Raw genomic sequence first — 144,179 nt, forward strand, 5'->3', positions numbered from 1 at the left:
TTCCTGGTGTGGCGGAAGTGCTGTCCTTGCACCCGGAAGCACTCCGGGTGTCCCTGGAATGTCCTTCCTCCACCTTCCCAGGCTCTAAAACGCTTGGGGAGCCCCCTGGCAGTGGCCACGGGTCCCAGTGGCTTTGAGCCTCCTTGCTCCATCCCCGTGGTCACCTCATCATCCAGGGCGGTTGCCCCCTCATAGTCCGGGGGACGTATAGACCACCTCCCGGTCCTTCCAGGTGTCCCAGCTGGGTCTGACCCCCAGCCTCCTGTGACAATAAATATATATATTGTGGGGAACAGCCCGGACACAGACAGGCAGACATGATGGTTTTACCACACACGTGTTTATTCACAGTATATACAGTGCACATACCCAGTGCCTCAGCACCAATCACCCCTTAAGTCCTGGCCACACGCACAATGTCTTTCTCAGTCTTTGGTCCGCCTCCACTCCTCTCCACCAAGCTTAGTCCTCTTCCACCCGACTCTCGCTCCTGACTGGAGGGAGGCGGCCCCTTTTATTCATCCCGGATGGGCTCCAGCTGCATCCTGAGGGCCTGTAGCCACACCCCTGTGTGGCAGAAGCCCCAGCGGTGAAACCGGAAGTCCACCGGGTGTCTCCACATCTCTTCCCCCCAGCACTTCCCGGTGTGGCAGAAGTTCTGAGGTCCAACACTCCCAAGGCATTGGGGCACCCTCCTGGCAGTGACCACGGGCCCCTACAGGTTGAGCTTCCAAGCTCCGTACCCGGAGTCCCCAAAGCCACCAGGGAGGACGCCCCCTCGTGTCCTGGAGGAGGCACAAGCCCTCCTCCACTCCTCCTGGGTGTCCCAGCCGGGCACCACTATATATATATATATATATATATATATATATATATATATATATATAGAGAGAGAGAGAGAGAGAGAGAGAGAGAGAGAGAGAGAGTCACAGAATGCCAGGACCCTTACCCGGCCAGGACATCTCTTCGCTGGAAGGATCGGGGGAGCAAGCGTGGATGGTAAATGGTAGTCCCCATGGGTTGCAGCGGTGCCTCGGACTCCCACAGGGCTTCATGGGAGATGGAGTTGTCTACAACCCCGTTGGGATCCAGAGGTGCCACCAGGGGGCACTGCAGCTGTTCCTGAGCCCGTACGGGTGGTTCTTCCTCTACATCTGGAAGTGCCTTATATAAGGGGCCAACGGACAGGACTCGGTGAGCCATAGTTGGGAGGAGGGAGACAAAGCTTGGTGACGAGGAAAGAGAGAAGAGAGAAGAAGAAAAGTATTGTGGTGTTGGTGCTTTGGGACTGTGTTGCGCCTGTGGGAAATGGGGAAGACGTTGCCCACAGGTGAAGAAAAAGAAAATAAAACTTTTGTGTTTTATTAGTGTGCCTCCTACATTTGTCTGTGTTGGGTTGAGTGGCTGCAACGCCAATATGTGTATATATGTATGCATATATATGTGTGTATATATGTATATATTTATATATATATGTCCATCCATCCATCCATTTTCCAACCCGCTGAATCCGAACACAGGGTCACGGGGGTTTCCCGGAGCCAATCCCAGCCAACACAGGGCACAAGGCAGGAAACAATCCTGGGCAGGGTGCCAACCCACCGCAGGACACACACAAACACACACACACACCAAGCACACACTAGGGCCAATTTAGAATCGCCAATCCACCTAACCAGCATGTCTTTGGACTCTGGGAGGAAACTGGAGCGCCCGGAGGAAACCCACGCAGACACGGGGAGAACATGCAAACTCCACGCAGGGAGGACCCAGGAAGCGAACCCAGGTCCCCAGGTCTCCCAACTGCGTGGCAGCAGCGCTACCCACTGCGCCACCGTGCCGCCCATAATTCATTACATTTATATAGCACTTTTCTCAGTACTCAAAGCACTATCCACACAGGGAGGAACTGGGAAGCGAACCCACAATCTACCACTGCACCACCTGTGAGGACATATATATATATATATATAATTCGTATATATATATATTTATATATATACATATATGTATATGTACTGCAGTGGGCTGGCACCCTGCCCGGCGTTTGTTTCCTGCCTTGCGCCCTGTGTTGGCTGGGATTGGCTCCAGCAAACCCCCGTGACCCTGTAGTTAGGATATAGCTGGTTGGATAATGGATGGATGGATGGATGTATATGTATATAGTGGACACTATGCATTATGTGCTACAGGTTCCCAAATCACAGAAGTCCTGAAAAGTTCCAAAAATGCTCACTAGAGGGGGAAATACCATCAAAAAACCCTGGCTAGTAACACAGAGAGCCACGTAGAATCTTTATAAATAAAAGAGGTACTGATACAAAAATGATTTGTAATAACCTGAAACTCTGTGGAGCACAAAAGGCAAAAAGCAATTTCCTGACAACACAAAGGCAGTCTAAGGGGAACAAAGTTGCAATACAGAATCTTGAAATGACGTCAAAAACAGAGCATGAAGTCAAAAAAAAATAAAATCACAAAAGCACAGCAGACACACAAGAGGACTCAGCCCACCAGGAGTGAATTCAGTTGACCCACAAGGACCTGAGTGTTGCACCCACTTTTATAGGGTTGTGGGTAATCACTTGTAGTGAATGGCAGGTGACTCCGCCTCTTAGGGTACCACCCTCAAATCACATGGAACATAACACGGGCATAGAGAGCAAAGCAGATAATTAACAAAAGTAACATTACCATAAATTCAAGATTCAGAAGTGAAAAAATGGAAATAAAACAAAGAACTGAACTCCTAGGGGGTGTAACTGAGCCCCATCCCCTTGACACAACAGTCCCAGGTTCAAATAAAGCATTTTTGTTATTTAAATACCTTCTTACATGTTATCTTTTCAAAGAATTCTAATTCTTTCTTTCCATTGTCTTTGTTCTCCACTCCTCCCAGGTGAGTTTTGCCCGACTCCACTCCCGATTCTGACTCACCTGGGGGAGGCTGAGCAGCTCCTTTTCAGCCTGGACCCAGGGAATACTCCCAGTGCAACCTCGTTACTATTAAAAAGCAGTTCTGAGTTGGATGGAACCCCCTTCCTAGAACAAAGGAGTGTGCTTTTGATACCACCGCTTGGTGGCACCCAAGTACCCCAACAGGGCTGCCTGACGGGACTACTGTTCCCAAGCTGCCCTGCAGGTGCACAAATGGGATCTCTGCCAGAGGGATGCTGCCGCCTAGTGTACAGGGGGATTTCACATCTCTGGGAGGACGACTCCCACTGTCCTAGCATTATAAAGGCCTCCTGGCTGGGTAGGGAATCAACATCCAACCCAGCCAGGATGCCAGCCTGACCTTGCTTTCTCTGACAATATGTACTGTATATGCACTGTATATGTTTTATAGAGTATATACACATGGGATGTTAGAACTATAAGTGCTAAACACTGTACATACTTTGCAGTACATAACTGACGACATTTATCAACCCCAACATTTGAAAATAAAAGCCTGCCATGATCCGTACATTCCTCTACTAGCCATTTAGTATGTAAATCAAGCAAGGCAGAACTGTGAATTACATCAGCTTTCTTTTGTAAAAATGCTAATTGAAGGTCACCAGGGATAACAGAGCCATTCAACATTCCGGCAAATGACATCAAATCAAATTACAATTCCTTGTTGTGTCTGAAAAGTCACATTTGTGTTGGAATTCCTAATACTTGACATTGACTCTGATGTCTCTGGAATGGCTAAACAAGAGCTACTGGAGACTGGAAAATGATAAACGCCTAATCGTACAGGGCAGAAATCCCTCAAGAATTTGAAGGGCTTATGAATGGCCTTCATTCAAGTGCGCCGATGAAGCTAACGGTTACGACAGCCATGCGTTTCACTGCTTTCTAGGAATTACTAAGAATTAAGGCAAAAAAGAATAAAACAGCAATGTATGATTTGTGTGTATGTGGCCAAAGAAGAAGATTTGAAAAGAGTGTAGCCTGAAGCCCGTCTGTGCACTCGGCCATTGTTTGTACCCATTGACCACGAGCAAGGAGAGCTGGAAAATAAGGTGCCATTCAATCAAACGGCACACTTGTGGACATAACGATGACTTGGGGGTGCAAACACATGAAAACTCCATACATTTAGCTTGAACTATTCACATGTACATAAATATTTTTTAATATAGTACTTTGAATGTCTATTCAAGTATCTAATTTAGTGCCTTTATCTATCTATTATATAGTTCCTTTCATATATATTTATCTATGTATCAATCTATCAATCAATCTATCTATCTTGCATTCATATTTATATATTATATAGTGCCTTTCAAATCTATCTATCTATCTATCTATCTATCTATCTATCTATCTATCTATCTATCTATCTATCTATCTATCTATCTATTATATAGCACCTTTCATATCTATCGATCTATCAATCAAAGTAAAGCAGCATGTAAAGAACACTTGGTAGTGTCGCCACTAGGGGGCATACCAGCACCCCAAACCCCCAGACACAAGTGCACCACAACAGTCCCAGTTCAATTCAAATGCTTTTTAATTTAAACAATACCTTCAATACAACTCAGCCATACAGCACAACTTCTTTTCTTTTCTTCTCCTCCACATCCAACTAGTACTCTCCCTGGGTCGAGTGGAAGGCTACTTTTCATTCCAGACCTGGGAAGTACTTCCAGTGCTTAAACTGTTGTCCCTGGGAAACACTTTAGGGTCAGGCAGGACCCCAATGGTCCTCATGCCATCAGTATCCAACAGTGCCTCATTGGTGGCCTACACAGAACAGAGCAAGGCAGGACCCTGGGACCACAACTCCCATGGTGCCTTGCGGGTGACCATATTGGTGCTTGCCAGACGGGAAGCTGTCATCTAGTGTATGGGGGAATGTTCTGCCTATAGCTGGCAGTCACGCACTGTCCTGACATTCCAGGTATCCAAGCCCAATCCAAGTGTCCCTCCATAGTTATGGGGACACCAATCCCGGTGTAGCTGCTGCCACAGTGTCTCCTTGTGTTCACGTCCTGACATGGCAGGGGAATGTCACCCGCTATCTATCTATCTATCTATCTATCTATCTATCTATCTATCTATCTATCTATCTATCTATCTATCTATCTATCTATCTATCTATCTATCTATCTATCTATCTATCTATCTATCTATCTATCTATCTACAGGCCCGCACCTAGGAAATTCTGGGCCCCAGGCAGCTGACAGAATTCAGACCCCTTTCGTGTTTCAAATATGTGCGTATATTTTAATTTCGAAAACCTGGTTTTTGACGAAGGGTTTTGAAAGTCAATGGTTAACTAGGAATAGTTTATTCTGAAAACCTCATTCTGAATATAAAATATCTCTCCATATTGTGTAAACATCATGGTAATCAGCAGTTACTGGCTGGTGGGTTAATCCCTTAACGCTTTGCTGACCATTTTCTAATTTTAATATTTGAAAAATCATCAATGACTTTATCAAAGCTTATGGTATTTGCAAGTTCATGTTCAATGGATTACGTTGCGAGACCATTCAGCCTCTGCTGGGTCATAGTCGACCGCAAATGATTATTTATAATTGCAAGTTTGCTGAATGATCTTTCCCCTTGTGCCACAGAGACAGGGAGACAACAAAATATCCTCAACGCTACGCATACTTTTTACAATCTGGATCCTATACGTAAAATAATGATAAGCGATGGTGGTATTAGAAATATATTGTAAACAAAACACGCTAGTTCAATTTATATCATGTCCGTGTTACTGGACTGGTGAACTAAACAAAATTAAATTACAATGCATGTATTGTACAATAGCGTGCGTACCTGTCTCTGACTGCTGAGTGAGTCTGATGACAGCCACTGTTAAGACCAAAAGTCCAAATACAAAATTAACGCAGATAGGTGCTTCTCTTCACTGTTCACATAATAATGAAATAATGCCAAATTCTAAGCTTTTGTAAAGTCTAACTCTAAGCGTGCACGGAACAGTAGGCCCTAACTCTTAATACTCACATGACTGCGAGTGCGACTGTCCAGCATTGAATGAATAACCACCGGCACTCATTCCAACTTGCGTATGTTATCTTGATGACGGACACGGGACAGCCTTTATGAGAATGCCGCTGAAGCTCTCCGTCTTGCATTTTCCCACGGTTCGACGGATGACGGAAATGGAGTTCAAACGCAAAGCAGCTAGATCCAAGATCGTACCCACTGGCGACCGCTGTATGACGTTGACGCGCCCTTCTTGATAATAAAGGACCTTTCGAGAAAAAAAAAAAAACTCGAAAAAGGGCAGGCCCCTATCTAGCTCGGGCCCCTGACAAGTGTCATGGTTGTCCCTCCCTAGGTGCGGGCCTGCTATCTATCTATCTATCTATCTATCTATCTATCTATCTATCTATCTATCTATCTATCTATCTATCTATCTATCTATCTATCTATCTATCTATCTATCTATCTATCTATCTATCTATCTATCTATCTAATATATAGTGCCTTTCATATCTATCTATCTATCTATCTATCTATCTATCTATCTATCTATCTATCTATCTATCTATCTATCTATCTATCTATCTATCTATCATACAGTGCCATTCATAGCTATCAATTTATCATATATAGTGTCTTTCTGATCTTGAGAGACTAAGCGAGGAGTCTGAGTGTCTGGGCTGGCGAGTGTCCTGATAAAAACCAACATCCAGGCCTTTAATGACCCCCTGGGCACGGCCATCAGCAGTGTGTCTGTCTGTAGAGAGAGTGTTGACCTCGTCATTGTGAGGTTTACTTACCTCGGCAGTGGCATTCATGTCTCTGGTGACTCTTACTATGAAGTCAGTAGACGGGTTGGGAGAGCATGGGGGGGTCATGAGGTCGCTGGAAAGGGGTGTGTGGCACTCCTGATATCTCTGCAAAAGGACGAAGGTCCAAGTCTTTAGGTGTTCCCTGTTTGTGAGACATGGACGCTATCCAGTGACCTGACATGAACACTGGACTCCAGTGTCTCTTCTGAGAATCCTTGGATGCCACTGGTTTGACTTTGTGTTGCTCACAGAGTCCCAAATGAGGCACATGACCTGCATTGTGAGGGAGCGTCAGTTATGGCACTACGACCGTGTTGTGCGATTACTCGAGGGTCATCCGGCTCACAGGACCCTCATTGCTGTGGACCTGAGCAGCTGGATCAGGCCAAGGGGATGCCCACGTAACACATGGCTGTGGCAGATAGAGGGTCATTTATGGATGGTGCTCCTGGACCGTGTGTCTGGCTTGGGGGGTTGCCAACCAGGATCTTGAGCTGTTTTGTCGTGTGGTGGGTGCAGCAACCTGTGTCTTGTGTGTGTTGTGATGGATATAATGGACCACTCATCATGTGGACTGACAACCCAACTGGGATGAATGGTGTTTCCTTATCCGGCCAGAATGTTTCCTTTTCCCTTTCCTGGCTGGGAGGAGTGTGTAATAACTGGACAGAGGGAGACCGCCTCCCATGAACAACTGTTCCCCCCATATGATAGGTGGCAGTACTCCTCTGATGTGACTCTGCTTTGGGTACCTAAGGTCTGCATGGGACTTGTAGTCCTGGAGGGTAACACTGTCAGGTTCCTCAGTTGTTGTCAGGAGGGGATGCCGGGAAAAGGCTTTCTTACCTGACTCCATCTTACCTGACCCAGAAGAGCTTCCTGAGTGCAGTATGGTGGCACTAGAAGTCCCGAGTCCAGCTCTGCTCTACTCAGGTAAGATGGAGTCAGGAGAGGAGTGGGACGACACTCACCTGGGAAACAGTCAAGGAGAAGAGAAGGAAAGAATTGTGCTTGTGATTAACCTATGGTAAGGTATTTTGTTAATTTAAGATAATTTATTTGAACCTGGGACTGTATTTGGTCTTGTGGTGTCTGGGGTCTTGAGAGACGCCCCCTACAGGCCACACTATACCATATAGCATCTGTTTAGCTAGAATCCTTCTCCCTCCTCCTTTATATTGGAAAGAATTGAATCAGTACAACAAAGAAACAAAGGGACGGATTGAAAGTTTATTCTCACTAATCCCACATAACCCCAGAGATGGCGTTACTCAATATATTGGTCCCTATAGGGTGGTCCAGATCTAATTATGCAATTTTTATTATGCTATAACTTAAGTTTATTACATAGAAAATCACCCGAAAAATCCCGGACCATCGAGAAGTGTGTGAACTGACAACACGAAGAATCGTCTTCACGCCAAACTGGAATCGTCCCCACATAAATCAAAGTCATCCAGACAATCTGGATCTGCATAATTAGATGTGGACCACCCTGTACATGGACGCTGCCACTTCCATCATCCTAAAAGGACATTTCATGATGCCATTCTTTCCATGAGAAGAACAATGCATGGTCAAGATCTTTAGAAAAGAATTTAACAAGAGAGAAAAACAATGTATGGTCAAGATCTTTAGAAAAGAATTTAACAAGAGAGAAGAACAGTGTATGGTCAAGATCTTTGGAGAAGAATTTAACAAGAGAGAAGAACAATGCATGGTCAAGATCTTTAGAAAAGAATTTAACAAGAGAGAAGAACAATGTATGGTCAAGATCTTTGGAGAAGAATTTAACAAGAGAGAAGAACAATGCATGGTCAAGATCTTTGATCTTTGGAGAAGAATTTAACAAGAGAGAAGAACAATGCATGGTCAAGATCTTTAGATAAGAATTTAACAAGAGAGAAGAACAATGTATGGTCAAGATCTTTGGATAAGAATTTAACAAGAGAGAAGAACAATGTATGGTCAAGATCTTTTTTTTCTTCTACATGTCTTCATGAAAAATACAGTAACAAGGAAGAAGAGGATCGCAGACAAACTCAAGCAGTGAGTCAATAAGCCTGAACGGGGCTGTTAACTCTTTTTCCAAAAAACTCCATTTTCAGAAAAGCACCCAAAGCGATGGTTTCCCACATAAATCACTGTTTCTTGTGGCTGCATGGATGGCGGCTCGATGGCTGTCTGCCCTGGCTATCTTCACAGGTCAGGTGGGTGGTGCTGGTGATGGCAGTCGCAGTACGAAGGAGTCTGGTTTGTATCTCTTGTCATCATAAGTGGTGGTCCTCCCAAGCGAATGTTGCTGTAGATGCATCAGCTACACCAGGGGACGCTAAGTCCAGTCCTGGAGGACCACCGTGGCAGCAGGTTTTCATTCTTACCCTTTTTTTTTTAATGAGTGCCCTGTTTGTGCTGCTAACTAAATCCTTGTGAATTCATTGTAACTCTTCCAAGGCTGATGTCGACTTTTGTCAAAAGGAGGAGTTGACGATGGTAATCAACTGTAAACTGTGACAAAACCAGCCGTTACGTTGGACTCTTGTTGGTAGAAGGAAAGTTAGATTCATTGATTTGACTGAGATTCCCTATGCTCATGTGAGTAGCAAGGCGCGCACAACGGCAAAAATGGCACTGACATCTGGTGAGAGATCAAAGCGAATCTGAGATAAGAATTTAACAAGAGAGAAGAACGATGTATGGTCAAGATCTTTGGATAAGAATTTAACCAAAGAGAAGAACAATGTATGGTCAAGATCTTTGGATAAGAATTTAACAAGAGAGAAGAACAACGTATGGTCAAGATCTTTAGATAAAAATGTACCAAAGAGAAGAACAATATATGGTCAAGATCTTTGGATAAGAATTTAACAAGACAGAACAACGTATGGTCAAGATCTTTGGATAAGAATTTAACAAGAGAGAAGAACAATGTATGGTCAAGATCTTTAGATAAGAATTTACCGAAGAGAAGAACAATGTATGGTCAAGATCTTTAGATAAGAATTTAACAAGAGAGAAGAACAATGTATAGTCAAGATCTTTGTATAAGAATTTAACAAGAGAGAAAAACAATGTATGGTCAAGATCTGTGGATAAGAGTTTAACAAGAGAGAAGAACAATGTATAGTCAAGATCTTTGTATAAGAATTTAACAAGAGAGAAAAGCAATATATGGTCAAGATCTTTGGATAAGAATTTAACAAGACAGAACAACGTATGGTCAAGATCTTTGGATAAGAATTTAACAAGAGGGAAGAACGATGTATGGTCAAGATCTTTGGATAAGAATTTAACCAAAGAGAAGAACAATGTATGGTCAAGATCTTTGGATAAGAATTTAACAAGAGAGAAGAACAACGTATGGTCAAGATCTTTAGATAAAAATGTACCAAAGAGAAGAACAATGTATGGTCAAGATCTTTGGATAAGAATTTAACAAGACAGAACAACGTATGGTCAAGATCTTTGGATAAGAATTTAACAAGAGAGAAGAACAATGTATGGTCAAGATCTTTAGATAAGAATTTACCAAAGAGAAGAACAATGTATGGTCAAGATCTTTAGATAAGAATTTAACAAGAGAGAAGAACAATGTATAGTCAAGATCTTTGTATAAGAATTTAACAAGAGAGAAAAACAATGTATGGTCAAGATCTGTGGATAAGAGTTTAACAAGAGAGAAGAACAATGTATAGTCAAGATCTTTGTATAAGAATTTAACAAGAGAGAAAAACAATGTATGGTCAAGATCTGTGGATAAGAGTTTAACAAGAGAGAAGAACAATGTATAGTCAAGATCTTTGTATAAGAATTTAACAAGAGAGAAAAGCAATATATGGTCAAGATCTTTGGATAAGAATTTATCAAAGAGAAGAACAACGTATGGTCAAGATCTTTGGATCTTGGCTATACATTGTTCTTCTCTCTTGTTAAATGAACCCTAGCCTGAAGGAGTCTATTCATTTTTTACATGTAAGAGGTCTCATTTAAAGGTTTTCCAATGTTGTTTCTTGTCCTAGTGTGTGTATATAAACACAGGGAACTCCATTTTCTGTATTACATTTTTGCCTGAAGAAGGGGCCTGAGTTGCCTCGAAAGCTTGCATATTGTAATCTTTTTAGTTAGTTAATAAAAGGTGTCATTTTGCTTGACTTTTCACTACATTCATCATTTCTCTGAACTGCTTCATTTATTTCCTTACACAGAAATGAAATTTGAAGTGTGTGAGTCAACAGAAGACCAACTAAGTCAGGGCCTCAAACTCCACTCCAACAAGCTGCTTAATGAGGTGCCGAGTCTTGTTGTTAATTAAACCCGTTCTTTAATCCCATGGCTTGATGCTACTGTCATGATGCATTAGCAGACATTTCCGAAATCGTTAATCTCCTCTTTTCTAAGAGCTCTGTTAAAATGTTTTGGGGACCTGAGCAGATCCTCATTCCTGAGACCTTCATCATTCTTTATGTTCAGATATTGTATGATGGACACCAGTTGTTTTGGCTCATTTTGTGTCTCATTATTGTTTGGCTGCTAATTAAGGAAAAAGAAACAATTAAGGAGTCTGAGTCTTCAAGAACAAGTCAATTAAAATGAATTCAGTAGAATTGAATTCGCAGCAAAAACAGGTCACTCATTAAGAAAAAGGTTAGGATGAAAACCTGCAGCCACGGTGGTCCTCCAGGACCGGAGCTGGAGACCCCTGAGCTACACGAACATGCTCAGTACCACAATCATCTTTGGAGCGATCAGCTACCTCCATCTCCAGATCACTTGCATCAAAATCAGAGTTTGAGAAGTCAGAGTTTGATTCAGTGATAATAAGCAAATCGTCATCTACGGAGTATTTTGCTTTGTGCTTTCGCTTTGGTCTTTCACCAGAGGTCGATGCCATTTTAGATGTTGTTTGTGCTTCACTACTCACACACGCACAGGGAATCGAGGTCAAATCAAAAAAGCTAACTTTCCTTATGGCAAAGAAAGTCGAACTAAAACATAACGGCAAGTTTTGTTGCAGTTTACAGCTGATTACCATCCTCAACCACTGAATTTTGACACACTTTTTACAATATTGAATTGGCCAATGGGGTGGCACGGTGGCACAGTGGCAGCGCTGCTGCCTGGCAGTAAGGAGACCTGGGTTCATTTCCCGGGTCCTCCTTGCGTGGAGTTTGCATGTTCTCCCCATGTCTGCGTGGGTTTCCTCCCACAGTCCAAAGACATGCAGGTTAGGTGTGTGTGTGCCCTGTAGTGGGCTGGCACCCTGTCCAGGGATTTGTTCCTGCTTTGCACCCTGGGATTGACCCCCAGTGACCCTGTGTTAGGATATAGCAGATTAAACAATGACTGAATGGCCAATAATATAAGATCCGGTTATAATATACTTTTAATGCCCATTATAACCGGACTAATTTCGATATTATATATAACAAAATTGGTAGAATTATGTTGGCACGCTAAATAACATTGTAACATAGGTTTGGCACGTCACCGCTGAAAGGGTGCCGACCCCTGCTATAAATAATATGTATTCAATAACAATAACATCTTTAGAATTTCATTCACCCAATAAAACTGGGACACGTTGCTGAGACGCTTCATGGAAGCGGACCTACTCGAGAGTGTAACCTCTGACTTCCTATCCGTGAAACCTTCTCGTCTTCTCCTCTCTTCATTTCTTTCACTCAACTAACATATCATTAAGCAGATAACAAGCAATAGAAGCTGTTGATTTCTCTTACATATTAAAAAACATTTTTAAAACAGCTGGTTGATAGCGTACCCAACATTTTAAGGGACAACGAACACAAAAGAACGCTCTGAAGGCATACTAATGAAGTCTGTGTGAAGTATTACCTCTGCTTTGGAATGCTGGCACTCAAACCTTCTTCCTCGAGAGTTGAGGTGTTGACTTGACAAATATCAGGATTGCCCAACATCTCTCTTATGGAGCCTCGACACAGGGCACCGAGCCCACCGCACTGATACCACTGCTTTCAGCCAGCCGTGTGGCGGCTCTCTGCTGAACGAGAACTTGAAGGCAACTCTCTGCTGCCCTCTGCAGACAAACATCCTGCATTACACACACACATACAGTTCAAATTAAATATTAATGCAAATGCACTGATGGAAGTAAATGAGCACAGAGCCCTGGCTGGCAGTGCACATCCTTAATGGCTGCCACTCGTTCAGGTATCTGTTGATCTTGTGAGAGCTGCCCGAATGTGAGGTGTCATTTCACCACTTATAAATCAGCCAGTTCTGCCAGCTCGTGGAAGAGAATAGTAAAGGACGGTCGATCTTCTGGTCTCTGTGGAGGAAAAACCAAAAGAAAGAAAATAAGTATGTAAGGTCCCTTTTACTTGTTAGAACATTAGAGCAATCTGGATGAGAACAGGCCATTCAGCCCAACAAAGCTCGCCAGTCCTATCCACTTAATTCTTCTACAGAAACATCAAGTCAAGTTTTGAAACTCCTTAAAGTCCTGCTGTTTCCCATGCTATTTTATCACTTATTGCAAGTGTCTATGTAAAGAAAAATTTCCTAATGTTTTTGTAAAATTTACCCTTCACAAGTTTCCAACTGTGTCCCCGTGTTCTTGATGACCTCATTTTAAAGTCACCGTCTCGATCCACTGCACTAATTCCCTTCATAATTTTAAACACTTCAGTCAGGTCACCTCTTAATCTTCTTTTGCTTAAACTGTAAAGGCTCAGCTCTTTTCATCTTTCCTCATAACTCATCTCCTGGAATCAGCCCAGTCGCTCTTCTCTGGACCTTTTCTTGTGCTGCTATGTCCTTTTTGTAGCCTGGAGACCAAAACTGCACCCAGCACTCCAGATGAGGCCTCACCAGTGCGTTATAAAGCTTGAGCAGAACCTCCTGTGACTTGTACTCCACACATCAAGGCGCTATATAACCTGACATTCTGTTAGCCTTCTAAATGGCTTCTGAACACTGTCTGGCAGTTCATAATGACGAGTCCACTATGACTCCTAAATCCTTCTCATAAGGTGTACTCTCGATTTTCAGACATCCCATTGTGTATTCAAAACAAACATTTTTACTTCCTATTTGTAATTCTTTACCTTTACTGACATTAAATTCCATCAACCACAAATCTGCCCAGGCCTGTCTGCTGTCCAAGTCCTTCTGTAATGATTTAACGCATACCATCTGCAAACCTAATCAGCTTGTTTCTTATATTCCTACAGTATCTAAATCATTTCTATATATTAAAAATAGCAGCGGCCCCAGCACTGACCCCTGCTGGACAACACTCTTAACATCAGCCACTTCTGATGAGGTTCTCACACCATCTCCATCTACTTGCTGTGTCTGAGCCAATTCTGCACCTGTCTACAAACATCACCCTGAACTGCCACTTCTTTTAATTTGATGCCCAACCTCTCATGTGGCACCTTATCAAATGCTTTCTGAATGTCCAGATAAATAATCTCATCTGCTCCACTCTGATCATATCCTTTTGTTGCCTCCTCATAGAATTCCAGCATGTTAGTGAAACACGACCTCCCTCTTCTGAACCCACGCTGACTGTTCCTAATAACTCCTATTCTTACCATGTGTTGCTCAATCTTATCCTTAATATTGTATGTGAATTTCCCCTTGGGATTAATAAAGTATCTATCTATCTATCTATCTATCTATCTATCTATCTATCTATCTATCTATCTATCTATCTATCTATCTATCTATCTATCTATCTATCTATCTATCTATCTATCTATCTATCTATCTATCTATCTATCTATCTATCTATCTATCTATCTATCTATCTATCTATCTATCTATCTATCCACAAATTGTGTTTCATAAAAATGTGTCTATTCAAATGTTATATAGTGCCTCTCTTATCTACTTACCTCCTTCCAGCACCACTCCATTAGCTGGTAGATAAAGTCAGATGCCAGTTTGGGTCTCAGAAGTCTCTGCCCAGCTCCAATGGCTTCCACCACTTCTCCATTTGAGCGGTTCTCATATGGCATTTTCCCTTCACTGAAGACTTCCCACATTACAACACCTGGGGTAAGATGGGGTGACAGAAAGCAGATCAGCCACATTCTCTGATTGCATCGGTTAGCGTGTTTCTGCAAATCTAAGCCTCTCTTATTTAATATGGAGGGCATCACTGTTTTATATACAGTATATACTGTAGGAATGTGCTTTTGTGTTGTCACACATGTGTGTCCCAGACATGACCTCAGGGTTCATTTAATAACTGTTACCCTCCAAGCCAGAGGGTGGCGCTATTGTCTAATGCCTTCTCTCTTATCCCCTCCTGCTTAAAGGATGATTGGCAGCTCCTCTGTCACTGAAGTCACTTCTGGTTTGTGCCTTCCTGTACCCACCCCTTCCAGATTCCAGATGTCATAACCGACTCTAACACCATCTTGGGGCAGTCTGAAGTAGGTTTGCATCTGAACTAGATAATTTCTTTTGCATTTCAAACGTTTTTCTGTTTTTTTTTTTTTTTTGTGTTTTTCTTTTTTTAATATATTACAGTATGTTGCTGACTGGATCAGAGCAAACGTCCACTTTTTGACAATAATGTTAAACTATGTGAGGGATGGCTGGCATCCTTACCCGGCTGGGAAACCCTTAGGATGGAAGTGGGAGACCGCTTACACAGGGCTTGTCTCCCCCAGGGACACTAGATAGCAGCGAGTCTAGGCTCAAATCCCTGTAGGGCAGGCTGGGTGTTGAATTCCCAGGCAAAAGCCCTGTTGGGTCCCATGGGGGCCACCAGGGGGAACTGCGGGATTGGGGAGTCCCTACATCATGGGGTTTCTGCCTCACCTAGAAGTGCTTACATACCACGTTTGAGGAAGATCAGGAGCGGGATGGTTAAAATAAAAGGGACTGCCTATCTCACATCATCATGCCAGAGTCGGGTGGAATTTGGACAAAGCTTGGGAGGAGGAGTGGAGGAAGCAGTGAGAGACCAAGAGTGTATTTCTTGTGCTACGCAGAGCTTATTGCACATACCGGTGGCTGTGGTGGTAGGAAACGCTTGTTGAGAAGAGTTTTCCCCAATAAAAGGCTCTTTTGGCTTTTACCTTGTGTCCAATGCCTGTTTGTGTTGGGTGTTTGGAGAGCTGGACCACTCGTTGGTGTCCACAACTAAAACTGAAGTATCACTTCTCCTATTCACACTGATGAGACGATCCTAAAGTCCTTTAGATTCTACTCTCACTACACCACTTCACATTTCTCTTTCATTTGCCACACCGTGCAACAACTTCCAGGCTCCTCACAATTCTCCTGCCGTATTCCCCTTCCATCTTGTTTTCCCAAACACTCTAACCTTCCTCCTATGCATCATGTCATAAATCAGCCAGGGTTCCTCCCTCATGGGCTAACATTATACATTGATCCAAGAACATAATGGTGCTGTGTGTCTGTCCACTGAAAGACTCACCACACTTAACAATTCAAAATGTCTCCTTACCAAAGGACCATACATCAGACTTGCTGCTGAATTTGGAATATTGGATAACCTCAGGCGCTGACCACTTCACTGGAAACTTCGAACCCAGGGAGCTTGTGTACTGATCATCCAGGACAAACCTTAAAAAACATAAAAAAGGAAAATGTCACTCGAAAAAGACGTTCGTCCATAAAGTATTTTTGCCTTGTACTGCCTTCTCATTGGCTGCATGGTATGCAAAAATTGCAAGACAAAATATGTGTGCCCCCTACTGGCAGGATATTAAATTTCAGTAACTTACTGAAAGCACCTAAAGTTATGCTATACGGCCAAACGTATGTGGACACCTCTCCAAATGAGTGAGTTCAGGTGTTTTGTTGTTAACAGGGGCATCAAATCAGCACATAGTCATGCAATCACCACTGACCAATATAGAGCTTGGTGACTTTGAACATGGCAGTATCATAGGATGCCACCTTTGCCACATGTCAGTACTAAAATGTCTGATCTGCTAGACTTGCCCCGGTCGACTGTAAGCGCTATTATTCCGGACTCATCGTTCTTGCTGATGATGCCCACCACAATCATGTCATGGCACTATGCAGTCTGGAAGGTAGCATTCCGCCAAATCCAGATTCGTCCATCAGACTGCCAGGTAGCAAAGTGTGACTCATCACTCCATGTTTCCTTTGCTCCACAATCCAATGGCGTCATGTTTTACACCTCTCTAGCCAACGCTTGGCATTGTCCATAGTGATCTTAGGCTCGTGTGTAGCTACTCGGCTATGGAAACCCAATTCGTTTTGCTCCTGACGCACAGTTCTTGTGCTGATATTGCTTTCAGAGGTAGTTTGGAACTGCCTGTAGAATGGGTGAAAGATCTGGTGGTAATGGTGGCCTTTAAGGATCACCTCTGCAGTTGCAGACTTCTGGGCTCATCACCTGGCAATGGGGCTTTATTAGATTTAGTTACCTGTTGTAGACCTGAAGCTCCCATTATCCTGTAGTTTATCTCTCTAACCCAACATAACCCTAATATGAAACCCCGAGGATGACAACTCCAACGCCCTAGAGTCCAATGGTGGTGGGCTTTACTTCACTCCAGCCAACACTTGGCATTGTCCATAATGATCTTAGGCATGTGTGTAGCTGCTCGACCATGGACACCCATTTCATGAACCTCCCGACGCACAATTCTTGTGCTGACGTTGCTTCCAGAGGCAGTTTAAAACTCTGTTGTGAGTGGTTGCCACAGAGGAGAGGCCATTTTTATGTTTTAGGTGTTTTAGCGCTCAGCAGTCCCATTCTGTGAGTTTGCGTGGTCCACCATTTTATGGCTGAGCTGTTGTTGATTCTCAATGCTTACATTTCACAATAGATAGATAGATAGATACTTTATTAATCCCAGTGTAAATTTCCAATTGGAAATTGTTAATGGACTGGTGCAAAGCCAACAACCTGAATTTATCCAAAGGGCGACTTTACAACAACCTAAAGCAGAAGGCAGCATGGCACTACCTAACTTCAGTTTTATTACTAGGTGGCAAACATACAAGTTATAAAAACCTGGGCATTGACACAAATAGATGAATGTACACAGGCTTGGTCTGCAATAAAAACCAAATCCTGCAGTACTTCTTTATATTCCTTGCTTTGTACCCCAGTAAATACGAGTCATCGCCAATATACTAACAACCCAATTGTGCTTCACTCACTTGGAACATGGAACCAATGTAGGAAGAACTTTAAGAAAGAGAAGCTTTTATCTGTGGCACCCCTACATGATAATGACCTTTTTCCACCCTCTGAAACTTACACAGTTTTTAATGTTTGGAAAACGTATTGCTATTAAATCACTTAGAGATTTGTATATAAATAATGTCTTTGCGTCTTACGAACAATTACACAAATTTCCAAATTAGAAACTTTGCTAAACAAAATCTGCCCAATTTTCTTCACCTCCCACTTAGTTCTATTCCAGAAGAAATATTGATCAATCTTGAGGACTCAGACAACATTTGTATAACATATAAAAACATTTTAAAGTCCCTTCCTTTTAAAGATCCCAGAGTAAAGTGGGAAAAGGATCTCTCAATCAACATTACAGAAAAAGAGTGGAAGGCAGCCATGTACAGAATTCACTTGAGCTCCATATGTGCAAAGCATACAATCATTCAACTTAAAATCTTTTAACGAGCACATCTCTCTCGTTTAAAATTGTCCAAAATGTTTCCAGGGCAAGATCCAACCTATGAACGTTGCAATCAAGCTCCAGCCTCACTGAGCCACATGTTCTGGGTGTGCACCAAATTAACATCATTCTGGAGCAAAATCTTTAAATGTCTATCAGACAGCCTTGCTGTCCCAATCCCTCCTATCCCACTAACAGCTGTGTTTGGTGGACTCCCAGAGGGGACAAACAAACTGGAATTGCCTTTACTTCACTATTAGCACGTAGACTTATTTTGCTCAACTGGAAGAATCCTAACTCACCTCTGTTAAGTCATGTAGGAAACAGATGTTATCTACTATTTGAAATTGGAAAAAATCAAATTCTCACTTAGAGGATCTGTGCAAAACATTTTCAAAACCTGGCAGGATCTAATCAATAACATTTTAGAATAAGCATTTATTTTGGGGAAAAGGATTCTCTTCCCTCTTTTCTACTCTGTTGACCTTCCTCTCTTTCTCTTGGGTGGAGTTTGACTTGAATTTAGTTTTGTTAAGTTAGACTTGTTTGTATGGAATGTTACTTGCTTTTAATGAATTTATTACAATAAAAGGAGCTGTTTGTTGATTTCAGACGAACTAGAAGTGACCACTCTGTACCTTGACGGCTCGATTGTCAAGTGCATCAAATTCCTTGGTGTCCATCTGAGCGGAGAACCTCACCTGGGGCCTTATGTGTAAATGGTGCATATGCAAAAAAATGTTGCATACGCCTGTTTCCATGCTCTCATCATGGTGTATAAAAACTAAACTTGGCATAAAGCCACGCACATTTTCACGCCAGGTCAAACCATTGCATACGCACGTTTTCGGCTCAGTTTTGCAAACTGGCGGCACCCAGCGTCAAAGCAGTGCCATTGTCAATGTGTGGTTTCCCTTTACTTTTTAGATCCACATCCCTGACGCAGCTTTATCAAATACACTGAAATTAACCACATATCGTTTTTTAGTTTAAGGCATCTGATTGTAATTAACCTGTAACATATGCGCAGGATTGTGAGAATGGTTACAGACAACCCACAGATCACCTCCAAAGACCTGCAAGAACATCTTGCTGCAGATGGTGTATCTGTACATCGTTCTACAATTCAGTGCAATTTGCACAAAGAACATCTGTATGGCAGAGTGATGAGAAAGAAGCCCTTTCTGCACTCACACCACAAACAGAGTCGCTTGTTGTATGCCAATGCTCATTTAGACAAGCCAGATTCATTTTGGAACAAAGTGCTTTGGACTGATGAGACAAAAATGGAGTTATTTGGTCATAACAAAAAGCGCTTCGCGTGGCAGAAGAAGATCAGCGCATTCCAAGAAAAACACCTGCTACCTACTGTCACATTTGGTGGAGGTTCCATCATGCTGTGGGGCTGTGTGGCTAGTTCAGGGACTGGGGCCCTTGTTAAAGTCGAGGGTCAGATGAATTCAACCCAATATCAACAAATTCTTCAGGATAATGTTCAAGCATCAGTCACAAAGTTGAAGTTATGCAGGGGTTGGATATTCTAACAAGACAATGACCCAAAATACAATTGGAAATCTACAAAGGCATTCATGCAGAGGGAGAAGTACAATGTTCTGGAATGGCCGTCACAGTCCCCTGACTTGAATAAAATCAAAAATCTATGGGATGGTTTGAAGCAGGCTGTCCATCAAATTGAAGTGAACTGGAGAGATTTTGTATGAAGAATGGTCAACAATACCTCCATCCAGAGTCAGACACTCATCAGAGGCTACAGGAGGACAGCGTCTAGAGGCTGTTAGATTTGCAAAAGGAGGCGGTGCCCACATTTATGCACCTATCTAATTTTATTATGATGCATATTGCATATTTTCTGTTAATCCAATAAACTTAATGTCACTGCTGAAATCCTACTGTTTCCATAAGGCATGTCAGATATTAAAAGGAAGTTCAGCCAATGAGAAACAAAAATCCAAAGAATTAAGAGGGGTTCCCAAACTTTTTCATATGACTGTAAGAGTACATAGAAGAACACAAAGAATACGAAGCATTTAATGTGCTATTTGGGATGGGATATGAGAATCTAGTAAGTTAAACAATTTTAAGTTTATGACGTTCTACTTTAATGACAAAATAAACTACGTGATTAAAGTTGACATTTCGAGCTTTTTTTTCTCACTGTGTCCCTATTTTATTTTATTTTCTCTGTACCCTAATAAGCTTTCATATGACACTCAGACAGTGGGCTACGACTCGCCATTTCACGCGACTTTGATATCTGACCACTTCTTTTTTTATTTTGGGCACAGTGTGACTTTCTGAACTTGAACTTTCGATCATTTTCTTTTTGTTGTTTATCCAACTGCTTAAACTAACAAATAATACGTTTTTCTTTGCCTCCACTTGCCCCTCGCTGATATTCTTCTTTTTTCCCTGTGCTTTTGCCATTGTCTTTTCTCAGAAGGCTGAGCTTAAGGGAATAGTTATATTGATTTGCATATTCAAAGAGGTGTAATTCTGGGAGGAGTCTGAGAGGGGCGGCAGGCGCGTGCACGAGCATTACATTTCACACTGACCAGGATTTATGGAGTGGAAGTGCGTGCAACTTGGCTTACGCACGGTTTTCATGATCTGAATTTTTTGTGCATACGCACATTTCGACTTTTAGCCATACGCCATGTTTTAGTGTGAATTCTTTACTTCTCGGCAAAGACAGAGGAAAGCCAATCTCCCACCAACTCATGCTCACCACCTTCTACTGAGGGACTATTGAGAGCATCCAGATGCAACTCCATCACTGTTTGGTTTGGGAATTGCACCATCGTGGATTGAAAGACCCTGAAGGGCAGAGTGAGGACAGCTCAGAAGATCATCGTAATGTACATGCACACCACACACTGCATCCACAAAGCCATCAGTATTGTGGAGGACCCGACGCACCCCTCACATAAACTACTCACCCTTCTGCCATGTAGAAAAAGGTACCAAAGCATTCGGGACCAGAATGTGTAACGATGTCTTCCCTCAAGCCGTAAGACTCTTAAACACTCAGAATTAGTCCGATAACACACATACACCTTCCCACTCAACTAGATATTTATTATCACATTTATTATTATACTGTTACTGCTACTTCAAGTGTCACGTTCACATCTGTTCCTTCTGTTAAGATATTGTCACATTATTTGCTCAACCTGTTAGTTTTTGTACCTTTAGATATCATACTTGTGTACTGGTTGGTGCTGAACTGTCTTCGTTTGTACCGCTGTCTGTCTTTCCACTGTCCTGCAATGTCTGCACATGCCTGCACTTCACGTTTTTATGTGTAGTCTTGTGTTCTGTGTAGCACCGTGGTCGTGGTGGGACGCCATTTCATTTCACTATGTACTGCACTAACTGTGTATGGTTGAAATGACAATAAAAAGCTACTTGACTTGACTTGGCCTACTGTAAAGTTTGGTGAAGGAGGGATAATGGCAGGGTTTGGGCTCGGCCCCTTGGTTCCTTTGAAGGGTCCTGTTAATGCTGCATCAGACAAAGATTTTTAGGCGATTGTGTGCTTCCTGTTTGTGAAGATCCTATTCTGTTCCAGCATGACAGCCAGGTCCATAAAGATCCAGAGGAACAAGAGTGGTCTGAACCTCAAATCTGTTTAGCACATGCAGGATGTGAACCAGGTCTTCTTGTCCAACATCAGTACCTGACCTCACAAATGGGCACAAATTCCCACCATCAGACTCCACAATCTTGTGGAAAGCCTTCCAAGAAGAGTTGTTAATGCCCATGGTTTCTTTGCAGCATTTGACGATATTTGTAAAGCGTTTGACTTAGTTGATTGAGCTGCTCTGTGGGACATCCTGAGACTTCACAGGATCCCCTCGAGGTTGCTGGATATCATGGCCAGCCAGTGCACTGGTACTGTGAGTGCTGTGCAGAGTGAAAGCAAGACCTCTGTGTTTATCCCAGTTGATTCTTGGGTTCATCAGGGGTGTGTTTTTGGTCCTACTCTGTTCAATGTTTGCATGGACTGGGTGTTGGGCAGGGTCGTGGGGTCCAGCGGCTCTGGGGCACCTGTTGGTGAAGAGAGATTCACTGATCTTGACTTTGCCGATGATGTTGTGATCTTCATGAGGTCAATGGAAGCTCTGATCAGGGCTCTCAAGAGACTGAGTGAGGAGTCAGAGTGTCTGGGCTTGCGAGTGTCCTGATAAAAAACGAGATCCAGGCCTTTAATGACCTCTTGGGCACGGCCATCAGCAGTGTGTCTCTCTGTAGAGTGAGTGTCGACCTTGTCGAGAGGTTTACTTACCTCGGCAGTGACATTCATGTCTCTGGTGATTCTTCCTATGAAGTCAATAGACAGATTAGAAGAGCATGGGGGGATCATGAGGTCACTGGAAATGAGTGTGTGACGCAAAAGGATGAAGGTCCAAGTCTTTAGAGTCCTGGTGCTTCCCGTTTTGCTATATAGTTGCGAGACATGGATGCTATCCAGTGACCTGACTCCTTCAGTATTGTGTCTCATTGAAGAATCCTTGGGTACCACTGGTTTGACTTTGTGCTGCTCATGGAGTTCCGAATGAGTCACATGACCTGCACTGTGACGGAGCATCAGTTACGGCACTATGGCCATGTGGCACAATTCCCCAAGGGTGATCTGGCTCACAGGACCCTCTTTGTTGAGGACCTGAGTGGCTGGACCAGGCCAAGGGGACACGCACGTAACATCTGGCTGCAGCAGATAGAGGGTCATTTCTGGAGGGTGGGACTGGACCACGTGTCTGCCTGGGGGGTTGCCAATCGAGATCCGGAGCTGTGTCATCATGTGGTGGGTAGAGCGACACACTCTACCAGTGCATGCTCCCCAACCTGACCTGACCTGTTTTGGAATGGGATGTTCGATAAGCTCTTAAAGGTGTGATGGCAAGGAGTCTTCAAACTTTTGGGCATATAGTGTATTTTGAAGACCCTAACTTAATCTCTGCTGTAGCAAACAAGAGTTGAAAAGAAAACTGAAATATTAGAGTTCCACATGTAATTTCCAAGTACGAAAGATCTTATATAAATACAGTATATTGATCAAATATGAATACTTTGTTGCTTTTAAGGCATACAGTACATTGTTATCTTCTGTGTCATTTGTTTGTATGGATTCATTCACCAAGTTTAGCTTACCTGGTCATCCCAAAGTCTGACACTTTCACTTCGTAGTTTTCTCCTACTAAGCAGTTTCTGGCTGCCTGGAAATAGAAAGCCATGGAAAAGTTACTGGGATTGACATGTTTTTGTCACATAGACAGTAAATCCATCCTGTATTCAAACCACATCATCCAGTTGACCATCTTATGTTGGCCAGAGCTTATTCTGCCAGCATCTGGACATGACCACGAATACGGTGCCATTTTAGAGGTGCCTATGATTTATGTACAATGCAGATTACCTGATGAAAAAACTCACATACAGTGGCAAGAAAAAGTATGTGAGCCTGGTCTCACCCTCGAGTTAGCAGCACTGAGAGGGTCACGTGGTAGTACAGTCATGGCCAAAAGTTTGGAGAATGACACCAAGTGTTGGTTTTCACAAAATTTGCTGCTTCAATGTTTTTAGATCTTTTGTCAGATGTTTCTCTGGTACAACTGAAGTAGAATTACAAGCAGTTCAGAAGTTTCAAAGGCTTTTATTGACAATGACATGAAGTTTATGCAAAGAGTCAATATTTGCAGTGTTGACCCTTCTTCCTTTTTCAAGACATCTGCAATTCACCTTGACATAATAATAATAATAATACATTTTATTTATATAGCGCCTTTCCCATGCTCAAGGCACTTACAGAATATAATAAAGAACGGCAGAATATACAGTATATAGCATTGTACAAACCAGATAAATAAATAAAGAAGATTAAGACAGTAAATTCTGAAAAAAAAAACAGACAACATAATTGATGGTCTTGCACACACATACAGGTTACATGAGCATCTTGACAGAGAGGTAAACTGAGAGAAGGGTAATAAAGTCAAGTAGAGCTAAAAACCTTCCTGAACAGATGAGTTTTGAGTTGTTTTTTAAAAGAATTCATGGAGTCAGCTGACCTGATTAATTTTGGTAGGTCACTCCAGAGTCTGGGCGCTATACAGCTGAAGGCCCAGTCACCCATGGAGTGTAGATTAGTATGGGGCACAACAAGATTGCTAGAATCAGAGGACCTTAGTGGGCAGACAGGTACATAGTGATGGAGAAGGTCACTGATGTAGTTTGTTGCGAGGTTATTTAAAGCTTTGTAGGTTATTAGTAGGATTTTATATTCAATTCTGTAAGACACAGGGAGCCAGTGAAGACGGAGCAGGATGGGTGTGATGTGCTCGCTGCTGCTGGTTCGAGTAAGGACTCTTGCAGCTGAGTTTTGAATAAGCTGGAGCTGTGATATAAGATTAGAAGGGGCACCTGCCAGTAGGGAATTACAATAATCGATGCGGGATGTGATAAAAGCAGGGACAAGTTTCTCAGCATTAGAGAAGGAGAGGAAGGAGCGAACACGGGATATGTTACGGAGGAGAAAGTAAGAAAGTTTCTTAATGTGATTTATGTGGGCAGAATACTGTCAATCAACTTCTGGGCCCAATCCTGACTGATGGCAGCCCATTCTTACATCATCATTACTTGGAGTTTGTCAGAACTGGTAGGTTTTTGTTTGTCCATCCGCCTCTTGAGGATTGACCACAAGTTCTCAATGAGGAGTTTCCTGGCCATGGACCCAAAATTTCGATGTTTTGTCCCCCGAGCCACTTAGTTCTCACTTTTGCCTTATGGCCCAGTGCTTATTCATACTGGAAAAGGAATTGGTGGTCACCAAACTGTTCTGAGTTGGTTGGGAGAAGTTGCTCTCACAGGATGTTTTGGTCCCATTCTTTATTCATGGCTGTGATCTTAGGCAGAATTGTGAGTGAGCCCACTGCCTTGGCTGAGAAGCAACCCCACACATGAATGGTCTCAAGATTTACTGTTGGTATGACACAGGACTGATGGTAGCGCTGCTCACCTTTTTTTTTTCCGGATGCCCCAAAAAATCGTAAAAGGGGATTCATCAGAAAAAATCACTTGACCCCAGAAGTCCTCAGCAGTCCAATCCCTGTACCTTCTGCAGAATATCAGTTTGTCCCTGATGTTTTTCTTGGCTTCTTTGCTGCCCTTCTTGACACCCACCAGGCCATCCTCCGAAAGTCTTCACCTCTCTCACACCTGCCTGCTGCCATTCCTGAACAAGCTCTGCCCTGGTGGTGCCTCCCGATCCCAAGCCCTGAATAAAGAATGGGACCAAAACATCCTCTGAGAGCAACTTCTCCCAACCATCCAAGAACAGTTTGGTGACCAACAATGAACAATCCAGCATGATGGAGCAATTAAGGCAAAAGTGATAACTAAGTGGCTCGGGGGACAAAACATCGAAATTTTGGGTCCATGGCCAGGAAACTCCTCATTGAGAACTTGTGGTCAATCCTCAAGAGGCGGGTGGACAAACAAAAACCCACCAATTCTGACAAACTCCAAGCATGTAAGAATGGGCTGCCATCAGTCAGGATTTGGCCCAGAAGTTGATTGCTAGCCTGCCAGGGCGAATTGCAGAGCTCTTGAAAAAGAAAGAAGGGCCAACACTGCAAATATTAACTCTTTGTATAAACATCATGTCATTGTCAATAAAAGCCTTTGAAACTTCTGAAATGCTTGTAATGCCATAGAAACATCTGACAAAAAGATCTAAAAACATTGAAGCAGCAAACTTTGTGAAAACCAACACTTGGGTCATTCTCAAAACGTTTGGCTACGACTCTACCAATAGCGGATGTGCACAATAGGAGTGATGATTGGGCCAGTGGTGTGGAGGTGAGGAGTGGTCAAGGCTGAATAACGCGGACATGACGGAAAACGTAATAGAGAGATAAATGGCACAACGATGAAACAGAAGAGACGAGAAACAAGACTGACGGACAGAAACATAACACTTTCTTTCCATGAATGGATTCCAATGGTATTTCATTTTTGTCCTCAAACATTCTCAAGGATGGTAAATTAGGGAGTCTAAGTTGGCCCCTGGAGAAGCCAAGAGCAATATAGGGGGTGGAATGACAGACTGGCATCCCGACAGGGACAGATCCTACCTTATGCCAAATGCTTCTAGAATAGGCACCAGCTCCCAGTAAAACCTGAACCGGATAAGCAGGTCTGAAAATTGATGGATGAATGGATGGATGGATAAGCGTGTAGTGATGTAAAAGGACACAGTGTATGACCAACTGATGAATTACCAGATCTCTGTGGATGAAGTTTGCTCTTTCCAGGTAAGCCATGCCTTCACACACATCCAAACACATGCCCAGCAGGGTCTCCCTGGAAATGTTGCCCTTGTGATTTCTCAGGTAGTCAGACAGACAGCCATGATCCATGAATTCAAACACCAGGTACATCGAGGTTTCCTTAGTGCAAACGCCATGTAGCTGGACCAACTTGGGATGAGACAGCCTCCTGTGTGAGTGACAAAGGAAGAAGACACGTGTAAGCATTTCAATGACAGCTCTGGCACTGGAGCTCCTATCTTGTTTTCAGCTTTCCTGTTTGACTTTTTTCATTGGGAATTATCCCTTCCATTCATATAATAGAAGTTTAATTGTTTTTACCTTGTGTGATGGATGGCACACCTGGGTGGGCATCCCAGCCAGGATGGGTCAAGGTTCCTTAACTGGATGGGAGGCTAGTCCTTTAATGGCACAAGAAACGGGGTAAAGTTCATCCTGCCTCAGCCGGAAGACAGGCAGGAGATGCCATTGCAGCAGTGGGTGTATCGGCATCCTGGCAGGGATGGATCAAGAAATAATACCCGCCCCAGGAGGCCAGTGTAGTGAAAGGTCAGAAGGAGACAACCTGGAAGGATTACGTGTTCCCTTCAGCACACTAGGTGGCAGCCTCCCTGGGTGATTCTACCTATACAGTCACCCGCTAAGCATGCTGGGAACTGTAGTCCATTAGAACAACCATATTGGGTTCCAGGGATGCCACCAAGGGGTGCTGCAGGGATTCATCATTTATGGGATTTCCTTAGTAGCGGAAGTACTCCTGGGTCCAACATAAAAGAACCCGCTGGACCTCATGCAGGCGAGTTGGACTTGGGTGGGAAGGAGAGAGGAACAGAGAAGGAGAAAAATTGTTTATGAAAGGAGCCTTTTTGTAGGGTAGTTGTAAAAATAAACCTTTCTATTGTACCGGGACTTGTGTCTGGGATTTGGGGTGCTGCATCACCACCTAGTGGTCACACTTGGTATAAGTTAATTCTTCTCATTTCATTGATTTTCAGTTAGTCCTTTTATTTCCTAATCACCCAAGTGTCCTCCTGTCTCCTTACTCCTCCTTACTTTAAAAAGGACGGGACCCCAAAACCAAAAACATTTACTTAAACACTAATTTATAATAAACTTTATATTAACCAATTGGAATAGACTAGAGAAATGGAGCCAAAGATGAAGAGAGGGCTTGACTCAATTCAAGGTTGGACAATCCTAAGGATTTTTAGAGTAAGCCTTTAATTGAGGATTTAAACAGTGGATTCAGAAAGTGTTCAAACAGCAGCAAGTCTTATATGGTGGATTTAGAAAGCATTCCGATCTTTTCAATTTCTGCACAATTTATTGTGTTGTAAATTTCAGTCAGTCAGTTAGTCAGTCATTGTCAAACCCGCTATATCCTAACACAGGCTAATGGGGATCTGCTGGAGCCAATCCCAGCCACCACAGGGCACAAGGCAGGAACAAACACCGGGCATAGTGCCAGCCCACCGCAGAGCACACACACACCCACACACCAAACACACAATTTAAAATCGCCAATGCACCTAACCTGCATGTCTTTGGACTGTGTGAGGAAACCCACACAGACACGGGGAGAACATGCAAACTCCACGTAGGGAGGACCCGGGAAATGAACCCAGGTCTCCTAACTGCGAGGCAGCAGCGCTACCCACTGTGCCACCGTGCTGCCCTTCTCTGTCTGTTGTTCCCTATACAATCCTACACCCTTCGACTGATCTGAACCAAATTTGGAATAGTTCCTCTCTAGGATCATATGAATAACTTAGACTAGTTTTCAAGCCTAAATTTCATCCCAAGGGGGTCCGAATTTTTTTTTTTCCCCTCTGTATGCTTCAGTCTGCCCAGCTCACCACAAAGCTCACACACACACACACCAAGCACAGAGTAGGGACAATTTAGGATTGCCAATGCACCTAACCTGCATGTCTTTGGACTGTGGGAGGAAACCCACGCAGACACGGGAAGAACATGCAAACTCCACGCAGGGAGAACCCGGGAAGCGAACCCAGGTCTCCTAACTGCGACGCAGCAGTGCTACCACTGCGCCACTGTGCTGCCCTGTTGTAAATTTCATCTTAGATGTATAAATTTGCCAAATTTGCCCAACAATCTACACTCAATAACCCATAATGACAAAGTGGCAACATGTTTTTACAAAGGATTCAAAGAAGCTCTGCCAATATTCGCGTTTGCGCTCCATGAGAACCCTCAGTGCCAGGATGCAGTCAATGGTAGACTTCTTAGGCGTTACAACCAGACTGCTCCTGTCGCTGGTAGGTGAGCAAATGATCATGGGTACTATTGAGGACGACCCTAGAAAGGACCTTACCCGGCAATATGAGCAGTGTTATCACATGATTGACATGGCTGAAGTGTTTAAAATTATGAAGGGAATTAGTCGAGTGGATCGAGACGGTGACTTTAAAATGAGTTCATCAAGAATACGGGGACACAGCTGGAAACTTGTGAAGGGTGAATTTCACACAAACATTAGGAAGTTTGTCTTCACACTGAGAACCAGAGACACCTGGAATAAGTGACCAAGCAGTGTGTTAGACAGTAGGACTTTAGGGACTTTCAAAACTCGACTTGATGTTTTTTTAAAAGAATTATGTGGATAGGACTAGTGAGCTTTGTTGGGCTGAATGGCCTGTTCTCATCTAGAATATTCTTATATTTTACATATATATTATATATATATATATATATATATATATATATATATATATATATATATATTGTGAAGGATTGCCGGCTTTCTACTCCGGCCCTCACCCCCAGGCCGCCAGGAGGAGCTCTCCCGACAGCATGAACGTGCCCCGAATTCCAGCAGGGCATCATGGACTCTGTAGTTTATGTGCACAGCCCTGCTGGATACCATGGGGGCCTCCAGGAGTCGCTTATGTGCCCTATAACCCGGAGGTGCGTCAAGATCACATGACAGGAAGAAACGACGTGCCTCCAGGGTGAAGAAGAGTTTTTTATATGACCCGGAAGTGTTCCTAGTCACGTGGACAGAGAGGACGAAACACTTCCGGATCAGGTCTATAAAAGGACTATGGGAAATCCCAGATGTTGAGCTGAGCTGGGTGGAAGGGTGGCAACGCGTCTGGGAGTGTGGAGGATTGATTATTGTGTATTGTTGATTATTGAGTATTGTGGAGAGGAGGGTGCTTTGTGCACAATTATTATTATTAATAAATCATTATTTGGACTTTTACCTGGTGTCTGACGTCTAGTCTGAGGGTTCAAGGGGTCACGGAGGCCCCTATCTGTCACAATATATATATATATTTACAGTATATATATATATATATATATATACACTAGCCATGTGCGGCCAACTACGTTGCGCGTGTTAAAGTTGTCTGTGAAGGGCTCCCTGTTTAAACGCAGCTGCCAGTCATGAACTGGGCCCTTCGTCGCACAGCATTATGATTTTTTATAAGGGAAACAAAATTACAAAACAAAACCCTTGGACATTGATTCGATAGTAACGGCCTACTCGGAATCACTGTCCGAATAGTAATTATGTGGTGGTGTAGGAGCATTTCTGCTTCTCTCCGTTCACAGTCCGTCTCGTTTTCATGACGCTGTCGTTTCCTCTCACGATCTCTTCTCAACCTTTCTCCAATCTCGCAGGTTGCTTTGTGGCAATCCAAAGAGTAAGGAAGAACCAATGCTTCTTTCTTGAACTCCAAACGCCGACTGATGGAAAATCACAGAAGTGTGCCCGACTTATATACTCTGACTGCCGACTCCAAGAAGTGGGTGGACATTCGATTTGGACGAAGTGCTGCCAACGACGGTCGATAGAAACACAAAAAACCACAGTCTCGACAACGAAGCAGGTGTCGACGCCAGATCTAAACACAAAGCACGGTGTCAACGCCAGATCTAAACACAAAGAGTGCTATCGACAGTGTTTGTAAACAAAAGTAACAAGCAAGGTGTTGTGTATTCAACAAGTACAAACAGCACGTAGTCTCCTTTAGTTCAATCCTCTTTAATCACCACACTCCAACCTCATCCAACGATCCTCCCCCTCACTTCCTCTCCTCCTCCATCACTACTGCCCTTTACTGAACACAGCAGGAACACCACACAAGGCAGTGAAATCGCGGACAAACAAAGATCAAGATCCAAATGAAGATTATATATAAAGATATATATATATATATATATATATATATATATATACTATATATATATATATATATATATATATATATATATATATATATATATTCACGGCATTCGTAGTCTGTGTCACAATCTGATTGTATGGGTGATTGCTGGCCAACCACAAGCGTTACCTGGTAGGTAACCACCCATACAATCAGATTGTGACACAGACTACGAATGGCGTGAATGTAATTACCCCCGATCTACATGCTGTCAAATAAACGAACCACACGCCGTGGCGCAACGTTAGGGGCATCGCCTCTGGCGCTGACATCCGAGGTTCGATTCCGGAGAGGGAGTGCAGTAGAGTGTGTACACCTGATGAGCCCAGAATGAGGGCGAAACACGTGTCGCGTACTCTTTGCATTTATTTGACAGTAAACTATTTCAACCATATATATATATATATATATATATATATATATATATATATATATATATATATATATATATATATATATATATATATATATACACTGTATATACTGCTCAAAATAATTAAAGGAACACTTCTGAATGAGAGTGGAGCATCAAGTCAATGACACTTGTGGGCTATTGATCTGGTCAGTTCAGTAGCAGAGGGGCTTGTTCATCAGTTTCAGCTGCTTTGGTGCACTAGAGGGGCCACAATGAGATGACCCCCAAAACAGAAATGAATGGTTTCACAGGTGGAGGGAGGCCACGGACATTTTTCCCTCCTCATCTGTTTTGTCACTCGTTTTGCATTTGGCTATGGTCAGTGTCACTGACCATGAGGCTATACCTGGACCCTACAGAGGTGGCACAGGTAGTCCAACTTCTCCAGGATGGCACCTCAATATGTGGCATTGCCAGAAGGTTTGCTGTGTCTCCCAGCACAGTCTCAAGGGCATGGAGGAGATTCCAGGAGACAGGAAGTTACTCAAGGAGAGCTGGACAGGGCCACTCATAGAAGGTCCTTAACCCATCAGCAGGACTGACCGCTATCTGCTCCTTTGGGCAAGGAGGAACAGGATGAGCACTACCAGAGCCTACAAAATGACCTCCAGCAGGCAGGCCACTGGTGTGAATGTCTCTGAGCAAACAGTCAGTGATGGGTAAATTTCACACTAACATTAGGAAGTTTGTCTTCACACTGAGAACCACAGACACTTAGAATAAGTGACCAAGCAGTGTGGTGGACAGGAGGATTTTAGGGACATTCAGAACTCAACTTGATGTTTTTGTAGAAGAATTAAGTAGATAGGATTGGCAAGCTTTGTTGGGCTGAATGGCCTGTTCTCATCCTGATTGTTCTAATGTTCTAACAAGTAGCAGGGATGTTCTAATCACAATGTTAGCAGTGTTTTAGATACATATATGTCTTTATATATAATACACTACCATGGCTGTTCGTTTGTCTGGCCCCTTACTTCCAGTGAAGAGTAAGACCAAGACATTTTGGACCACGCTATGCTTCTAACTTTGTGGAAACAGTTTGGGGAAGGCCCTTTTGTATCCCAGCATGACTGTGCCCCAAGTGCACAAAGCAAAGTCCGTAAAGACAGGGTGGGGATGAGTTTAGTGTGGAAGAACTTGACTGGCATGCACAGAGCCCTCACATCAACCCCATCATCCAACACCTTTGGGATGAACTGGAGTGGAGATTGCGAGGCAGGCCTTCTCGTCCAACATCAGTGCCTGACCTCATAAATGCTGGATGAATGGGCACAAATTCCAACAGAAACACTGGATGCTGTTTTAATTGCAAATGGGTGGGGGGGCAACTCCATATTAAAGTCTATGGATTTGAATGCAATGTCATTTAAGTCCCTGTTGGTGTAATAGTCAGGCATCCTAATACTTTTGTCCATATAGTGTAGTTTGCACAGTGCCTTTGCCATCGTTAATTGGCTTTTTAAAATTTCCTAAGCCCCCTTGTGCATAACTGATGAATGAATAAAATAAATGAACTCTAAAATAAGTCTAAGTACTTTGCTGAAGTTTTTCCTTCTGTCATTGCATCTATTTATAACAGCCTGCCATTCCATCACAGTTGTTTCTCAGTCCGGTTATGGGATGGATGTGGAGGTGGGTGCGCTCCTAACAAGTACTTGAGGGTCCACATTACTGACAGGTTGGACTGGTCTGGTAACACAGAGAAACTGTAGAAGAAAGGGCAGAGCCGACTCAGTTCTTTTAGGTGACTGCCATTCCTTTCATATGGGTGGTGACATCCGTCACATCTTCTACAACCCTCATGATGGTCAGCACAATTTTCTATGCTATGGTGTGCTGGGCTGGTAACATCATTTCAAGAGAAGACCACCTAATCATCAAACATCTATTTGTAACAACGTGCAAGTCTGTCACAGTAGTTTCTCAACAATGTGGCACCTCTTGTCTGGCACACATTGTTGCACCCATACAGTCATATGAAAAAGTTTGGGAACCCCTCTTAATTCTTTGGATTTTTGTTTCTAATTGGCTGAACTTCCTTTTAATATCTGACATGCCTTATGAACACAGTAGTATTTCAGCAGTGACATTAAGTTTATTGGATTAACAGAAAATATACAATATGCACCATAACAAAATTAGACAGGTGCATAAATGTGGGCACCCCAACAGAGATATGACATCAATACTTAGTTGAGCCTCCTTTTGCTAATCTAACAGCCTCTAGAGTCTAGAGTCTAGAGTCTAGACGCTGTCCTCCTATAGCCTTTGATGAGTGTCTGATTCTGGATGGAGGTATTGTTGACCATTCTTCATACAAAATCTCTCCAGTTCAGTTCAATTAGATGGACAGCCTGCTTCAAATCATCCCATAGATTTTCAATGATATTCAAGTCAGGGGACTGTAACGGCCATTCCAGATTATTGTACTTCTCCCTCTGCATGAATGCCTTTGTAGATTTCCAACTGTGTTTTGCGTCATTGTCTTGTTGGAATATCCAACCCCTGCGTAACTTCAACTTTGTGACTGATGCTTGAACATTATCCTGAAGAATTTGTTGATATTGGGTTGAATTCATCAGACCCTCAACTTTAACAAGGTCCCCAGTCCCTGAACTGGCCACACAGCCCCACAGCATGATGGAACCTCCACCAAATGTGACAGTAGGTAGCAGATGTTTTTCTTGGAATGCAGTGTTCTTCTTCCGCCATGCAAAGCATTTTTTGTTCTGACCAAATAACTCCATTTTTGTCTCATCATTCCAAAGCACTTTGTTCCAAAATGAATCTGGCTTGTCTAAATGAGCATTGGCATACAACAAGCAACTCTATTTGTGGTGTGAGTGCAGAAAGGGCTTCTTTCTCATCACCCTGCCATACAGATGTTCTTTGTGCAAATTGCGCTGAATTGTAGAACGATGTACAGATACACCATCAGCAGCAAGATGTTCTTGCAGGTCTTTGGAGGTGATCTGTGGGTTGTCTGTCACCATTCTCACAATCCTGCTCATATGCTGCTCCTGTATTTGTCTTGGCCTGCCAGACCTGCTGGATTTAACAGCCACTGTGCCTGTGGCCTTCCATTTCCTGATTCCATTCCTTACAGTTGAAACTGACAGTTTAAACCTCTGAGATGGCTTTTTGTAGCCTTCCCCTAAACCAGGAGACTCAACAATCTTTGTTTTCAGATCTTTGGAGAGTTTCTTTGAGGATCCCATGCTGTCGCTCTTCAGAGGAGAGTCAAAGGGAAGGAAGCACAACTTGTAATTGACCACCTTAAATACCTTTATATCTCATTATTGGACACACCTGTCTATGAAGTTCAAGGCTTAACGAGCTCATCACACCAAGTAATCAGCATTGAGCAGTGACAGGCATTCAAATCAGCACAATGACAAGGGGACCCACATTTGTGCACAGCCAGTTTTTCACATTTGATTTCATTTCATACAACTAAATACTGCGTCACTAAAAATCTTTGTTCGGAAAACACCGCAGTACTCAGATGTATCTAGGAAAAGATAGACATACCACTGTTATCTTTATTGTTGAAAGGAGAGTCAATTATAACGCAGGCTGAGAGGGGTTCCCAAACTTTTTCATATGACTGTATGTGCTGTCAGACAGCACCATTTTATTGTTCAACTTACAGTTACTGTTTTAATACAAATAAAAAAGACTCCCTCTCAACAATAAAATAAAAATCATTGCTGTATAATATCCTTGTCCCATGATCCACTGGCTGCTTTTTCTGGTTAGCAATTTCAACCAATACCCCTAAAATGAATTCCCAAGGCCCCTCAAAGACTCACATCATGATTTTAGCCTCTTCCCTGAAGTCCTCTTCGGACATTGCTCCTTCCTTTATCATCTTGATGGCTACTTTAGAGTTGCCATTCCAGTACCCAAGTTGAACCACGCCAAACTGGCCACTGCCCACCTCCTCAATGAAGTTCAGCTCTGAGGGTTCAATCTCCCATTTACCTGCCGAAAAAAAAAATAAAACATAAAAAGTTGATTTGAAATAAGTTACGATGATTGATTACTGAGCTAATCAACTAATCGCATTCTAAAATAACAGAACAACTATACAGGTAATTTATTTGTGAAAGAGTCAATAATTTGATAAATTACTTTTAACCACTCAAGTCAGTCCAATAATTAAGCAATTAAAGAAATGATCTGTGGTGGGTTGGCACCCTGCCCAGGATTGGTTCCTGCCTTGTGCCCTGTGTTGGCTGGGATTGGCTCCAGCAGATCCCCGTGACCCTGTGTTTGGATTCAGCGGGTTGGATAATGGATGGTTGGATGGAAGAAATGATGCTGTGAGGAATTCACCATCTCAATAAATGAATGTGAGGAACCAACTGGCGTTCCAACCTGGATGGATTCTGTTCCCTTATCTGGCCAGGAGGCCATGGGAAATAAAGGACAGCTGGGGAGTGGGTGACATTCCCCTGCCATATAAGGACGTGAACACAAGGAGACACTGTAGCAGCAGCTACACTGGGGTTGGTGTCCCCACAACTATGGAGGGACACTTGGATTGGGCTTGGATACCTGGAATGTCAGGACAGTGCGTGACTGCCAGCTATAGGCAGAACATTCCCCCATACACTAGATGACAGCTTCCCGTCTGGTAAGCACCAGTATGGTCGCCTGCAAGGCACCATGGGAGTTCTGGTCCCATGGTCCTGCCTTGCTCAGTTCTGTCTGTGTAGGCCACCAAGGAGGAACTGTTGGATAATGATGGCATGAGGACCATTGGGATCCTGCCTGACCCTTAAGTGCTTCCCAGGGACAACAGTTTAAGCACTGGAAGTACTTCCCAGGTCTGGAATGAAAATTAGCCTTCCACTCGACCCAGGGAGAGTACTAGTTGGATGTGGAGGAGAAGAAAAGAAAAGAAGTTGTGCTGTATGGCTGAGTTGTATTGAAGGTATTGTTTAAATTAAAAAGCATTTGAATTGAACTGGGACTGTTGTGGTGCACTTGTGTCTGGGGGTTTGGGGTGCTGGTATGCCCCCTAGTGGCAACACCACCAAATGTTCTTTACATGCTGCTTTACTTTGATAGATAGATAGATAGATATGAAATGTGCTATATGATAGATAGATAGATAGATAGATAGATAGATAGATAGATAGATAGATAGATAGATAGATAGATAGATAGATAGATAGATAGAGCTTCATTTGTCCACAGGAGGACATTTGACAAGAAAAAAATGAATTGAAATGATAACAAAATGTGTACAAAATGTGTAAAAAGTGATGGGGGCTTGAAATGGCAGTCATTTACTTCATTTTCCCTCCTAATTCTTTTAATTATTGAATGTAAATATTATATTATCATTTTTAATTAATTTCATTTTTCAGAGTTTTGTGGAAATGACTTGTTTTTATGAATTCTTCTTTAATTTTGATTAAATTATTTAATGTACCACGGTGGCGCAGTGGGTAGCGCTGCTGCCTCACAGTTAGGTGACCTGGGTTCGCTTCCCCCTGCATGGAGTTTGCATGTTCTCGTGTCTGTGTGGGTTTCCTCCCACAATCCAAAGACATGCAGGTTAGGTGGATTGGTGATTCTAAATTGGCCCTAGTGTGTGCTTGGTGTGTGGGTGTGTTTGTGTGTGTCCTGCGGTGGGTTGGCACCCTGCCTGGGATTGGTTCCTGCCTGGTGCCCTGTGTTGTCTGGGATTGGCTTCAGCGGATCCCCGTGACCCTGTGTTTGGATTCAGCGGGTTGGAAAATGGATGGATGAATTATCTCAGTCACTGGAGTTTTTGGCTTTTGCCTTCCCATCCAGAGACATTCGTGTTCTGCACACTTTATTCTGATGTGCATTTCATTTTGACAGGACACATCTGCCATTTCTTACCACTAATCCACACTCAGTAACCCATAATAACAGGTTACCATAGTCTGGTAGCACCTCTGGACCAGCCTCCCCTCAGCTGCTCCCCCTAGTGGCACCCACTGCCCTCTAAAACTACAACTCCCATGCAGCTCTGAGGGTGTCCAAGTGGCATGCTATGCAAGGTGGAAAACTGTCATCCCGCGTACAGGGGAATCCCATGGCCGTGAAAGGAGGTATCCCATAGTCCTATCCATTATCATCTCCTCCCAACAAGGAATGGGAATACACTCATCCATCCTTCTGAGATGCCCATCCATCCAGACAGATGATCCATTATGCTAACAGCGTGTTTATTTAAAGACATTATGTGTTTGCTTAATACTCACAATTGGGCTGTGTGTCCTCATCTTTGGGAATGTTATTGTCGTTTGAAATAGAAAAGAAACGAGCGTGAGCAGCGTGGTGTAACTTACCGTAACTGAAGCCGGCTGTAGCCGGGGCCTTTTCTCTGCCTCCTGAAACGGGGTGCCTTAGTCTGGTTATGAGACCTGTGAAGACATATATCAGAATATTGAAGACTTTGATCTGTAGTTTGGAGTTGTGGTCCTGAAAGTGTTTCAGAGAGAGAGAACCCTTCACCCAAAGACAAAGTAATGGCAGACCACATACAGCCACCAGTTACCAGTTTTTTTTTGTGTAATTCCGAGTTACGGTTTTCACATTTACTTTACAATACGTTGTCATGCATGGGTCATCGTCCATGTTTATCAGAGGTAAGCACTACCACCCTGGGACACAAGGGGGCACAATTGCTAAAATTATTTTCTCTTTTTCCACCCACGGCTCTGAGAAGATGCCCAGTGAGGGCAGCTGACTCTGCTTCTTCCAGTCCAAGAACTATAAGAGCAGGGTGGTCCGGGAAGAAGACATGTCACCTAGGTATGAGCAATGAGCTTGACAGAGCTCCGATCTAAAACCTTACTGCTGTAGTCAAATGGCAGAAACTGCTTTGTCTTCTATTTTGTGCCACCGTGTGCCTTTTTATTTTTGGGTTGAACTTATTGTTTCAGTAAACGGGGTGACCTGTTTGGCACCCCAACATTTCATTTCGATTTGTGCATTCCTCTTGGTTGACACCGTGTTTATATGAAAAATAATATAATTCTAAAACAATGTGGCTGGATTGATGTTTCAAAAACTGTGATTTCAGTCACAGAAAGCAGGAGACAGAGCTGGAGGTGGCAGATTTAAAGATGCTAAGATTGGCATTGGGTGTGACGAGGATGGACAAGATTAGAAATGAGGACATTAGAGGGTCAGCTCAAGTTGGGAGACAAAGTCAGAGAGGCGAGATTGCATTGGTTTGGACATGTGCAGAGGAGAGATGCTGGGTATATTGGGAGAAGGGTGCTAAGGATAGAGCTGCCAGGAAAGGGGAGAAGAGGAAGAGCTAAGAGAAGGTTTATGGATTTGGTGAGAGAGGACATGCAGGTGATGAGTGTGACAGAGCAAGATGTAGAGGACAGGAAGATATGGAAGAAGATGATCTGCTGTGGCAACCCCTAACGGGAGCAGCTGAAAGAAGAAGAAGATTATTTTATTTCAGTTAGTCTTCCCAGATACTTTAATAGTTTCGTTTAGTTTTAGTTTTTCATTTCGGTTTTGTTAATTATTTTATTTCAGTTTACGAAAATGTTTTTTTAATAATAGTTTCAGTTTTGATTTTAGTTTTCGTTAACTATAATAACCTTGTGAGCAAGGCCTTAAACCTGCAATTGCTCCAGGGGTGCTATACAATGGCTGACCCTGTGCTCTGACCCCAAGGGGTATGTGAAGATCAGCAAATTCCTAATACAAGCAATTGTACAAGGTGAAATAAAGAACAAAATAAATAAATAAAACTCTCAGCTGTGAAGAGAATGCTTTGGCAGAGTCACGCATGTGTGCCTGGGGGATCACCTCACTGCCTCCATCAAGGTAAGCAGTACCACGGTACATGCCGTCCATTGCATCATCACGCACACTGGTTATGTGTGAGCATGCGCTTGTGTTAGTTAGTTCTTGTGCCTGATACTTTCCTGAGCTTGCACATTGTCACATTTGTTTGATTATTTGTTAACCTTCTGTGTGTCTATTTTTATGTAAGTGACATATTTTGTTGTTAGTTCCATTAGAAATATAACACATTGTTTATTAGAACATTAGAACAATCTGGACGAGAACAGGCCATTCAGCCCAACAAAGTCCACCAGTCCTATCCACTTAATTCTTCTAAAATAACATCAAGTTGAGTTTTGAAAGTCTCTAAAGTCTTACTGTCCACTACACTACTTGGTCACTTATTCCATGTGTCTGTGGTTCTTTGTGTAAAGAAAAACTTCCTAATGTTTGTGTGAAATTTCCCCTTCACAAGTTTCCAACTGTGTCCCCGTGTTCTTGATGAACTCATTTTAAAGTCACCGTCTCGATCCACTGCACTAATTCCCTTCATAATTTTAAACACTTCACTCAGGTCTCCTCTTAATCTTCTTTTCCTTAAACTGTAATGGCTCAGCTCTTTTAATCTTTCCTCATAACTCATCACCTGTAGCCCTGGAATCAGCCCAGTCGCTCTTCTCTGGAACTTTTCTAGTGCTGCTATGTCCTTTTCGTAGGCCAAAACTACACACAGAACTCCAGATGAGGCCTCACCAATGTGTTATAAAGCTTGAGCAGAACCTCCTGTGACTTGTACTCCACGCATCAAGGCGCTATATAACCTGACATTCTGTTAGCCTTCTTAATGGCTTCTGAACACTGTCTCAGAGTTGACAGTGTAGAGTCCACTACGACTCCTAAGTCCTCCTCATAATGTGGAGTTTGATTTTCAGACCGCCCATTTTGTATTCAAACCTTGTATTTTTTTACTTCCTTATTGTTCCTTGATGTTTCCACGTCTCAGTAATAGTGCTTAGAGTTGACCGGGGCAGACCTGTAGCCCTGGAATCAGCCCAGTCGCTCTTCTCTGGACCTTCTGTAGTGTTGTTATGTCCTTTTTGTAGACCAAACCTGCCCCTAGTACTCCAGATGAGGTGTCACCAGTGTTTTATAAAGCTTGAGCAGAACCTCCTGTGACTTGTACTCCACGCATCAAGGCGCTATATAACCTGACATTCTGTTAGCCTTCTTAATGGCGTCTGAACACTGTCACTCACGTGCGCATCTTAGGCAGCTAAAGGGCCTGAATGAGGGTAATTCCACATCAGACCAGAGGGTGGCAGAGTGTACTGACCCTTTCTCTCTTTACACTGCATACCGATTACGGGAAATTAGATAGATAGATAGATAGATAGATAGATAGATAGATAGATAGATAGATAGATAGATAGATAGATAGATAGATAGATAGATAGATAGATAGATAGATAGATAGATAGATAGATAGATAGATTTTAGCATAGTAGGTAGGATAGTTAGAAAGATAGAGAGATAGATATGAAAGACACTATATAATAGATAGATAGATAGATAGATAGATAGATAGATAGATAGATAGATAGATAGATAGATAGATAGATAGATAGATAGATAGATAGATAGATAGATAGATAGATAGATAGATAGATAGATACTTTATTAATCCCAAGGGGAAATTCACATTGGAAATTCCACCTGGTTCTGAGGACGCCACTTCCTTTACCAGCCTTGGTGACGTCACTTCCAGTTCCAGTTGTTCTCCCCTCACCTGGAGAAAGCCATCAAACCTTTTTGATTTTGTCAGCGGTGAGTCACAGGCTAGTCAAGCTATGTCCGCCGGGACTGCCCCCCACCATGTAAATGAAGTCATGTCATGTGACTTGGTTGTCAGAAGTTACCTGGTCTAATGGGTGGCAGAACAGAGGGCCATCACATTATATTAGGTGCCCTTTGCATAGATGTTGGGAGAGGCCTACTGGAACTCTGCTGGCTTTCCTGATAGAGTCTGCTTTGTGCAGAATTGCCTGCCGGGGTGCAGGACAGTGGGATTCAGAATGAGGAGGAAGTGTGCCGGATGTCCTCAGAGGAGTACAAGACAATATGGCGGGATACAGAATGGTGTTTAGAGGTGCAGGACAGCGGAGTAGAGTGTAGGAAAAAGTGGGTAGTTTCGAGAAATATGGGTGCAGGAGAGTGGCGTGGAGAATGGTGGCATGAGGGAAGAGAATGGCAGTGTAAAGGTGCAAGATGTGAGGTTCCACAGCGCTGCAAGGAGAGTGCAGTAGAGTGAAAAAGAGTGTGGAAGGGGAGAGATGAGTGAGACTCTGAAGGGGGCGCATGGGAGCGAATGAAAATCCTGTGCACTACAGGAAATTTGAGCCAAGACCCATGATGCTCAAAATTTAGATGTTCGGTGGTCACATAGGTGGTCATACACCCAAACAGCTGTGCCATCTGTCCAGTCCTTTTCCCAGCTATCTGACCTGTGGAGGACCTATGTTTTTGAGGCCATGAAACTGTTATGGGGACCCCATCGTAAGCAGCAGCAGGGTCTGGGTAACCACTGTTATCTGCTTCAATGGGGTTGTTCCTTGACAGATCATCACAAATATTTAAAAAATGTCATCACTACACCTCAGATTTTGATAAAAAGTTGCTGTACTGAATTGCATTATTAAAATTATTTTTAAAAACTCCTTGTTATACAGTAAACATCTACATTTTTTAAGCAATGTGGACTAAAGTCACTTCTGGGGTCTGTCGAGGATTAAGAAATAAGCTTCATTCTACCCACGGGGCAGAATCCTCAGAGTGTTAAAATGGCACAATCCCCATGGCACCAAAGAATGGGCAGACCCCACATTTTAAATTTAAATTGAGAACCAGAGCTGGTGCCACCATTAAGGCAAACTGGGCGCAGATCATAAGGGGAGGAAAAAAAACAGACGCACGGGTTAACTACCCAACAGTCGGTTGGCGCACTAATAAGCTTGGCCTAGGGTGCAAAATGACCTAGCACTGGCACTGGACAGGAGCCAAACCGATTTGAAAGTCATCCGTGGTACTCACCTGCTGCATTGTGTTGATGGTAATGGATGAGATCTGGAATTGAGTTGAAGACATATCTCTCCGCCAAGTAATACTTGAGCTCATCCGTCAGCGTCTCCCGGATGTGATAATGCTTCACTTTTGGGTGGTTTTCTCCTGTTGAGCTAAACAAATAAAATAAAATAATGAAAAAAAAAGAGGGGCGCATGAAAGGCTGGAGTTAATGATCGTGACTCTCCTATATATGCAGTCATATGAAAAACTTTGGGAGCCCCTCTCAGCCTCTCCTTTCAACAAAACAGATAACAGTGGTCTGTCTTTCATTTCCTAGGAACATCTGAGTACTGCGGTGTTTTCCAAACAAAGATTTTTAGTGACGCAGTATTTAGTTGTATGAAATTAAATCAAATGTGAAAAACTGGCTGTGCACAAATGTGGGTCCCCTTGTCATTGTGCTGATTTGAATGCCTGTCACTGCTCAATGCTGATTACTTGGTGTGATGAGCTCATTAAGCCTTGACCTTCATAGACAGGTGTGTCCATCATGAGATATAAAGGTATTTAAGGTGGTCAATTACAAGTTGGGCTTCCTTCCCTTTGACTCTCCTCTGAAAAGTGACAGCATGGGATCATCAAAGCAACTCTCCAAAGATTTGAGAACAAAGATTGTTGAGTCTCCTGGTTTAGGGGAAGGCTACAAAAAGCCATCTCAGAGGTTTAAACTGTCAGTTTCAACTGTGAGGAATGGAATCAGGAAATGGAAGGCCACAGGCACAGTTGCTGTTAAACCCAGCAGGTCTGACAGGCCAAGAAAAATACAGGAGCGGCATATGAGCAGGATTGTGAGAATGGTGACAGACAACCCACAGATCACCTCCAAAGACGTGCAAGAACATCTTGCTGCAGATGGTGTATCTGTACATTGTTCTACAATTCAGCACAATTTGCACAAAGAACATCTGTATGGCAGGGTGATGAGAAAGAAGCCCTTTCTGCACTCACACCACAAACAGAGTCGCTTGTTGTATGCCAATGCTCATTTAGACAAGCCAGATTCATTTTGGATCAAAGTGCTTTGGACTGATGAGATAAAAATTGACTTATTTGGTCAGAACAAAAAGCGCTTTGCATGGTGGAAGAAGAACACTGCATTCCAAGAAAAAACACCTGCGACCTACTGTCACATTTGGTGGAGGTTCCATCATGCTGTGGGGTTGTGTGGCTAGTTCAGGGACTGGGGTCCTTGTTAAAGTCGAGGGTCAGATGAATTCAACCCAATATCAAGAAATTCTTCAGGATAATGTTCAAGCATCAGTCACAAAGTTGAAGTTACGCAGGGGTTGGATATTCCAACAAGACAATGACCCAAAACACAGTTGGAAATCTACAAAGGCATTCATGCAGAGGGAGAAGTACAATGTTCTGGAATGGCCGTCACAGTCCCCTGACTTGAAGATCATTGAAAATCTATGGGATGATTTGAAGCAGGCTGTCCAGGCTCGGCAGCCATCAAATTGAACTGAACTGGAGAGATTTTGTATGAAGAATGGTCAACAATACCTCCATCCAGAATCCAGACACTCATCAGAGGCTATAGGAGGACAGCGTCTAGAGGCTGTTAGATTAGCAAAAGGAGGCTCAACTAAGTATTGATGTCATATCTCTGTTGGGGGGCCCACATTTATGCACCTGTCTAATTTTGTTATGATGCATATTGCATATTTTCTGTTAACCCAATAAACTTAATGTCACTGCTGAAATACTACTGTCTCCATAAGGCATGTCATATATTAAAAGGAAGTTCAGCCAATGAGAAACAAAAATCCAAAGAATTAACAGGGGTTCCCAAACTTTTTCATATGACTCGCTTTACTCTCTCTCTATATATATATATACAATCCTAAGCCTAAAAGTGCAACGATTTAATGTGACATTTTTTGTCATGGTCTTATTTTAAAACCTACATATATATGTTTGGTATCATTCTTTTCAGAATTTATCGAACGTTAATGTGATGTTAATTACAATTATAAACTAAAAAATATCGAGAACTCACATTCCACGAGATGAGACTTTGTGCCAAGAGATTTAACCATACCTGAGGCTGGAAATAAAAGACAAAGAGCAGATGACAAAGACAGCTGCTCTACAGGCTTTTAAATGTTCGAAGTATGGCATGAGATGCAGATCACACGGCACGGCAGCAGTAGCCACAAGCCAGCAGCTGATCGAGCAAAGATGATGTAAAAGAAAACTGTATTTGTTTCCCATTGTATCACCATTTAAGAGGGGGTTTAGGAGGAGTAACCGCATCTCCTTGGGGTGCGTTCAATTCCCCTTTTCACAACGCGAGCGGCAGAGATGCAAAGTGGCTGGCGACTGAAGCAAGTAGGGGGCAAACCCTCTATAAATAATAATCTTTCTTTTGTATATTTACAGATTTTACTAATATTCTGGCCGCAACTAGGGGTTGGGTGCCAAAGGTGCCAGGGGGGCTTGCCTCCTGGTATATATAGTATATATGTATATGTAGAGTATATTCATGCATGGGTGCCTGAGGATCACCTTCATGACTCAATTGAGGTACAGTGGGTGGAAATAAGCATTTGATACCCTGCTGAATTTGTAAGTTTGCTTGTTTACAAAGAAATGAACAGTCTCAAATTTTTATGGTAGTTTCATTTTAATGGAAAGAGACAGAGAATATCAATTAAAAATGCAGAAAAAACACATTACATAAAAAGTTATAAACTGATTTGCATGTCATTGAGAGAAGTAAGGATTTGATCCCCTACAACCCAGCCAGAATTCTGTCTCCCACAGATTGTCCATTGCAATCAATCAATCAATGACAGATACTCCTGATCTCAACTCGCTATGTGTATAATACACACCTGTCCACAGAATCAATTCCTTCCATTCCAACCTCTCCACCACCGTGGGCAACACCAAAGAGCTCTCAAAAGATGTTAGGGACAAGGCTGGAATGGGCTACAAGACCATCAGCAAGAAGCTTGGTGAGAAGGTGACAACTGTTGGTGCGATTATTCAGAAATGGAAGAAATATAAAATGACCATCAATCACCTTCGATCTGGACCTCCACGCAAGATCCTGCCTCATGGGGTGAGGATGATCATGAGAAAGGTGAGAGATTAGTCCAGAACTACACGGGAGGAGCTTGTTAATGACCTGAAGGCAGTTAGGACCACCACAGACATCAAGACCACCATTGGTAACACACTACGCCATAATGGATTGAAATCTTGCAGCGTCCACAAGGTCCCCCTGCTCAAGAAGGCACAAGTACAGGCCTGGATGTTCACTGGCAAACTTAAGATCTATGCTGTGAATTCCCTTTGATCGTCCCTCCCCTATGTTGCCCTGATTGAATTAACCGACATATTTTACATATTTGAAGCTGTCGTCACTTCTTTTTTCATGTTAGGGTGACACAGAAGAGCACCTTTCACAAACAAAAGGATCTGTTTATTTTTTTAATTACCAAAAATTTCATAAAAGAGATGACCTACAGTTAGCAGTCAAGCATCTGAAAACTCACCCCAGTGCTTTTGTGAGCACCGACACTGTGTAGACTCCAGCCTGTCTGGAATTTCTCACAATGAAAGCTCCTTCTTTGTCCTGTAAGACAACAAAAAGAAAAAGTCAGGAACATCACCCCAGTCATGCCAGCTGTGTATGACAAAATATACTAGGACTGATTCACACCCGGGCAACATTCAACCAGGCACAGATGGTGAGAGATTAATAAACCAGTTCTACGGTGACTGAACATTAGAACATTAGAACACTCTGGACGAGAACAGGCCATTCAGCCCAACAAAGCTCGCCAGTCCTATCCACTTATTTCTTCCAAAAAAACATCAAGTCGAGTTTTCAAAGTCCCTTTCATACACATCTCTCTACATATCAATTAGATGGAGGTGGTTTTTGAAGGGACATCCATCCAGAATTTTGTTAGAGGAGTGGAAGTGACAGGAGCAAAACCCATGGAAGACACTGAACAGTGGTGGCTGAGGAGGAAGAAAATGCAAGGAGGAGAGATGAGAACAGATGGTTCTAAGGAACAGCAGGACGATTTTAATAAACAGGACTAGAGAGCCTGTGGTGGTGGTAAGTTAGTAAGAATAACATACAGAAGGAAATCACCCTGAGGTCAGCAACAGGGAGACATTACTGCATCTGGCTCACCACTAGGGGATGTTTCAGATTTTTGGGGCAAACCAGCAGGCTATCTATCTCTCTGTCTATTGTAGGTGCCATAGACTGGCATCCTAGCCAGAGGTGAGGAGGGCATCTTGCCCAAATGGGAAGCCATAATGGAAGGACAAGGATGGACAGGCATTACAGCTGGGTTTGTCGCTGGTGCTGTTCCTAGCAAGGAGGCTATAATGGATAAACAGGGGAAGAACAATTCTGTCCCAGTACATTAGATAGCAAGCATCTGTTAGGTGGATTTCCCAGGTGCACACCCACAGATAGATAGATAGATAGATAGATAGATAGATAGATAGATAGATAGATAGATAGATAGATAGATAGATAGATAGATAGATAGATAGATAGATAGATAGATAGATAGATAGATAGATAGATAGATAGATAGATAGATATGAGTGAAAGGCACTATATAATAGATAGATAGATAGATAGATAGATAGATAGATAGATAGATAGATAGATAGATAGATAGATAGATAGATAGATAGATAGATAGATAGATAGATAGATAGATAGATAGATAGATAGATAGATAGATAGATAGATAGATCTGTCTCTGTTGATTGGTATTTTTGGTATTTTGTAGGTAGTGTTCTGCTTTTCTGTGTAACCTCTTCATATTTATCTTCATCACATATACTGTACCTCAGTAGCTGCCCATATTGTCTTTTATATTGGTTTTTATTGTTCATGACCACTGTTAAAGGTACTATACAAAAAAAAAAGATTTAGATATTGCATAAATTCAGTATATCTGTTCTTACTTTCCACTGTTCTCCTAAATTCACACTCCCATGTATTAAATATTTTATTTCTGCACTTTACTTGACTTCACATCTGCACAGGCACAGGCAGGAAACAGTCAGCCAGGGCTGTGGCTTTGCGCGCTTTGCTCTCAGACAGAAGCCTTTTGCACGCGCGCACTTTGCAGGCTGTGGCTTACACCTTTGCAGGGCTGAGGTGCGGGCCGTCCTGGTTTCAAAGGTGACAGCACACAGGGCATTCATTGGGCCATTTGCTCCTTTAAAAAATTTTTAAACAGCACTTGCACGCCGTCTGTTCCAGCAGGTAGCAGAGTAAATAAATAAATTTGAAATAAATCCACGTACCTCCTGAAAGAGCAGCTGCTCCGCCTTTGTTCTGCTGATGTTTTTGTTGAACCACCTGAAAGGAAAAGAGCAAAAGAAAAATGTAGTGTCAATCAATAGAAATGCTCGGACAAGCTCCTCAGGATTGACGACTTTCTTTTCATTTTGATCAAATAAAAGTGCTCCCTACTGTTGCTGACTTCCACCTTCTTCGTGAGCTACTTGTCAATACATTTGTTCACACCTGTTCACATCTCATTGCGATCAGCCATTTTGACTCTGGTCCTAACCTTGTCTTGTTGTATTAAAAAAGGCTTTTCATTTATTCATTTGTTAAATCTGCTTACTTTAATACAAAGTTGTGAAGGGATATTACAAAAAAAAATCTACAATTCTGTGAGATCTGCTTGGTCGTCCATCCTGCTGACTATACCATCTATGGTTGAATAAGATACAGCAGGTTCCCACAGTTACAAATGCTGGGGTGCCAAGCCAGTTTTCCATGAAAAATAAATTCAAATTGAAACAAAAAGGGGCAACAATGTGTGCCTCTACAACAAATAACATAAAGGAAGGTAAGTGAGGCGATTTGTCATTAAGTTTTTAGGCGCTCCTCTATCTGCTTCAGTTGATTTTCTACTGACTGCCTCCTTCCAGCAGTGGCGAGTTTTAAATGCGGGAGACTGGAAAGGGGCGTGGCCAAGTGCCCTCACTGGGCGTGTTCTCAGTCCTGCGAAGTGAAAAGAAGAGGAGGAGGTTTGCATGAGCGCCCCCTCTTGGCTCAGGGTGGTAAGACGTGCTTCAGATGCACCTGCAGATTGATCCACAGATGCGTATTTGTGACGCAGGGTATCTTTATAGAGAGCGGTAAGGAAAGAAAGCAAAGTTTTATGTCAGTCAGTCAGTCATTCATTTTCCAACCCGTTATATCCTAACACAGGGTCACGGGAGTCTGCTGGAGCCAATCCCAGCCAGCACAGGGGGCAAGGCAGGAACAAATCCCTCCAGGTAGGGCGCCAACCCACCGCAGGGCACACACACACCCACTAGGGACAATTTAGGATCACCAATGCACCAAACCTGCATGTCTTTGGACTGTGGGAGGGAACCCACGCAGACACGGGGAGAACATGCAAACTCCACGCAGGGAGGACCCGGGAAGGGCTCCTTACTGCGAGGCAGCAGGGCTCCCACTGCGCCACCATGCTGTCCAAAAAATTTTTTTGTTTTAATGAAATTGTGATCCTGTTTTCATTACTATCTGTCCCATCCAAAATCCACCGTGCCTCTCTATTGATGTCCCTGTCCTCGCGAGTCAAGGATTTGCTCTTTTTGGGTCTGATTAATTTCCAGAATCGTGGTAACTCCTTGCTGGGTTGTAGCCATGAGTGCTGTCATATCTGGCTCATCCACTTAGTGCAAGGGGACAGTTTATACTGCTTTAATTATTAAGGAAAATACCTAGCAAAACCGGAGTAAAACAACACCCCTTTGTTCCTGCTTGGTGTTGTGCTGCACTTCCACTCTCGGTTAGACCTCACCCAATACCCCCCTACAAAGAGCTACCCCTGGGTGGGGTGGTGATCTGCGCTGGTATCTAGAAGGTTGTCAGTTTGAATCCCCGTCACTGCCAAAAGAGATCCTACTCTGCTGGGCCCTTGAGCAAGACCCTTAACCTGCAATTACTCCAGGGGCGCTGTACAATGGCTGACCCTGCGTTCTGACCCCAAGGGGTATGCGAAAACTAACAAATTCCTAATACAAGAAATTGTATAATGTGGAAAAAAAATGTAAGAAACTCCATTTTATATTATAGTAGATAGAAGCCGCACATGGCATTGCTTGGGTGAGTAATGTTACGCTCTCTTCAGTTCGTCCGCTAGTCTGGCTTCAGTTTGATTAGATGTTTCACTTGCACTGAACCAGCAGGTGGCACTGGTGTGCAAACTGAAGCATACAGAGGAAAAGAAAAACCCACTGGGGCCCCCTTGGGCTGAAATTTAGGGTTGAAAAGTAGTCTAAGTCAGTCATATGATCCTAGAGAGAAACTATTCCAAATTTGGTTCAGATCAGTCAAAGGGTGTAGGATTGTACAGGGAACAACAGACAGACAAGGGCAGCACAGTGGCACAGTGGGAGCGCTGCTGCCTCGCAGTAAGGATCCCTTCCTGGGTCCTCCCTGCGTGGAGTTTGCATGTTCTCCTCGTGTCTGCGTGGGTTTCCTCCCACAGTCCAAAGACATGCAGGTTAGCTGCATTGATGATCCTAAATTGTGTGTTTGGTGTGTATGTGTGTGCCCGGGGATTTGTTCCTGCAGATGATCCGACCGCATCTCCTTAGTGTGTGTTCATTACATTACAACCATAGTAAGCAAGACCCGTGAGACGGTGACTTTTGCACGTCACGCCCTACTTGTGTGTGTGTGTCATCTGTTCAGTCGTTTCCGACCTTCGGCGATTCTATAAGCTAGCTCTCTCCACGCTTTTCGATCTTGCACAGCTTCTTTGAGCTGTGTCATGCTCATGCCCGTGTCTGCTTTGATGGTGTTAAGCCAACGTGTCTACTGGCGGCCGGGTCTTCTTTTGCCGCTTACCATCCCTAGCATGACCGATTTTTCTAGCGAATTTGATTGCATTATATGGCCGAAATAGGTCAGTTTGAGTCTAGTGATTTTCTTTTCTAATGAGATATCCGGCTTTATGTGCTCTAGCACTTCTTTGTTTGTTACTCTCGCTATCTATGGAATGCGGCCCTACTTACAAACAATTTAAAACAAGTTCACAGACATCTAACTGTCTGTGCTCCCAGCTCTTAAAACAATGACAAGCGACAAGCAGAACACTCCAGCAGCAGCAGCTCGCCAGCATATGATTCGACTGCATCTCCTTAGCATGCGTTAAACTTCCCCCCTTCCAACCCCTTCACAACGCAAGCAGCAGAGACGCAAAGTGGCACAAGGACAGCTGCTGTACAGGCTTTGAAATGATCGACACGCAGCTCGCCAGCAGCAGCAAGTCAGCAGATGATCTGACGGCATCTACTTAGTGTGTGTTCAGTCGCCCCCTCTTCACAACGCAAGCAGCATTATATGTCCTGCGAGAAAGAGATGTAACCACGCCCAGGGCAGGAAATAAAGGACAAGTATTGTTTTTACAAAAGTTTTAAAATAAAAGTGAAAATAATGCATATGAACAAACTATAAACAACAAACAAATAAAACTATGGATTTTTCATGATAAAACTGTCAGTTACTTTTACGGAGCACACCAGAAACGTACAACTGGATGATAACATACATAGAAGACCGAATCTCCAATTAGTCTCTTCCAATTTAAATTCCTTTACAGTCAATTAAAGGTTAAATATTTTACCTAAATAAGTAAATATTATAAGTTAAATATCATTTGGTCTATACTTTACTTATCTATTATATCTATTGTGGGATATGGCCGGCCGTTCATCCCGGCCAATACCCCTAGGCCGCCAGGTGGAGACCTTCTTGCAACATAGAGGTGCCCCGAGTTCCAGCAGGGCATCATGGACAGTGGAGTTTTACATCACAGCCCTGCTGGATACCATGGGGGCCTCCAGGGGACGCTGCAGGAAGGAGTAAGGACTTCTATTTCCCCTATAATCCGGAAGTATGTCTTAGTCACTGCGACAGAGGAAATGACGTACTTCCGGGATGAAAAAGAAGAGTTTTGATCTGACGCGGAATTGCTAGGAAGTCACATGGACTGAGGGTTCAGAAGCACTTCCGGGTCAAGGACTATAAAGGACTGTGGGAAATCCCAGACAGACGAGCTGAGTCGGGAGGAAGGGTGGCAACGCGTCTGGGAGTGGAGGATTTGTATTCATTAGTGTATTTGTTTATATTTATGAGTATTGTGGAGTGCAGGTGCACATTATTATTATAAAATAAACTTTTATCTGGTGTCTGGCGTATTGTCCGAGAGTTCAAGGGAGTGATAGCGCCCCCTATCTGTCACACTATCTATGATTGTTACAGTCTGCGTTATGCTGTATACTAGGGGGCTCCGCCCCCTGCTCGCTTCGCTCGCCAACCCCTGGTGTTGGGAATGACAAAGAGCGTGATGTATGAATGAGATATAGAATAGTGTGACGGTGTAGATGATGCAAATAGAAAGCAAACAATAAAGTGTGTGGCACAGTGTAAAGGTTTATTTGAAAATTTCTTTATACACGCCGTTTAAGTGTAAAAGGTAATTCCAGCTCAGAACTTGTAAGGTCATTTAAGATGGTTATTGTTGTGATCAGAGTCAAGTTTGTCAGAGATTAGAAAGAGTTGTGTCTCTCCAGGAAGTAATGGAATGACTTGAGTATTAATGTTTTCCACATTAATATTTTTTGGACATAATATAGTGCGTTGTGTTAAAAGGGGCATTTGGTCTAATGAGATTGCTGTTCCAAATCTCTCTGTAACTAAGTCATCGCAGATAAAGGCTTGAGGAACTGTAATAATATGTGGCTGAAGTCCATCTGTATTGGTGAGTGTACCATCTCTCAGTTGTAATAAGCAATTGTTATGATCTGGTTCTGGACATCGTATCTTTTTTACTAACTGTATCTTTTGAAAGCAATGCCAATTGTCTGCGTATTTTAAGGTGCACTGAACAATAGCTGAGTGCATGGCATCTGGAAGAATAGCTAATCACTGTCTAAAATCTCCTCCTCATAAAAGTACCTTTCCTCCAAATCGAATATTATTATTCATAAACGTTTGTAGAAGTTTATGAATGGTGTTGAGTAAGTGACTTCATGCCATTGAACATTCATCAATAAACAACATTTTTTCAAGACGGATGTCACGTGCAGTGCCACCGTTAATGTTCATAGTGGATACCGATTTGTAGGATCTAATGTAGTTGATAAAGATTTCACTTTCAGGTACATCGTCAGTTATAAGCTTCTGTAGATATTCAGTATATGAATGTAAAGAAGGCAGTCTAATTTGACCCTTTTGACAACAACGTGTAAATGTATAACTTGTATTGCCAGTTGTTTCTTCAGGGAAGTGAAGTGAATGACAATGATTGCAAATGACATTCATTAATCCGAATGAATTTTCCTGGTGTATGTTTTCCTTGTGCCGTTTGAGAGGCGCGTTGTTGCATGTGTAGTATTTGGGACGTGTTGTTTTGGAGCTGTAATCGATTTGCCTGTGCTGTGTGAGAAGCCCGTTGTAGCCTTCGCTGCCATTAATGTATGTCTGAGACGGGAGGTGTTTCGTTTTAAATCCGTGCCTGTTGCGATGCAGCACTTTGATTGATAGTTTGCGTCATGTGGATCTAGGATGTAGATTTGTGCATATTTGCGTTGTTGATTTGTTTCAGGGTGCACTGTTCCAATGCGATGCAGTATTTGTGCACATATGCGAAAGCAGTATGGGCCATTGCCTTTTGGTGGCCTGATATTTACTCCGGTATATGCAAAAGCAAATGAACTATTGTAGGATCTAATGCAGTTCATAAAGTTTTTACTTTTAGGTACATCGTTAGTTAGAAGCTTTAGTTGAGCTTTGCGTTTTTGGAGTCGAGACATTTTTTCTTTTAGAAATATGGATAAGTAATAAGGAGTATTGCACTCACTGTTAATATGGAGCCTTTTCTGCGGTTGAACGGTTAATAGTGCCTTATTGTAATGAGATCCACCTATGCCGCATAGCCGTCTATTTTGTTGTTTCTTTCGTGTTCGTGTGTTTGTTCCTGTTATCATTTCCTTTTCGTTTTTGTACCCGTGACCGTGTATTCATGACTTGTTTCTTTCTCAGCATGCGAAATATGGATAAGTAATAAGGAGGATCGCAGTCACTGTTAATATATTTCCTTTTCTGCAGTTGAACGGTTAATAGTGCTTTATTGTAAGGAGATCCACCAATGCTGACACCTATGCTGTCTAGTGTGAAGGTGTTGATGTTCACTTTGGAATATGTGGCTTTGGGTGTCACTTCTTATGGATGTGTGTGTGTGTTTGTGTGTGTGTGGGGGGGGGGGTTGAGGATTGTTGTCGCGCGAGCGTCTTCTTTCTTTTTGTGTTCCCGTGTCCTGTTGAATCCCCCTCTTTGTGTGTGTCCCGTCCCTTGCTTGTAGGGTCTGTGGGGTGGTTTTGTGTTCTTTTTTTTGTGTTCCATGGGCTTGTTGAATCCCCCTTTTGGTGTGTGTCCCGTCCGGTGCCTGTAGGGGGGGGGGGGTGCCTTGCTGTTGTGCGCGAGCCTCTTTTTTTTTTTTTTTTGGGTCTAGTTTCGTGTGCAATGTGTTTCGTGCTTTGCTTGCGTTTGAATACTTTTTTATGTGCCTTTTCCTTTTTTCGGTGCTCTTTGCGCCTCATTTCTCCATTTTTCCTGTGCTCACTCCTTTTTTCTGTGGTCTTGTCCGCCTCTCGCGGCCCCTCATCCGCCTTTGTCGCCCTCTTTTGTCCGCGGCCCCTCATCCGCCTTTGTCGTCCTCTTTTGTCCGCCTTTCTCCGACTCTCGCGGACTCTTTTTGCGCCTGCGCCTCTCGCAGACCCTCATCCGCCTCTCTCGCCCTCTTTTGTCCGCCTTTCTCGGCTCCTCAGCCGACTCTCGCGGACTCTTTTTGCGCCTGCGCAGTACGTCTTTTTGCAGCTACGGCCCATTGCCGGATGTGCCTGCGTCCATCATCTGGTTTAGCATTCTCGGTTAGTAATATGGATAAGATGTATAAGGTTCTGTTTTAAATTATAATTTTAATAGAATAGTAAAATATTCATTACAGACCTTTGAAATTTACTTTATAACACTTTTTATAAAAGTGATTTGATCAGTTTTTATCTAAGGGTATAACTTTAAAGAAGAGTATTTATTTATTTGGATGCTAATAGAAATAAGGGTACATGCAGTTTCATTAAAAAATGATGTACAGGATGAGTGTGCCAGTGCTTATTGTCTCTGTTCTAAAAGTATGAAGCTGCCACCGCCATGATTCACCATTGGGTAGTATTGAGCAGGTGATGAGCAGTGCCTTGTCTGCACCTTGCAAAGTGCTTCTAGTTTTGCCCAAAGAGTTCTATTATTTGTCTAATCAGATCAGAGAATCTTTCTTCTCATGCTCTCCGAATCCTTTTTAATGCTGTTTGGCAAACTCCAAGCAGGCTGACATATGCCTTTTAATAAAGAGTGGCTTCCATCTAGTCACTATACCATGAACGCCTGATTCATGGAGCAATGCTCAGATGAGTGTCCTCCTAGCTGGTTCTCCCATCTCAGCAGATGACTTCTGAAGCTCTGTTAGAGTAACCATTGGGTTCCTGGTCACCTCCCCGATCAAAGCTCTTCTTGGCCAGGTGCTACACATTTGGCTGGACAGTCAACTCTAGGAAGAATCCCGATGGTTCCAGACTTCTTTCCATTTCACAATTCTTGAGGCTGCCCTACTCCTGGAAACACTCAAAGCTTTAGAAATACTTTGATCCTGTTGTCCTGATCTTTACCTTACCTAAATTTGATCAACAAGGTCTCCGGGGAATTCCTTTGATTGCATGGCTTGGTGTTTGTCCTGACAGTGACAGGTTAGATGGGTGCCTTTCTAAATGATACCCAGTCGATTCAGTTTGCCACTGGTGGATTCCACTCAAGTTCTGGAAATATCTCAAGGAGAATGAAAGCAAACAGGAGGCACCTGAGCACAATTTGGAGGACCACAGCACTCGGGGTCTGAATACTTGTAGAAATGAGAGATTTCAGTTTTTGATATTTAATAAATTTGAAAACTTTTCTGAAAACACATATAAACTTTGTCATGATAGGTTATCGAGCGTGGACTGCTGGGTAAAAAACGGCCAATTTATTCATTTCAAATGACATCTACAACACAATAAAGTGTGTAAAAAGTGGAGCCGTCTGAATACATTTCTGAATGCATTGTGTATTATTGCATGAAACGTTATTTTTCTATTATTATTGCGTTAAGTATATATACACTTGTTTTATTGCATTTAATCGGTTGAACCCTAGGATGCTGCAGTGGTGGGACTGCCCCAAGTCCTATTTAAAGGCTATAAGGTTTACTAGTACTAGTAGTTTAACTGCTACTTTTAGATAGATAGATAGATAGATAGATAGATAGATAGATAGATAGATAGATAGATAGATAGATAGATAGATAGATAGATAGATAGATAGATAGATAGATAGATAGATAGATAGATAGATAGATAGATAGATAGATAGATAGATAGATAGATAGATAGATAGATAGATAGATAGATAGATAGATAGATAGATAGATACTTTATTAATCCCAATGGGAAATTCACATTTTCCAGCAGCAGCATACTGATACAATAAATAATATTAAATTAAAGAATGATAATAATGCAGGTGAAAAACAGACAAAAACTATGTATAATGTTAAATGTTAACATTTACTCCCCCGGATGGAATTAAAGAGTGGCATACTTTGGGTGAGGAATGATCTCCTCAATCTGTCAGTGGAGCAGGACAGTGACAGCAGTCTGTCGCTGAAGCTGCTCTTCTGTCTGGAGATGATACTATTAAGTGGATGCAGTGGATTCTCCATAATTGATAGGAGCCTGCTGAGTGCCCTTCGCTCTGCCACAGATGTTAATCTGTCCAGCTCCATGCCAACAATAGAGCTTGCCTTCCTCACCAGTTTGTCCAGGCGTGAGGCGTCTTTCCTCTTAATGCTGCCTCCCCAACACATCACTGCGTAGAAGAGGGCGCTCGCCACAACTGTCTGATAGAACATCTGCAGCATCTTATTGCAGATGTTGAAGGACGCCAGCCTTCTAAGGAAGTATAACCGGCTCTGTCCTTTCTTGCAGAGCGCATCAGTATTGGCAGTCCAGTCTAATTTATCATCCAGCTGCACTCCCAGATATTTATAGGTCTGCACCATCTGCACGCAGTCACCTTTGATGATCACTGGGTCTATGAGGGGTCTGGGCCTCCTAAAATCCACCACCAGCTCCTTGGTTTTGCTGGTGTTCAGGTGTAGGTGGTTTGAGTCGCACCATTTAACAAAGTCCTTGATTAGGTTCCTATACTCCTCCTCCATCCCATTCCTGATGCAGCCCACGATAGCAGTGTCATCAGCAAACTTTTGCACATGGCAGGACTCCGAGTTGTATTGGAAGTCCGATGTATATAGGCTGAACAGGACCGGAGATTCCCCTGTGGCGCTCCTGTGTTGCTGACCACAATGTCAGACGTGCAGTTCCCAAGACGCACATACTGAGGTCTGTCTTTAAGATAGTCCACGATCCATGCCACTAGGTATGAATCTAATCCCATCTCTGTCAGCTTGTCCCTAAGGAGCAGAGGTTGGATTGTGTTGATGGCACTAGAGAAGTCTAGAAACATAATTCTTACAGCACCACTGCCTCTGTCCAAGTGAGAGAGGGATCGGTGTAGCATATAGATGATGGCATCCTCTGCTCCCACCTTCTCCTGATATGCAAACTGCAGAGGGTCAAGGGCGTGCTGAACCTGTGGCCTAAGGTGGTGAAGCAGCAGCCTCTCCATGGTCTTCATCACATGTGATGTCAGAGCAACAGGCCGAAAGTCATTCAGCTCACTAGGATGTGATACCTTTGGGACTGGGGTGATACAAGATGTTTTCCAAAGCCTCGGGAATCTCCCCTGTTCCAGGCTCAGGTTGAAGATGCGCTGTAGAGGACCCCCCAGCTCCGATGCACAGATTATTCAGCTTTCTGTCTTTTTTCTGGATTTTTGATATTGGATTACATTTGCTTCAGTTTTTTTATTATTTACCGCGTGAATGTTGTCACACACATAACTATAGGGAGCGTTTCATGGACTCTTACAAAGAGAAACGTGAGGGGATGAATAAATATGTGACACAGTCACTAACATGGTTTGTGGTTCCATTATTTCCATGATGTCACTTCCTCTGGAGCCTCTTATGCTTCACTTCCCAAGGCGCTGCTGCTATTTAAGAAGACTGCTGACTGGGAGTTCTCATTTCTTCAAGGACCTGCTTCTGATCTGTGATCCACAAGCATACAATGCGACAAAAATAGCCATTTTGACACCGGTTTGCGTGTTTGTCCCATGGACATTGTCACTATTAAACATACTTCTTTTTTTTAATTTTATTGATTTTATTGTAAACAAATCAACCTCCACCCCTGAGAAAGAGAGCACGGCCAACGGACTAAAACTTAAAAATAGTAAAAATGAATAAATTGATGAGTTAAATAGGTGGATACAGATAAATGGAGAAGAAAAAGAAATGGGGAGAGAATCAACTTCTTCAGTGCTTTAAGAGCTTATTCAAAAATATTATTGATCAGATCCTGCCAGGTTTTGAAAAAGTTCTGCACAGATCCTCTAACTAAGAATTTTATTTTTTCCAATTTCAAATAATATATAACATCTGTTATCCACTGCGGGGGGGCTGGCGCCCTGCCCGGGGTTTGTTTCCTGCCTTGTGCCCTGTGTTGGCTGAGATTGGCTCCTGCAGACCCCTGTGACCCTGTAGTTAAGATATAGCGGGTTGGACAATGGATGGATGGATCAGTTACCCACTGACTTAAAAGAGGTGAGTTAGGATTCTTCCAGTTTAGCAAAATAAGTCTGCGTGCCAATAGTGTAGTGAAGGCAATCACAGTTTGTTTGTCCTTCTCCACTTTAAGCCCATATGGAACAACACCAAACACAGCTGTTAGTGGATTAGGAGGGATTGGGACACCAAGGCTGTCTGAAAGGCACTTCAAAATCTTTGTCCAGAATGATGTTAATTTGGTGCAAAACATGTGACCCAATGAGGCTGGAGCTTGATTGCAGCATTTGCAGGTTGGATCTTACCCTGGAAACATTTTGGACAATTTCAAGCGAGGCAGATGTGCTCGATATATAATTTTGAGTTGAATAATTGTATGCTTTGCGCATATGGAGCTCGAGTGAAGTCTCTGCATTGCTACCTTCCACTCCTTTTCTGATATGTTGAGTGAAAGATCCTTTTCCCATTGTCCTCTTGGATCTTTGAAAGGAAGGGACTGTAAAATAATTTTATATATTGCAGAAATGCTGTCTGAGTCCTCGAGACTGAGCAATATTTTTTCCAGCATAGAGGAAGGTGGGAGATGAGGAAAATCAGGCAGGTTCTGTTTGACAAAGTTTCTGATTTGAAGATAGTGAAAGAAATGTGTTGCTGGAAAATTAAATTTGGAATGTAATTGTTCATAGGATGCAAAGTTGTTGTCTATATAAAGATCTCTAAGCAATTTAATCCCAAATGTTTTCCAGATATTAAAAACTGGATATGTTTGCGAGGGTTGAAAAAGGTGGTTCTCATGCAGAGGTGCTACAGATAAAAGATTCTCCATCTTAAAAGGCTTTCTACATTGGTTCCATATTCTGAGTGAGTGAAGCACAATTGGGTTATTAGTGTATTGGTGATAACTTGCATTTATTGGGGCACAAAGCAGGGAATATACAGAAGTACTGCAGGATTTTATTTCTATTGCGGACCAAGCCTGTGTATGTTCATTTATTTGTGTCCAGGTTTTTATAGCTTGTATGTTTGCTGCCCAGTAATAAAACTGAAAGTTAGGTAGAGCCATGCCACCTTCTGTCTTAGGTCTTTGTAGGGTCGCTCTTTGGATACGTGGAGGTTTTAGGTTCCAAATAAATGGGGTTATGGTTGAATCTAATTGCGTAAAGAACAATTTATTGATGTATATTGGAAAGTTTTTAAGTAAAAAAAGAAGCTTAAGAAGAATATTCATCTTAACAACGTTAATTCTTCCAGCTAGAGTGAGATGAAGGGTTGACCATCTATGCAAGTCTTCCTTAATGTTTTCCATACAGGCGGTGAAAGTTTGTTGATAAAGAGCTTTATATTTACTTGTGATAATTAAACTGATCTGCAATAATAAAAGGGAAGGTGTCCAATCTAATATTGTATGCTTGAGAATTCACTGGAAAGAGCACACTTTTATTCAAATTAATTCTGAGACCAGAGATCTTTTGAAATTCTGTAAGTGCTGTTAAGACTGCAGGCACAGTATTTTGTGGCTCTGATATATACAGTACCATATCATCTGCATATAGAGAAATTTTCTGTTCCAGTCCTTCTCTGATAATCCCCTTTATCTGAAAAGTATTTCGATAGTGGACCGCCAGTGGTTCTATGGCGATTGGAAATAGCAGTGGTGACAGGGGGCATCCTTGTCTGGTACCACGTTCTAGTTTAAAGTAGTCTGAATTAATGTTGTTAATACATACTTCTTTTAACTATTTTGTCTTTTAAACATCTATCTATCTATCCTTATTTATATAGTGCCTTTCTCATCTATCTATCTATCTATTTATCTATTCTTATTTAAATAGTGCCTTTCTCATCTATCTATCTATCTATTGTCGCAGGTGGCTGGGGAGGGCAACCCAGCTGGGATGCCCCGGAGGACTGGAAGAGGGCTTACGCCTTCCCCAGACCACGTGGGGTTGACCGCCCTGGCGGCTATGGGGACCACGGGTACAGAGCTTGGAAGCTCATCCCTGTAGGGGCCCATGATCACTGCCAGGGGGCGCCCGAATGCCTTGGGAGCCCTGGACCTCAGCATTTCCACCACACCTGGAAGTGCTACGGGAAAGAGGATTGTGGACACCCAGAGTGCTTCCAGGTACGCAGCCAGCACTTCCGCCACACTGGGTAATGCCGGTGGAAGATTGCCCGGAAGCACCTGGAGCACATCTGGGTGATTATAAAAGGGGCCGCCTCCCTTCATTCAGGACTTGAGTCGGGTGGAAGAAGGACAAGTTCTGGGAGGAGGCAAGGAGGCGGCCTGAAGAAGGGAAGGTATTGTGTGTTGTTGACCAGGACTTTGGGGACTTGGGAACTGTGAGCACTTTCTGTAAATATGGATATGTATAATAAACATGTGTGGGGTGATTTAAACGTGTCTGCCTGTCTGTGTCCGGGTCATGTTCCACACTATCTATCTATTCTTATTTATATAGTGCCTTTCTCATCTTCCACTTGATACACTTAACATGGGATAACTTTGTGAAAAACCAGGAGAGCTGGCAAAGGAAATGTACTGTCTGGTGTGAGAGTCAATGGTAGGACTTGAGCCAGTAACCCTGTGCTTTCATGGTCATGTCCTTCTGCTGCACTTCCTATCATAAATTTGCATCTTAAAAAAGAACTTTGCTTATCTATCTATCTATCTATCTATCTATCTATCTATCTATCTATCTATCTATCTATCTATCTATCTATCTATCTATCTATCTATCTATCTATCTATCTATCTATCTATCTATCTATCTATCTATCTATCTATCTATCTATCTATCTATCTATCTATCTATCTATCTATCTATCTGTCTTTCAAACTCCCTTATTCTGAATTGGGACACAGGAGAGCCGCAACCCTTGAGATTTCTTTACAGCTCACATATCCCACTGACTACGCTAAATCCAAAGAAAAAAACACTCATCAGGTCTGCCACTACTTACCCAAAAGCCTCTAAGTTGTCAGGAGACTTCTCAATAACAAAGTTGCTGGGTATATAGCCGCTTTGTCTGGAGAAGAGAAAAAGAGCACACAGTTAGTTCTTTGGGCGAGCTCACAGTGTCTTTTTGTACCACTTTGACACAGGAATTGCATTTTAAATTCAAGCAATACACGTACAAAAAAATCTCAGCTCCACTCATGCAGTTGTCACTTTGAGTGGCAGTTGAGTGGCCTTACGTTCTTAGGGGGGAAATTGGCCATAAATCTTGTGATGCAAAGTGCAAATGATCCACAATATAGGAAGGAGAAAAATCAACATAAAGGACAGCGAAGGTCTTTAATAATTGGGTTTGACTTTATTTAGGCAGTTTGTTTAATATGTCTTGAGCAGAAGGGAATTATGTACCACTAATATTCTGAGTCAATCTCACCATCCTCTGCAGAGCTCTACAACCCAGGGCTGAGCAGGTGCTCCATGAAAAAGACAAGCGAGGATGGACTTCATGAGCTCTAGCACCTTCAACAGCTGGTGAGCAAAGATAGATGGAGATAATCTGGGCTCTCTTCAAATATTTATGAAAGACACCACATAATTTAAATATAGACAAATATGAATGTCACAATGACAGACAGACAGATAGATAGATAGATAGATAGACAGACAGACAGACAGACAGACAGACAGACAGACAGACAGACAGACAGACAGATAGATAGATAGATAGATAGATAGATAGATAGATAGATAGATAGATAGATAGATAGATAGATAGATAGATAGATAGATAGATAGATAGATAGATAGATAGGCAAAGTTCTTTTTTAAGATGCAAATTTATGACAGGAAGTGCAGCGGAAGGACATGACCGTGAAAGCACATGGTTCCTGGCTCAAGTCCTACCATTGACTCTCACACCAGACAGTACATTTCTTTTGCCAGCTCTCCTGGTTTTTCATAAAGTTATCCCATGTTAAGTGCATCAAGTGGAAAAAAATTTTAAAAATAAAATAAGGAAGCAATGGCTGACATGCTTTTATTTGGGTAGGCAGAGCAGTTATGAACTCAAAACCACAAGTCTGCAGGTGAAGAATCCTCCATCAGCTGCAACCATGTCACAGCGAGCAAGTGAGCTAAAAATAAACTATTTGTTCAGGAATTTCCCATGAAAGGTGCTATATGACATATAATCTCAATTTCTGGAGGCGTTTAGATGTCAAACTGGCTAACGCTGAGCATTTTGTGCGTAAGAAAAAAAAAATAAAAAACAAAAAGCGTGAGAAATGGTTGCGTTTTGGAAGTTATGTGAGGAAACACAGTGACGCCTCAGCGCTGCCAGCACACAATGCACCAAGCCAAAGTGTGGGGGAGAAGCGAAGTTATCTTTAGATTGACTTTCTATGCAAAACTGTATGTGGTTGGAAATGAGCTCCAAAAATAATGAAATGCAATTTATTAAGGATTAAATTAGTTTATGACAAACTCACTCACTGGCAGTTCTCTTGTAACCTGCCATTACTGTATAATTGCTCACTGTGAACAGTGGTATATAAAATGTGCCTTTACGGTATAACTGACTCCTTTATACCTTTGGGACATTTGTCTGCTTTTTAAAGCCCTGTGTGACAGTGGTCACTGTGGAAGGAGTTATATAAAGTCTGCCATTACTGCCTGTTATAGTTACTGGACATTCGTCTGTTTTAAAGCTTCATGTAATAGTGTTTACTGTGAAAGGCACTATATAAAATTTTCCAGTATTGTACGAGTGCTTCCTTTATACCTAAGAGACATCTAGCTACTTTTTAAAGCCCAACGGTGTTCACTGCATCAGATGTACATGAAAAGTCTTCCTTTACTGTATAACTGCTTTCTTTGTGCCTATCAGATATTTGTCTGCTTTTCAAAGCTTCATGTGAAAGACACTATATAAAATCTCTTGTTATGTATAACAGCCCCATATATAAATTGTGGATATCTGTTTACTTTCTAATGTGCCAGGTGAAAGTGCTCTCTGTAAAAGACGCTATATAAAATCTGCCATTACAGAATAACTGCCTACTTTATACCAATGGGGAATTTGCAAAGCCCCAAGTCAGTGTTCATTATGAAAGGCGCTATATAAAATCTTCCATTGCTATATAACTGCCTCCTTTGTACCTAATGGACATCTGTCTGCTTTTTAAATCCACACACGATAATGCTCACTATAAAAGATGCTATATAAAATATGACAATAAATATTTCTTTATAATTGATTCCTTTATACCTATTGGACATGTTTTCATTCTTTTTTGTCACCCTGGTGTGTTTTTGAGAGGACAGTTTGTTTTCATGCCATAAAACCCCAAGTAAAAGTGCTCAGTGTGAAAGGCGCTATAAGAAATCTTCCATTGCTGTATAACTGCTACATGTATACCTAAGAGACATTTGTCTGCTTCACAAAGCTCACAGTAAAAGTACTCAGCGTGAAAGGCGCTTTATAAAATTTGTCATTACAGTATATTGCCTCTTTTATACCTCTATGGAACTATCTCTACTGTGTAAAGCCTCAAGTAAAAGTGCTCAGTGTGAAAGCGCTATATAAAATCTTCCATTGCTGTACAACTGCTTCATGTAAACCTATGGGTATACCGTACATGCCTATCTATAGGTATATATTATTTTATTCCCATGTATGCTTTTTAAAGCCACATGTGATAGTGTTTACTGTGAAAGGTGCTATATAAAATCTACCATTACTGTATAACTGCCTCCTTTATAGCTGCTTTTAAAAGCCCCATGTGATGGTGCTCAGTGTGAAAGGTGCTATATAAAGTCTGCCATTTCTGAATAATTGATTCCTTTATACCTATTGGACATGTTTTTTTTTTCTTTTTTGTCCTTCTAGTGTGAATTTAAGAGGGAGTTTGCTGTTTGTCATAATATAATAATTTTTTCAAATGTATTTATTGAGCTTCTGTAAACGTCAAATCCCACCCCAGGGGAGAAAATACATTTGTATCTGTCTTTTGGATATTTGCCTGCCTTGTTAAGCCCCAAATGAAAGTGCCCATTGTCAAAGATGCTATATAAAATCTGCCATTACTGTTTAACGTGTTTTGTCTTCTTTGTAAAGCTCCATGTGAAAAGGTGCTATATAAAATAAAGACTAACTAGTTGTGCTACCCGTTTAAGATAAGTTGAAGTCTACATAATTAATGCAGATCTGAGTGCGTTCAGAAGTACTGCTTGCAGCGCACCAGTTTTTGGAATAATTTTGTAATACATGTAGTAATAAAATGCATAGCAATTTTCATTCCAACAGATGGTGCATCACAAGCATTAGCACTGCTTTTACAAATCTCATACTGAATGGCATAGCCGCCAGATGAACACACAGACACACACAGACACTTGTCCTTTTATAAAGGTGGATAGTGAGAGTTCCCTACAACAGCCTGCATTGCACCCAGTATGGATGGACTGGGCAAAATTGGATAAGTGGAACCGAAAATAGATGACTGCATTGATAGACAACTGGTGAAAACCTCTGAGTAATGGACGTCTAGCCTTGTAAAGTGAGATTTGGAGCTGCTGCTCAATAACCACGTTGAGCATGAAGCCCCGTCGCTTGTCCAAACCGCTACGCACATTTTGTTTCTTAACTTTCTGATTCTCCCTCATTTTCTTGCAAAGCAGCCTCTGCTGTTTCCTGATCGGTGGTTTTGTGTGGGCTTCTTCTACTGCTTGTCGGGGTAAAGGAAAAAGTCAACATACCAGAGTAAAGCATAATATGGCGTCACCTGTTTGTGGCATCCCTGTCATCATTTGCCTTGTAGTTTATGGAGCCTTTGTGAAAAAAATATTAAAAAGAAACAACTAAAGTTTATAAAAAAGAGTTAAGGGGGTAAGGAGCCAGTTACCGATTGGGAAGGAGTGTTGCATTTTGGCTGTCCGAATTGAGGATCACCACGAGATGAGGCCACTAAAAGGAGGACTTCTGCACCAATCCTATCTTTGCCTTCATCCCATTCCAACCCACAAAGCATTCACAGACAGACAGACAGACAGACAGACAGACAGACAGACAGACAGACAGACAGACAGACAGACAGACAGATAGATAGATAGATAGATAGATAGATAGATAGATAGATAGATAGATAGATAGATAGATAGATAGATAGATAGATAGATAGATAGATAGATAGATAGATAGATACTTTATTAATCCCAAGCGGAAATTCACATACTCCAGCAGCAGCATACTGATAAAGATATGCAATGCCATACTACATTTTCTAAAATAAGAATAAATAAATACCAGGATACAAAGACAGAATTAGGAAGAAGAATTGACAAAGATACATAATGGTCTCCCTTGTGTGTTTTTATGATAAATTTTGCACTGCCACCAGCACCTATGATGCTTGAATCACTTTGAGCTACATTATTTGTATGAAAATGTGCTATATAAATAAATGTTGTTGTTGCTGAATGAAGGGCGAATACCCGCTGTCCGCAAGACCCACTGCAGTGAATCCTCGGTGGCAAAGCCTGGAAACAATGAGGAACGACTTAAGGACATTTATGGGAGGTACAATGTCCAGAAAGGGATGGGTGGTTGTTTGACCTTGGAACCCCTGCAGATTTTGTTCTGTCACCAACTTAACTGTTTTTTTTTGTTTTTTCTATCCTCTTTGCCAATTGACATCATTGTACACATCAAATATGTATATAAAGACTCTATTTTTCAACTAATCTCAAGTAAATGTGCTATAGAAATAAATGTTGCTGTTGTTGTAAACGTCCCTTTTCCATACTGCTGGCCTCCTTAGCATTACCTCCAGACGCATTTCCTACCTGACGCCAAAAATTTATACTTGAGTTGGATAAGAATTAAGACCTGCGAAAAAGGAAGAGTTCAGTTACCCATTCTTGTCCTGAGCAATCCACCAGTTGGGATCCGACTGGTCTGTCACAATGTACTCCTCTTGTCTATGCAACATCAGGTCGCCGGCACCTTGAGGAATAAAGTCGTAAAGAGCGACCACCACCATTGCTCCTGGGTCAGAAAACTGCCTCTGTAAAGATCCGTAAACAGAAAAGAGTTGATTACCTTCAAGCTGATTGGACATTGCGTCAAGGAAATTCAATCAATGCAAATTAAGCAGAGGCAGGGCCTTGTGGCGTGTCCCGCGTCCATTGAATTTGTTACTTAAATGTGCTGATCAACATTCAGCAAGTCTCCAGTCTGTGGCACCATAATTAGTGACCATTACTACCTCACCTCAAAACTTCTGTCTTCCTCACTTTAAAATGTCTGTCTTCCTCATCAGAAATAATTAACAATCCACTTTATGGTTGAAGGGTTTAGGTACTGAAACCCACAAAGGAAGGCACAAAGTAACAACGGTGAATGGCAAATCCATGGCAATATGAGACTTTCTATAAAACATTTTGTGTTCTGGCAGATATTATTGACATTGTATTATATGTAAAGACACACACACACACACACACATACATTGTCACACACATGCACATAGGGGACAGCTAAAAGAAACTAGTGACTGTAATTCTACCACCACTCCAGGGGTTGGCGCTGTGTCCTAATGCCTTTTCCTCTTTCTCCCTCTGCAAACCAGATGATTGATGCCTATAACACCCCTGATGTCACTTCTGGAGTTCATCCACCTGGATCCCCTTCTTCTTGCCAAAAAGACTGAAAACCGGAAGTTCCCCCATCTTTGTCAGTTCTGCTGTGTACTCACGTCTCTACAATTATTGCATACATTTTTTTTTATTTTTCTGCAAACCAATTATATGGGATGACCAGGCTGGCACCCCAGCTCTTTATCATTATCATGGAACAATGGCGGCGCACACAGACGCTGCGGCTCTTTTCTAAGTAATTTTGTTGTGTTACACAATGACAATAAAGTGCTTGAACTTGAACATCTCATTCTCATACATACACTGCTCAAACAAAATTAAAGGAACACTTGGAAAACACATCAGATCTCAAAGGGAAAAAAAAATCCCGCTGGCTCTCTCTACTGCTATGGACTGATAGGGTAATGTGTTAGGAACGAAAGGACGGCACATCGTTTGATGGAAATGAAAATGATCAACCTACAGAGGGCTGAATTCAAAGACACCCTGAAAATCAAAGGGAAAAAATGATGCGGCAGACAGGCTAGTCTATTTTTCCAAAATTTCATTGCAGCAACTCCAAATGAGTCCAAATGAGACGACGGAGGGTGTCCTGAGGGATCTCCTCCCAGATCTGGACCAGGGCATCACTGAGCTCCCGGACAGTCTGAGATGCAGCCTGGTGGTGTCAGATAGACTGAAACATAATGTCCCACCCAGAGGTGTCCTATTGGATTGAGGTCAGGCGAGTAAGCGTGGGGGTCAGTCAATGGTATCAATTCCTTCATCCTCTCACCACATGAGGCCGGGCATTGTCGTGCACCAGGAGGAGCCCAGGAGCCACATCACTAGCATGGGGTCTGCCAATGGGTCCAAGGATTTCACCCTGATACTCAATGGCAGTCAAGATGCCGTTGTCTAGCCTGCAGAGATCTGTGTGTCCCTCCATGGATATGCCTCCCCAGACCATCACTGACCCACCACCAAAAAGCTCATGCTGAATGATGTTACGGGCAGCATAACGTTCTTCACGGCTTCTCTGGACCCTTTCACGTCTGTCACATGTGCTCAGGATGAACCTGCTCTCATCTGTGAAAAGCACAGGGCGCCAGTGGTGGACATGCCAATTCTGGTATTCTATGGCAAATGCCAATCGAGCTCCACGGTGCCCACTAGAGGACGTCGGGCCCTCAGGCCACCCTCATGAAGTCTGTTTCTGATTGTTTGGTCAGAGACATTCACACCAGTGGCCTGCCTGCTGGAGGTCATTTTGTAGGCTCTGTCAGTGCTCATCCTGTTCCTCTTTGCTCAAAGAAGCAGATACCGGTGGGCCCTGCTGATGGGTTAAGGACCTTCTACGAGGGGCCCTGTCCAGCTCTCCTAGAGTAACTGCTTGTCTCCTGGAATCTCCTCCATGCCCTTGAGACTGTGCTGGGAGACACAGCAAACCTTCTGGCAATGCCACGTATTGATGTGCCATCCTGGAGAAGTTGGACTACTTGCGCCACCTCTGTAGGGTCCAGGTATGGCCTCATGTTACCAGTAGTGCCACTGACCGTAGCCAAAAGCAAAACGAGTGACAAAACAGATGAGGAGGGAAAAATGTCAGTGGCCTCCCTCCACGTGTTAAACCATTCATTCTTGTTTTGGGCGTCGTCTCATTGTTACCCCTCTGGTGCACCAAAGCAGCTGAAACTGATGAACAAGCCCCTCTGCTACTTCACTGAGCAGATCAATAGCCCAGACGTTTCATTGATGTGATGCTATACTCTCATTAAAAAGGATTCCTTTAATTTTTTTTGAGTGGTTTATATTTATATTGCACATACAGTATAGGCATTTTTATGTCATAGATGGTCTTTAGTTTGTAGTAAATGGAGGGCACAGTCAGCATACTTACACGGTTGTCCTTTGGTGTTGGTGGCAGTGGCTTCCTAGAACCTGTAAAATATAACATGACACAGAATGTAACATAACATAGCATTGACAATCCTGTTTCATTTAATTCAGGGTCACAAAGGGCAGGAGTCTAACCCAGCAGTTCTGGCTACAAGGCATTAATCGACCCTACACAGGGCGCCAGTCTTTCACAGAGTCAGACTGGCTGATTTAGTGTTACAAACTGCACTAACATACAGTGGATATAAAAAAGTGTTTCTTAACCTGTGGGACGCAGGGGGGGATGCGAAAAAAATGGAAACCAAAGTACTGTAGAAGCTATTTATTGAAACAAACTTGTTTATTGCAACTGTTTATGGTAGAAAAATCACACAGAGTATGTCGACTATCGGCTCTGTGGTATTCGTGTAAATGACAGCAAAATCATTCCGCACCTAGGGGATGTAATGATGTAGAATACCGGAAGTGTGGAGAAACTGTGAGCAAATAACGTAAGGCAAATGCTGATCTCCAAAATGGTAATCTTTAAAATTGTTGCACCCTTGGTAAATGGAGCGAGGTACGCAATTGATTGTATTTTGTTTCATTTATTTACTTATTCTGTTTCTTTGTAAAATGTTAAAAAAATGTATGGTTATATTTTTTGTTTGTATTTGTCTTGGTGTTAGTGATGGCATAACAATGTTAATAAAAAATGCAAGGTTTTAGACGTGAATAAAGATAAAGGCACCAGTTTGCGACTCTCTGTGTGTCGATTCAATTAAATCATGGGCTGCTACGATTAGAACACTAGAACACTCTAGACGAGAACAGACCATTCAGCCCAACAAAGCTCACCATTTCCATCCATCCATCCTCTTCCGCTTATCCGAGGTCGGGTAGCAGGGGCACATCTGAAAATGTGCTGTGACAGTAGGGGTCGCTGTTGCCCCGTAAAACCCACAGACAATATGTCCAAACACCAGGTAAAAAGTCCCAGTAATATTTTAAATTATTACAATTATGTGCACAAAGCACCTCCACCTCCACAATACTTAATAATACTACAATAATCAATCCTTCTCTCCTCCCAGCAGCTCTGTCACTCTTCCTCCCAACTCCGGCTCAGTCTGCTGGGTTTCCCACAGTCCTTTTTATAGTCCTCGACCAGGAAGTGCTTCTGCCCCTCAGTCCATGTGATTCCATAGCACTTCCGGGTCAGATGAAGACTCGTCTTTTTCTTCAGCCCAGAAGTACTTCATTTCTTCCATCCTCGTGATGAGGTGGTACTGTCGGGCTATAATAGAAACACTCGTGCCTCCCTGCAGAGTCCCCTGGCGGCCCCCACGGTATCCAGCAGGGCTGTGAAGCCGAACTCCATTGTCCATGATGCCCTGCTGGAACACGGGGTATCTCCACGTTGCAGGGAGGGCTCCACCTGGTGGCTTGGGGGTATTGGCCGGGATAAGCTGCCAGCCATAGTCCACAATATATATATATATATATATATATATATATATATATATATATATATATATATATATATATATATATATATATACAGAGAGAGAGAGAGCGATGTCCATGGCCGTCATAGTGGGGGAAACAACGGTAACGATTACCCACGGCCCATTGGGGCTACCTTGAAGCTTGGAATGAAAAGTTTGTTTTCAAGAGGAAAAGGCCTCACAGAGACCGCTTATGTGTAGGGCCCAGAGTTCTGTACTAAACCCCTGGGTGTTCCTTTTACTTTTTTTTTGTTTTTTAAACTTACTGGAATAATTGTTAAGCATCTTTTGATGATAAAATAATAACAATTTCTTTTTCATTTTTTTAAGAAACAAAAAACAATAATCTTCTTAACAAGTACCATCCAAATTTTTGGGTGGATGGAAGATGGAAATGAATTCGGGGCACCTCCATGTTGCAGGGAGGACTCCATCTAGCAGCCTGGGGGTGCTGGCCGGGATAAAGTACCGGACATCTCTCACAGTGCATAAAAACTTTGGGGGGGGCGCCAGAAAAACTAATATGAAAAAATGGGGCGCACATGGTAAAAGGTTGAGAAACACTGGTCTATAATGTCTGCCAGTGGATTGATTTTCCTGACAGGCAGGAAGCAGTATGTGAGATTGGGCCTTAATATGTCGGATCCAATGCCAATTAGCATAGGCTCCCCCCAAGGCAGAGTTTTTTCACCCCTCCTGTTTTCACTTTATACAAATGACTGTAAATCCTGTGACAGATGACCAGGGACCTTGCCCCACCAGGACGCCTGAAGAAGGTGAAGGACTGGGAAAATGGCAGTATCTTCCCTGGGCAATAAGGGGGTGACCTCCCTGGATTACATGGGGGCCACAGAGCTTGGGAGCTCAACCCTATGGAGGGACGTGTCCACCACCAGGGGGTGCCTGGACAGCTGAAGAACTGTGGTCTGCAGCACTTCTGCCACGCCCGGAAGTGCTGCTGGATGTTAATTAGGGAGCACCTGGAGAACTCCCGGGTGCTGTATAAAAGAGGCCACCTCACTCCACTCAATGGCCGGAGTCAGGTGGAAGAAGACGGAGCATGGGAGGGAGGAGTTGGAGGTGGCAGAAGAGTGAAAAAGACCTTTATTATTAATAATAATAATAATACATTTTATTTATACAAGGCGCCTTTCACAGAACTCAAGGACACCGAACAAACAATAAATAAAAGACACAATTATAAACAACTTAAAACATTGGAAAATCTAAAAATTAAAACCAAACAAAACCACTGTAATCATAAAGAAAAAGAAAAAGCCATTTTAAACAGATGCATTTTAAGTTTACATTTGAAGAATGAATATGATTTGATGTTTTTGAGCTCCGCAGGTAATGAATTCCAGAGCTTGGGAGCAGGACAGCTGAATGCTCTGCTCCCCATGGTGGTTAGACAGGCGAGAGGAATGGTGAGATGGATGGAGGAAGAGGATCTAAGGTTGTGTTAAGGAATGGGAACATGAAGAAGGTCAGATAGATATGGAGGGGCGAGGTTATGAATGGCCTTAAATGTTTATAGCAGAATCTTAAAATCAGTTCGAAACTTAATCGGGAGCCAATGAAGCTGCTGCAAGACCGGAGTAATATGGTGAGTACATGAAGTTCGAGTAGCTGCAGAATTTTGGACTAACTGAAGCTTATGAAGTGATTTATTAGGGAGACCAAAAAGGAGTGAATTGCAGTAGTCCAGCTGAGAAGTAACAAGACTGTGAACAAGAATGGCAGTGGTATGAGGAGTGAGGGAGGGGCGAATGCGATTAATATTACGTAGGTGGAAGTAAGCAGACCGGGTGATGTTATTAATGTGAGATTGCAAGGATAGAGTACTATCCTACTAGAGTAGTATTGTGGTATTTATGTGCACTGTGGTGAGGGTTGTAAATAAACGTGTGTTTTGGGACATTCTGTGTCTGCCTGTTTGTGTCCGAGTCCGAATTCTCCACAATCCATAGTCAAATCTGTAAAAATCTTAAAGTTTGTAGATGACATCACCATATTGGGTCTCATTTCCAAAAATGACCTGTCTTCCTATTAAAGAGAGGTGGGCTGTCTTATAGAATGTTGTTCTTGTAACAACTTGGAGCTCAACACTATTAAGACTGTGGAAATGAGGACCGATTTCCACTGATGAGTAACTAACTGTCCACCTTTGCAAATTAACGACCAGACTGTGTCTGTGGTTCATTCGTTTAAATTCCTGGCGACTACTTTCACTAATACATTAAAATGAGACAAGCACATCACCTCCATCATCAAGAAAGACGGACAGAGGTTGTTCTTCCTTTTCCGACTTAAGAAGCTTGGCATATCAAGGCGGTACTGTTACATTTTTTTCTCAGCCATCATTGAGAGTATCGGTTTCCTTCTGCCTCCTCCCTTTCTAAGAGTCAGTTGCACAGGCAGCGGGTGATTTGTTCAGCTGAGAAAATCATTGGCTGTTGTCTCCTAACATTAAAAGTTCTGTTTATTGCCAGAGCGAAAAAGAGAGCAGAAGAGATTGCAGCTGACTCCGTCAAACCCGAGCAGCCATCACAGAAGGGATGCAGGTCTGCTGTGACCCAAACTACATGCCATCTCCGCAGCTTCTACCCTTAAGTTATTCTGATCCTAAATAAACTTACATAGGGTTACTCCTAACTGTTTGTGCAACATAAAACTGGTAAATGTTTGTCTATTCGTAAATACTTGCTCATCTTGTACTATTTGATATCCATATTATTTTGTATAGTTTTTCTATTTCTTTGAGTTAACTATTGAAGTTTTTAATTATCTTTATTGAAAAAATTGTATTTGTATAGTGGTTTACACAGTGTCAGGTTAATGGTGGGTTGAAATTGTGTCAATTTATTTATAGAGCCCAATTAAAATGACATCAGTAATGCTATAGCCAAAGTAAGTCAGTCAGTCAGTCAGTGATTTTCCAACACGCTATATCTTAACCCAGGGTCACAGGGGTTTGCTGGAGGTAATCCCAGCCAGCACAGGGTGCAAGGCAGGAACAAACCCCGGGCAGGGCGCCATCCCACCGCAGGACACACACTCACACCCACACACCAATGACACACACTAGGGACAGTTTAGGATCGCCAATGCACCTAACCTGCATGTCTTTGGACAGATGTTGTGCAATATTATCCATGCCTCTACTGGTGTTGTTAGGCTGATTTGGGTGTTTTGAGTCCTGAAATCCGCATCTCCTATGGCTCTTTGTTATCCACTCTCTTAATGGTGTGACACACCGTTTAGTCAGTCATTCAGTCATTGTCCAATCCGCTATATCCTAACACAGGGTCACGGGGGTCTGCTGGCGCCAATCCCAGCCAACACGGCGCAAACCCCGGGCAGGGTGCCAGCCCACCGCAGGGCACACATACCCACACACCAAGCACATACTAGGGACAATTTAGGATCGCCAATGCACCTAACCTGCATGTCTTTGGACCGTGGGAGGAAACTCACGCTGACACGGGGAGAACATGCAAACTTCACGCAAGGAGGACCCGGGAAGCAAACCCAGGTCTCCTAACTGCAAGGCAGCAGCGCTACCACTGCGCCACCATGCCACCCTATAGCCAAAGTGCTTTACAATAAAAAATAAATTAAATAAATAGAATAAAATAGAGTGAAACACAATACAAGCCAGCAGTACATTGAAAACAAACAAATGACTGTGAGGATGGAACCATCAGTATCAGTAAAGGGCACGGAAATCTAGAGAATAGAAATGCATCTTCAGTCTCGTTTTAAACAGTTCAATTGACTGTGACTCCTTAATGCAGGTTTGTCGAACTCCTGGCCTGGAGGGAGGGCCGCAGTGGCTACAGGTTTTCATTCTGTCCCTTTTCCCTGTTTTCACTGCTAATTAACTCCTTTTCCCTTCAATTTAATAGCCCCCTTTTTAAGGATTCAATCCACTGATTTGATTCTTTTCTTCATTAAACGATAGCCAAACAGAAAGGAGACGTGAAATGAGCCAAGAGATGACCAGCTAAACTTGGGTTTCAAACTACAACCAATTTCACTCCAGCCAATCTCTTAATGAGAAAAGAGAAGCCGATTCTTGCTGTTAATTAAACCCGTTATTTAATTCCATGACTTCTCACCAAAAAAAAACAGGAGACAGAGCTGGAGGTGGCAAAATTAAAGATTTGCATTGGGTGTGATGAGGATATTAGAGGGTCAGCTCAAATTGGACGGTTGGGACACAAAGTCAGAGAGGCGAGATTGCGTTGGTTTGCACATGTGCAGAGGAGAGATGCTGGGTATATTGGGAGAAGGGTGCTAAGTATAGAGCTGCCAGGGAAGAGGAAAAGAGGAAGGCCTAAGAGAAGGTTTATGGATATGGTGAGAGAGGACATGCAGGTGACGGGTGTGACAGAGCAAAATGGAGAGGACAGAAAGATATGGAAAAAGCTGATGCAGTGTGACAACCCCTAATGGGAGCAGCCAAAAGAAGAAGATTCTTGGGACAGGATTAGAAATGAGGACATTAGAGGGTCAGCTCAGGTTGGACGGTTGGGAGACAAAGTCAGAGAGGCGAGATTGCGTTGGTTTGCACATGTGCAGAGGAGAGATGCCGGGTATATTGGGAGGAGGGTGCTAAGGATAGAGCTGCTGGGTAAGAGGACAAAAGAAAGGCCTAAGAGAAGGTTTATGGATGTGGTGAGAGGACATGCAGGTGATGGGTGTAACAGAGCAAGATGCAGAAGACAGAAAGATATGGAAAAAGCTGATCCAGTGTGGCAACCCCTAACGGGAGCAGCCAAAAGAAGAAGATTCTTGGGACAGGATTAGAAATGAGGACATTAGAGGGTCAGCTCAGGTTGGACGGTTGGGAGACATAGTCAGAGAGGCGAGATTGTGTTGGTTTGGACATGTGCAGAGGAGAGATGCTGGGTATATTGGGAGAAGGGTGCTAAGGATAGAGCTGCCGGGTAAGAGGACAAAAGGAAGGCCTAAGAGAAGGTTTATGGATGTAGTGAGAGAGGACATGCAGGTGATGGGTGTGACAGAGCAAGATGACAAGGACAGAAAGATATGGAACTACATGATCCACTGTGGCAACCCCTAATGGGAGCAGCCAAAAGAAGAAGAAGATTTAATTCCATGGCTCATTCTGCCTCTGCAGGCATTCCCAAAACTGTTTTTTTCTAAGAACGCCATCAAAATGTTTTGGTGACCTGAGAGATCACCCTTATTGAGACCTTCACCTTTCTTTATTTTCAGATATTGTGTGACAGGCACAGGTGAGCGGCTTGTTTTGTGTCTCATTATTGTTTGGCTGCTAATTAAGGAAAAAGAAACAACTAAGGGGCCTGAGTCAAGTTAATTAAAAGGCAAAAAAAGTTAATTAGCAGCAAAAACTGGTCACTAATTAAGAAGATGGTTAGAATGAAAACCAGCATCCACTGCGGCCCACCAGGACCGGAGTTGGACACCCCTGCCTTAACGTAATTAGGTAAAGAATTCCACAGACGAGGGGTGCAGCAGCTGCTAAAGCCCAATCCCCCTTGGCTATGCACTTAATATGAGGGACCACAAGCGACAACTGACCGGTAGATCTAAGCTCTCTGGATAGCTGGTGTATAACACACAATTCAGATAAATAAGTGGGAGCTTACCCATGTAATGATTTAAAAACTGGCAGCAAATTTTTAAAATCAGTTCTGAAACTAACAGCCAGCCAGTGTAGGGAGACTAAAATTGCAGATACAGAATCCAACTTTCTTGCCCCAAACCAAAAAAAAAACGGCCAGCAACATTCTGGACCAACTACAAACCTGCACATCAGGGACTTGCTGATTCCAGAATGCAACGAGTTGCAGTAATTAAGCTGAGAAAAGATAAAATTATGAGTAACTCTCTTAAGATCCTGTGACAGATCGCTGGGACCCATGCCTGGCCGGGACGCCCCTTCACCACATCTGTGAGGGGGACAAGGGTGGGAAGCCCAGTATCTTCCCCTGCATGCTAGATGGCAGCACCCCTGGGTTGCAGCAGTGCCTCAGACTCTCCCAGGGCTTCATGGGGGTTGGAGTTCTGTGCAGCTCTATGGGGTTCCGCAGGCGCCGCCAGGGGGTGCTGCAACAGGAGCAGCTGGCCCCTTTTGGGCACTGGTTTCGCCTTACCCGGAAGTGCAGCCGGATGTCAGCAATCAACCATCTGGAGCACTTCCGGGTGCCTGATAAAAGGGAGCCAGCGACCACTACTCAGCGGCCGGAGTCGGGAGGTGGAGGATGAGGCTTGCTGAGGAGGAGTGGTGGTGAGAGAAGAAGGCGCTTGGTGACAGTACTGTGGTTTGGGACTGTGTTGTGGCTGGGGGGTTCACGGGGAAGATGTGCCCTCCAGCTGAAGAAAAATAAAGGTCTTAGTGTTTTTATACATGCCTCCGGTGTCAGTCTGTGTCGGGTCAGGCGCTATACAGCATCCATATCACAATCCCTAGGAGCTAAAAAAAAGGCTCAACCTTGGCTGGGAAAAGCAACTCTTGACCACAGGATTGATCCGTTTCTCAAAAGAGAGGCTGCTATCAAAAATAACCGTTTGCGTTAGCTTTGTAAAAGTCAGCGAATGAGCCAAGGAGTTTAAAACCAGTTTGAGCTTTGGCCTCAGGACCAGCTATCAGCACTTCCATTTTATCTTGATTAAGACCGAGAAAACTGTCAGCCATCCAGGATCTTAGCTCTGCAAGACATTTGTGTGGCCAATTTATTGGAGCGTTACACCCAGGAATATAAGACCTGAATGTCATCAGCATGACAATGAAAAGAAACATTAAACTTCTGTGATGGATGGCCAGGGGCCTTGTCTGGTTGGGATGCCCTTTGGATGGCAGGAATGGGAGAGAAACAATATCTCCTCCACCCTGGATTGCATCTGGGCCACAAGATGTGCCTGAGTTGCCTCAAAAGCTTGCATATTGTAATCTTTTTAGTTAGCCAATAAAAGGTGTCATTTTGCTTGACTTCTCACTACATCCATAATGGCTAACACGGTACAACACCCTAGTACTACTCAATACAATAAAATAGTGCAATAGAAATATTACACGTACAGAGTAGAATTCAACAGGAGACGAAATCACAAAATAGGATTTGGATATATTCAGAGTCCTGGAGACCTCGGCCATCAAGCTGCATCCCCCTATTGGCCATTCCACAGCTGCCACAAGAGGGCGATGTCAAAGGATAACTGCCCTGGTTTCTCAAGCAGCCTGGAAGTGCTCTCCGCAAGTCATGTCGGGTCACCGGAAGGCTATACTGGGTCCCAGTATAAAAACAGCCCATTGCCTTATCTCGACGAGTCCGAGTCAGGAGGCAACAACCAGCTGGAGGCTATTAGGAGAGGTTTTGTGTGATTATTGGCTGAGCTTATTTATATCAAGTGCTTGGTGGATTAAAAATCCATTATTTGAACCCATGATGGCGTTGGGTAATTTTGGGTCTGGGGCTCAGTGGTGCACCCTACTTGTTACACTATACTTGATCAAAGCCTATAGTTATGAAATATGTTTGATAAAGCGTTTTCTCACTGTGATATCCTTTGTAGTGGGAAAGTGGCCCTAGCCTACATTCTGGACATCTGATAGTTTATAAACCGAACAGGATCAGCGGAGATAGGAGACACAGACAAAAATTGAAGGGTGAATGGTGCAAGTTTATTTACAAGGGTGCTTTACAGCAAAAATTGCAGTAGTGTCAGGCGGGCTTTGAGGCACAGTCCTTCAGCACTGACAAAAAAAAAAGGAAAAATATGGGGTATTTGCAAAAACAGAAAAAATTACAAAACACACACACTCCAAAATAAATGTAGTCTGCTTTCTTTATCTCGGGTTCAAGAAGCTCCTCTAACGGAAAAAAAATAAAGTAAAAGAAAAATGCACAAAAAAAAAATCAAGTGTGTGTATATACAAGAATAAACAAATGTACCAATCCTGAAATCAAAACTATCTCAACACCAAATAAGTATATTATATATATATATATATATATATATATATATATATATATATATATATATATATATATATATATATATATATATATATATATATACACGAGTATATACCTTCACCACAAATTATCACTCAGAGATATACAAATATCTGTACAAAAGAATACATACAGTTATATGAAAAAGTTTCAGAACCCCTCTCAGCCTGCATAATAACTGACTCTCTTCTCAACAATAAAGATAACAGTGGTATGTCTTTCATTTCTCAGGAACATCTGAGTACTGCGGTGTTTTCCAAACAAAGATTTTTAGTGACGCAGTATTTAGTTGTATGAAATTAAATCAAATGTGAAAAACTGGCTGTGCACAAATGTGGGTCCCCTTGTCATTGTGCTGATTTGAATGCCTGTCACTGCTCAATGCTGATTACTTGGTGTGATGAGCTTGTTAAGCCTTGAACTTCATAGACAGGTGTGTCCATCATGAGATATAAAGGTATTTAAGGTGGTCAATTACAAGTTGTGCTTCCTTCCCTTTGACTCTCCTCTGAAGAGTGACAGCATGGGATCCTCAAAGCAACTCTCCAAAGATCTGGAAACAAAGATTGTTGAGTCTCCTGGTTTAGGAGAAGGCTACAAAAAGCCATCTCAGAGGTTTAAACTGTCAGTTTCAACTGTAAGGAATGGAATCAGGAAATGGAAGGCCACAGGCACAGTTGCTGTTAAACCCAGCAGGTCTGGCAGGCCAAGACAAATACAGGAGCGGCATATGAGCAGGATTGTGAGAATGGTTACAGACAACCCACAGATCACCTCCAAAGACCTGCAAGAACATCTTGCTGCAGATGGTGTATCTGTACATCGTTCTACAATTCAACACAATTTGCACAAAGAACATCTGTATGGCAGGGTGATGAGAAAGAAGCCCTTTCTGCACTCACGCCACAAACAGAGTCGCTTGTTGTATGCCAATGCTCATTTAGACAAACCAGATTCATTTTGGAACAAAGTGCTTTGGACTGATGAGACAAAAATTAAATTATTTGGTCAGAACAAAAAGCGCTTTGAATGGCGGAAGAAGAACACCACATTCCAAGAAAAACATCTGCTACCTACTGTCACATTTGGTGGAGGTTCCATCATGCTGTGGGGCTGTGTGGCTAGTTCAGGGACTGGGGCCCTTGTTAAAGTTGAGGGTCAGATGAATTCAACCCAATATCAACAAATTCTTCAAGATAATGTTCAAGCATCAGTCACAAAGTTGAAGTTATGCAGGGGTTGGATATTCCAACAAGACAATGAGCCAAAACACAGTTGGAAATCTACAAAGGCATTCATGCAGAGGGAGAAGTACAATGTTCTGGAATGGCCGTCACAGTCCCCTGACTTGAATATCATCGAAAATCTATGGGATGATTTGAAGCAGGCTGTCCGTCAAATTGAACTGAACTGGAGAGATGTTGTATGAAGAATGGTCAAAAATACCTCCATCCAGAATCCAGACACTCATCAAAGACTATAGGAGGCGTCTAGAGGCTGTTAGATTAGCAAAAGGAGGCTCAACTAAGTATTGATGTCATATCTCTGTTGGGGTGCCCAAATTTATGTACCTGTCTAATTTTGTTATGATGCATATTGCATATTTTCTGTTAATCCAATAAACTTAATGTCACTGCTGAAATCCTACTGTTTCCATAAGGCATGTCAGATATTAAATCGAAGTTGCTACTTTGAAAGCTCAGCCAATGAGAAACAAAAATCCAAAGAATTAAGAGGGGTTCCCAAACTTTTTCATATGACTGTAAACAAAGCTGCCAAAATCAGAACTGCTCCTCCAATTGCTCAGCAGTGCTTAACCCTACGTCGCCTTTAAGTCCACTGACGACCCCTTAAATATAACCGGCAAGATTGTCCAGCCAATCTGCCACCGCGTCTACCACACGCACCTATCCAGGTTGACACGCCCTGAACAACTTTGTATTTAAAATCGAACCCCTGCCAGTCACGCGCATGTAAGCCCCCAACTGTACGGCCAATGGCTATGCTGAGCTCAAGCACACCAGTTGCTGACTCACCAGTAAGTAAATTAAATTTATTCACAATACGAGATTCCCATCTCTGACTCAATCCTGGTTACCTAAGCAAATGCCAGGTTTATCTTTCAGGCGCTCCACACCTTAAACCACCTGTGCTGGGCAGGCTGCGAGGACACTGGCGTGTACAATTGAATACGTGTGGAGGAGTCCCTACTGGCCATTATACCGGCTCCACAGGTGCCCAAACTTGCCATGCCTCACAGCGCTCACCCGCTAGATGGCATCGCATTCCCGCGGCAGCACCTTCAACACACAAACTGTAAGCACCCTTCCTATACGCTGCCATACCTTTACAATTTATAAAGTAAATATATAAATAACGCTGCTCGGTTTAAGGCTTCTTAAATTAAAATTTGGTAATATGCGGGGTCGTGCATTACCACGACCACCGCAGGCACTATGAGTTTCCGTACAAAACAGGCCCTGGGCCACTTGTGGTTTCTGGCTATTTTCGTGTTGTATTACCCCCACACAAACATGAGGACCGGTAACCTTTATGCAAAAATGTGTGATGTGCAAAAAATAATGATGCAGTGTGAAGTGAGGCACGATCAGGAACTTATAGGGGTCCCCTGCACTTTATTGCTGCAAATTGATTCTGACTTGGGCGGCACGGTGGCGCAGTGGGTAGCGCTGCTGCCTCGCAGTTAGGAGACCTGGGGACCTGGGTTCGCTTCCCGGGTCCTCCCTGTGTGGAGTTTGCATGTTCTCCCCGTGTCTGCGTGGGTTTCCTCCGGGCACTCCGGTTTCCTCCCACAGTCCAAAGACATGCAGGTTAGGTGGATTGGCGATTCTAAATTGGCACTAGTGTGTGCTTGGTGTGTGGGTGTGTTTGTGTGTGTCCTGTGGTGGGTTGGCACCCTGCCCGGGATTGGTTCCTGCCTTGTGCCCTGTGTTGGCTGGGATTGGCTCCAGCAGACCCCCATGACCCTGTGTTCGGATTCAGCGGGCTGGAAAATGGATGGATGGATGATTCTGACTTCATGGTGGGGTGGGGGGGATTGCTTTGATGTAGTGCGTGGAAAGGCACACCATGAAGGTGGCTATAAAGACTGATTCAGCACAAAGGGCACTGCTCCATCTTCACCGGTAACTCTCCAAAGTCCAAGCAACTAATAGATTTGTAAGATGGCGTCAATCCTTGTGGTCAATGAATCAGCACAATTCATCACCAAAGCCCCACCCATGATAGTTCCTGGTTGAACGAATAGTACAAACATACCAGGAATGACCTACCAAGAGCTACAAAGGTCTCAAGTTCCTGCAGTGGGAATGCTAAAAGTTCCTGGTTCCTAAACAAAAGTTCCTGTGGTGGGAAAGCATCCATAGACTTGTGATTAAGAATCAGTAAAGAAAACAAATATCATCGTTCAGAAAACTAATTTTATACAATTTATGACCATCCACAGACCAACAAAATAACAACATACCGTTTTTGGTTGGGTCGTATTCCACACAGCCGGCGGCCAGCTTTTCAGTCTGAGAACAGCATCTCCATCTTCCATCCACCCAAAAATTTGGATGGTACTTGTTAAGAAGATTATTGTTTTTTGTTTCTTAAAAAAATGAAAAAGAAATTGTTATTATTTTATCATCAAAAGATGCTTAACAATTATTCCAGTAAGTTTAAAAAACAAAAAAAAAGTAAAAGGAACACCCAGGGGTGTAGTACAGAACTCTGGGCTCTACACATAAGTGGTCTCTGTGAGGCCCTTTCCTCTTGAAAACAAACTTTTCATTCCAAGCTTCATGGTAGCCCCAGTGGGCCGTGGCTAATCATTACCGTTGTTTCCCCCACTATGACGGCCATGGACATCGCTCTCTCTCTCTGTATATATATATATATTCTGAACTATGGCTGGCAGCTTATCCCGGCCAATACCCCCAAGCCGCCAGGTGGAGCCCTCCCTGCAACGTGGAGATGCCCCGGGTTCCAGCAGGGCATTATGAACCTTGGAGTTTCCCTTCACAGCTCAGCTGGATACCATGGGGACCGCCAGGGAATGCTGAAGGGAGGCCCAGGGACTTCTATTTGCCTTATAACTCAGAAGTACTTCAAAGTCGAGGGGACAGAAGCAATGACCCACTTCCAGGTTGAAGAAAAGGAGTTTTCACTTGACCCGGAAGTGTTAAGAGTCACATGGACTGAGGGACAGAAACACTTCCAGGTCGTGAAGTATAAAGGGACTATGGGTAACCTCAGCAGCCTGAGCCAGAGTTGGGAGGGTGAGCCAGAGTTGGGAGGGAGTGCGACAGAGCTGTTGGGAGGAGTGGAGGATTGATTGTTTATTGTGTTTTGACTAGTGATTTATTATTGGAGTGTTGTGGAGTGGAGGTGCTTAGGGCACATTATTATAATAAAAGTCAACATATTGGACTTGTACCAGGTGTCTGACGTGTCGTCTGAGGGTTCAAGGGGACGAGAGAGCCCTTATTTGCCACTATATATATATATATATATATATATTATATACAGTATATATATATAAATACAGTTTGTCTCTCTCTCTCTCTCTTTATATATATATATATATATATATATATAAATATATATATAAATCCAACATCTGTCTGTCCGCTTTTCACGAGTGAACTACTTAACGGATTTAGATCGGGTTTTTTTCTAGAATTTGCTGGAACATTCCGGTTGATTTTGCGGCTTCTCTCATCATGCTATGTATCATAGTTTGCTTGCGGAAGTGATTTATTCGTGTGAAGGGGAAGGGGAGGTGGGACCTCAGGAGTAGGGAGCTGGGCAGGGGCCCTCCTCACTCATGTGCGAGCCTCCGTTTGAGTCGTTCTACCTCTCGCCATGTGTTGGAGCGCACCTTGCTTCCGCTTAGCTAGCGATACCTGTTTGTTCAGCAGACATTATCATCTAGAGATTGTTAAGGAGTAACGTTTGATGTTTCTGAGAGAGAGATCAGAGCTCCGTGTGTCTTAGAGGGTACCTGCTCATTGGTAGAGATATCACGGCCACGTGATTTTCTCCCCATGCGGGGGACTCTCTCCCGTCAGAGCTGAACACGATCAGATACAGTGCCAACGTTTGACGTGAGAGCGTACCTACCTTCTGCTTGGCCAGAGATACCTTGCTAGCTTTTTACATTTTTGGCAAAGAGATCACAGCTACATTCTCACCCCTGATAGCAAAACCAAAAATATTGTACATCAAGAGGCCCTCAGATATGAGAGCTACCAATATAAATTTTTCTCAATATAAATTAATTTTTTTTTATTGATTTTTAAAGTTTGTCCTGTTTCACCACTACGTGGGTGGAATGGTGGGGGACAGCTAGTCTTGAATAAAAGCAACAGTCAGGAAAATGTCCTACAAAGCTCTTTTCTTCCAGAGTTTTATACCTAACAGCTTTGCATAGGAACAATCGAGCAAATAGCACAAACTAAATCCAGAAAGGATGCCACACCATTAAAGGGCACATTTATGACAAGTAATTTTAGAGCTGCAAATTAACCTAATGCAGACATTTTGGGTATCAGTTTGGATATCAGCAGTTTATCCCATTCTTCCTGGCTGATCCTCTCAAATCCCATTAGACTGTCAGTAAAGTGCCATTTTCAGGTCTCTCCACAGATGTTCTATGGGGTTTAAGTCTGAGCACTGACTGGGCTACTCAAAGACACTCAGAGACTTGTCCCAAAGCCACTCCACTGTTGCCTTTGCTGTATTCGTTGGGTCATGATCATGCTAAGAGGTGAACTGTCATCCCAGCCTGAGGTGGTGTGCACTCTGGAGCAGGATGTCTTCAAGGACATCTCTGTAGTTGACTCCATTCATCCTTCCCCAAATTCCGACCAACCTTCCTGTCCCTGCATCTCCATTGTATGACTCTTCCATCACCATGCTTCACTGCAGAGACGGTGTTATGCAGCTGATGAGTAGCGTGTGGTCTTCACTAGACACGATGCCTGGAATTCTGCCCAAAGGGTTCCATTTTCTTCTTATTAAACCAGAAAATGTTTTGCTGCTGCTTTCAGAGCATTTAAACTTTCAAATGCTGTCCACTCAAGACTGACTGGCCACTCTACCATAACACCAGATTGATGGAGTGCTGCTGAGAAGATCATCTTTTCTTCCATCTCAGCACAGGATTACTGAAGCTCTGATAGAGTGACAACTGGGTTCCCCATCACCTCGACAACTAAGACCCTTCCTACCCGGTTACTCACTTAGGCTGGACAGTCATCTCTAGGATGAGTCCTGATGTTTCCAAACATCTTTCATTTTATAACAATTGAGGCCAACTGTGCTCATGGGGACACTCAAAGCTTTAGAAAGAGCCTTAACTCTTTTCCTTGATGTACGTTGCACCACAATTTGATGATGGAGGTCGATGGACTTCATGGATTGATTTTTGTCCTAACATGTAGTGTGAAAAGAAGTTGAGAATAGATCTATCTATCTATCGTTGCTGGCCGGGATGGAAGGACCAGGGAAGAGAGCGTGCACAGCGCATTATCTGCCCCGGATCACTAGATGGCAGCCCCCCAGGGTTTCTACGACATCACGGATTCCCACAGGGCACACTGGGAACTGGATTTTGGTGGCTCAGCCCTGTAGGGTTCCAGGGGTACCACCAGGGCATGCTACTTTGTCAGGCTGCCACCCTACCATGAATTGCTTCCGGGCTTTGTTGGGACACTAGCAGTACTCCTGGGTGCCTGAATAAAAGGAGCCAGTTGCCCCTACTCCAGAACCCAGAGTTGGGAGGGAGAAAGACAAAGTTTGCCAGAGGAGGAGTGGAAGTAAAGGAAAAAAAGAGAGAGATAGAAAGTAGAAAAGAAAAGAAAGTATTGCAGTGTTAAAGTGCTGTATTGTACTGTGCTGCTTGGCGAGCGAGGGAGAAGCATTTAATAAATGTGTGTACTGAACTTGTGGCCTGCATCTGTTGGTGTCGAGTTTGGGCAGCTAGTGCACCCCTGCAGGAGACATTATCTATCTATCTATCTATCTATCTATCTATCTATCTATCTATCTATCTATCTATCTATCTATCTATCTATCTATCTATCTATCTATCTATCTATCTATCTATCTATCTATCTATCTATCTATCTATCTATCTATCTATCTACCTTGCCTACTATGCTAACTTTAATATCTATCTATCTATCTATCTATCTATCTATCTATCTATCTATCTATCTATCTATCTATCTATCTATCTATCTATCTATCTATCTATCTATCTATCTATCTATCTATCTATCATATAGTACCTTTCCTATCTATCTATCTATCTATCTATCATATACTACCTTTCCTATCTATCTATCTATCTATCTATCTATCTATCTATCTATCTATCTATCTATCTATCTATCTATCTATCTATCTATCTATCTATCTATCTATCATATAGTACCTTTCCTATCTATCTATCTATCTATCTATCTATCTATCTATCTATCTATCTATCTATCTATCTATCTATCTATCTATCTATCTATCTATCTATCTATCTATCTATCTATCATATAGTACCTTTCCTATCTATCTATCTATCTATCTATCTATCTATCATATACTACCTTTCCTATCTATCTATCTATCTATCTATCTATCTATCTATCTATCTATCTATCTATCTATCTATCTATCTATCTATCTATCTATCTATCTATCTATCTATCTATCTATCTATCTATCTATCTATCTTTTAGTACCTTTCCTATCTATCTATCTATCTATCTATCTATCTATCTATCTATCTATCTATCTATCTATCTATCTATCTATCTATCTATCTATCTATCTATCTATCTATCTATCTATCTATCTATCTATCTATCTATCTATCTATCAAAACAACAAAGTCTGTGTGTCCAGTCCCTCTGAGCAATCTGATTGTTCACTTTGGTGTTGGCTATTGCAATGAAAGTGGAAGTGTGAGTGTGAGATGAACGAGGAGGTGTAATGGCACATGAGGTATCCTCTGACAGTTGCTTTTAAAGATGGCAAATTTAAAATTGGACATGAGGTGAGAAAGGTGTGGAGTCTGAGAAGCTGGCTTTACATGGTGCTCGAGAGAGAGAGAGCACCGGTTAAGAGACACACTTGAATCTCGAGGAAAGGCGCTGAAGGTACACGTACAGCAAGAGATAGCAGATCTTTTTTTTTATCTCATCTATTACCTGTCTTTGACATGTACTGTGGCTATTATATATATATAATACAGTAAATAAACAAGAAATCAAGATGTAAAGCTAGAGACTCAACAATTCAGCTATATAGAGTTAATCAGGTTTACATTGTGAAATATTAATTACAGAATCATTCAGAAAGATGTTACCTTCTTTCAGGGCCCATACCCACTTCTGCTGCGTGTCTTTATCTGGTGCAAACACATATAAGCAGTAATTGTCGTGGACAACCTAAAATCAGATAACAAAGTTATTACAGGCTGAGAAAGATTCATGGCTATTAAAGATGTGTTAATTGGTAATTCAGGTTGAAGGATATTTTAAGCACTAACAACATTTCTTTTCTAAGAAAATGCATCTGAAGCAAAGTCATATGGCTAATCAGTCGTCCTACGTATGCACTAGCAATTGCGTTGATAAACAATTCATTTCATTCAAAGCTAAAAGTTGCTAAAAGTCTTATCTGATAAACACGAACTGTCGCTTTGTTGCCCTGGCTGGCTGCAAATATTCCCTCCTGTCAAATCAGAACTGACTAATAAGAAAACCTCCATTGAAAGTAAAAACTTTGCTTGTGCGTCAGTTGGTAAATATTTCCAAAAATGTAATCTTTCTGTTCTTGTTCAAGCACAGGTTAAAATAGAAATGTCAATTAAAAAAACATGAGAAGTTGGCCTAATTCAAGAATTGGGTACAGAGCTAAATTGATTTTCCCTTGTATAGTTTATCCTATACATTGTAAATATTCTATTTGCAGAAAAATCCTATTTTTCAATTAAAAAATGCTTCATATGGCACTTTTACCAGTACAGTCGCCCGAGAGCATTTCTTTCAATGAGGTCAATAACTGCCTTGCTATACGCTACCAGTGAAAAGTTTTACAACACCTCAGTTTTTATGGAAATGCATGAAGTTTAATGTCTTAATGTTTCATGAAATCAAGGCACAGAATAAACACTGGCAAATAAAAAAGTAAGCCATGGAATCACTAAGTGTATAAAATTGTATTCCAATTTTTGATTCATCAAAGTAGTCTGCACCTTTAACTGACATAACTGCTAAACAGGGGTAATTCTTGTGATTCAGAATGCCAGTCGCTCTGTGCCAGTCACCAATTCTGCCCCCCAGACCATTGCACTTCCTCCTCCATGTTTGACAGTTGCTGTCACACACTGAGAAGCCATCCTGTCACCAACTCACACACCCTGCGTAATGAACCCAAGATTTCAAATTTAGATTCATCGCTCCATAAGACCTCCTTCCAGTCTGCAGTAGTCCACAGCTGGCATTTCAAGGCCTTATTCTGTCCTTTAAGGAATGGCTATCTTCCTGCCACTCGCCCTGTCAAACTTGCAGCACAGAGTCTCCTCATCACAGTACAAACTGACACTTGCTTTTATCGACCTGCGCTGTATAACACACATGCGTATGGAAGGCAGCTAGAAGGAACAAAAGAAAGTAATTCCATGCCAGGCCAAGGGGGTGGCGGGATGCAGTAGACCTTTCTCTTTTATCTCTGCAGACCAGATACGGAAAATTCTGCCTGGTTCCAGCCAGATGACATCACTTCCAGTTCCGGCCATCAGGATGCCACTTCCGGTTCTGGTTGAGGACGTCACTTCCGCTGACCTCCCTTAAAAGCAAGACAACCTCCTCTTTGTATTCAGTTCTGTTTTGGACTCAACCTGTACACTTCTGTGCTAACAAAACCTTCATTTTTGCAGCTTTATTCATATATACGGGTGGCTGCCCCAAACCTCTTACTGTTAAAGTGTGGTGCTGTGAGGCGCCTCTGGTCACACAAGCTGGTGACCCTCAGAAACGTGTCTTCTGATTGGCTGGTGACTTTCGGTCTGCCAGATCTCATCCTATCTGAGTTTTTTCCCAGTTTCCAATTGCCTTTGGATTGTGTAGGACAGGGGTCACCAACTCCGGTCCTGGAGGGCTCCAGTGGCTGCAGGTTCTCATTCTAACCCTTTTCTTAATCAGTGACCTGTTTTTGCTGCTAATTAACTTATTTTGAATTCATTTTAATAAGCTTGCTCTTGAAGACTCAGGCCCCTTGTTTCTATCTATCTCATATAGTGCTTTTTCTATCTATCTATCTATCTATCTATCTATCTATCTATCTATCTATCTATCTATCTATCTATCTATCTATCTATCTATCTATCTATCTATCTATCTATCTATCTATCTATCTATCTATCTATCTATCTATCTATCTATCTATCTAAATGACAATAAAGCAAATCCATCCATCCAACACCTCACAGCAGGCCAAGAAAGCTCAGCAGAGGTTGCACTTCCTTAGGAGGCCGAAGTGAGTGAGAATCACCCCTTCCATCTTCACCACTTTCTTCTTCCTGGGCACCACTGAGAGCATCCTGATGCATTACATCTTACATCTTTTCATTTAAGGCTATAAAGCAAAACAAATGGGAACATTTCGAAGGGGGGGATTCTTTTCTATACCCATTGTACATTGTGAGATTTTTGAGAACAACCCCACAACCGCATTTGTGCACCAGAACTCTGTTAATGCAGGCAGAGATTGGATGTCTATAATTATTTATTGTAGTATTCACTCAGGTATTGGCTGGACTCTGTGAATTTAGCATTGTCTTTGTATTGGTTTTATTTACTTTTTTGTGATTTTCCCTTTCCTTTTTTGCACATTTTCTGGTTCTGAGACGTGCAATTTTGTCTCATTGTATTTTACATATGGCTGGAATGACAAATAAATAAGCTTGCATTTAAACTTGAAGGGTGTATTATCGTGAAACTTCTCACTACTTATCCTTTACCTTGGAGTAAGTGTACTCATCAGGTTTGTTACTGGGTTGGTCTACTGTTGCACCTTAAGATTAGCACACAAATACATAGATAAATGCATACAACAGAAACTCAGCAGTTCCCTAACTAATGACACACACACAGCTTGTTAACCTCTGGCACTTTAAACCACACAAGTGACTTTGGAATAACACAGCCTGTCACTCTCTCAGCACTTCAAGAGACATACTTATTATCGGCACAAACAACATACAATGTTTTAAATATAGCTCAGACTTAAATATTACTTTAGTCTCTAAAATATTCAAACACACAAAGGCTCAACATCCTTGACTATAGGCCATTTATCAGTCAAGAATGCCTTACTTGACGTCCTGTTCCCTACTATAGGTTGGAGCTCTCACCCTCAGCCTTAATAAACCTCACAGCACAGAGCGTATGGCAAACTTCCGGCTACTCCAGGTGCTCAAAGAAATCTGCCTTATTACTTCAATCACTCTAGACATGAAGACAAACCATAGAAAGTTAAAAAGCAGCATGGTATTTATTACATGAATAATAATACCGGCGGCACGGTGGCGCAGTGGGTAGCGCTGCTGCCTCGCAGTTGGGAGACCTGGGGACCTGGGTTCGATTCCCGGGTCCTCCCTGCGTGGAGTTTGCATGTTCTCCCCGTGTCTGCGTGGGTTTCCTCCGGGCGCTCCGGTTTCCTCCCACAATCCAAAGACATGCAGGTTAGGTGGATTGGCGATTCTAAATTGGCCCTAGTGTGTGCTTGGTGTGTGGGTGTGTTTGTGTGTGTCCTGCGGTGGGTTGGCACCCTGCCCGGGATTGGTTCCCTGCCTTGTGCCCTGTGTTGGCTGGGATTGGCTCCAGCAGACCCCCGTGACCCTGTTTGGATTAAGCGGGTTGGAAAATGGATGGATGGATGGATAATAATACCAAATAAAACAAAGAATAACAGAAAATGAGATTGATAGTAAAGTCCGGATATATATACTCTTTAGAAAAAGCTTACGAAAAAGTAAAGTTGTCAAGTATGAATGTCCCCGGACAGCATTGATCTAGCACTCGAAGTTGTTCATGGGATGCCTTGCTGACGATCAGATGGAAATGCCCGCACATTGCTGGCGTCCTCCTCTGATGTCACTCTGTTCTCTTCTTATGTTCCTGTTCAGATGAGGCATATTTTATATATAAACGTCTATGCGTGGAAGTGTGTGCGTCTGTGTGTCCACCCGGAAGTGCGTGGCTACAGCATGAAGCTCAAAGAAAGCAACTCCTTTGCCAAAGTGAAACCGCCGAGAAAAGAGAAACTTGCTTAGCCGCTAATACACAACCGAGGCAAGCACATCGGCAAAACGAAACCTCCAAGGAGAGAGAAACTCGCTTAGCCGCTGATAGACAACGGAGGCGAGCACGTCGGCAAAAGAAAACCGCATGAGTAAATAGAACCTTGCTTAGCTGCTAATCAACAAACCGATGCGATTAAATTGATTGAAATGCCAGAATCCATGGTTTCTAAGAGCCCAGGATTTTTACAGCACGGGCATGGAGACAACCAGGAATACGTTTTGCTTAGAACAGGTAGGAACATTTAGACTGCACACTGAGTGTCACGTTTCTAAACCAATCCAATGTCTTATGAAGGCGGTGCTCAAAGTAGGGGTGGGGACTTTGAACTGCAAAGAGGAGGAGTCTGGTATCTCTGCATTCCAGAAACCTCCATTCTGGTGCTCCAAGTGAGTGGAGTTAACTGTAAGGGTCGCAACTTCAAGTAGAGATACATGTTTGGTAAAAGAGCAGTGGTGCACTCCTTTAATGGATCCGATAGAGAGCAAGTTTCTGATTTTAATAAACTGTGTACAGCCCAAAGTCTCCTAAAATGACCCCTATTAAACAAATAAATGTGTTCTGCATCAATGCGACAAGTGGTAAATGTGAATGGTACATTGTCACAGGTGCTGTGTGTGCTCTGTGTTGATCAGCGTTACGATAACAGTCTTGGCATCGATGTGAGTTTCAAAGAATTATGAAAAAATGAGCTGCAAAATATGCATTTGAAGTAAACGGTGTGTCCAGGTCGCAGTAAGGAGACCTGGGTTTGCTTCCCGGGTCCTCCCGGCATGGAGTTTGCACGTTCTCCCCGTGTCAGCGTGGGTTTCCTCCGGGCGCTCCGGTTTCCTCCCACAGTCACAAGACATGCAGGTTAGGTGCATTTGAACTTGAAGGGTGAACTTGCAGACTGCCAATACTGATGCGCTGTGCAAGAAAGGACAGAGCCGACTATACTTCCTTAGAAGGCTGGCGTCCTTCAACATCTGCAATAAGATGCTGCAGATGTTCTATCAGACGGTTGTGGTGAGCGCCCTCTTCTACGCAGTGGTGTGCTGGGGAGGCAGCATTAAGAGGAAAGACGCCTCACGCCTGGACAAACTGGTGAGGAAGGCAAGCTCTATTGTTGGCATGGAGCTGGACAGTTTAACATCTGTGGCAGAGCGAAGGGCGCTCAGCAGGCTCCTATCAATTATGGAGAATCCACTGCATCCACTTAATAGTATCATCTCCAGACAGAAGAGCAGCTTCAGCGACAGACTGCTGTCACTGTCCTGCTCCACTGACAGATTGAGGAGATCGTTCGTCCCCCAAACTATGCGACTCTTTAATTCCACCCGGGGGGGTAAACGTTAACATTTAACATTATACATAGTTATTGTCTGTTTTTCACCTGCATTATTATCATTCTTTAATTTAATATTATTTATTGTATCAGTATGCTTCTGCTGAAGAATGTGAATTTCCCATTGGGATTAATAAAGTATCTATCTATCTATCTATCTATCTATCTATCTATCTATCTATCTATCTATCTATCTATCTATCTATCTATCTATCTATCTATCTATCTATCTATCTATCTATCTATCTATCTATCTATCTATCTATCTATCTATCTATCTGCATTGGCGATCTTAAATTGTTCCTAGTGTGTGCTTGGTGTGTGGGTGTGTGTGCCCTGCGGTGGGCTGGCACCCTGCCCGGGGTTTGCTCCCTGTGTTGACTGGGATTGGCGCCAGCAGACCCCCGTGACCCTGTGTTAGGATATAGCGGGTTGGACAATGACTGAATGACCAACTAAACGGTGTGTCACACCATTAAGAGAGTGGATAACAAAGAGCCATAGGAGATGCGGATTTCAGGACTCAAAACACCCAAATCAGCCTAACAACACCAGTAAAGGCATGGATGAAATTGCACAACATCCACCTTCTGACTGTACATGTAAACAAATAAATAAAGGAATTTAACATTACTGTTCTATTGGAAATGCAAACATGCCATGATAGAGTTTTAACGCGTATCGATACTCTACTCGCCATTGAGTACAATGACTGATGACAACAAATTCATTTGCCTATGGAAGATGATGTGCAGCAAGAGGAGTGGAGATGCCAGAGGGCAAAAACTGCTTGCATTTTGCATGGATCGGTCGCTTTTCTTGTGTGCAACAAAAACGCCAACTGCCATTCAAGCCTATACCTGATGCGCGACATGATACACAGTATACATTGCTTTTGATTGCTTAGCCTGTGTGCTGCTAACGGTGCAGGCTCCATACAGAAGTATAAATCAGCCTTAAGATGTAAGAACAGTGTGTCATGATCATATGACAAGAAGAAACGACGTGCTTCCGGGTTGAAGAAAGGAGCTTTTTATCCGACTCGGAAATGTTCAGGATCACATGGACAGAAAAGAGAAATGCTTCCGGGTCATGGACTATATAAAGGACTCTGGGAAACCAGTACACGGAGCTGAGCTGGGAGAAAAGGTGGCGAAGTGTCTGGGAGTGTGGAGGATTGATTACTGTATTGTTTATTGATTATATGAGTATTGTGGAGTGTAGGTGCTTTGTGCACTTTATTAGTGTCCAAATAAATAATTCTTGGACTTTTACCTGGTGTTTGGCGTGGTACCTGAGGGTTCGAGAGGTCGATAAGGGCCTCAACTGTTACAACAGACAAAGTGTGTTTACCATTTATACAAAACTAGACAAAGAGCCCGTTTCGACAACGTAAGATGAAACGGGCACGAGTTTGTGTCAGCAGTGTATGAAGAACAAATGATATGCAATGAAGAAGTTTTGTAATGATTGTAGTCCGCTTTATTCATTACTGTACAGGCTTGTACTGTTAGTTGATGAATTTTCCAGGCCTATAGTGTAATATTGAATGATGAATGTTCCAGTACAATATGGAATAGTAATAAGTATAAGCACCACAAACCTGATATAGGTGTATTGAATGAATGCGTAATTGAATCAGAATGCGTAATTAGGCCTCGAGCTGTAGTCGAAATCGCCTTCCAGGCCTCTAGAGCTTTAATCGAAGTCGCCTTTCTCTTTGAATTTTTGCGGCCGTAAATCCGTCGCCTGCCACGATGTTGGGGTTGGATGTCGATCTCGTAAGGTTTTTTGGGCAGCTGCGCAGAAGGCGACTGCACATTCGGCTTCAGACGGACGCGAGTGAGTGAGTGAGTGAGTGAGGAGGCAGGCGAATTATGTATTAAGATGTGTCTCTTTAGATTGCAGGGGTGGGCAACGTTGGTCCTGGAGGGACACAGTGGCTGCTTAAATAGAAACCAATGCTTGCCAGTCTCAGATCTTATTTCATTTGTTGCCTTGTTAGTCTGCAATGTTAGCTTCTTATATTGTAGATTTTTTTTTCCATTCCAAGTATATCACCCAAATGATTTGAAGCCTAAATCGGATCATTTTCAGACTGTCACATTTTTGTCTTAAGTGTTTTATTAAACCAAATAGTGCATGATGAATCCACACAGGAGAAAATGGAAACAAGTCAGATTGGCTTCTTTGCCATTTGCATTGTATTGCTAAATATGGAGCCGTTAAAAACAGGGAATGCAGCTGTTTAAGACTTAAAACGATGCAACTAACAAGCAAAATCAAAATATCACTTGAGCTATAAATGCTTCATCATCAATAATTGACTACTCATTTAGAAACTGGGTTGGAGCAAAAACCTGCAGCTCCTGTGGCCCACCAGGATTGAATCTGCCCACCCCTGATAAGAACACAGTTCAATGTGGCAAATGATTGAATACCATGATTGTGCAGAAATAACTTTGACTTGAAAAATACCAAACTTACCCTTTAATAGAAATAAAAACCACAAACCTCCCCCTGGAGCCTGCAGATGATAACTCTGCGCAGCCTCACAGCCTTCGAGCTTTGCCCACCTCAAATCAGACTCACCTGAAAGGGGTATTTGAAGCTACAGGGAATGTGAACGTCACTCCTCACAATCTCCACGCATTTGATTCTTGACAGTTCTATGGAGCCTTTAAGGGTGGGCTTTTTCTGAAAAGAGTAAAGAAATAATTGAATTCAAAGCTGACCCAGACCCTAACCCTAAACTCTATTAGCATCCAGTTTTTCCCTGATTTGAAAATCTTAACCTGCTTTCCGAAAAACACCAATCATTAAGAACAACTCTCCATTTCCATAATGGGGTCCATAAGCCACAGTGCATAGAAAAAGTCTTCACCTCTTTTTAAGGTTTCATATTTTATTATTCTACAAATTTGAACCACGGTTGATTTAATTTGGCTTTTTTGACACTGATCAACAGAAAACAGAGCCTTAAATGTCAAAGTAAAGTCAGATCTCTTCAAAGTAGTCTGAATTAATTGCAAATATAGAACACAACATAATAATAATAATAATTATTTGCATTTATATAGCACTTTTCTCACTGCTCAAAGCGCTCAGCAATTGCAGGTTAAGGGCCTTGCTGAAGGGCCCAACAGAGCAGAGTCCCTTTTTTGGCATTTACGGGATTCGAACCGGCATATAGAACATATAGAAGATTAGATAACGCTATTAATCCCATAGGGAAAGTTAGATGCATACACCCACAGAAACATATAAAACAAAGATAGAGACTCGCATGATAGATAATACAACCAATCAATCAATTGATAAATAAACAAACAAATAAATAAATAAATAGATAAAATAAAATAACTCATTGTATTTGTTCAGAGATTTCAAAATGAACTATGAGTAAGTCAAGCAGAAGCATTGAATTACTTGATAGCAGTGGGCAGAAAAGACCCCCAGAGTGGCTAAAAGTACACCTGGAGGGGATAGAGGGGGATTTTTCATGATGGCTTCCAATTTTGCCTCCATCCCGTTTTCCACAACAGCTTCCAGTTTTACAATGTCCAGGGTTAGCAGGCTTTCCTGATATGTTTTATTCAGACCTTGTGCTTCTTTTGAGCTCAAGTTGCTTCCTCCCCAGTAGACCACAGTGTAGAACACCACAGTGCCTACTATGGACTGGTAGAACGTATCCAGCAAATTGTTGCACACATCAACCAACCTGACTCCCCTTAGCAAGTCCAGTCTGCTCTGGCCCCTATTATATGGTGCCACTATATGGTCAGACCAGTCCAGCTGGTTGTTTATGTGGACCCCCAGGTCCTTGTAGCTCTGTATCACTTCCACATCCCCTCCTAGATGGTGACAGGTCTCAGAGGCTCCTCCACCAGCTCTTTTGTCTTACTTACCCGCACCACAAGACAAAGTCCTCCACAACCTTCCTATATTCCGACTCTTCTCCGTTATTAATTGGGCCTATGATGGAGGAGTCATCTGAAAATTTCTGTAGATGTCAAGCGCTGGTGTTTTGCTTGATCTCTGTTGTGCAGACGGGTGAAAAGAAAGGGAGACAGGACAGTTCAACCTGAGGTGCTCCATTATTACACACCACCATTTCTGACACACAATTCCTTAGCCTCATTTACTGCCATCTGGTGGTCAGGTAGTCCAGGATCCAGGAGATTGTGAGTGCATCAGGATTCAAAGCCTTGAGGGTTTCCCCAGTCAATGAGGCAGAATGGTATTAAAAGCATTAGAAAAGTCAAAGAACACGATCCTGATTGTGACGCCGGCTTTTTGTAATAAAATCGTGAGTGGTCTCCCCTCGACTTTCTCTTATACTCAGACATGGGGATGGATATTTGAGGAGTAAACCGCAAGACAATGATTATATTTTATATTCTGTACATTAAAGAACCTTCATTAACAAATCAAATTAATAATATATCAAAGTTGAATAAATCAGACTTCAGCCGAATGAATAAAAGGTAAAGTACCACTTCCAGTTAACGGAAATAGCCCAGAAGTTGATAGAAATCTACGTTTTGTACCTAATACAATGCAAAATTTGGTTGACCTAAGTGAAAGCATACTCAAGTTATCGTGTTTACACACAAACACACACACATAGACAGACACACAGACATAACTCCAAAAATGGTATAGGGAGATTAACTCGAAAGAGGTCCTGAATATTCTGTAATAACTCTCACTAGGATGAAGCAATCTGAACAAAACAACGTACAATGTGCTCCTCAGTATATGGAGCTGTGAACAAGCTGGGATGCCACTGCGTCAGAGCGATGAGGTAGGCGCCGGACAGCCGTTTGCAACTTCTGGGTGCATCCCGCCCGTATCCCTTCACTCAGACTTCTCATTAGGATGGTGGGGTACAGTCATGAGCAGCGCGTCTTCATGGTGCAAACCTATTGGGTCACCAAGTCGTTTAAGCAATGTCAGAATCCAGAAACTAGATGATTGTGTGTGATGAAGCGGGTTCTCTTCATGCTCCCAACGTCCTAATGGGAGCTTTAAACCTAACACCATTGATAATGTCACCGAGATGAGCTGACAAATGAGGACAAATCTCACATGAAACCAGGGGATATATCCAAAAAGTGCATAAGTGCTTTTATTAAAACAACAAACAGTATCCCAACAAAAGTGCAGGGCCTCAGTTTCTTCAATAAATCCATCAAAACAAGTGTCCAGGGGGATAAAAAATCAAATAAATAAATCCTTTAAAATACGAAGTTAAAGACGCAGTAGTTAAAATGCAGTCTCTCTCTCTCTCTTTACTCTCCGGCCCACCTCCGTCTCTCTTTCTCCCCGGCTCACCCATTGCTCTCTCAGCCGGCGGAGACCCTACAGCCACGAGCTCCGTCTTGGCATCCTTACAGACGTCACTGCCAGAACGTCCAAGGTTGGCTCTCCTTCCTTCATCTTTCGCACTCCTGCAGTCGCTCCTCAGATCCCTCGGGAGGACACCTGCCCTGCTCACCCCACTCACTCGAACTTTCAGTAGGGTGAACAAGCCCCCAGAGCGCCACCGACTAACGCGCCTTCGTGGGGCCCCAGCTCATTCGGCTTCCCCTTTTCAGGTGGCCAGATCCTCCTGCTTAGACTGCTCTTTATTGTCCATTTACCTTTTCTTCTTCACCTCGATCTATCCCTACCTCCTTCCATTTATCTCTCTCCTCATCCTGGTATCAACCCGTATATATACACCCCCACGCACCTCCGTGGGCACAGCGGATTAATCACACACCACAGGAAGCCAATGAGGCAATCGAGAACGACCTCACCCACACGTGCAGGTGCGACTCGCTCCAACTACCCCATTAACTCCCCGTGGCCATGCAATCGTGCCCACGGAGAACGGCACGGCTATACGGTTTTAAAACCAGGCCTTTTTTATTGGAAGCCGCGGACCAGCTATACCACATCGTGAGGTAACGGAAAAGTTACTTCCACCAAGATGGAGCAATGTGTCACACATCGGCAAGGAGCATGTCAGAAACTGAGTCCTTCTTCGGCAACAGGGTCATTTCAAAGGGGCTTTGGCCACCACAATTGCTGGATCTGACACCACCAGACTACTTCCTTTGGGGTCTGCTCAGAGGAAAAGTCTATCGGAACAAGCCTGGCACTGTGGAAGATTTGAAGGAAAACATCCAACATGAAATTGCTGCTATTCCCTCCGAGATACTTGCCGATACGTTCAGGAACATGCAGAGCACTGCGTCTGGCAGAAAACGGAAACCACTTCCAACATCGCATGTAATGCAATGGATTACACATACGTCAAGGTATAGAGCAGATTGTTTTGGTTCAGATTGCTTCATCCTGACGGGAGTTACAACAGAATATTCGGGGCCTCTTTTGAGTGAATCTTCCTGTATTTTCGGACTCAGGGAGGTCTAAAATGTCGAGATTCATCAAAATCTCGACATCGAATCTTTGGACAATTACAATACTTTCCCAATACTTCATATACAGTGGTGTGAAAAACTATTTGCCCCCTTCCTGATTTCTTATTCTTTTGCATGTTTGTCACACAAAATGTTTCTGATCATCAAACACATTTAACCATTAGTCAAATATAACACAAGTAAACACAAAATGCAGTTTTTAAATGATGGTGTTTATTATTTAGGGAGAAAAAAAATCCAAACCTACATGGCCCTGTGTGAAAAAATAATTGCCCCCTTGTTAAAAAATAACCTAACTGTGGTGTATCACACCTGAGTTCAATTTCCGTAGCCACCCCCAGGCCTGATTACTGCCACACCTGTTTCAATCAAGAAATCACTTAAATAGGAGCTGCCTGACACAGAGAAGTAGACCAAAAGCACCTCAAAAGCTAGACATCATGCCAAGATCCAAAGAAATTCAGGAACAAATGAGAACAGAAGTAACTGAGATCTATCAGTCTGGTAAAGGTTATAAAGCCATTTCTAAAGCTTTGGGACTCCAGCGAACCACAGTGAGAGCCATTATCCACAAATGGCAAAAACATGGAACAGTGGTGAACCTTCCCAGGAGTGGCTGGCCGACCAAAATTACCCCAAGAGTGCAGAGACGACTCATCCGAGAGGTCACAAAAGACCCCAGGACAACGTCTAAAGAACTGCAGGCCTCACTTGCCTCAATTAAGGTCAGTGTTCACGACTCCACCATAAGAAAGAGACTGGGCAAAAATGGCCTGCATGGCAGATTTCCAAGACGCAAACCACTGTTAAGCAAAAAGAACATTAGGGCTCGTCTCAATTTTGCTAAGAAACATCTCAATGATTGCCAAGACTTTTGGGAAAATACCTTGTGGACTGATGAGTCAAAAGTTGAACTTTTTGGAAGGCAAATGTCCCATTACATCTGGCGTAAAAGGAACACAGCATTTCAGAAAAAGAACATCATACCAACAGTAAAATATGGTGGTGGTAGTGTGATGGTCTGGGGTTGTTTTGCTGCTTCAGGACCTGGAAGGCTTGCTGTGATAGATGGAACCATGAATTCTACTGTCTACCAAAAAATCCTGAAGGAGAATGTCCGGCCATCTGTTCGTCAACTCAAGCTGAAGCGATCTTGGGTGCTGCAACAGGACAATGACCCAAAACACACCAGCAAATCCACCTCTGAATGGCTGAAGAAAAGCAAAATGAAGACTTTGGAGTGGCCTAGTCAAAGTCCTGACCTGAATCCAATTGAGATGCTATGGCATGACCTTAAAAAGGCGGTTCATGCTAGAAAACCCTCAAATAAAGCTGAACTACAACAATTTTGCAAAGATGAGCGGGCCAAAATTCCTCCAGAGCGCTGTAAAAGACTCATTGCAAGTTATCGCAAACGCTTGATTGCAGTTATTGCTGCTAAGGGTGGCCCAACCAGTTATTAGGTTCAGGGGGCAATTACTTTTTCACACAGGGCCATGTAGGTTTGGATTTTTTTTTTCTCCCTAAATAATAAAAACCACCATTTACAAACTGCATTTTGTGTTTACTTGTGTTATATTTGACTAATGGTTAAATGTGTTTGATGATCAGAAACATTTTGTGTGACAAACATGCAAAAGAATAAGAAATCAGGAAGGGGGCAAATAGTTTTTCACACCACTGTACGAGAAAGTAAAAACATTATTATTATTATTACTATTATGATGGATGAGTGCATAGATGGCTTTTTATTTGTCTAATACTTTTTCACTTTGTGACTCAATATGTGGTAACAGATACACTAGTTCCAAAAAATCTGTGAACACCTGACCATCACACCTAAATGTATTTGTTGGACCTCTAATAGATAATACAACCAAAACCATGGACCTTAATATGGAAATTGCCCAAGAGTGGCTTTAACAACCTCCACTCTTCTCCTTCTGCACGATTCTGGAGTGCTGGTGTGTGTCTGTGGGAATCTGTGCCCAATCATCCAAAACAGCACTTGTGAGGTCAGATACTCAGGTCTGATGAGAAGACCTGGCTCACAATCGGCATTCCAGTTCATTCCAAAGGTGTTCAATAGGGCTGAGTCGGGGGTCAGTGTATCACTTCAGTTCCTTTCGGGTTAGACAATGAATGATGATGACAAATATCATTGAGTTCCTCTGTGTCTTTATAGAGCTGGCCTTATACACGGGGGCACAGTCCCCATGCAAGAACAGAAAAGAATCTTCACAAACTGAAGAGAACTATTGTCCAAAATATTTTTGGTATGCTGAAGCATTAACAGGACCCTTAACTAAACCCAAGTTGCTAAGCCCAAACTCTGTCATTGTCCCACCTCCATCAACCTTTACAGTAAGCACTATGCAGTCCAGAAGGTAGCGCACTCCTGGCATCCACCAAACTCAGACCTGTCCATCAAACTACTAGATGGTGAAGTGTGATCCACCACTCCATGCTTCCACTGCTCCAGAGTCCAATGGCGGTGCTTGGCATTGCACACAGTGACCTAAGGCTTGTGGATGTAGTTGCTTGGTCATGGAAATCCATTTCATGAAGCTCCTGATGTACAATTCTTACGGTGATGTTGCTTCCAGAAGCAGTGTGGAGCTCTCTTGTGAGTGATGAAACAGATGAGAGGAGATTTTTACACACTTCAACACTCTTCGGCACTACTCTGTGAGTTTGCATGGTCTACCTCTTTGTGGCTGAGCTGATGTTGCTCCTTGATGCTTCCACTTCACATTAGCAGCACATACAGCAAACCACGGCACATCTAGCAGAGCAGAAATTTCATGCACTGACTTGTTTGCAAATGTGGCATCCTAAGACAGTGCCACACTTAAATTCACTGAGCTCTTCAGCACGCAAATGTGTGTCAATGGAGATAGCATGGCTTCCATGTTTGAATTTACAGACAGTGCTCAGTGTTCAGAAGTCATGAAGAAGTCTAACATAATGTCAGGTTATATAGCTCCTCGGATGTGTGGAGAACAAGTCACAGGAGGTTCTGCTTAAACTTTATAACACACTCGTGAGGCCTCATCTGGAGTACGGGGGGCAGTTTTGGTCTACAAAAAGGACATAGCAGCACTAGAGAAAGTCCAGAGAAGAGCGACTAGGCTGAGTCCAGGGCTACAGGGAAGGAGTTCTGAGGAAAACTTAAAAGAGCTGAGGCTTTAAGGAGAAGGCGATTAAGAGATGACATGATTGAAGTGTTTACAGTTATGAAGAGAATTAGTCAAGTGGATCGAGACGGTGACTTTAAAATGAGTACATCAAGAACACGGGGACACAGTTGGAAACTTGTGAAGGGGAAATTTTGCACAAATAATAGGAAGTTTTTCTTTACACAGAGAACCACAGACACTTGGAATAAGTGACCAAGTCGTGTGGTAGACAGCAGGACTTTAGGGACTTTCAAAACTCAAGTTAATGCTATTTTAGAAGAATTAAGTGGATATGACTGGCAGGCTTTGTTGGGCTGGATGGTCTGTTTTTGTCTGGATGGTTCTAATGTGCCTGATTTTGATGCACCTGATAACACTGTTTAACCACTAGGGGACACCACTGTGTCCCAAACACTAGAAACAATCACATTCAATACAGTTTATTAATAGTTTATTAACTACAACATCTTAACAAAAGGTAAGGACCATAAAAGTACCACAAACACAGAAATACAGTTCCTCCTCTCTCCATCCACTCTACCAGAGAGTTTTGTTCTCTGCCAATGCTTCTATCTATCTATCTATCTATCTATCTATCTATCTATCTATCTATCTATCTATCTATCTATCTATCTATCTATCTATCTATCTATCTATCTATCTATCTATCTATCTATCTATCTATCTATCTCATATAATGCTTTTTCTATCAATCTATCTATCTATAACAGGGGTCCCCAACTCTGGTCCTGGAGGGCCACAATGGCTGCAGGTTTTCATTCTCACCCTTTTCTTAATCAGTGACCTGTTCTTGCTGCTAATTGACTTCTTTTGAATTCATTTTAATTGACTTGCTCTTGAAGACTCAGAGCCCTTAATTATTTCTTTTTCCTTAATTAGGAGCCAAACAATAATGAGATACAAAATGATCCAAAACATGATGTGGTATAGTGGGTCCGCAGCTTCCAAAAAAAAAAAAAAAAAAGGCTGGGTTTTAAATCCGTATAGCCGTGCTGTTCTCCGTGGGTTCGATTGCATGGCCGCGGGGAGTTATTGGGGTAGTGAGAGTGAGTCGCACCTACACATGTGGGTGATGTCGTTATCGATTGCCTCATTGGCTTCCTGCGGTGCGTGATTAAGGCGCTGTGCCCACGGATGTATATATATCGGTCGACACTTGAAATGGGGGATTGATAAATTGTAGAAGAAAAATGGAAGAATATAGGGAGATAGAGATGGAAAGATGTATAGAGGTTACATGAAGAGAAGGGCAGTCTAAGCAGGAGGTTCTGGCTGCCTGTAAGGAGGAGACAGTATGAGCTGGGGCCCTGCGAAGGAGCGATAGTTGGTGGCTCTCAGGGGGCTAGTAAACCCCACTGAAAGCTCAAGTGAGTGGGGTGAGCAGGGCAGGTGTCCTCCCGAGGGATCTGAGGAGCGACTGCGGGAGCGCGACAGATGAAGGGAGGAGAGCCAACCTCGGAAGGTCTGGCAGTGACGTCCGTAAGGAGGCCAAGATGGAGGTTGGCTGAAGGAGCTCGTGGCTGTGGGGTCTCCGCCGGCTGATGCAGCAATGGGTGAGCCGGGGAGAAAGAGAGACGGAGGTGGGCTGGAAAGTAAGGACAGTAAAGAGAGGGAGAGACTGCATTTTAACTTTTGCATTGTTACCTCTGATTTTAAAGGATTTATTTATTGATTGATTTATTGATTTATTTATCTTCACTGGACACTCGTTTTATGGATTATTTATTGAACCTGAGGCACTGCACTTTTGTCTGGACACTGTTTCTTGTTTTAATAAAAGCACTTTTAGGATATATCCACTGGCTTCATGTGAGATTTGTCCTCATTTGTCAGCTTATCTGGGTGACATTACCGACGGTGTTGGGTTTAGGGCTCCTGGAAGGCAATGTGAGCATTGAGCAGACCCACATCGTCACACATGAGCAGCAAACTGTGACCATCATACAATATCTGAAAATAAAGAAAGGTGAAGGTCTCAGGAATGTCGATCTGCTCAGGTCCCCCAACACATTTGACCAGTGGTCTTAGAAAAGAGAAAATCAACAATTTCACAAATGTCTGCCATTGCACAATGAGAGCAGCAACAAGACATGGAATTAAAGAACAAGTTTAATTAACGACAAGAATCAGAACCTAACTGAGCAACTGGTTGGAGTTTGAGACCCTGACTTAGCTGGTCTTCTGTTAACTCCCTAACTTCACGTTTCATTTCTCTTTGGGTGCCATTTAAGGAAAGAAATGAAGCAATCCAGAGTAATGGTGAAGAAATTCAGGGGAACAAATCTTAAAAAAACAAGTCAATTAAAATTAATTCAAAAGAAGCTACTTAGCAGCAGAAACAGGCCACTAAGTAACAAAATAGTTACAATGAAAGCTGCAGCCACTGGGGCCCTCCAGGATCGGAGTTGGAGACCCCTAATCTATAATATAGTGACTTTTCTGTCAATCTATCTGTCGATTATAAACATATTTAAAATGTGCACCATTACATTACATTACAGGCGGAGTGGTGGCTCTGAGGCTAGGGATCTGCACTGGCAATCGGAATTGAAATGCCTTGAGCAAGGCCCTTAACCTGCAATTGCTGAGCGCTTTGAGTAGTGAGAAAAGCGCTATATAAATGCAAAGAATTATTATTATTATTATTACATATTCAAATTGTCTACTGCAACTAAATCTTACCATTATAAAGTACCTTTCATAGTAAGCATTATTTCAAACCATTTTGCACATTAAATTGTTTCAGAATAACTTAGCATATTAGTGAGCAAAGAAACTATCAAATACAAATCATTTACAACAAAAAATACGAATCGTAAGAAGCAAATTTAAGAAGCGGTCCCAGGGTTGGTGTCATTGTCTTGGACTGCTGTGTCACCTGAATCGGAGGTCTTGGCCAGCCTCAATGGCTGATTTAATTACATAGCTTCAGTTAGCACAATACTTCAGGTGCATATCTCACTTGTTAACCAATGTGGTTTTCTATTTTAAACAAGTGTGGCCTTTTAGATAATGTCGCCTTGGGCTGTTTGCTGCTGTGTTTCACTCGAAAGACCCACCAGCCCAGGGACCACAACCCTCCATCACATGCTTTCCATTTCTCTGTTTTTATCATTTAAGAATCAACTTTGTCACAGATGTTTCTCCTAAAATTTTGTAGGAGAAATAGCCTGAGACATGAGCTACAACTGAGGTAAAAGGAGTTAAAATGGAGAATTTGGTTTGAGAAGCATGTTATATTTTATGAGCTCTCATTCTAGTCTTGTTTTATCTCTTTCAAGACTTCAGATTTTTAGTGAATTGATGCTTCTCACTGAGGTGACTTCCAACATTTGAGCTACGATCGGTTCCATTTCTTTTGTTTCCCCAACTCTACCACAGGCAGGCAAAATGACTTTCTTGTGGTCAAATGGTGTCAGCGGTGGGATTTGAACTCACAACTTCAGGGCTTGTTGTCCAGACTCTTAACCACCACACCACACCACCTGCCTTTCCTTCCAGAATGTTGTATGACACTAATTGGAGCACAGCAATATGAATTACAACACCTAATCATATTATTCAGAAGAGAGGACAGCAGTTTTGTAATCGTGTAAAGTGTTTTATTACCACAAATAACTGTTCATACATTTCACCACATATTACTGACCACAAAATGCAAAAAAAAAAAAAATGTCAAGACACAACTTGGACAATCTTCACCCATTTTGTGACTTTGCTGAGATCTCCGCTGAAACTCACGAGAAAACCCTTGAGAGGATACTGGAGGTATTTTATTTCAGTAGAAAAATCTGAGAAGCAATGAGACAAAAGAACATGTCTCCGTTTTACTTCCTTTTTTATGTCATTGTTGTCTAGGAGAAACCAAAAAAGATATAACTTGGGATTTTTCATTCTGATGGGCAGAAATAACACGTTTCTTGGCATTGTCCTTGTTGTACACGACACACTTGGTCGTTGGTGTTTGTGTCCACTCAGCAGGCGGCAGGATGCCCATATAGTGCTGTCCGGACACTATATATCGAAGAATTTATTAAAGAAATCTTCTTGGTGCTTTTATAAGTGTGTCTTGGACGTCTGTCTGGTGGGTCTAATTAAGACACTGGCTGGAATGAAAACCCGTAGCCACTGTGACCCTCCAGGACCGTGATTGAGGACTCCTGGTCTACAGGTTCCACATCATCCAATTGACTGTCACTATCTCGATTACTGTCATTATCATCAAAATATACATCTGGCAGCAGCTCTTGTTCAGTAGTGGTTTCCACCCTTGTCCTTAACGCATATTGATATCTCCTGACTCCCTGAATCTTTTCACAATGTTATTAACTGTAGATAGTGACAGGCCTAAATTCTTTCAAAGTCAAAGTGAACTTTATTGTCATCTCAACCATATAGATAGATAGATAGATAGATACTTTATTAATATACAGTATAATATATATACAGGTGCTGGTCATAAAATTAGAATATCATGACAAAGTTGATTTATTTCAGTAATTCCATTCAAAAAGTGAAACGTGTATATTAGATTCATTCATTACACACAGACTGATGTATTTCAAATGTTTATTTCTTTTAATGTTGATGATTATAACTGACAACTAATGAAAGTCCAAATTCGATATCTCAGAAAATTAGAATATCAATTAAGACCAATGCAAAAAAAGGATTTTTAGAAATGTTGGCCAACTGAAGGGTATGAACATGAAAAGTATGAGCATGTACAGCACTCAATATTTAGTTGGGGCTCCTTTGGCCTGGATTACTGCAGCAATGCGGCGTGGCATGGAGTCGATCAGTCTGTGGCACTGCTCAGGTGTTATGAGAGCCCATGTTGCTCTGATAGTGGCCTTCAGCTCTTCTGAATTGTTGGGTCTGGCGTATTGCATCTTCCTCTTCACAATACCCCATAGATTTTCTATGGGGTTAAGGTCAGGCGAGTTTGCTGGCCAATCAAGAACAGGGATACCATGGTCCTTAAACCAGGTACTGGTAGCTTTGGCACTGTGTGCAGGTGCCAGGTCCTGTTGGAAAATGAAATCTGCATCTCCATAAAGTTCGTCAGCAGCAGGAAGCATGAAATGCTCTAAAACTTCCTGGTAGACGGCTGCGTTGACCTTGGACCTCAGAAAACACAATGGACCAACACCAGCAGATGACATGGCACCCCAAAACATCACTGACTGTGGAAACTTTACACTGGACCTCACGCAACATGGATTCTGTGCCTCCCCTCTCTTCCTCCAGACTCTGGGACCTTGATTTCCAAAGGAAATGCAAAATTTACTTTCATCAGAAAGCAGCAGTCCAGTCCTTTTTGTCTTTAGCCCAGGCGAGACGCTTCTGACGCTGTCTCTTGTTCAAGAGTGGCTTGACACAAGGAATGCGATAGCTGAAACCCATGTCTTGCATACGTCTGTGCGTGGTGGTTCTTGAAGCACTGACTCCAGCTGCAGTCCACTCTTTGTGAATCTCCCCCACATTTTTGATGGGTTTTGTTTCACAATCCTCTCCAGGGTGCGGTTATCCCTATTGCTTGTCCACTTTTTTCTACCACATCTTGTCCTTCCCTTCGCCTCTCTATTAATGTGCTTGGATACAGAGCTCTGTGAACAGCCAGCCTCTTTAGCAATGACCTTTTGTGTCTTGCCCTCCTTGTGCAAGGTGTCAATGGTCGTCTTTTGGACAACTGTCAAGTCAGCAGTCCTCCCCCATGATTGTGTAGCCCTATAGAACTGGACTGAGAGACCATTTAAAGGCTTTTGAGTTAATTAGCTGATTAGAGTGTGGCACCAGGTGTTTTCAATATTGGAGCTTTTCACAATATTCTAATTTTCCGAGATACTGAATTTGGGACTTTCATTAGTTGTCAGTTATAATCATCAACATTAAAAGAAATAAACATTTGAAATACATCAGTCTGTGTGTAATGAATGAATCTAATATACAAGTTTCACTTTTTGAATGGAATTACTGAAATAAAATCAACTTTGTCATGATATTCTAATTTTTATGACCAGCATCTGTATATATATATATATATATATATATATATTATATATATATATATATTATATATATATATATATATATAGATATATATATATATATATATATATATATATATATATATATATATATATATATATATATATATATATATACACAAGTATACAGATAGACAAAATTGCGAAGTTCAGGGTCCACAGTGTAACAACATGAAGTGCAAATCATAAATTAAAAAATAGATTTAAAATTTAAATTTAAAATTAAAACACAAACAAGGCAAGACATTGTGCAAAGACAAGACAAAGAAGTAGAAGCAATATTGACGTGTAGTTAGCAATATGAACATTGATGCAATGTATGGTATTTGCAATTTAGATACATAAATATAGTCAATAGATATGTAATCTAATAAATAAATAATAAATAATAGATATAGATAATACAGAAATGATCAGTGTATGATAATAGTTGTTTAAGAGGTGTAAACAATGACAGGTCAGAATGTTTCACAGCAGAATGATATCAAGAGTGTCAAAATCCTTCAAGGTCAGTATGAGATTTTCAGTTCTTTTCTACCTGCACACTCGTCTTTGCAGGACAGTGGCTCACATGTATAAAAGTTCTGTTTTTAGAGGTGGTTGAGGCCGTGTGGAAGGTCCCAGGGGGCAGCATGGTGTTAAGGAATCTAACAGCTTGGGGGTAAAAACTCTCCTGCAGCCTGGCAGATCTGGCTCTGATGCTGCAGTATCTTCTCTTGGATGGCAGAAGTGTGAAAAGTCCCTGTGAGGGGTGTAAGGGGTCCTGCACAATGCTGCAGGCCTTGCGGACACTGCGTTTGTAAAATATGTCTTGTAGTGAAGGGAGAGGCACCCCAATAATGTTCTCTGCTGTCTTCACTATCCTTTGTGTTCGGATATGTTGCAGTTGCATACCAGGCCGTGAGTGCAGCTGGTCAGAACGCTCTCAATGGTTCCTCTGTAGAACATGGTGAGGATGGAAGTGGGAAGACTTGCTCGCTTCAGCCGCCTCAGGAAGTGTAGTCTCTGCTGGGTTTTCTTGATTAGAGATAGATTGTTGTCTTCACACCATGCAGACAGCCGTTCCACCTCATCTCTGTATGCTGTTTCATCATCCCCTGCTTATCAGTCCCAGCACCGTAGTATCATCCGCAAAACTTGATGATGTGGTTGGTATTGTGCGTGGCTGTGCAGTCATGAGTCAGCAGGATGAACAGCAGTGGACTAGGCACGCAGCCCTGCGGCGCTCCAGTGCTCAGTGTGATGTTGCTGGAAGTGTTGTGGCCCATCCGAACTGACTGGGGTCTCTCTGTCAAGAAGTCCAGGATCCAATTGCAGAGGGTGGGTGTTCAGGCCCAACCTGCTCAGTTTTACAAACCATCTTTGGAGGGATGATTGTGTTGAAGGCGGAGCTAAAGTCTATGAATAGCATCCTGACAGATGTGTCTTTTTTATCCAGATGTGTCAGGAGGAGAGGTGAAGGGCAGCGCATATGGCATCCTCAGTTGACCTGTTTGAGTGGTATGCAAACTGAAGAGGGTCAAGGGAGGCAGGGAGATTAGTCTTTATGTGTGACATGACTAACCTTTCGAAGCACTTTCATGATGATTGGCGTGAGTGCAACTGTCCGGTAGTCATTCAAGCATGTCACTGATGACTTGTTCGGCCCCAGGTATGATGGTGGTCGACTTGAAGCATGCTGGGACTAACGACCGGCTCAGAGATGTGTTGAAGATGTCTGTGAGGACACCAGCCAGTTGACTGGCACATTCTTTGAGGCACATGACCAGGTATGTTGTCAGGTCCTGCAGCCTTGCGTGGATTGACTCTGGATAGAGTCCTCTTCACGTCAGTTATGGAGAGACAGAGTACCTGGTCAGTGGAGGGAGGTGTTGCTTTTCTCGCAGCGCTATTCTATACGCTGAGAAACCTTGTTTTTAAATTGACAGTGTGAAGCCAAGCTGGACACAGGTTTATTGACAATAAAGCACACTGTGCACATATCACCAACACCACAACACACAATTCAATCCCTTCCTCGCCGCCAATCCATCCTCTCCAATCCTTCTCCAGGCTTTGTTCTCTTCCTCCTGACTCTGGCCAAAGAATGGAAGCGACCGGCTCCCTTATATAGGGCACCCAGAAGTACTCCAAGTGCCCAACCAGCTTCTTCCGGTTGGGTGTGGCCAAATAAGGCCCTGGAAAAGTCCATGCGCCCCCACCCCCTTGCCGGTGGTTTACGGGATCCAACAGGGTTTGAGCTCCCACTCTCATGAACCGAGGCCCTGCTGGAAACCTCCATCGGCCTGGGGGAGAAACTGTCCTAAAAACAGTCTCTCACACTCTGGGCATCCCGTCCACAACCCACAACATGACGTTCAGCACAAAGTGGAGAGCCACGACTTGCAAAGACTAAGCCTATGGTGGAGGCTCCTTTAATAAGCCAGTCTTGATACCCACACCAGTCAACCTGCTAAACTGAGGAAACTTACAGAATGTTGCTTGTGTAACCTGGACACTCTTACTTTGCCTCTGTCCCACCTGGTTTTTTTTTTTTGGAGTGTGTGGCAGGCATTCAATTTCTCAATTTGTTCATGTTTAACAAATAGAATTAAGTTTATGGGTGAAAACACGGAAATTTTTTTCTTTGTCCTTTAGCCTGTTAAAGAAAGGTACAAGTGAATTACTAAATTATAGATTTTAGTTTTTTTTGCATCTTTTAGAAAGACACGGGGAAAACATGCAAACTCCATGCAGGGAGGAACCCTGGGATGTAGACCCTGGTCTTTTTATTGTGAAGCAGCAGCAGTACCACTGCGCCACCATGCCACCCAGACCTACAATATGTACCAGATATTATGAGGGGAACGAAGGGGATCATTCACAAGTCTAATTGTCTGTGGATAAAAACTATTCCATAGTCTTGTACTCCTTGATTTCACACTCCTGTAGTGTCTACCTGATGACAGGAGTGTGAACAGACTGTGCTGAGGATGGGTTCTGTCCTTTATAATGCTGTAGGCCCATCCTCCTGATGACTCCAGGATTGTACACATTGTCCAAAGGTGCAACAGCTATTCCTGAAAATGGTGTGGGCAGCGCTGACCACCCGCTGTAGGACTTTGTGGTCTTGCGCAGAGCAGTTACCAAACCAGCCGGTGATGGCATTGGTAAGAAAACTCTCAAGAGTACCACCTAGTACTAGCCATTATAAATGTTTGGGGGTGGCAAGTGAGGCGACCACCCCAGGCCCTGTGCCTAAGAGGGCCCCGCTTTTGAGGTCTGGGGTGTCCCGTCTGAGTGGATTTGTCAAGTTATATTCTCCAGTATATATATACTGACACTGACACTACCCTCGGGATCCTGGAAAAGGCCTCGCCCCTTCCAGTCTGGATCATATAAAAGGGCAACATGCCTGGAGTACCATGTCCCATTTCAACCTTGAACTTGAAACTGGAAGGAGCTGCCGAGCTGCCTGAAGAAGACGTCCTTCAGTTACGGTTTAATCTGAAAGCTGTCATGGCTGTTTGGCTTTGTTTCTTTAGAGGCTGGATAGGCCAACTTTTCTTTTGATCGCAAGCCACAATACTTTTGGGATTCTTTCACTAAATGGGGTTGCCTGACTGACTCCCCAATGTTTACAGTGGGGCTCATTGAGTCTTCCTGGCCATGACAATAAATAGTATATATATTACAGTACACCAACAGCAATAAACCTTTATTGAGCCTCACTGGGACTGTCACTGCTCTTTTTATCTTTACCCAAATCAGATGTTTTTCTTTCTTTTTTCTATTTAGGTGAGTATTTGAAAGGGGGATTTTTGTTTGTTATAATAATTGTCATAATATTGTCTGTAAAAAGCCAAAATTTCCTCCAGAAAAAAAAAAGTTCCATCTACTGTATCTATCTAGTATATAGTGCCTTTAATATCTACTTATTTGTCTGTCTATCTGTTCTCAAGTAAATATATTGTAACAGGCAGCCATGGCCATTACCCAGCTGCGACGCTAGCTGGAATGAAGGACTGGGGGAGAGAGCATCTGCGAGGCACTGCCTCCCCTGGGATGCTAGAGGGCAGCCCTCCTGGGAGGCTGTGGCACCACGGATTCCCGCAGGGCACTCTGGGACTTGGAGTTTGGTGCAGCCCAGTTGGGTTCCGTGGGGGCCGCCAGGGGGAGCTGCAGAGCTCTACCTTGAACTTCCATCACACCTGGGAGTGATTCCAGGTAACGCTAATGAGCCACCTGGAGCACTCCCAGGAGCACCATAAAAGGGGCCGCCATTCACTCCATGCGGGGAGCTAGAGTCGGAAGATAGAAGGACGAAGCTTGCCGGAAGAGGAGTGGCGGCGGATGGATGGACGGACGGACAGATAGAGAAAGATGAAGAGAAGAACAGGACTGTGATTTATGTACTATTGGTGATTTGTACTGTGCTGTGCTCTGAGGAGCGAGGAATAAGCGCTTCCCGGCTGTAAATAAAGTGTGTTGTGTGCTGCACTCGTGTCTCTGCCTGTCTGCGTCCGGTTAGGGTAGCTGTATGCACCCCAGTGGATCTTTCTGATCTTAAAATAGGTTATTACAATAGCAATTCATGAGAGGAATTCATAATTCATTGCAGAATTACGGTATTTTAGGGTTCCTCTACAGTGGCCTCTTTCTCTCGCCCAATTTGGCTCAATAACTAATCAGCACATCGTCATCTCCTAACAAGGTTAGGGTTAGGGTTAGGTTAAGTTTACAGTTTGGTATTTTTCTGTCCAGCCGTTTTAGCTCTCAACCATCCTCAAGAAACTGTGACACACACAGACACAGACAGACAGACACCCATCATCATGATATCGATGTTTTCAGTATCATGGGACCCTAAAACGTCAAAATCCATTGAAAACAAGAGATCATAATTTTTGATGAATTTAAAGCAGGGGTCTCCAACACGTCGCTCGTGAGCTACCAGTAGCGCGTAACCCCTTTCCAAGTAGCTCGCCAAAGGGTTAATTAATCCTACATACATTTGAAAACTTGATTAGTCAAATTAGGGGTGGGCGATCTTTCCAAAAAATCGTATCATGATCCTTTTAACACAAAATCACGATCCACAATCTGAATTGCAATCTCTCTTTTCAATGTGGCAGACAATTAAGAGAATATCCGGACTCAAACTCGACAAGACCTAAGTAACACTTTATTTTAAATATCAAACAAAGTTGAATTCAATTGTTCTCTCGTTCGCTAGCTAAGCGAAGTTAAGGACCACGCCCCGAAGCTGGCGAGTGAGTGAGGAAGAGGCCCCTCCCCTCGGCCCGCTGCGTGTTTCTCAATAAATCGGTACCACAAGCGAACTCTGATACATAGCGAAATGAGAGAAGTCACAAAATCAACCGGAATGTTCAAGCAAATTATAGAAAAAAACCCGATCTAAATCCGTTAAGTAGTTCTCTCGTGAAAAGCAAACAGACAGACAGACATTGGATTTTATATATTATATATTAGTAAACCTTCAAAATAATGTGCAGTTAAAGTCTCAACAGGATTCTCAGCATTTCTGGAGCTTAGTAGAGCCAGATAACTACAAGAATTTTCACCAAGCAGCTCTGAAAATGTCTGCTTTGTTTGGGTCTCCATACCTCGGCGAGTCTGACATTAATGTCATGAAATCAAAGTTCAGAACACGACTGACAGACGAACATTGAAATGACTCCATAAGAGTGAACCTCAGTGGCTCCACTCCACCATACACCTCATTGCCAGTCATCTGACTCACTAAAAACACATCACACATGCAACTGGACCTGTGAATAAAGTGACACAGTGACATGTGACAAAATGACAAAGGAATAAGTCAGATCTGTGGATTTGGAATTGCATTGTTCTGTTTTGACACCATTCATGTTTTAATTCAATAATTTGAGATACACTAGAAAATGCATACAGACATACAAAATGCCCTTGCAGGTGAACTAAATATTATTTTGTGATGTTTTAATGCAAAATGTGAGTTGTGGACACCAACATTTTGTAAATGTTCAGGCAAAACAAGCTTATTAAGTTGGTTTGGATTGAAATAAGCTATGAGAAGAAACATTAGAAAACAGGAGTAGCTCTCGGCCATTTTCATTTTGTAAAAGTAGCTCTCAGGGAAAAAAAGGTTGGAGACCCCTGATTTAAAGTTTTCGCCCCCCCCCCCCCTCCCCCATAGACAATAGGTTATGGTGTGGGAGGGTGCAAAGCAAAAATTAGAATATCGTGCTACAGGTCACTTGTTTTTGCAATTAATTTCAAAAGGTAAAGTTTCATATATGCTGCATTCATTACAAGTAAAGTGAAATATTTCAAGCCTCATGTTGTTCTAATGTTGATGGTTATGGTAGATAGCTCATGAAAATCAGAAATCCAGTATGTCAAATTATTTAATTATGTCATTTCAAGTTTGAGTAAATTGCTCTTCAAACAGTATGAATGCTGTGTATCTCTCGGTCTCGGTCAGTACACACAATCATGGGGAAGATGGCTGACTTGACAGTTGCCCAGAAGACGATCATCGACACCCTCCACAAGGAAGGTAAGCCACAGAAGGTCACTGCTGAAAAGGCTGGCTGTTCGCAGAGTGCTGCATAAAAGCATATTAATGGAAAGTTGACTGGACTGGAAAAGTGTGGTTGGAAAAGGTGCACAAGCAACAGGGATGACCACCATTTGGAAATCAAAGTCCTGGAGTCTGGTGGAAGAGTCCAAGCATCTTAAATCCAGCGTGATGATTTGGGGCATCATGTCATCTGCTGAGGCTGGTAAACTGTGTTTAATTAAATCCAAAGCCAACACAGCAGTCTACCAGACATGCTTTATGAAGATGCCAATTTCCTTTAACAGCAGGACTTAGCACCTGCCCACAGTGGCAATACTACCAAATGGTTTGTTGACCAAGTCATTACTGTGCTTGATTAGCCAGTCAGGCACCTCACAGATAATCTATGGGGTATTGTCAAGAGGAAGATGAAACCCACCCAACCCAAAAATAATAGACGAGCTGAAGGCCGATATCAAAACACCCTCGGCTTCAATCACACCTCAGCAGGGGCCACAAGCTGATCGCCTCCATGCCACGCCACATTGATGCAGTAATTTGTGGTAAAGGAGCCCCAACCAAGTATGGACTGCACAGATGAACAGACTTTTCAGAAGCTGAACATTTCTGTTTTGTAAATCCTTTTTTGATTGATCGTTAGTAATATGTTAATAATATGAGACACAGGATTTCTCATTTTCATGAGATATCTGCCATAATCATCAATATTAAAAAAAAGGCTTGAAATATTTCACTTTACGTGTAATGAATATAGCATATATGAAGGTTTACCTTTTTCAAATCAATTACGAAAACAAATAACTTTGTTCTTGTTATTCTAATTTTTTGAGATGTACCTGTATACAGTATGTATGCACATACATATATAGGTGCATCTCAAAAAAATAGACATATATTATATATATATATAATATATATGTTATATGTAAAGACAGAAACTGGATAAACCTAGCATTACCCAAAAAGATTACTCAGGTAAAATTAGAAACTCAAATTTTATTCCAGCTTTACCCAGGACTGCTGGAAACTGCAAGCTCTACCCGGGTAATACTAGGTTTATCGATATATATTATATATATATATATATATATATATAGATACACACACATACACATACATACATGCATACATACATACACATATATACACACACACACACATTTATATATATATATACACATACATACATATATATATAAACACACATATAAATACATACATACATACAGTACATATAAGTGTACCACAAACACACATTTTATATATATTATATATATATATATATATATATATGGCATTCGTAGTCTGATTATATATATATATATATATATATATATATATATATATAGTTTATACACACACACACACACACGCACACACACACATTTATATATATACACACATATAAATATATACAAATATACACATGAACATACATACACATATATATACATATAAATACATATACAGTATACAAATATACACATAAACATACATACATACATACATACTGCACATACATATAGATATACCACACACACACACAATATATATATATATAGATATATATATACACAGACCCCACTTATACAGTATTTAAACATGTTCAGACCCCTTCACTTTCTGCCCACTTTATTGTATTGCAGATTTCATTTTTATACAAACACATATTCCAATTTTGTCCATCAGCCTCCACTCAATAACCCAACTTGACCAAGTGAGAACTGCTTTAGAAAGGTTGCAAATGTATTAAAACTCAAAAAACTGAAATCTCTTTTTCGTTTACATAAGTTAGCCTCTGCAAGCTTGGCACGCCTGTTAGTGCCATTTATCCTCTCCTTCCTATACCGTATATTATACATTTATGTGTTAGCTTGGATCTGTGAAAAAAGACAACAATTAGCACATTCTGTGCTGGTTTACTTATATCATCCATGTAGAATTTGCTAAAAAACTCAATTTAAAGTTTTGTTTTGATTTTGAAAAGCTCCAACCTCACTCGATTTTACTCATCCAATGTTCATATTTTAGTGATATAAGCTTATTGGGACATTATTGTCATGGAGTGGTATAAATGTAGAGTTCTACTAAATATTGACATGCTGAGATAGTATTTGAATGATTCAGCTGTACAAATTTTGAGCTTACATTTTACTTGAAATTCACTTAATATTAGTAAACTAAAGCAAGTATATTTTTATATGTGATAAATTAAATTTTATATTAAAGCAAATTAATAAATCAGCAACCAAAATGTAGCCCATCAATTTATTTAAAGAATAAAATAGACTACTTACAGCATGCCGATATTCATAATATGCCAGCTCATCCTTCCTCAGAATGAAATATCTTTCTTTATAATTACAAGGTGAGGTTCTCCTCTTCTGTTGAGATTTTTTAAAAAGAAACTCTTCTAAAATAATGTTGGAAGTCATCCTACAAAATGAAGGTCTGTCATGGAGAAATCCTGGGTTAAAGCCCACAAATCGCAGTAAGAGTTAATTAGAGGACAATCAAGTATGTTAATTAAAACGATCAATGCGCACAACATTATCTCCAAAACAATCACCAGTTTATGGCAGGCGCTGCTTCCGGCACGTTAGCAGAATAAACCACTTCCTTGCAAGAAACGTTTCAGCAATCAGTTTACACCTTTCCAAACACAAACTGAGCAGGATGGTAAAGAAATAAAATCTAAGCCCAGAAAATGTAAGTAAATAAACAAGAAAACAAAATTTATGAATAAATAAATATTCGATAGATAGATAGATAGATAGATAGATAGATAGATAGATAGATAGATAGATAGATAGATAGATAGATAGATAGATAGATAGATAGATAGATAGATAGATAGATAGATAGATAGATAGATAGATAGAGTCACACATGTGCGCATGGGAGGTAGCTAAAGGGCTCTTCTTCTTCTTTCGGCTGCTCCCGTTAGGGGATGCCACAGCAGATCATCTTCTTCCATCTCTTTCTGTCCTCGTCATCTTGCTCTGTCCTCTCTCGCTGCATCCATAAACCTTCTCTTAGGCCTTCCTCTTTTTCTCTTACCTGGCAGCTCTAGCCTTAGTACCCTTCTCCCAATATACCCCTCATCTCTCCTCTGCACATGTCCAAACCAACGCAATCTCGCCTCTCTGACTTTCTCTCCCAACTTGAGCTGACCCTCTAATGTCCTCATTTCTAATCCTGTCCATCCTCGTCACACCCAATGCAAATCTTAGCATCTTTGACTCTGCCACCTCCAGCTCTGTCTCCTACGTTCTGGTCCGTGCCACCGTCTCCAGCCCATATAACATAGCTGGTCTCACTACCGTCCTGTAGACCTTCCCTTTCACTCTTGCTAATATCTGACTGTCACAAATCACTTCTGACACTCTTCTCCACCCATTCCACCCTGCTTGCACTCTCTTCTTCACTTCTCTTCCACAATCCCCATTACTTTGTACTGTTGATCCCAAGTATTTAAACTCCTCCACCTTCTCCAACTCCACTCCTTGCATCCTCACCACTCTACTGACCTCCCTCTCATTCACACACATGTATTCTGTTTTGTTCCTACTGACCTTCATCCTTCTCCTCTCTAGAGCAGATCTCCAGCTCTCCAGGATCTCCTCAACCTGCTCCCTACTCTCGATACAGATCACAATATCATAAGCTAAAGGGCTCGAAAGAAAGTAATTCCTGGTCAATCCAGGGGGTGGCAGAGTGCACCAGTCCTTTCTCTTTTTTCCCCCCCAGACCAAATGTGGGAAATTTCACCTGGGCCCTTTAACGTCACATCTGGTTCCATCCCTAAGGACGCCAGTTCCTTCTTCCATCTTTTAAACACACCATGTCTGTACCAAACCTCAGTTCTGTTTTGGACTCTTGTCTGCAAAGACCACTCTTTTCACAACCTTTTCACTATAATAGACATTTCCCAAGTGTATGGGAGGTTGCCTTTTATGTCAAGGCTCAATAATTTATCACAATAGATAGATAGATAGATAGATAGATAGATAGATAGATAGATAGATAGATAGATAGATAGATAGATAGATAGATAGATAGATAGATAGATAGATAGATAGATAGATAGATAGATAGATAGATAGATAGATAGCACCTTTCATATCTATCTATCTATCTGAGTAAAGCAGACAGGCCTTGTGGTGCTCACTCAGTTCTTGAGTCTCACAGACTGCGGTTTTCCTGACAAATTTCCATTCTCCAGGACACCGTAGCTTCATCCACCTGCATATCTCTGAGCTTACTGTTTAAAAGGGATTGCTGGATGATGTTAAAGGTGCTGAAGAACTCAAAAAGCATAATCCTCACTGTGCGGCTGACTTTGACAAGTCTTTTGGAGCAGACAGATAATTGCATCCTCCACATCTGCTCTTCTGACTCCGACTCTGTCCTTTAAGCCCAAGGTCAGGTGTAACCACTGGTGGCACCCACAGTACCTAACAGGGCAGCCCTATGACAGGATGTGTCCTGCAGGGGGAGCTCACACCCTGGGAATGAGTTTGTTTGCGATTGCGGCGTGTTACTTAACCCAAATCTATATGGATAAAATATAAAAGAAATTAGCCCTCCCTAATGATACGGTGGTAAGAAATCACATAGGAGGAATAGTTTAGCTTTGTTACTTGTCAGCTTACACTGGAAATCATAACTCGGGTGAAGCTCTTGACAACGTCCAGTCTTAGAGTGGAAGCTCAATAGAAGATGGCCGTCATCAAATCCTGAGTGACGAGCAGTGGTAACATTGTCCATCCGTCTGGGTTGAGCTTCGAAGGAGCCAGCTTTGTCAAAGCTTTTTTTATACAGTACAGTTTCTGTAGGTCAAAGGCGAGTTTATCACAACTAAACATGGACACTTTCTGTTTCAAGCAGAGAACAGCTGACATAAGACATCAAAAGATGAACATGCATCATCCAAATATGTACACTGTGAATAAGATTTAGCACTCAGATGCTGCAAGCCACATAGTCACTGATTTCAAAAACACCTGCTCTTCTTATAATAGCCTGCTTAGAAATGCCTGTGCCCTTTTGGGTGAAGTTGTTTTAGGATAGGCTCAATTTCTCTGTGACAGCTGCTTGCACCGGAACAGTGACATTTGTTGTTAACCCTTTGTTGTTGCCTGCTGCCTACACAGGAGCTCATCAGAAGGGATGCTGCCACCTAGTGCACTGGGGAACAATATGAGAATAGAAGGCAGCCTCCCACAGTCGCTCATTTGTACTGACCTCCCAAGTGGGAAAATGAATGCTAACCATCCTGATCAGGATGGTCCTATGTTGTTCACCTGCTACACTTACCTGCCAGCCAGATACGGGACTCTCATCCATCCACTGTGCAGTTGACTATTGCCTGTTTTAGGTCTTCTCCTAAACAGAAAACCACGTAAAAATTTGGGTTAAGCAGACAGCGTTACATGTTGTGTAAGATAAAATATTAGTAACATGTTATATTGTTTTCTAATTACTAAGAAAATTTCTATACCAGTACCAAACCTATGATGTTAACATGCTTACAAGACATGTTTTGTAGTGGAAATGAACTGTAAATTCTTACAAATATCTCTAAATAAAAAATAAGGCTCCTTTATTTTCACTACTTCATGTAGTGAACTTCACACTGATAGCAAACAACAACGAACACAATCAACATAGTGAAAAAAACAGCATGCAGGAATTAATCGTCAAGAGAAACACAGCGCCATCTAGTGGCATTAGCTAATACTGCAGCTTTCTGTGAACACAACATTTATTTCTACAGCACATTTCAGTACAAACTCAGTGGTTTAAAGATGTCAAAGAAGTAGTTACATGCAAAGAAAAGCAAATTAAACTGACGTAAGAATAATAATGAAAAAATAGTATACAAAAGATAAATAAATAATGCTTACATAAGAAAGATATTAAGAAAAGTAGAGTCCTTAAGTACATAAGTTTTTCATGTTTCTAAATCACAGTCAGGTTACACTGACAGGGTGGTCAGAAAAATAAAAAGACACAGTTAAGCTGGAGGAAAAAAAACACGCTGTCCCAAAATAGGTCGAGGCACCGATTAACTTTAGCATGCATGTCTGTGAGATGCGGAAAAAAATGGACTACAGAGAGAAAAAATATACACATAAAAACGTGCAAAGCCCACACAGACAAATTCAGACCCAGTCTTCAACTGTGGCAGTGCCAACCACTGCTTCACTCTTTTGCAACAGTTTATTGTTGCCAGAATAGATAGGACGTTGGCCACTGGGGTTTCGAAGCTCGTCTCCTCCAATCAGTTTAATGAAGAGTTCATTGCCAAGGTAGCGCGGCTTTACAATCACGTGACTGATGACGTCCGACGCTTTACGGCTAGGGTTGCCAGATTAGAAAATTAGAAATACGGGACACTCCTAAAATCTCTCTCTATATTACTATATATATAAATTTATACATGCCCCCTACACACCCAGACCAATATATTAAATAGAAGTGGAGACATAAGTTAAAAATTAATTTTAATGGGTTATGAGGAAAACACAAGTAAAATCGTTTGAAAATTATTTAATACAAGCTAAAAAAAAATTTGTAAAAGTGAAATCATTTGAAAATATTTATTTAACACAACAGAGAAATATTATCATTATTTAATACAGGCAGATAGAAAAAAGTGGACCGTGGCAAGTAGTAAGAACACACTTTGTCGACCCTGTATGTTGCAATGCTGATACAGAACTGCACAGCAGCGCGGCTGGAGAGCAAAACGGTAAGAGTGTCGCTGTCCTCATCCAACCATAGCAACTGAACAAGTTGCAAACACTTGTTTCCTCGTTACATTTGGGTTATTTTCATCAAGCGAATAAGAGAAAAGTTTGGCGATTCTAAATTGTCCCTAGTGTGTGCTTGGTGTGTGGGTGTGTTTGTGTGTGTCCTGCGGTGGGTTTGGTTCCTGCCTTGTGCCCTGTGTTGGCTGGGATTGGCTCCAGCAGACCCCCGTGACCCTGTGTTCGGATTCAGCGGGTTGGAAAATGGATGGATGGATGGAATATGAGAAAAGAAAGTATAATTACTTATAAAGTTACAACTACGTACCGTAAGAAGGTAGTAAAAATATATTTTTATTACGAAATTTGAAAATGAACTAAATACGGGACATTTGGGTGTCCCTGGAAGGTCAGTACGGGACAGGGGACAAAATGATCAAATATGGGACATGTCCCGTATATTAGGGACGTCTGGCAACCCTATTTACGGCTGAAGTCGAAAACGATATGTTACTCCCATTTTACTCCAGTCTGCAGCAATATGACCTGCCACGCTCTGACTGCTTCGAACCTTTGCGCTCTCCAACAATCTGTGAAAGGGGGTGTGAAACTAGCGTTCCTATCTTATATACAGAAGATATTTAATTAAATTTGGAGTCCAGAAGTGTGGAATGTGTTATCTGATAATAAAGTAAATACTGCAGCGTCGGACAATGGATGGATTGTTCACATGTCTCTTTGAGATGGCTCGCTATTCATAAAACGACTGCTTGCCTTTTACCGCAAGAGTTGGGACTCTGCAGTTGCCGTTTTTATAGGCGCTGTGGATTCGCCAACGCACCATCAGCGCATGCCCCCAACCTCTCTCTCTCGCTCTCTCCCCCCTGCTATTGATAATGCCAGCTCATTCTTTTGGTGATTCATCCATGGGTATGTTACTTGTCCAGCGCCGTTGCAATACTATTTTTCTGTGCTGGAACTTACAACGTGTCTTTAATACCACAGCCTACTGTAACCACATTCTCTAAACTGTGTGCTCAGTTCCACAAGCACATTCCCTAAACACAGTTATGATTTTCTTTGTCACTTATGGCAACACTGTGATTGCACCCATTTATAGGGGGAAGGTTGATATTTAGGACTGTTGAAACTATAGAGGGATCAAGCTGATGTCACACACAATGAAAATTTGGGAAAGGGTTATAAAGAGAAGGGTTAGTGAAGAGACCACCATAGGGGAACAGCACTGTGGTTTTATGACAGAGAGAGTAACAACTGGTGCTGTCTTAGCATTGAGACAGCTGACAGAGAAGCATCAAGAAAAACAGAAAGGTTTGCTTATGGAGTTTTTTTGATTTGGAGAAGGCTTATGACAGAGTAGCACATCAAGAGGTCTGGAGGTGCATGATAGATAGATAGATAGATAGATAGATAGATAGATAGATAGATAGATAGATAGATAGATAGATAGATAGATAGATAGATAGATAGATAGTGTGCATCCAGAAAGTATTCACAGCACATCACCTTTTCCACATTTTGTTATGTTACAGCCTTATTCCAAAATGGATTAAATTCATTTTTTTCCTCAGAATTCTGCACACAACACCTCATAATGACAACGTGAAAAATGTTTACTTGAGATTTTTGAAAATTTATTAAAAATAAAAAAATTGAGAAAGCACATGTACATAAGTATTCACAGCCTTTGCCATGAAGTTCAAAATTGAGCTCGGGTGCATCCTGTTTCCCCTGATCATCCTTGAGATGTTTCTGCAGCTTCATTGGAGTCCACCTGTGGTAAATTCAGCTGATTGGACATGATTTGGAAAGGCACATACCTGTCTATAGAAGGTCCCACAGTTGACAGTTCATGTCAGAGCACAAACCAAGCATGAAGTCAAGGGAATTGTCTGTAGTCCTCAGAGACAGGATTGTCTCGAGGCACATATCTGGGGAAGGTTACAGAAAAATTTCTGCTGCTTTGAAGGTCCCAATGAGCACAGTGGCCTCCATCATCCATAAGTGGAAGAAGTTTGAAACCACCAGGACTCTTCCTAGAGCTGGCCGGCCATCTAAACTGAGCGATCGGGGGAAAGGAGCCTTAGTCAGGGAGGTGACCAAGAACCCGATGGTCACTCTGTCAGAACTCCAGAGGTCCTCTGTGGAGAAAGGAGAACCTTCCAGAAGGACAACCATCTCTGCAGCAATCCACTAATCAGGCCTGTATGGTAGAGTGGCCAGACGGAAGCCACTCCTTAGTAAAAGGCACATGGCAGCCCGCCTGGAGTTTGCCAAAAGGCACCTGAAGGACTCTCAGACCATGAGAAAGAAAATTCTCTGGTCTGATGAGACAAAGATTGAACTCTTTGGTGTGAATGCCAGGCGTCACGTTTGGAGGAAACCTGGCACCATCCCTACAGTGAAGCATGGTGGTGGCAGCATCATGCTGTGGGGATATTTTTCAGCGGCAGGGACTGGGAGACTAGTCAGGATAAAGGTAAAGATGACTGCAGCAATGTAAAGAGACATCCTGGATGAAAACCTGCTCCAGAGCGCTCTTGACCTCAGACTGGGGCGACGGTTCATCTTTCAGCAGGACAACGACCCTAAGCACACAGCCAAGATATCAAAGGAGTGGCTTCAGGACAACTCTGTGAATGTCCTTGAGTGTCCCAGCTAGAGCTCAGACTTGAATCCGATTGAACTTCTCTAGAGAGATCTTAAAATGGCTGTGCACCGACGCTTCCCATCCAACCTGATGGAGCTTGAGAGGTGCTGCAAAGAGGAATGGGCGAAACTGGCCAAGGATAGGTGTGCCAAGCTTGTGGCATCATATTCAAAAAGACTTGAGGCTGGAATTGCTGCCAAAGGTGCATCGACAAAGTATTGAGCAAAGGCTGTGAATACTTATGGACATGGGATTTCTCAGTTTTTTTATTTTTAATAAATTTGCAAAAACCTCAAGTAAACTTTTTTCACGTTGTCATTATGGGGTGTTGTGTGTAGAATTCTGAGGAAAAAAATGAATTTAATCCATTTTGGAATAAGGCTGTAACATAACAAAATGTGGAAAAAGTGATGTGCTGTGAATACTTTCTGGATGCACTGTAGATAGATAGATAGATAGATAGATAGATAGATAGATAGATAGATAGATAGATAGATAGATAGATAGATAGATAGATAGATAGATAGATAGATAGATAGATAACGTTTTATTTATTTGCCTCCGGGGGATAATTTGGCTTTTCATAGAAGCTCTTTAAATAAGCAAATATCTAAATAGGTTGACAAATAAATAAATATACACACACACACATTTTGGTCTGAACACACACCTAAATGACTAAAAAGTAAGCAAATTAAAAGGAAAGAAAACTTCTGACTTGGCTGTCCCAGTCACAGTGAGATTTTATGCAGGTGTGCTGCTGCTGCTGCTATAAAGGAGCTGCAGTCACATTTCTTGCCACACTTCTGTTGAAGTATCAGAGGAGCGTGTGATGATTGTTCAAGATAAGGAGGAGTGAGGGACTGAGGACTTGGATTAACAGTAGTGTTGGGTTCTTGATTAGGTTCCTATACTCCTCCTCCTGCCCACTCTTGATGCAGCCCATGATAGCAGTGTCGTCAGTGAACTTTTGCATGTGGCAGGACTCCGAGTTGTATTGGAAGTCCGATGTATATAGGCTGAACAGGACCGGAGAAAGTACAGTCCCCTGCAGTGCTCCTGTGCTGCTGACCACAATGTCAGACCTGCAGTTCCCGAGACGCACATACTGAGGTCTGTCTGTAAGATAGTCCATGATCCATGCCACCAGGTATGAAACTAGTCCTATCTCTATCAGCTTGTCCCTAAGGAGCAGAGGTTGGATGGTGTTAAGGGCGCTAGAGAAGTCAAGAAACATAATTCTTACTGCACCACTGCCTCTGTCCAAGTGGGAGAGGGATCGGTGTACCATGTAGATGATGACATCCTCCATCATCCAGTGCAGGGGAAGACAAAGAAAGGCAGGCCAAAGCAAAGGTGGGTGGGTAAATTAAAAGAAGATCTGAAGGAAAAGGGCTTGACTGGTGAGGAGGTGCAGGACCAAGCTGTGCAGAGAAGGCTGAAAAAGCACATCAACTCCACATAGGAGTAGGAAAAGATGAAGAGAAGAAGATGACTAATGGAAAAATTGTAATCTTTCATATAGCTAACTGTAAAAACCGCCCTAGCGTGATAAAGTTGTCACATAATTATGAATCAGTGGTGGCTTGTAATGTATGGTAACGTTTCGCCGGTGCTCGCCAGGTGTTCTATCGAAGTGCACGACCCATCAAACAGAGCTGCTTAAGGTTACTGCGAATGCTCACAACGCATTTACGGCACATTTTCTTGTATTTCCTAACACACCTATAGAATTGAGCTGCCTGAGTTTAGGAGGTTGTTTTGTCCATTGCCTCAGCCTGGTTTCACAATTGCGACATGTTTCTTCACTGTTTATGATAACTTGCTGCTATTCATATTTTCAAATCCAGCTTGTGTCATTGCTTTTGTTTGTCTTACCCAAATAGTCAAAAATGTGATTATAAATGATTTGTAGCATGCATGCATCTTTCTGCTTTCTAATGCACTGTAGCTGTGTTTGTTTTCCATACAGCTAACACAAAATGTATTCAAAAACTTTCTATATATCCAAGAGTCTTGGTTTCAAATTAAGCAAACACTTATGTGAATTATGCCATTAACTTTAACTGGACTCTTGTATGCATTCTTAGTTTCGTCTATATTTTGTGAGGGCCTTCTTTTACTTCTTTTAGTGTCTGCGGGGGCGGCACGGTGGCGCAGTGGGTAGCGCTGCTGCCTCGCAGTTGGGAGATCTGGGGACCTGGGTTCGATTCCCGGGTCCTCCCTGCGTGGAGTTTGCATGTTCTCCCCGTGTCTGCGTGGGTTTCCTCCGGGCACTCCGGTTTCCTCCCACATTCCAAAGACATGCAGGTTAGGTGGATTGGCGATTCTAAATTGGCCCTAGTGTGTGCTTGGTGTGTGGGTGTGTTTGTGTGTGTTCTGCGGTGGGTTGGCACCCTGCCCAGGATTGTTTCCTGCCTTGTGCCCTGTGTTGGCTGGGATTGGCTCCAGCAGACCCCCGTGACCCTGTGTTCGGATTCAGCGGGTTGGAAAATGGATGGATGGATGGATAGTGTCTGCGGTAGTATTTTCCGATAGGGTACCACAGAATGACAGGCGTAACTAGTGATTTGTGCCACGGTAGTACAATTTGTCAAAGCAGGACGAACCGATAGATTACCGGCACTGAGCACTGATGCATTGTTTTGTTATTTACATCCTTTAGATGTTAACGGCGCTGCCAGGCTCCTTCGGCCTGGGCACAAATCGACAGTAGTACTGGTTGGCACTCCATCATACAATTGAGCAGTTTAGTGCCAGCTGCAGGGCAAGGGGGGGGTGGGCTATGAAACTGGCCAGCTTGCAAACATCTCAAAATAATTCCACCTAGTGCAGGGGTGGCAAACTCCAGTCCTGGAGTGCCACAGTGGTTGCAGGCTTTCATTTTAACCATCTTCTTCATTAGTTTTTGCTGCTAATTAACTTCTTTTGCCTTAATTTTAATTAACTTGATTCAGGCCCGTTAGTTATTTCTTTTTCTTTAATTAGCTGCCAAACAATAATGAGACACAAAACAAGGTGCCACATAACCAGCTCACCCGTGCCCTTCACACAATATCTGAAAATAAAGAAAAGGTGAAGGTCTCAGTAAGGTTGATCTCTCAGGTCCTCAAAACATTTTGGCAATGTTCTTAGAAAAAACAGAAAATCAACAGTTATGGAAATGTCTGCTGTGCCCGAATGAGAGCAGCAACAAGCCATAGAATTAAATAACGGGTTTAATTAACAGCGAGAATTGGCTTCTCATTTAGAAACTGGTTGGAGTGAAATTAGTTGGAGTTTGAAGCCCCAATTTAGCTGGTCAACTGTTGACTTGTTTCACATTTTATTTCTGTTTGGCTGTCATTTAATGAAGAAAAGAATCAATTGAGAGGACTGAATCCTTAAAAATAGGGCTATTAAAATGAAGGGAAAAATAAGTTAATTAGCAGTGAAAACTGGTCACTGATTAGGAAAAGGGTTAGAATGAAAACCTGCAGCCACTGCGGCACTCCAGGACTGGAGTTTGCCACCCCTAACCTAGTGTGACAGCAGCTAGCGGTTCTTCTAAGGCAGGGGTGTTGAACTCCGGTCCTGGAGGGCCGCAATGGCTGCAAGTTTTCATTCTAACCACCTTCTTAATTAGTGACCTATTTTTGCTGCTAATTAGCTTCTTTTGCCTTAGTTTTTATTAACTCGACTCAGACCCCTTAGTTCAGGGGTGACGAACTCTAGTCCTGGAGTGCCGCAGTAGCTGCAGGTTTTCATTCTAACCCTTTTCCTAATCAGTGACCTGTTTTCACCGCTAATTAACTTTTTCCCCATCACTTTACTAGCCCTGTTAGAAGAGTTCAGCCATCTGAATTGATTCCTTTCTTCATTAAATGACAGCCAAGCAGAAATGAGATGTGAAACGAGCCAACAGATGACCAGCTAATCTTCAAACTCCAACCAATTTCACTCCAATTACTTTCTTAATGAGAAGCCAATTCTTGCTGTTAATTAAACTCGTTATTTAATTCCATAGCTTGTTGCTGCTCTCATTCTGTCACAGCACACATTTTGAAACCTGATGTTTTTCTGTTCTTTCTAAGAGCACTGTCAAAATGTTTTGGTAACCTGAGAGATCAACCTTACCAAGGCCATCGCCTCTCTTTAATTTCAGAAGTTGTGTAATGGGCACAGGGGAGTTGGTCATGTGGTGGCTTGTTTTGTGTCTCATTATTGTTTGGCTGCTCATTAAAGTAAAAGAAACAACTTTGGGGCCTCAGTCAAGTTAATTAAAAGAAGTAATCAGCAACAAAAACTGGTCACTAATTAAGAAGACGGTAAGAATGAAAACCTGCAGCCACTGCGGCACTTGAGGCCTGAAGTTCACCACCCCTGCCTTAGTTCCTTCTATTTCCTGAATTAGCAGCCAAAAAATAATGAGACACAAAAGAAGCAAACAGGTGATCAGCTAACCACATTATCTGAACATAAAGAAAGATGAGGGTCTCAGTAAGGTTGATCTCTCAGGTCAGTAATCAGAAACAGAAAATCAACAGTTTGGGAAATGTCTGCTGTATCAGAAAGACAGCAGCAGCAAGCTGAGGAATTAAGTAACGGTTTTAATTAACAGCAAGAATTGGCTTCTCTTTAAGAAACTGGTTGGAGTTTGAAACCCCAGTTTAGCTGGTCATCGTTTCACATTTCTGTTTGGCTGCCATTTAATAAAAAAAAAAGAATCAATTGAGAGGACTGAATCCTTAAAAACGGGCTATTAAAATGAAGGGAAAAGGAGTTAATTAGAAGTGAAAACTGTTCACCGATTAGGAAAAGGGTTAGAATGAAAACCTGCTGCCACTTTGGCCCTCTAGGCCTGAAGTTCGACACCTGTATTCTAAGGCTATTGGGCTATCTTAAAGACAGACCTCAGTATGTGCGTCTCGGGAACTGCACGTCTGACATTGTGGACAGCAACACAGGAGCGCCACAAGGGACTGTACTTTCTCCGGTCCTGTTCAGCCTGTATACATCGGACTTCCAACACAACTCGGAGTCCTGCCACATGCAAAAGTTCGCTGACGACACTGCTATCGTGGGCTACATCAGGAGTGGGCAGGAGGAGGAGTATAGGGACCTAATCAATGAATTTGTTAAATGGTGCGACTCAAACCACCTACAACTGAACACCAGCAAAGCCAAGGAGCTGGTGGTGGATTTTAGGAGGCCCAGACCCCTCATGGACCCTGTGATCATCAGAGGTGACTGTGTGCAGAGGGTGCAGACCTATAAATACCTGGGAGTGCAGCTGGATGATAAATTAGACTGGACTGCCAATACTGATGCTCTGTGTAAGAAAGGACAGAGCCGACTATACTTCAGTTAGAAGGCTGGCGCCCTTCAACATCTGCAATAAGATGCTGCAGATGTTCTATCAGATGGTTGTGGCGAGTGCCCTCTTCTACGCCGTGGTGTGCTGGGGAGGCAGCATTAAGAAGAAAGACGCCTCACGCCTGGACAAACTGGTGAGGAAGGCAGGCTCTGTTGTTGGCATGGAGCTGGACAGTTTAACATCTGAGGCAGAGCGACGGGCACTCAGCGGGCTCCTATCAATTATGGAAAATCCACTGCATCCACTAAATAGTATCATCTCTAGACAGAGGAGCAGCTTCAGCGACAGACTGCTGTCACTGTCCTGCTCCACTGACAGACTGAGGAGATCGTTCCTCCATCACACTATGGGACTCTTCAATTCCACCCGGGGGGGGGGGGGGGGGGGGGGGGGGGGGGGGGGGGGGGGGGTAAACGTTAACATTATATGAAGTTATTGTCTGTTTTTACCTGCATTATTATCAATCTTTAATTTAATATTGTTTTTTGTATCAGTAAGGTGCTGCTGGAGTATGTGAATTTCCCCTTGGGATTAATAAAGTATCTATCTTTGGGATTAATAAAGTATCTAATCTATCTATCTATCTATCTATCTATCTATCTATCTATCTATCTATCTATCTATCTATCTATCTAACTGAAAGAGACACGCAAACAGGGAGAATCCTTTAGACACTTGGCGTAGTGCTACAAGTGCAGTATTCATAATGGCAGCAAATTACATCTTGAGGACTAATGATAACATGGTTTTCATAACATCCAAATTAACACACAGAGTGCTCCTGGAGCGTTAGCGTTTACGTGCACCTGTCCCATAGTACTTGGGCGGTGTAGAGCTCTGGGCAATTATGATTTCTGCAACCCACCACATGTCACTACAGGTGTATTCGAAGCTTCGATTTTTTTTTTTTTACCGGCACAATTATGAAGAAGCTTCAAAAGCTTCACGGAGCTCATGACGCATCACCCGCCCATCACTATAGTTGACAGATTCACAATACTTCACCAACCGTTCTGCCCGCCCATTACTACTCACCAAATTCCAGATTAGGTTTGTCCCCGCCTATCGCACTATTCCTTTACGTATGGCCCAATAATTCTCAAGAGATTGATTCCTCAGCAATAACGAACACGCACAACGTCAAATAAAAAAAAAGATGTATTTCACGGTGCCCAATAAGATTTTCGCTTCTTTGTCAGTAGGCTTTGGATTGTATTTCCGTTTCCCGTTTTGTGCTAAAGCTGTGAGCCAATCAGTACGCAGTAAAGGTAGCTATCTGCGGAGAGCGGAAAAGGCTTTTTCCCGAGTTAATGTTAGTCTCACGTTATTGTTTGGACTCCAGCTGGTGGAATACGTAAAGAACTAAAGGTATGTTTTAAATGTATATTTTGTTTGAGGTGTTTAAGATGATACAAGAAAGCGATTTTTTTCCGAGTCTTAGATTTTCTTTTATTGAGTTGGTAAACCTCAGTCGATAGTTATGCTTCTACGAATCATTATAAGAGAAAAGCATCCAAGCGGTTTCCAACGTTGAGTAATTTATCTTAAAACGATTATTTGGTAATTAGTCATTAAAAACCATGCCATGTTTAATGTGCACTTTATGTCGAGTCGGATAAGCGAAGGACTAAATGAAAGGTAAATATCAGTAAACGCTGAACACTTCGAAAAGGCTCACCAAGTGCGTGTTTGAGGCAGATCACAGTGCAGTGAAGGAGCAGCCTGTCTTTAATAAAATACAAAAAATGAATAAATATATATAATTTTTTAAAAGGCCGACCACAACTAGACTTAACTATTTGTGTCAGTTTTACTTGCTGAAGTAGAGGGGATCTCTAGACTTGTTTACCTCGCTTAATCAGTTTTTCTTAATTCCCAAATTTTGTAAATAAATAATTTCAGCCATTTTCAAATTTATTTGGAAAAATAAGACCAAATACGTCAAAAGAAGTACCATGGTTAAACGATACTTAGAAGGGGGGTTTAAACGTCCTTGAGTTCCACACTATAGTTTTCCGGTTTTTAAATGAACCGAATTAAGAAATGCATCTCAAATGAGAGTGCCCCATGGTTTGGATTCTAAAATTATTTTTTTTAAAAAAACGTGGAGTTCTGTGCTTTTTATTGTCTTGTAATTTGAAGTTCAGCAAATTACCCATCCAGTTATGTAATTTTTACAAACAAGCCATTGACTCTTGGAAAATTTACTTGAATAACTTTTAAAACCACAACTTTTCACTTCACTCGGCTCTCATCTGGAATAATCAATCCATTTTATCTGGGAATGTTTTCAGACAAGAATGATATGATAAAGGGATATGCTTTGTGTCTGACCATTTTATTAAAGAATGTATTTACAGTATTATAGACCAGTATGATTTTATGGTTAATCTCGGAGAAATCTTTAAGCTTATTTATGCAATTCCCAGTATTTTTTATTGTTATTTATAAAATTCAATTGAGAAAAAGTTCCAACTCTTTCACTAACTGGGGTTCCATTTTTAGGCCACAAATATCCCAGCTTTCATATCAGGAATGTTGCTCTGATATCAGATAATTTTACCTCTCTAATTTTCCTGTAAGATGGAGTTCCAAGTTAAGGAACATACAGTATCTCACAAAAGTGAGTACACCCCTCACGTTTTTGTAAATATTTTATCTTTTCATGGGACAACACTGAAGATATGACACTTTGACACAATGTAAAGTAGTCAGTGTACAGCTTGTATAACAGTGTAAATTTGCTGTCCCCCTCAAAATAACTCAACACACAGCAATAATGTCTAAACCACTGGAAACAAAAGTGAGTACCCCTAACTGAAAAATGTCCAAATTGTGCCCAAAGTGTTAATATTTTGTGTGGCCACCATTATTTTCCAGCACTGCCTTAACTCTCTTGGGCATGGAGTTCACTAGAGCTTCATAGGTTGCCACTGGAATCTTCCTCCATGACGACATCACGGAGATGGTGGATGTTAGAGACCTTGCACTCCTCCACCTTCCGTTTGAGGATGCCCCACAGATACTCAAAAGGGTTTAGGTCTGGAGACATGCTTGGCCAGTCCAGCACCTTTACCCTCACTTTCTTTAGCAAGGCAGTGGTCGTCTTAGAGGTGTGTTTGGAGTCGTTATCATGTTGGAATACTGCCCGGTGGCCCAGTTTCAGAAGGGAGGGGATCAGGCTCTGCTTCAGTAAGTCACAGTACATGTTGGCATTCATGGTTCCCTCAATGAACTGTAGCTCCCCAGTGCCAACAGCACTCATGCAGCTCCAAACCATGACACTCCCACCACCATGCTTGACTGTAGGCAAGACACACTTGTCTTTGTACTCCTCACCTGGTTGCCGCCACATACGCTTGACACCATCTGAACCAAATAAGTTGGTCTTGGTCTCATCAGGCCACGGGACATGGCTCCAGTAATCCATGTCCTTAGTCTGCTTGTCTTCAGCAAAGTGTTTGTGGGCTTCCTTGTGCATCATCTTCAGAAGAGGCTTCCTTCTGGGATGACAGCCATGCAGACCAATTTGATGCAGTGTGCGGCATATGGTTTGAGCACTGACAGGCTGACCACCACAACCTCTGCAGCAATACTGGCAGCACTCGTACGTCTATTTTCAAAAGACAACCTCTGGATATGACGCTGAGCACGTGCACTCAACTTGTTTGGTCGACCGTGGCGAGGCCTGTTCTGAGTGGAACCTGTCCTGTTAAACCGCTGTATGGTCTTGGCCATTGTGGTGCAGCTCAGTTTCAGGGTGTTGCCAATCATCTTCTAACCGAGGCCATCTTTATGTAGAGCAACAATTCTTTTTTTCAGAACCACTGAGAGTTCTTTGCCATGAGGTGCCATGTTGAACTTCCAGTGACCAGTATGAGAGAGTGTGAGAGCGATAACACCAAATTTAACACACCTGCTCCCCATTCACACCTGAGACCTTGTAACACTAACACGTCACATGACAACGGGGAGGGAAAATGGCTAATTGGGCACAATTTGGACATTTTTTCACTTAGGGGTACTCACGTTTGTTGCCAGTGCTTTAGACATTAATGGCTGTGTGTTATTTTGAGGGGACAGCAAATTTACACTGTTATACAAGCTGCACATTGACTACTTTACATTGTATCAAAGTGTCATATCTTCAGTGTTGTCCCATGAAAAGATATAATAAAATATTTACAAAAATGTGAGGGGTGTACTCACTTTTGTGAGATACTGTAAATTGAAAAATTGTGTGGTTTGGTCTGTTCTCTCTCTCTCTCTATCGATCTGTCTATACCCCCGGGCCTGCGCTACTTGCTAGCCACTTTGCGGCTCTGCCACTTGTGTATGGGGATGCGGATGTGCAATTTAAACACTGTCATTTTCATGGGAATTGTTGCATATAATAATAATAATTCATTACATTTATATAGCACTTTTCTCAGTACATAGATAGATAGATAGATGGATACTTTATTAATCCCAAAGGGAAATTCATAAAGATCAGACCCTCTTATATGCATAATAGAACTATTTTTTACATTACAGCGAGTAATTAACCGTATTAAAAAATAATTTACTGTCAAATTATTACATTTTACTATGTTTCATGTTGCATTAGAGTTTTTCGTTGCATTATACGATTTCATTCTGTTTGGCTTTGAAATTAACACACAAATATTTTTTTAACTTTTACTGTAAAACATCAGGGCTTGTGAGTATCCTGATAAAAACCAACATCCATCCCTTTTAATGACCTCTTGGGCACAGCCATCAGCAGAGTGTCTGTCTGCGGAGAGAGTGTCGACCTCGTCGAGAGGTTTATTTACCTCGGCAGTGACATTCGTGACTCTGGTGACTCTTCCTGTGAAGCCAGTAGACGGATTGGGAGAGCATGGGGGGTTCATGAGGTCACTGGAAAGGGGTGTGTGGTACTCCTGATATCTATGCAAAAGGACGAAGGTCCAAGTCTTTACGTTCCTCGTGCTTCCTGTCTTGCTATATGGTTGTGAGACATGGACACTATCCAGTGACCTGAGATGAAGACTGGACTCCTTCAGTGCTGTGTCTCTTCAGAGAATCCTTGGGTACCTCTGGTTTGACTTTGTGTTGCTTATGGAGTCCCGAATGAGGCACATGACCTGCATTGTGAGGGAGCGTTGGTTACAGCACTACGGCCATGTGGGACGTTTCCCCGAGGGTGATCCAGCTCGTAAGATCCTCATTTTTCAGGATCCGAGTGGCTGGACCAGACCAAGGGGTCTCCCCTGTAACACCTGGCTGCGGCAGATAGAGGGTCATTTCTGGTGGGTGGGACTGGACCGTGTGTTTGCCTGGGTGGTTGCCAACCGGGATCCCAAGTTGTTTCATCGTGTAGTGGGTGCGGTAGTGCACTGTACCACCCTGACTTGACTTGTACTTTGGGTCAGTATCTGTGTATTGTTTTTTTGGTTTATACATTTGGAATTCCCTTTTGGGGATTAGTAAAGCATATCTAATTTAATATCTGCCATTTTGTAGTTTAAAAAATTGTCATTTGATCTTTGTGGTGCCCCCACGATAGCTAAATGTATCTGTTCTTTCACCAGATCTTATCATGGCTGAGCCCCAACAAGTCAGTGCCCTGCCCCTGCCACCAATGCAGTACATCAAGGAATATACGGATGAGAACATTCGCAAAGGTCTTGCCCCCAAACCACCTCCTCCAGTAAAGGACAGCTACATGATGTTTGGCAATCAGTTTCAATGTGATGATCTCATTATCCGTCCCCTCGAAAGTCAGGGCATCGAACGCCTCCACCCGATGCAATTTGACCACAAGAAAGAATTGAAAAAACTCAACATGTCCATTCTGGTGAATTTCCTGGACCTGTTGGATATCCTTATTAAAAGTCCAGGGAGCATCAAACGAGAGGAAAAGCTAGAGGACCTTAAACTGCTTTTTGTACACATGCATCACCTGATCAATGAGTATCGTCCCCACCAGGCAAGGGAAACTTTACGGGTCATGATGGAGGTACAAAAGCGCCAACGCTTGGAGACGGCAGAGCGGTTTCAGAAACATCTAGAAAGAGTCATTGAAATGATCCAGTCCTGTTTAGCTTCTCTGCCGGATGATCTGCCTCAGTCTGGTGGGGCAACAGCAGGAGCCTTGAGACTTAAGTCGGAGCCCATGGACATAGAAGAGGTCAACGCAAGCTGCATGACGGGACAGTCTGACAAAGAAAAAGAAGTGAATGTTCATTCGAAAAAGGATCAGCCTTTTGATAAGGATGCAGCCATGTGTGCCCTTATTGACGAGATGACATAGGTGGTACCTTAATGGTGTCATTTTCTTTATTGCAGTAAGGCTTTCTTTTCAGGAGGATAGAGTCCATTTTTTATTTGGGAGGTTTTGAAGTCTTGAAAGTTGCATACAGTTATGAAGTCACCTCTTATTTATGCAGTATACATAATATTTAATCTATATAATTCTTGATTGCATTTTTTTTTTATTTATAATGAAGTTTACAATATAATCATTTATCTCACCACTGCATTGGACATTTTTATATATAAAAATGATTGAATTTCTCTTGTGTGCTTGTTCTTGTTATGTTAGTTGGATATTTTTTGGTTTTTCAGAAAATGTTTGGAGAAGAATAAGTAATTGATACAAATGAGGAAGGTGTTGACTGACGGCTTTATGAAACAAGGTGCCAAAAGTGTGCTGCTCAAAAAAATGAACCCTTTTGAATGAGAGTAGAGCATCAAGTCAGTGAAACTTGTGGGCTATTGATCTGGTCAGTTAAGTAGTAGAGGGGCTTTGGTGCACTAGAGGGACCACAATGAGATGACCCCCAAAAACAGGAATGAAAGGTTTAACAGGTGGGGGGAGGCTACTGACATTTTTCCCTCCTCATCTGTTTTGTCCCCCGTTTTGCATTTGGTTACGGTCAGTGTCGCTACTGGTAGCATGAGGCCATACCTGAACCCTACAGAGGTGGCCCAAGTAGTCCAACTTCTCCAGGATGGCACATCAATATGTGTCATTGCCAGAAGGTTTGCTGTGTCTCCCAGCGCAGTCTGAAGGTCATGGAGGAGATTCCAGGAGACAGACAGGCAGTTAACTCTAGGAGATCTGGACAGGGCCCCTCGTAGAAGGTCCTTAACCCATCGGCAGGACCCAGTGGTGTCTGCTCCTTTTGGCAAGGAGGAACAGGATGAGCACTGCCAGAGCCTACAAAATGACCTCCAGCAGGCAGGCCACTGGTGTGAATGTCTCTGAGCAAACAATCAGAAACGGACTTCATGAGGGTGGCCTGAGGGCCTGACGTCCTCTAGTGTGCACCGTGGAGCTCAACTGGCATTTGCCATAGAATACCAGAATTGACAGGTCTACCACTGGCGCCCTGTGCTTTTCACAGATGAGAGCAGGTTCACCCTGAGCACGTGACAGAAGTGAAAGGGTCTGGAGAAGCCGTGGAGAACGTTATGCTGCCTGTGACATCATTCAGCATGAGCGGTTTGGTTGGGGGGGGTCAGTGATGGTATATCTGGGGAGGCATATCCATGGAGGGACACACAGACCTCTACAGGCTAGACAACGACACCTTGACTGCCATTAGGTTTTGGGATGAAATCCTTGGACCCATCGTCAGACCCTATGTTGGTGCAGTGGCTCCTGGGCTCCTCCTGATGCATGACAATGCCTGGCCTCATGTGGCGAGAGGATGAAGGAATTGATCCCATTGACTGCACCCCGATCACTCGCCTGACCTCAATCCAATCCAATCCTGGGTGGGACATTATGTTTCGGTTCATCCGACACTTCAGCCTGTCCAGGAGCTCAGTGATGCCCTGGTCCAGATCTGGGAGGAGATCCCCAAGGACACCATCTGTCATCTCATTAGGACTTTGTCAGGCATGCATACAAGCATTGGGGCGGGGGGCATACAAACTATTGAGTACAATTTGGAGTTGCTGCAGTGACATTTCAGCCAGATGGACTCACCTGCCTGTCTGTTGTATCATTTTTTCCCTTTCATTTTTGGGGTGTCTTTGAATTCAGCCCTCTGTAGTTTGGTCATTTTCATTGCTATCAAACGATGTGCCATCCTTTTGTTCCTAACACATTACCATATCAGTCCATAGCAGTAGAGAGAGCCAGCGGGATTGAGATCTGATGTGTTTTCAAAGTGTTCCTTTAATTTTCTTTAAGCAGCTTATTTACAATTTTGAACTGGAGTTACACGCCTGACAGTTATAGTGGATAAAAGCTGGACCTAGGTACCGTTGTATGAAGAACACTAAACATGTATTGTTAAAATCATGTTTACTGCCTTTTATCGTTCAAGTCACTTTACTGTCCCATCACTTAGCACAAGAGTGCAGGTGAATGAAAAACTTTGTGTGCAAGGACCCCAGCAGGAATCAGAATCAGCTTTATTGGCCAAGTATATGTACACATACAAGGAATTGGACTCCGGTTTTACCTAGTATTGTCCCTGATGCTGTGAGATTGACTTAAGTGTTCATGAGAGTGATGGCCTGAGGAAAGAAACTGTTCACATGTCTGGTAGTTTTGGCGTACAGTGCTCTGTAGCGCCTACCAGAGGGAAGAAGTTGAAAAAGGTTGTAACCAGGGTGTGATGGGTCTGCAATGATGTTTTCTGCCCGTTTCCTGACTCGAGATCTGTATAAGTCTTGAATGGAGGGCAGATCAACACCAATGATTTTTTCTGCAATCCTGACTGTCCGTTGAAGTCTGTTGCTGTCCTGTTTTGTGGCTGAGCCAAACCAGACTGTGATAGATGAACAGAGAATAGACTGGATTACTGCAGAGTAAAATTGGATGAGCAGCTCCTGAGGCAGGTTGAACTTCCTGAGCTGGCGCAGGAAGTACAACCTCTGCTGGGCCTTTTTAACAATTGTGTTTATGTTTAGTTCCCACTTTAGGTCCTGGGAAATTGTGGATCCCAGAAACCTAAAGTTTTCCACAGCAGACACAATGCTGTTGAGTAGTGTGAGAGGGGGCAGCACTGGGGGGCTCCTCCTGAAGTCCACTGTCATCTCCACAGTTTTAAGCTTGTTCAGCTCCAGGTTGTTTTGACCGCACCAGAGGGCCAGCTGTTCGACCTCTCGTCTGTATACAGACTCGTCACTGTCCTTGATGAGGCCAATGACTGTCATATCATCTGCGAACTTCAGGATTTTAACAGACGGGTCTCTTGAGGTGCAGTCATTTGTGTAGAGGGAGAAGAGCAGAGGAGAGAGGACACATCCCTGGGGGGGCGCCAGTGCTGACTGTTCGTGTGCTGGATGTGATTTTTTCCCAGTCTCACTTGCTGCTTCCTATCTGTCAGGAAGTTTTTGATCCACTGGGAGATGGGAGCTGGTACAGTGAGCCAAGTGAGTTTGGTGTGGAGGACTTCTGGAATGATAGTGTTGAACACCGAGCTGAAGTCCACAAACAGGATCCTAGCGTATGTCCCTGGAGAGTCGAGATGTTGCAGGATGTAGTGCAGTCCCATGTTGATTGCATCATCCACTGACCTGTTTGCTCGGTAAGCAAACTGTAGGGGGTCAAGCAGGGGGTCTGTAATGTCCTTCAGGTAGGTCAACACCAGTCTTTCAAAGGATTTCATGACCACAGACGTCAGGGCGGCTGGCCTGTAGTCATTTAACCCTGCAATGGAGGTTTTCTTTGGAACCGGGATAATTGTGGAACGCTTAAGGCAGGAGGGAACTTCACATAGCTCCAGGGATCTGTTGAAGATCTGTGTAAATATGGGGGCTAGCTGATCAGCACAGACTTTAAGACAGGAGGGTGACACACCATCTGGACCTGGTGCCTTCCTGATCTTCTGTTTCCTGAAGAGCTGACTCACGTCCCCTTCACAGATCCTGAGTGCAGGTATGGTGTCAGTGGGGAGGGGCAGGGGCTTGGTAGTGAGTGCTGGGACTGTATTTAGATTGGTGTGGGTGAGAGGTGTGAAAGAGGGATTATCAAACCTGCAGTAGAACAAATTCAGCTCGTTGTAATGGAACATAAATTTAATAAAGGCATTAAATATCAATTCAAACACTGGGGGGAAAAAAATTAACACTTTAGATAAGTGACCCTCGGAGATTCCAACAATATTTACGCTTTGTAATGCACACCAGTAACAAAAGATAGATAGATAGGTAGATCTTTATTGTCATTGTCACTTTTACAAAGGAACAACGAAATTGAAGGTGCAATCGACTCAGTGTGAGGAATAAGAGTTAAAAAGTCAAGAAGAGAGAAAATAATAACAAACCGAATAGTAATAAAAATACAAATTGCACTTGTTGACTTACGGTCTATATTGCACATTGGAAGAATGATATGGATCAGTTTTATTTTGAGTTCAGGGCCATGATTGCTTTTGGATAAAAGCTGTTTTTAAGGCGGTTTCTCCTGGTTTTCATAGCTCTGTATCTCTTGCCCGATGGCAAAAGCTGGAAGAGACAATGACCGGGATGTGATGAATCCTGTGAAATGTCTATTGCTTTTTTGCGGCTTCGGGACGTGTAGATTTGTTCCAGAGTGGGGAGGGTACAGCCAGTTGTTCTCTATGCTATACTGACGACCCTGTGGAGCGCTTTCTTTTCTGAGGAAGTGCAGCTGCCGTACCACACACACAGTGCGTACGTGAGCACACTCTCGATGGAACAGTGATAAAAAGCAAGGAGTAGATTTTTTGGGAGGTGGTTCTTTCTGAGAATTCTCAGAAAATACAGTCTCTGCTGCGCCTTCTTTAGCAGCTCCTTGGTGTTGGCGCTCCAGGTCAGGTCATCCTCCAGCTCCATACCCAGAAACCTGAACACTGGGACCCTCTCCACACAGGCCCCGCCAATGATGAGTGGCTGGATGTCAGTTTTGTTTTTCCTAAAGTCAATAACAAGCTCCTTTGTTTTTTTGTTGTTGAGGAGCAGGTTATTGACTGTGCACCACTCTGACAGTCGCTCTACCTCGTCCCTGTATGCCAGCTCACCCTCCTTGCCCGAGATGAGTCCGACCGCCATCGTGTCATCTGCGAACTTTATAATCTTGTTGCTATGGTGAGTGGGGACACAGTCATATGTGTAGAGGGTGTAGAGGAGCGGGCTGAGCACACAACCCTGCGGCGTCCCGGTGTTGAGGCTGAGAGCAGTGGAGGTGTGGAGACCCAGCCTGACCCTCTGGGAGCGACCAGACAGGAAGTCCAGTATCCAACTGCAGGTGAGTGATGGAAGTCCCAGATCTGCCAGTTTGGACACCAGTCGTTGTGAGAGGATGGTGTTAAACGCCGAGCTGAAGTCTACAAAGAGCAGTCTGGCGTAACTCCCCTGCTGCTCCAGGTGGGTCAGGGGCAGCATGAAGGGCTGTGGCCACAGCATCCTCCGTGGATCTCTTTGCTTTGTAAGCAAATTGAAATGGGTCCAGGTCTGCTGGCAGGCAGGCGATGATATGACTCCGCACCAGTTTCTCAAAGCACTTCATGATGACAGATGTGAGTGCCACTGGGCGGAAATCATTCAGACTGTTCGTGTTGGATTTTTTCGGCAGCGGAACAATGATTGAGGACTTGAGGCAGGATGGGACAGTGGCCTGGGACAGGGACTGTTTGAAAATCCTGGTGGTGATTCCGGCCAGTTGATCTGCACAGTCTTTCAGCACCCGTCCAGCCACACCGTCGGGTCCTGCAGCCTTCCTCGGGTTCACTTTCCTCATCACCCGCCTCACCTCACACTCTTCCACTGTGAGTATATTGCTGTTGTGAACAGGCTGTTGTGATGGAGCTGCTGTTGGTGTCGCCTCAAAGTGGGCAAAGAAGATGTTCAGCTCCTCTGCCAGAGAAGCGTCTCCCTCAGCGGCCAAGGAGTTGCTGGATTTGTAGCCGGTGATGTGCTGGACACCCTGCCACACCTGCCTGGTGTTGTTACTCCTCAGATGATCTTCTGTCCTCCTCCTGTATGCTGCCTTGGCCTCTCGGATGCCTCTCTTCAGGTTCGCTCTGGCTACACTGTAAAGAGCCCCATCCCCAGACCTGAAAGCAGTATTCCTAGCTTTCAGCAGACTCTGGACATCCCTCGTCATCCAGGGCTTCCTGTTAGGATAAATCCTTATGTGTCTGTCCCTGGTGACGTTGTCCGTGCAGAACCTGATGTAATCCAGGACTGTCGTAGTGTGGTGGTGTAATGAAATGTAGAGATGAAGGAACAGCAGCATGAATTGGGGTGTGGAGATTGGATTTTGGGGGTGATGAGGACTGGTATGATTTATGCAGAATTCAGCATCAGAGCCCTGCTAATGTGGGACCCACTGCTATGGTGATGTCTGCCTGAAGGTGGTCATGGGAATAGTTAATGGCTGTGATGGCTGGGGTCATTGAACATTTACTGTCTAACAAACACAATACGCCTTGTATAGGTTAGGAACCTCGCCTCCAGTGATGGGCACAGCACTCTGCCATCTGCAAGACTTTGCGATTGAGGGCAGTGCCAGTTCAGTGGAAGAAAATTTTAATCCCCCCCCCCCCCCCCCCCCCCACTGGAATGTCACCATTTAACCAATAAAACACAGGCAGTAAAAAGTGACAATCATTATTCTTTATCTAAATCTTGCAAGAGGCAAAAAATTGCCATATTAGTGTTTTTGCAAAGAACAAAGTGTCTTCTGTGCTGTATTTATATAATCTGTTAGTTAGGTCATTACATAATCAGAAAACTTTGAACACAATTGGTTACACCCAGTTGCAAATGGGACATGACAAACGATACCTTAAATGACCGCACTGTAACCCCATCCACTATGTTGATTGATAATCCTGTTATCTTAGGGTGTACGTGACTTTTTATTATTATTACCACGCTTTATATTAACTTCACCTGTTTGTTGTCTGGTACAAATCTTGTAATCGATATTTAACCCACTTCCTATTGTCCAAATGACTTGACATTTTGCACACTTCTGATGACAACACATGAATCAAAAATCAGTTTCACTAATTGAACAATTTTAATTAAGAATTTAAATTTTCATATGAATAGTTCAAGATTTCACCAATAGATAGTGATAGTAACGGATAGAACTAAAACTCGAGACTAAAAAGTTGAAAATAATATATATAAATAAATTTTAAAAACCTATGCTTATATTAAGTTAAAAAGTGTACTAAAAAGTAAAAACTAAGTCTCTCATACATCACTCGTAAAATAAAAGCGTGGGCGCTTTTCATCAATCAGCATTCAAAAAACACTTCTTAAAATCTTAGCAAAAGCGCCCACGCTTTTATTTTACGAGTGATGTATGAGAGACTTAGTTTTTACTTTTTAGTACACTTTTTAACTTAATATAAGCATAGGTTTTTAAAAAGTGTGTGTGTATTATATATATATAAAGTATTATTTTTATTCTTATTTTGGTAAACGTGCAAGTTTTTTTCACATTTATTCTGTTTCTCATGGCTTTTTTAAGAACAATGGTCTAAATTTATAATCCAGCCAGTTACATCAACAGGAAACTTAGTACTAAGCAAAATTATAGATAAATGATTATACCAGGGGCGGCACGGTGGCGCAGTGGGTAGCGCTGCTGCCTCGCAGTTGGGAGACCTGGGGGACCTGGGTTTGTCTCCCGGGTCCTCCCTGCGTGGAGTTTGCATGTTCTCCCCGTGTCTGTGTATATATAAAATAACAAAAAATGAATTTATCATAGTGAATAAGGGCCTGAGTTGCCTCGAAAGCTTGCATATTTTAATCTTTTTAGTTAGCCAATAAAAGGTGTCATTTTGCTCGACTTTTCACTACATTCACAGTGAATAATCAGATAACAGCATAAGCTCAGAAGGATATGAGACTCCGACACCTGCTAGGTGCACACTGGACCAGGATTCAGATTCAACTCTTTGGCCAGGTTTATACTCAACGCGACACTACGCGTGCTCCAGCGGACGCTCCAGCTACACAAGCGTTTACTGTTTATACTCGTGCACGTACTTAACGTAACTCTGGAAGATTCCACCAGGCGGCAGTACGAGATATCGTTACGGTGAGAACAGGTTCGGTTTCGCAGTGTTGTGTAGTGATGGGAAGTTCGGATCATTTTACCGACTTAGACCTTTGAGTCTCGTTCAGCAAAATGAACGAATCTTTTTTCGAGTCATTTCGTTTATTTTAGCAAAATATAATTAAAATGTTACATGTTACCTCCCTAACACATCTACTGCTTACACAAATGTTGATCACACTACAAACAAGACAAAACTGTAATGCTATAAGAAACAGAAAATATTAATTCATTGTTTACCTGGGTCTTTTAGTCTATGATTCGCTACTACTGAGCCGGTAAGTGGTCACGTGACAAAAGAACGAACGACTCGAAAGACTCGAGGAATGAACTAATCAATTCTCTTTCCGGCTCAGACTGCATAGGTTAAGCTTATGGGGCTGTCACGTGATGATCGAACGACTCGAAAAAACTATAGAAAGTTGTGCAAATGCGCATGCGCGACTGAACGAATCACTCCCACGAGACGACTCGTTCTTCCCGAGTCACATTAAAGATTCGTTCGCTCAAGAACGACCCATCACTAGTGTTGTGGATTGCCTGGAGCACCCGTTAAAATCCGATGACACCTTACTGCAATATCTCTGAAAAAGATGTTTAATTATTATATCTATCAATCCAGGGATGTGCCCATTTCAGCTAGCATTGGGCACGAGGCCAAATACCCCTGTAAAAACTCAAATCTTCCCCACGATCCACCATAATCGTCGACTCCGGGGAGGCTTCTAAGTGGAGCGCAAGTCCCCCGAAGACAGCGCCGCCCTTGTGGGGCGTTTGTTCTGTAAATGGTTTGAATTCAAAACTAAGCGACTATATATAAACGCTATGAATGCACAATTTGACATCATTTATTGTCCAGATTTAAAAACAAATGGGAACTAAAACAATCACGAAATGAGTAAATATGAATAAAGCGTGATAAGAGTGCCAGCCGACAAACCGGCGTTCCGTACAATCAGCTGCTGCCGACTCATCACAGTTGAGGGGATTCAGAATAATTTGATTTAATTGCTGACATTTAACGGCATTTAAAGTCGATAATCTTATTGACCTGCGCGGGACCCGTGAGCGTCCCTGACTGACTTCTTTCAAACGTTCAAAGTGGTCAGCGACTCACAGAAACGGTAAGACTAAGCTGGTTGGAGAATGATTACGAGTTGTCCGATACTCTGTGAAGAAACAAGACAACGAACGCATTACTCGCAATTTTCCCACAAAGACGCGGAGAGCAGCAGGTTTGTCCCTGTAATAAGGATTGCGCGTATTAGTCGAGGTAGAGCTGCGATTCTTGAGAGACGATCTACCAGAAATTATGTCACGGATTAATGTTCGAATCCCGCTCATGG

General features: G+C 42.6%; 2 protein-coding genes across 2 annotated transcripts; one reads left to right on the forward strand and one right to left on the reverse strand.

Annotated features, from left to right (window-relative positions):
* Positions 1-10,675: 10,675 nt before the first annotated feature.
* On the reverse strand, positions 10,676-116,566 carry itk (IL2 inducible T cell kinase). Its single transcript, XM_028813088.2, has 17 exons — positions 116,305-116,566; positions 94,354-94,458; positions 86,435-86,516; positions 81,551-81,676; positions 68,569-68,609; positions 65,946-66,097; positions 61,039-61,104; positions 47,573-47,627; positions 45,784-45,863; positions 42,245-42,387; positions 37,693-37,767; positions 35,173-35,344; positions 26,705-26,921; positions 23,577-23,641; positions 16,235-16,353; positions 14,649-14,806; positions 10,676-13,075 (listed from the first exon to the last, which is right to left on the reverse strand). Exons 1-17 carry the CDS (start codon positions 116,440-116,442, stop codon positions 13,010-13,012), a joined length of 1,860 nt encoding a protein of 619 aa, XP_028668921.1. The 5' UTR covers positions 116,443-116,566; the 3' UTR covers positions 10,676-13,009.
* A 13,446-nt stretch (positions 116,567-130,012) lies between these two features.
* med7 (mediator complex subunit 7) lies at positions 130,013-135,350 on the forward strand. The gene is made up of 2 exons (XM_028813089.2): positions 130,013-130,157; positions 134,366-135,350. The coding sequence occupies exon 2, from the start codon at positions 134,374-134,376 to the stop codon at positions 135,085-135,087; it is 714 nt and encodes a 237-aa protein (XP_028668922.1). The 5' UTR covers positions 130,013-130,157; positions 134,366-134,373; the 3' UTR covers positions 135,088-135,350.
* The last annotated feature ends 8,829 nt before the right edge of the window (positions 135,351-144,179 follow it).

Source organism: Erpetoichthys calabaricus, chromosome 11 (assembly GCF_900747795.2).
Source record: "Erpetoichthys calabaricus chromosome 11, fErpCal1.3, whole genome shotgun sequence".
Taxonomy (NCBI): domain Eukaryota; kingdom Metazoa; phylum Chordata; class Cladistia; order Polypteriformes; family Polypteridae; genus Erpetoichthys; species Erpetoichthys calabaricus.

Bases quoted from the DNA above. Each gene is read 5' to 3' on its own strand.
- itk (XM_028813088.2), bottom strand. From the start codon at position 116,442: ATGACTTCCAACATTATTTTAGAAGAGTTTCTTTTTAAAAAATCTCAA. The intron at 23,642-26,704 runs GTAATTCATCAG...TTCTATTTCCAG, and splicing joins ACTTCATCCACAGAGATCTG to GCAGCCAGAAACTGCTTAGT. The intron at 14,807-16,234 runs GTAAGGAGACAT...ATCTTACCCCAG, and splicing joins GTCTGATGTATGGTCCTTTG to GTGTTGTAATGTGGGAAGTC.
- med7 (XM_028813089.2), top strand. From the start codon at position 134,374: ATGGCTGAGCCCCAACAAGTCAGTGCCCTGCCCCTGCCACCAATGCAG.